This window comes from Nymphaea colorata, chromosome 13 (genome assembly GCF_008831285.2).
Source record: "Nymphaea colorata isolate Beijing-Zhang1983 chromosome 13, ASM883128v2, whole genome shotgun sequence".
Lineage (NCBI taxonomy): Eukaryota > Viridiplantae > Streptophyta > Magnoliopsida > Nymphaeales > Nymphaeaceae > Nymphaea > Nymphaea colorata.
This window is the reverse complement of record NC_045150.1, coordinates 3396745-3540923: the sequence shown is the minus strand read 5'-3', so window position 1 is coordinate 3540923 and position 144179 is coordinate 3396745. Positions and strand designations below refer to the sequence as shown.

General features: G+C 37.3%; 6 protein-coding genes, 1 long non-coding RNA gene and 1 other non-coding gene across 10 annotated transcripts in view; 5 read left to right on the top strand and 3 right to left on the bottom strand.

Moving 5' to 3' along the window:
* Positions 1-31039, top strand: part of LOC116267012 (protein kinase STUNTED-like) — a 67264-nt gene extending 36225 nt beyond the window's left edge. The window contains exons 2-12 of the mRNA XM_031648555.2: positions 26043-26228; positions 27037-27134; positions 27241-27359; positions 27492-27610; positions 27714-28538; positions 28933-29181; positions 29255-29412; positions 29502-29578; positions 29682-29829; positions 29942-30091; positions 30427-31039. Of these exons, the coding sequence (XP_031504415.1) occupies positions 26043-26228; positions 27037-27134; positions 27241-27359; positions 27492-27610; positions 27714-28538; positions 28933-29181; positions 29255-29412; positions 29502-29578; positions 29682-29829; positions 29942-30091; positions 30427-30693 (2396 nt within the window). The 3' untranslated portion in view covers positions 30694-31039. The remainder of the gene's footprint in view (positions 1-26042; positions 26229-27036; positions 27135-27240; positions 27360-27491; positions 27611-27713; positions 28539-28932; positions 29182-29254; positions 29413-29501; positions 29579-29681; positions 29830-29941; positions 30092-30426) is intronic.
* A 20923-nt stretch (positions 31040-51962) lies between these two features.
* LOC116266576 (probable glucan 1,3-alpha-glucosidase) lies at positions 51963-85996 on the top strand. Its single transcript, XM_031647834.2, has 6 exons — positions 51963-53620; positions 65311-65584; positions 66079-66214; positions 67190-67400; positions 67595-67801; positions 85500-85996. The coding sequence occupies exons 1-6, from the start codon at positions 52055-52057 to the stop codon at positions 85866-85868; spliced, it is 2763 nt and encodes a 920-aa protein (XP_031503694.1). The 5' UTR covers positions 51963-52054; the 3' UTR covers positions 85869-85996.
* A 1117-nt stretch (positions 85997-87113) lies between these two features.
* Positions 87114-96753, bottom strand: LOC116266962 (metal transporter Nramp5-like). The gene is made up of 13 exons (XM_031648502.2): positions 96512-96753; positions 96357-96444; positions 96211-96251; positions 96039-96117; positions 95793-95897; positions 95579-95688; positions 94970-95151; positions 92496-92565; positions 91264-91437; positions 89426-89530; positions 89188-89319; positions 88960-89055; positions 87114-87972 (listed from the first exon to the last, which is right to left on the bottom strand). Exons 1-13 carry the CDS (start codon positions 96650-96652, stop codon positions 87625-87627), a joined length of 1671 nt encoding a protein of 556 aa, XP_031504362.1. The 5' UTR covers positions 96653-96753; the 3' UTR covers positions 87114-87624.
* Positions 96754-106680: 9927 nt separating this feature from the next.
* On the top strand, positions 106681-109435 carry LOC116267106 (putative pentatricopeptide repeat-containing protein At3g47840). The gene has a single exon (XM_031648678.2). The coding sequence runs from the start codon at positions 106778-106780 to the stop codon at positions 108713-108715; it is 1938 nt and encodes a 645-aa protein (XP_031504538.1). The 5' UTR covers positions 106681-106777; the 3' UTR covers positions 108716-109435.
* A 988-nt stretch (positions 109436-110423) lies between these two features.
* LOC116267295 (phosphatidate cytidylyltransferase 1-like) lies at positions 110424-116698 on the bottom strand. 3 transcript variants are annotated; one of them, XM_031648963.1, is made up of 13 exons: positions 116523-116698; positions 116244-116389; positions 115028-115156; positions 114259-114512; positions 113964-114115; positions 113447-113588; positions 112161-112317; positions 111811-111858; positions 111649-111732; positions 111032-111160; positions 110895-110951; positions 110711-110794; positions 110424-110614 (listed from the first exon to the last, which is right to left on the bottom strand). In XM_031648963.1, exons 3-13 carry the CDS (start codon positions 115115-115117, stop codon positions 110510-110512), a joined length of 1302 nt encoding a protein of 433 aa, XP_031504823.1. In that variant the 5' UTR covers positions 115118-115156; positions 116244-116389; positions 116523-116698; the 3' UTR covers positions 110424-110509. The 3 variants fall into 3 exon arrangements, with proteins under 3 accessions (XP_031504823.1, XP_031504821.1, XP_031504820.1); XM_031648961.1 differs by having other exon boundaries at positions 116244-116327; XM_031648960.1 differs by lacking the exon at positions 116244-116389.
* Positions 116699-119320: 2622 nt separating this feature from the next.
* LOC126410697 (uncharacterized) lies at positions 119321-122309 on the top strand. Its single transcript, XR_007575196.1, has 3 exons — positions 119321-119656; positions 121187-121238; positions 121755-122309. It is a non-coding gene; the product is annotated as an uncharacterized LOC126410697 (long non-coding RNA).
* A 3325-nt stretch (positions 122310-125634) lies between these two features.
* Positions 125635-125835, top strand: LOC116267357 (U2 spliceosomal RNA). Its single transcript, XR_004175576.1, has one exon. It is a non-coding gene; the product is annotated as a U2 spliceosomal RNA (small nuclear RNA).
* Positions 125836-126391: 556 nt separating this feature from the next.
* LOC116267011 (uncharacterized) lies at positions 126392-132285 on the bottom strand. Its single transcript, XM_031648554.1, has 8 exons — positions 132194-132285; positions 131474-131525; positions 130280-130363; positions 129528-129782; positions 128806-128967; positions 128652-128705; positions 127432-127596; positions 126392-126772 (listed from the first exon to the last, which is right to left on the bottom strand). The coding sequence occupies exons 1-8, from the start codon at positions 132283-132285 to the stop codon at positions 126392-126394; spliced, it is 1245 nt and encodes a 414-aa protein (XP_031504414.1).
* Positions 132286-144179: the final 11894 nt, after the last annotated feature.

The window sequence follows — 144179 nt, the reverse complement described above, 5'->3', positions numbered from 1 at the left end:
TGACTGTTGGCATTCAAAACCCCATTAAAACTTGACACCTTTCCTCAGCTGGTTGAATGGCACGCATCTCATGACCAGATTGAAAATGAATCGTCTGATGGATTGAATTCGTCCTTGCAAGCTTTGCAACTCCTTGATATTGGTAGGTGGGGGCATATCGATTATTGCCTTAGCTTTTGTAAGATCCATTTCAATTCTCTTCTTACTGACCATGAAACCCAACAGTTTTCCTGACTCAACCCCAAACACACATTTTTGAGGATTCAGGCGAAGCTTGTACTGTAAAAACCTATCGAATACTTGGGCAAGAGTTTCAGTGTGTTCTTTTCTTGTCTTGGATTTGATCAATATGTCATCGATATATGCATCCATGATTTTATGCATCTGGTCATGGAAGATGGCGGCCATGGCTCTTTGATAGGTTGCTCCAGCATTCTTCAACCCAAATGGCATTACCGTGTAACAAAAAGTGCCCCAGGGTGTAGTAAAAGCATTCTTAGGTTGATCTTTGACTGCTAATTTGATTTGATTATATCCCGAATATTCATCCATGAAAGAAAACATTGCATGGCCTGCAGTACTGTCTACCAACAGATCAATGTTTGGAAGAGGATAATCATCCTTCGGTGTGGCTTTGTTCAAGTCTCGAAAGTCAATGCACAACCTAACTTTGCCATTTTTCTTGGGGACCACCACGATGTTCGCCAACCATTCGGGGTAATCAATGGCACGAATGAATTTTGCCTTTAGCAAGTCCCCTAGTCCTTCTTTTACAGGGCCGTCTAAGCCTGGCATGTCTTCATAAGTCCAAGCAAAAGCTTCTTGGTTACTTATAAGAAAGTCCACCAATCTTTTCTTCTCATCCACTGACAAACTGGTGCCAATTTGAATAATTTTAGGATCTTCACTGGTTCCAATATTAATTTCTTCAATTGGATCATTCACCAAAGATGAGGGATGTTCTTGTTTCTGAATCTGAGTGAATTCTGGTAATTTTGACTCGGGTATTGTCATAGGTTCCATTTCACCGACTGCTTTTTCAATAAATGCTTTCTGGGGGACTTTCGTGGAAAAAGAATAAACTGAGACATATTGAGTTCCAACATCCTGTAAAGAGGATAAAGGAAAGAGTTGGACGAAATTAACAACAACAAAAATTACTTGCATTTGCATATATAAAAAAAAGGTTCTTAGTTCATAGAATGAGTCCTCTCATGAGACCAAACAAAAAGATGTTCAAAATTACAAAATTCATGGGAGGATTTTGAAACAAAAGTGAATACTTTTAGCCCCCAAGATCTTCTTCAAATTTCTTCATGATATCCCAGTCCTCTCATGTTCATCTGAAAAGAGATGCTAATCTGTTGCAAGATGCCATCTTTATTTTTCCCAAGGCCAGTGAATGGACGGTAGCCACCTTTCAGAAGCAACTGAAAACCCTTGGGGTTTTTCATGAAATGAACATACAATAGGTGTTCTTGGTAACTTGCACGATTGCTTGAAACAGTATAAGCATTCCCGGATGGTTCCCCTATCTCCATGTTCTGCATCCATTCTTCCAAAGGTCTGTCCTTTGTTGTTCTTATGCTCGGTACATCTACCGGATCAATCGGCCTAGGGAGCATAGGTTGCATCAACCTCTCGACCGGATCCTCAGCACGGACAGTGATGATTGATGGACCAAAATTCCATTTCAGGCATTGATGAAGAGTGGATGGGATCCCTCGTACTTGATGGATCCAAGGTCATCCAAAAGCAGGTTGTATGATGGTGGTACATCTACCACATGAAATACAATGCAATGGCTAGTATTTTCAATGATCACATTCATGTCGAGGGTACCTTTGTTGTTCATGCCTTGGCCATCGTATCTGTAGATCTTGGTATTATCAGAACGATATTTGTTTTCATGAAACCCCAATGTTTTAGCCGTGAGATCAAGACAAATATTCAAACCACTTCCTCCATCAATCAAGACATGTGGCACCGTCATCCCATTGACCTGAACAACGATGTAAAGAGCATCTTCATGGAAATATCCCCATTTTGAGAGGTCTTTTTCTGATAAGGTAATTGACTGATTTTTAGAAGCTTGAACAGAGTCTCCCTCATCCATACGCTCTTCCAAAGGGAGAACATCCAAATAGCATGGATCTTCATTTGAGGAGTCATTTGATGATTTGTCGCCTTGTAAGATAAAAGTCTTCGGAATCATGGGAAGTTTCTTGGGCAAACTTTCTATCCTGCCATTCATCATAGCAATGAAATCTAGAGGTTCCTTACCTTGGTCTACCACCATGACTTTGTGTGAACTACTCCCAATATAAGGTAGAATGTGCTCTTGTGGATGATACGGAAGTGGAGTGCCTGTAGTGATCATGGCTATTGCCGCCTTTCCGTGGTCAGGGAATGGATTCCTTAGTATCTCAGGGGTGCTATCATCACAAATTTTGACATCTTTGTTGATGAAGTCTTGAATAATATTTTTGAGGACAAAACAATCCTCAGTGTCATGACCAGGAGTACGATGAAACTTGCACAGTTTTTCTTTATTTTTTCCCATCATTTTCGGAGGCTCTGATACTTTTGGCAAGACGATAGTTCCTTTGGCGAGAAGGTATTCCAGGATCTTCTCCCGAGACTGGCTCAGAGGAGTGAATTTTCGGTCGTAGCTCCAACCTGGGTGTTTGTTTTTCCTTTCATCGTCGCCTTTGAGAAACTATGTGTTCTTCTTGAAACTGACTTCTTTGTCATGCTTGTAGTTATTGCCATGGTCCTTTCTAATGCCAGCATTGGCTATGAAGTGTGCATGCAGTTGTGTCCTTCCTCCTTTCTTTCCATCTTCTTTGTACTTAGGAGCAATACTTCCATCAAAATCTCTTTCCTCAATCCCTTCTTCTATCGAGTTTGCTTGTTCAATCAACTCAGCAAAGGTTTTGATCGGGGCATTGCGGATGAGACTTTTCAAGGGTTAGGCAAGATTTTTCCTAATGAGTGACAAGGCTTGTGTCTCAGAAAATAGGCTCTTTCATCTTATTGCATTGAATTCTCCATTTTTGGATGAATTCCCGAGCCTTTTCTCCCTGTTTCTGACGAAGACTGCAAATGGTACTGAGGGTTGGAGCCATGGCAGCATTTTGTTCAAATCTTTCAACAAACATGTTAATCAACTTGACAAACTCCTTTAGCTCGATTGGATTGATATTTTCTTTATACCATTGTGCGGCAATGCCTTCAAGACTTCTTGGAAAATATCGAAACAAAGCTCTGTTATTTATTCGAATTCTGTAGCAATCATTGAAAAAGGTTGAAAGATGAACGTGTGGACAAGTGGTTCCATCATATCTGATGAATTCTCTGGGCAAGCCTTTCACGTCTTCGTCTCCTTCAATGCCAAGGTAGTAGTCCTCACATGAGTATGAACGTTTCTCCTTCCCCCTAAGCTCAAGATTGTTCATTCTTTTCTCCATTTCGTAGAATCTGCGCTTAGTCGGACTTTCATCATCACTTGATTCGACCAATTCTTGCTTGGTCTTTTTCTTCTTGCCCTTGATCTCCTTTACTTTTTCTTCAGAACTCTCACTGACTGAGCTGCTGCTAGTGATGTATTTCTTTGTCTTTTTTACTTTCTTGGTAGGTTTTCTCTTCCTTTTGGGCTTCTCTTCCAAACTTTCAGTGGTGATAGGACTGGGTGAGCTGTTTTCTATCATAACATCTTTTCCCTTTTAATTTTTCTTTGTTGTCTTTTTCTTTTTGAGAGAAAACAGTTCAGGTTTTTCTTCCTTACTAGTTGTCAAATCTGAACCCAAATGGTCTTCATCCTGATTTTCAACAAAAGACTTATTTTTCTTCTTTCTTTTCCGCTTGGCAGTCTTTTCATTATCCGGCTCTGGAGTAACCATCAAAGCCTTTTGCTCTTCTTGCTCCTTTATGAATCGCTCCATGAACAAACGGAACATATAGTAAGCTTCTGGCTCGATTGCTGGGAGGCCAAGTGTTTCTGGACGGAGTTCAGAGGATGAAGCCTCGTTTTGAAGAGTCTGCTTAGCTTGCGATCTAGTTTCAACCATCTTGTTGGCTTTCAAGTATTCACTTTATGACTTAAGAAAATAGAGTTATTGGACGGAAATGATGACAAAATGAAGGTTCATATTGCATTACAAGTTTTAAAAGTTATATCCATAGACACTAATAAAGATGACAACGACAGAAAGACAAAGTTGACAACATAAAACTTTTTAGGGAAGGATGGATGGTGGTCAGTTGGCATCCCACCACTCAGCATATTCCCTCTTCACCACTGGGCCTATGAACCAAGTGTATGATATTTGTGTCTTCCATTCTTGCCGAGCTACTGCAAACAATGCCATCCATTGAGGAGAACTAAGGTCAAATTCGGGAATAGCTCCAATTGGTGCATGCACAGAGACCATCTTCTGCCTTTGAGAGAACTGTCTCATACATCTATCAACACAATAATCAACTATGAAGTAAGGGCCCAAGAGTGTGGTACGCCCATGATGATGGTGAGTGTATCGGGGTAGGCTCTGCCGACGATCACAATAATCCCAAATGATCTCTCCTTCATTCAATTGGTTGATCAAACGACGGTATTGCTCCAAGGTTGTCAATGATCCATCAGTGTTTCTGAATAGGCTGGCTTGGGGTCCCGCATGCTTGAGGAACCACAATTGTAAAGCATATGTGCATCCTTCTATGAAGTCGATATCTCCAATGGTAAAGCGGGTGAGTCCTCGGTAAAGGAAGGCTAAGGCTGTCATTACTACTGACAAGTGTCAGCTCCCTCTATGCCCCCATACTCGGAAAAGTTGGGCAATACGAACATCTAATAGGTCACTTTCATTGGTAAAAAGGGTCACTCCTACTGTGCAGAGCATCATACAATGTTTAATTCTCCCTATGGCTTTTCGAGGTAGGGTAGAAGGTTCAACATAGGTTCCAAATTCTTCATACAAATTTTTCATGTTGATGCTTTGATTTTCACGGTTTCCTACTAAAGGCTAAGTTTTTCGTCCAGTAAAGTGAGCAATGAGGTCATCTGCATTGACCTTGGTTGGGTTCATAAGGAATTGTTTTTCCAATAGATCATTTGGGTTACAAGTTGGGGTAGGGAGGTCTAGTATTTTAGCAAATTCATCTAGTAATATTGTCATTTCTCCCCATGGAAACCAAAAAGAGGAGGTTCTTGGGTTCCAACGCTCGGCGATTGCATGTACCAAATTTCCATCAACTAACTGCATTCCTCCAGCTGCCACTGTCTCTAGCCCACATTCTTCAAAGTAAGAAGGAAACATCCGAGAGAAGGTGGGTGCCAAGTCCGATACCATTCGGGAGCCAAAGGTTGAGACTCAAGAGAAATGTAGGTGGACCGTTCGGGACCTTCCCCAAAGAGGATGTGATCATAAGGGAATGTGACACCACGTTGGAAAGAATACATCTTGAATGATGACTCTAAAAGATAAAGATTGAATTAGTGGAAAACATTGACTAGGCTGACAAAGACAATATGAGGTAGATGTGTGGAATGAGGTTGCAAATCATCACATAAGGTTTCACGCACATCAACATCTATCATGAAATAATTTTCTTTTTTTAGAAAATTGGGTATAGGAACCTAATTGAGATAATTTTGTGTCACGATAATCCGATATCAAGTTATGCTTATATACCTTAGCCAAATGGCTTAGTACGAGCATAGATTCTTCCTTAGGAAACTAAGGGTAGAGTTCATCAACTTCTTCTTGATCACTCGTCGATATACTATAAATTACCACTCATGGTACTAACGAGGGGGCGTTCCCGCCCAAGGTGTGGTCTAGTTGTAAGGCTTAGTCTTGTGCTACCGCCAAAGACAAAGCCCGGCAACATGATGACCGGGACAAATAGGTATGAGAAATTTTGAAATATGAGAAATCATATAAAATGAGTTGTCTCTAATGCAATGTTGCCTAAGTTTGAAGATTAAAATAGAAGAGCAAACATAGTTTTCAAACAACTCCTAAATTGAGAAGGGTGATATGTGATCATAGATATGTATGAACATGATTGATCCTTCTCAATTAGTCCTATGTGCAAGAAAACAATCACAATCACCAAACAATGCAATGAAATGCCAATGGGGTCGAGGTCAAAATAGGGGACATGCTTTATCATTGGCAATATATGAGATGTTCAAATTAGTGAAAATGCATCAATTATAATCATAGCCAAACGATGACGGGTCCCATCACGGTCGCCATCTGTTTGCATCCCAAAATTTTTATTGGTTTTGGAGTGTTCCAGAAAATGAGGTTTTTGTTTTGAAAGAGAAAAGAAAGGGACTCGCCCGTCGGTAGTTCCCGACGCCTTTACAGGGGGTAATCAACCCAAGGACTATGTTTATCATTGATGCATTTCGTTTTAACTTAAACATCTTTTTTATTCTTTTTTATTCTTTTAACTTTTGAAAAGGTTCTTGAAGAATTGTTTGAAAATGTGAAATGTTTTGAGGAAAAAGTGGAACTAGTAAATATCATTTGAAAAACTTGTGAAATCATTTTGAAATCACTTTAGTGTTCTCTTAATACTTTAAGAAGGTTTGAGATTTTGCTCTAATTCGGTTACCACCTAGCTAGAGCTCCATCCCTTCTTACTTAAGTTCTTTTGGAGAGGTGCTTGTGATCATAAGTGAAATAAAGAGGGTGAGAATGCATGGATGCATTTACCCTATATAATTGAAAAAATGTAAAACATTCCTACCACAACATTCATCTAAAGTCATTCCTACCACAACATACATCTAAGATTTCGTTGTTATAATTATTGTATATAAGAAGGAAAAGTTTTTGAAAAGGGATAGAGATTGTAGACCATCAAGCATGATTCCAATATTGGGTCATTACTTGGTTTGTGTTCTTATTCAAGTTGGTAAATAGAAAGTTCGTGAGAGGAGAATGTTAAAAAGAATACAAGAGATAAAACACTCTTATGAAAGGAAAAAGAGAGATATAGAGAAAGACATGCAAACATGTGTACATACCATCACATATACACATATATGATAGCTTAAGAGAAAAAGATGTATTGATTCGAAGAGAAAGAAAGATTTTAGAGGAAAAGAAAAATATCATACGCATATATGGATATGAGAAATTTTATAAGAGAAGATATTTGTCTTGAAAAGAGGAATAAATATTTGAAAGAGAGGAAATGAAGCACATGTACATACGTATTCATGCACATATGAAAATTTATAAAATGAAAAGTGAAAGCATGGAGAGAGAAAGATGGGGGGTCATCATGTTTGCAAAAATGTATATAACATGTGTATATATCCATAGCTTCACAAGATTAGAAAAATCAAGGAACAACTTAAAATTACCAACTTCAAGTTTAATGTGGGCCGGAGGGGAGCTTGGACTCATGCAAGAGTCTAAGCTAAGACCCTAAGGCCATGTTAGAAGGTTCTTTTTCAAAATATTTTGGAAAATATGGTTTATATAAGCATAGAATATTATTATTTAGTTTGTTGTAAGGGATATATTTCTTCCACCGTTGGGTATGGAAAAAACAAGCAACATAACGAGGCACTCGTTAGGGTTCCTAATGTGATTATTAAGAAGGAAACTAGAGCAAAATGACATGGAAATGCATATTAACATGTACATTTTCGTGAGGGTTTATCCCGGGTTGGACAAGTCCCAACCTCAAAAATTAATATGAAAATAAAGAGTCCTAAAACCACACTCTCATTCCCACCATACATTCACATGTAAGTAAAGAAACAAGTAACTATCCATGCATAATATATAGATAACATTCAAGGAAGGAAAGAAAGAAAGAGGATGATGGAAAAAGCAAAGTTCAATTAGAAGGGAAGACATGATGTAACTATGAATTGATATACCACCTCATTTTCTCATGTTTTCGGTGCACTTGAGTATAGCCTCTTGACTCTAAAATAGAGATTGAGAGCTATCTCTTTTGGCCATGGAGAAATGAGGAAGAGAGGAAAATAAGAGGAAACAAAAGAACAATAAGAATGTATTTATGAAAAGAAAGAACATGATTAAAAGGAAAAATCATCTCATCTTTCCATGCTCCCGGTGCACTTTGAGTATAGCCTCTTGTCTCTAAAAAGAGATTGAGAGCTACCTTCTTTAGCCATGGGGAGATGAAGATTAGGAGAAAATGTAGAAAGAGAAACAATGTTATATTTAATAAAAGAGAAAGCATGATTTAATCATGAAATGAAATATCCTCTCATCTTTTCATGCTCCCAATGCACTTGAGCATAGCCTGTTGTTTCTAAAAAGAGATTGAGGGTTATCTCCTTTGGTCATGGGGAGATGAGGAAGAAAGAAAATAACAAGAACAAAACTATATTTAAAAAATGAAATAACAATAACAACAAAAATATATTCATTAAGGAAAAGAACAACAACAACAAGAATATATTGAAGAGAAAAAAAGAGCAAGAAGATATTAATAAAGAGAAAGAACAAGAACAACAAGAATACTTGAAAGAGCATGATTTAATCATAAAATAAAATATCATCTCATCTTCTCATGCTCCCGGTGCACTTGAGCATAGCCTCTTGTCTCTAAAATGAGGTTGAGTGCTATCTCCTTTGGCCATGGGGAGATGAAGATAAGAAGAGAAAATGAAAACAACAACAAGACTATGTTTAAGAAAAAGAAATAGCATAATAATAAAAATATTAATGTAAAGAAAGAAAAGATAAATGAGATGGATGAAGATTACATACCTCTAATGGGAAATGACCTAAGGAAGATGAACACATTCACTTGAAGATCCCCTTTTGAATGAAGCTCCAAGAGTGTTGTAGCTTGCTCTAAGTTGGAGAAGGAAATGGAAAGAGGAAGAGGGAGAGAGAGAGAGCTCAAGAGAAACTCTAAGTCTTCAAGTGAGAATACACTAGAGCTTCTCCCAAGTACCAATCTTGCCCAAGAGGGAGGATATAGGGGGTATTTATAGAGGATTTTAGAGCCAAAACCCAAAATTTAAATTTTTTGACCTAAAAAGACTAAAATCACCCTCTAATAGGAGATTTTTTTGTCAAAAGGAGAGGCAAATTGGTCTTGTTCACCCAAAAAGACTAAAATTACCCTCTAAAAGGATGTTTTTTGGTCAAAAGGAGAGGCAAATGGGTCTTGTTTACCAAAAAGACTAAAATCGCCCTCTAAAGGAAGGTTTTTTTGTCAAAAGGAGGGGCAAATCGGTCTTGTTTAAAAAAGACTAAAATCACCGTCTAAAAAGAGGTTTTTGGTCAAAAGGAGGGGCAAATCGGTCTTGTTTGCCCAAAAAGACTAAAATCACACTCTAAAAGGATGTTTTTTTGTCAAAATGAGGGGTAAATTGGTCTTGTTTACCCAAAAAGACTAAAATCACCCTCTAAAATGAGGTTTTTGGTCAAAAGGAAGGGCAAATTAGTCTTAAATGATTGATTTGGATCTGAACTTGGGTTTTGGATGTAAAAGTAGTATTTTGGATTTAATTTAGATCTAAGAGTAGTATTTTGGATTTAATTTGGATCTGAAAGTAGTATTTTGGATTTAATTTGGATCTGAAAGTTGTATTTTGGAAATCTTGTGCCTAAATTTGAATTTCGCACTTGGATAAAACATCATAGTCCTTTAGAAAAATTTGGGGTGATTACAAATAGTTATTGAGATAACTATATTATTTTATTATACATAAAGTCACAATAATGATTGTGTATGTTATCAATGAGTTAGATGGCTTTGAACATTTGAAAAGTGGGAGCATGTTTGAGTATCATTGTATATGATTATGTATTGCATGAGTTTAGAATGAATGTTTTGAAACTATTTGAAATTTCTATTGTTAAATGAGTTAAGTAATTGTGGAAAACAATAAAAGAAAAATATATCCTTTCCTCTTATTATTGAAAAAATGTATATTAGTTTGTGTGTTGGACTTGATACGAGCTTTCTAATTTGGCTTGTCATTATACATTAAGAAAGTTCAGGTTCGCCTTGTTTTAAGGCAATTAAGTGTTTCCAGATATATATGAATAAAACAAATGATATATTCATATGATTGCTAGCATTTTTAACAAAAAGAACAACTAATGATTTATTTGTCAAGTATGTAGCTCGTATGAGGCTAAGATATATTTGAAAAGTTGCGATGGAAAATCATTGCAAGGAAAACCTCGCTACAAACCTTTAACAAAAGTTTAAGTTACGATGGACAAACCAATTATGGAAAACCTCGTAACTAAATATTAAGGAAACCTATAAATAGTGGAAGCAATTTGATAGTCTCATGGCTAAGTGGGAGATGTGGAATAGTGGCAATGAGCCCTATCTCTACATTTGTAACTGCAAAAGGGCTCACTTGCAGTTATAAGATTAAATAAGAAAACTGCCCACAAATCCCTCTAGCCATAACCATTACTAGGCATTGAGAAACCCTAGGAGACGGTCTATAAAAGCCCAGCTTATCTTATACTTAGGGTTGATTGTGAGATTAACCAATGCTTCCTAAAAGCAAACCTAAAAATTATTTTGACTCTCTTTTTCTTCTTCTTCCTGCTACTATTGTTGTGGCCTCTGTCGAGGCTGGTGCACCCGTTGCGCAGACTTAGAGCCATTCAGAAGTTGTTCTGTTGTCTTAGCAACAAAAGGCATATTTATCATTCACATCACTTCTGAAGAAGACATTCGCCTCATTACCTCACCAGGTAGGTAGTCGGCGGTAGGCCAAATGCTCATTGCCAATTGTTGGGCCCCTAGGATGCCTTTGAAGATTGAGGGAACCAACTGTTGAATTTAGTGGAAATGGGGCCCTTGATCAGCTTTATGTATCTGCAGGATGTTCACCAGCAGCTGTCTCCAGTTTGCGTGTGAAGAGGCAGCAGCAACACCGACTGTCAGAGAAGGAGAGGAAGACAAAGAAGAAGGGAAATAGAATTATTCGGGGTTTGTTTCTGGGAGGTGCCGGCTATGATAATCTCATGATTAGCCTTAAGCTGAAATTAGCTGGGCTTTTATAGACTACCTCCTAGGGCTTTTCGATGCCCAGCAATGGTTACGGCCAGAGAAATTTGTAGTCAGTTTTCTTACTTAATCTCGTAACTGCAAGTGGGCCCTCTTGCAGTTACAAGATGTAGAGATAGGGGTTAGGGCCACTATCCAACATCTTTTACTTGGTCATAAGATCGTCATATTGCTTCCACTATTTATGGTTTTCCTTAATATTTAGTTACGTGGTTTTTCATAATTGGTTTGTCCATCGTAACTTAAATTTTGTTTAAGGTCTGTAGCGAGGTTTTCCATCGCAACCTTTGAAATATATTTTAGTCTCATATGAGCTACATGCTTGGCAAATAAATCATTAAGAATTCCTTTTGTTAAAATGTTACCAATCATATGAATATATCTTTTGTTTCATTCATATATCTGAAAATACTTAACTACCTTAAAACAAGGCCTACCTAGACTTTCTTAATATATAATGACAAGCCAAATTAGGAAGCTTGTATAAAGTCTAACACTCAAACTAATATACATTGAGAGCAACAGGTTTTTTTTTTTTATTGTTTTCCTCAATTACATAACTCCTTTAACAACAGAGTTCCAAACATTCATTCTAAATTCATGCAATACATAACCATATGACAATAATACTCAGACATGCTCCCACTTTTCAATTCACAGTCATCTAATTCATTCACAACATACACAATCATTATTGTGACTATGTATAATAAAAGCAATACAATTATCTCGATGACTATTTTAAATTGTACAAGGACTTTCATCTTGTATTGTCTTTATCAATATAACCTTGTATCAAATATTTAACTCACCATATATGAAAGCAAATTTTCAGGTTATCACAAGTGAATCTATCACTTACTCACATGTCAAATTTATCATTTTTTTCATCAAGGTCAACAAGTAGCTCTAGCAACAAATGCATTCAACAACAATTTAAATATAATCAAGGAGCTCTCTACTTTTGAAACTTATAAATGTCTAGAAAAGAATAGATGAATCAAACTCAGTTAGTTATTTCACTAACTAATCCATACAAGATGATCATTGAACTTACTAATAAGCTTCAGTTGATTCATTGTCAAACTGATTCTCAGTCAGTTCGTTGTCTGACTGCTTATGAAGATATCAAATTGATCAAACTTGATCATCAAATGCATCATTTTATTTCTACTATTAAAATAATTTCATGCCATGCATAAAAAACTTCACAGACCATATTTTATTTGGGTATTCAATACATATGTATTTGCAGACATATTCTTTAATTTCTAGATCTGCATTTTAACATGTATTATAAATTTCCAAATTTCTAGATCTGCATTTTAACATGCATTATAAATTTCCAAAGATCTTAATATGGATATATTATATTCATGAGTGTTATCTTACTCCTTATGACAACTATTGAAAAAACAAATTTATTCTCAAACAAGAACTTACTTAGTAGCATACTAACATAGTTGGATTCACAAGTAAACAAATAGCATAATATCCTTGGATCTAATATAGGCAGGATATGGATGTTTAACCATATATCCAAATATATATATTTTTAATTTTAAATCATGGTCGTATGTAAGGTGGATCTCAAGCAATAAAATAGATCCAATTACCAAATGTTACATGAATATAAAGATTCAGATTTTATTACCATATATCTAAACTAGCAATATCCACAATACAACTAATATGAATTTTAAACACATGATCCTCATTGCAATATTATACTATACGATTCAACAACCATATTTGGATCAAAATGACATCCTAATTCTTATGCAAGGCCAAAAGAATTTTTCTTTTCCTTTTTTTTCTTTACCTTTGAAATGATGCAACTTTGGATCAATACTAACCTATCTCTCTTTTGAGGAAAATAAAGTTATCATCTACTGGCACTTTAGTGCTATAAAACTTTAAATAAACGTATTCTTACCAGTGTGGATTTTAGTGTAAGAGTGTCATATTACACCTCTTGAGCATGTATTACAAACAAATTCATTTTCATAAAAGAAGGAGCAAATAAAGCTATATTCAATAGTTTTCTAAAATGATTTTGGATCTAGAATGACAACAAATATCACAATGTGATCAGATCCAAAATTCAAAGGCAAATCAGCCTTCCCCCACAAAGCATGACGATCAACCACGAATGAGCAACACTATTCCTTTGAGGGAGCCGGATACAAACCGATTTAGCCTACTATCCCAAGAGGAGATGCATACCTCTATCGGCCCAGATTCTTCGGTGGCCCAGCACCATCATTTACATGAGAGATTCTAATTCCCTTTCAGGTTGTAGTGAGAAATTGGGGAGAGCCCCTGCGATGGCTGTCTGACTGGCATTATCCAAGTTCGTAGAGGAGAGTGGCTTTTTGGAAATGTGCAACGACGTTATGAAATTTTCTTGGAACAACAAAAGAGAAAGGGCAAACAATGTAATGAGTAGAATTGGTCGATGCTACATCTCTCACTGCTCGGCCGAAGATGATTTGCAAACTGTAGTATTGGACATGCTGCCGCGATCAATCTCTGATCATAACCCTCTCTTGTTGAGATTAGACAGAGAAGCACTTGATATGGCAGAATACGCCATTTTATATTGTAACGCCCCAATGTTTAGTCTCGTATTGAAGATTATGAGGAATCTTCAAGGGTTTATAAAATGGGTCATTACCATAAATGGTTGTCTTAATTCCTAGATTTTTTCAGGCTGGAGCCGAAACTGCTAAGGGGCAGGTTGGGATCCACCAAACCAGGGGCCCGAGCCCAGAAATAGGTCGAGTTGTTACAGTGGTATCAGAGCAGTTTCAACACTCGGACCTAGGGTCCCACATACGCAAACGAGTGTGCCTTAAGGGGGTGGATTATAACGCCCCAATGTTTAGTCATGTATTGAAGATTAAGAGGAATCTTCAAGGGTTTATAAAAGGAGTCATTACCATAAATGGTTATCCTAGTTTCCACCCTTTTTGGAGTTGGAGCTGAAACTGCTAAGGGGAGAGTTGGGATCCACCAAATCAAAGGTTCGAGCTCAGGAGTGGGTCGGGTTGTTACACATATATCTCCAATTTTGGGAAGATACGGATGGCTGCATAGATTTTATTAGAACTAGCTGGTTGCCTGGTTCTCTCCCATCAGCGGTTATGCAATGCTCACTGCTCAGGCTCTTTTAGAAACTTGATATTATCCGAAGGAACCTGAGTAGGTGGCACAGGTCAGGAGCCGTTGATCTCCCCTAAATGATAGTGAAAGCTCAAAATTAGATTTAGCTCAACTGGCGTGATATGGAGGAGGGGGGCGTAGAGGCTCTGTCCAAAGAACGGCAGCTTAACTTAGAGTTCACCAGGCTTCTGAGGTGCGATGAAAAGGTGCAAATGGCTTAAGGAAGGAGATCAGAACTCTCAATTGTTAGTAGTTCATTGAACTAGCGAGCATTATATCTGGTTGATAGAACACAACTTAGTTCACAATTGACTCACTTGCTCTACCCATAATGTATCGGAAATGGTTTTTTTTTTTTTTTTTTTGGGCATGGACATGGGAGCTGCTGTGTGAGAATTGAAATTACCAAAATGGCTTTTTTTTAAAAAGATGATCTCCTTTAAAATGAAAAAATGAAAAGGGCAAAAGCCTCTTTCAAATGACCAAAGTGCCCCTCAATCAAAACTCTGAGAATGGTCGCCCACCATGCGTGTGGCCTTGTCGGTGACCGACGTCTTCGCCGCCGGAAACACGAAGGAGTCACGTTTTTTTACTTAGTGGACTAAGTGTCCCAAAATGTACATTTTGAAAGGACGTTTGCACACCAAACACCTGACTGAGTGTCGACTTGGTCACATTTTCGGCACTTTTTCATTTATTTCGGTGGTTTCATGGATATCCTGTCACATTACAGGACACCTAGCTAAGAAACTTTACAAATACCAGAAAACCAGGTTATGTTGGTCCTTGCCACCAGCCTAGGTTGGACCCGTTTAGAGGGAAAATAAAAGGAAAGAGAGAGAGGTGTGCAGTATTTGGTGTGCAGTATTTGGGCTGGAGCTGAACAAGCACCGGCAGTGGCGTAGTTACATTGTGACTAGTGTATGCAGTTGCTCACACAAGTTTTATAAAAGTTCTTTATTTTTAAATAAAAGTCTTAAATATTTACCCCCCACCATATTTGAGTATTTTTAAATAAATGTCACTCCGGTAAATTTTTCTGGCTCCGCTACTGAGCAAAGGCCGGCCCATTGGATTTTGACAAAGGCCCCTCATATGTTTTCAGAAATTGAGAATGTTCCTGTAAAAGCTTGAATTATAATATGATAACATAAATATGACGTGCACAACAATTACTAACAAGGTGTAGATTGGCTTTTGTTTGTTTATATATATATATATATATATATATATATATATATATATATATATATATATATATATATATATATATAGATAGATGCAGAGAGAGAAAAAGAGAAAGCATAAAAGATTGGCTTTTGTTTATATATGTATGTGCCCTTTGTATCATATAGAGATAAGAGAGAGAGAGAGTATCAAAATATGCTTACCAATTTGTGTATTTTTATTCAGTCGTTTTCCTTTCATGCTTACATGCCCTATTTCTTAACGAGTGCAGATTAGTTGACAAAGCTGTAATCTCACTTCATAAGTGATAATAAGTACAAAACCTTAGCATATTAAGTATAAAATTATGCTACTTAATTCCCGACACCAGTTAAGAACCCAAAGGCCCCAAAGACGATAGGAATGAAGGACCTTTATGTTTTCTTTGGAGGGTGGGCCACTAACCTCATATTCACAGATACAATGTTAACATGGATTCAATAAATCAGCCGATTGAACGGCTACACTTTTGGTGGAATATTCAATTTTTATTAAAACTTTAAAAAAATATTTTCTTTTGCTTATATACAAGTTTTTTCTTGTTTTTTAAAATATTCTTTTTTTAGGTTTCACAAGAAATTACAATTTAAATTTTTTGATTGTTAATTTTAACAAGGTAAGGCAGTGGATGAGAGTGCATGGGGAAGCGTGGGGATGCGTCGAAATCAGGGGCAGGCAGAATCTTGATGCGTCACTCCCACCAAGGTTTGCGGACGTCCGTACACTGAGTGGCTGCCTGTCGATCTATTATAAAATTCAAGTGCCCTTCATTAAGTTTTTTATATAATTAAACTCTGTCAACAACCTTTTTCATTTTCATGAAATCAATTCTACAAAATCTGGCGAAGATCTGGGATTCTGTATTCATATATGGACATCCTTTACTAAATTAGTTTTAGTTTAAATTTTAAACTCTCTTTCTGACTTCTGTTACCATTTTTGTCGCTCGCTATTTTCTTCTATGCGTTATACCGGTTTTACCACATAGTTTATATATATATATATATATATATATATATATATATATATATATATATATATATATATATCGGTCGGATGTTATTAAATTGTTAAAATCTAAACTTTATTGCCTAAATTAATCAGTGATTTTGTGGTTGTTTTGAAAATGAAGTTTTCAGTTTTAACCATCGGGAATCTGACAGGCCACTCACTATTTTACACAATTATTTATCGTTTTTCAAATAACGCAGCAAACCAGCATCATCCTTTTTGTAAATATTTGTAAATAAATGGACATAGGTTGGACTTTTATTTAAAACAAATTGCAAGACCAATTAACTTTGCTAAAGTATAAAATTAATAGAAGGAGCTGAAAAAATGGGCCCAGGCGAGACAGGAGCTCAAAGTGTATGGAGGGAAAATGGGACCAATGAGCTTATTGGTTAATTCGACCCAAACCTACTCTGTCTCCAAAGGGTGAAGCCAAGCCAAAAAACTTTGTTTAAGAGACATTAGTTATATAATTTTATATTTTTAAGGTGTACCTGTATATAAATGAAGAAAACTGCTATGAAACTTTAATATGAAAATATATACTTTTGTGGGCATGTGTGGACAATTGCTCATGCCCACACCTACCTATTCTCTTGTTTAGGTGCTTCAAAAACTTACTTTTTTTTTAATTTAAAGCACAAAAAGTTTAACTTTGTGTAAATGAATGTAATAACCCGACCCACTTCTAGGCTTTGTTTGGTGAATTTCAACTTACCCCTAACAATTTCGGCTTCAACCTCAAAAATGTTAAAAACCAGGATAACCATTTATTTAATAACCTATTTTATAAGTCCTTAAAGATCACTCACAATCTTCAATACCAAACTAAATTTTTAGAGTGGTACAATTCACCATCTTAAAGCACACGCGTCTGCGCGTGTGGGACCCGATGTCCGAGTGTTGAACCTGTTCTAATACCATTATAACAACCCAACCCACTTTTAAGCTCGAGCTCCTGGTTCGACGGATCCCAATTTACCCCTTAACAGTTTCGGTTCCAACCTCATAAAAGACTAAGAACCATGATAACTAACTAACTGATAACCTTTTTTACAAGTCCTTAAAGATTTATCACAATCTTGAATGAGATACTAAATTTTTGGGATATTGCAATGAAACCAAATTTACATTTCATTCTAAGGACCATACATTTTATCGTTAAACACTTTATACTAGAAGCATAGTATATACTTTTAGAATTTATTTAAGTGAAAATTTTCAAGTTGGGTTCGTGAACCTACTTAGCGCATTAAAGCCAGGTCGGGTTAAAACAATAATAGAAAGTTCAAATCTCTCCAACAGTAAAACTAAAAATCCAGGCGGTTGCCCTTTACTGTTTGCAAGGGCTGAACTGTCTAGGACCATCCCAGTGTATATTTTTCAAAATTTTTACAGTGGTTAAAAACAAAATTTGAAAATATTAACAGTAATATTTTTCCATGCAACGCAGCAGGGAAGATTCTCTCCCTTGCATTTATTACCGCAAACTTAAAGACCCTTTTAAATTTTACATGTAAATTTCAATAAATTTTATTTAGTTTATATAAAATTTTAAAAAATTATATTTAACTGCTTCAAAATTTTGAAATTATAGTTAGTCTCTCTAATGAAATTTTCCTTTTGGTATGTTAATCTGCGTTCATTCCAAGAATATGAACTATTAGTCCCAACCCAGGCAAGCATCGCCTACAATCAATTATTAACAGTAACATTTTGGTTTCCAATATAGCCGTGCTGTACAGCTCGACTCAACTTGGTAAACTCGTTTTTGAACTCTCAAATCAAGCTTGACTTGACAATAGGGCTCGAACTCTACTCGTTTAACTTGTTTATGTGAAACATGCATTGGTTTTTTTAACTCATTTAAACATATTAGTTGCTACTCATTTTAACTATTTTTTTCATTATAATTCAACATTTATTATATAATTGAGCCAAGTTCCTACAACTAGAATTTGGGTCGTTTGACTCAAGTTCGATTAGTTTATAAACGAGTCGAATTCAAGTCGAGTCTATCGAAGCGAGTTGGAGTCAAATTCTAGGGGCTCAACTCACTGCCAGCCCCTTGTCCCCACTCGGGATTAGTTTTCGTTGGCAGAAATGTCCTTGGTATAGCGGCATTTTTTGAGGTATCTTGGTCATTTAAAAAAATAAATGGCACTTTGGTCATTTCAAAATGAAACTTTTGCCCATTCCATGTTTGCCCTTATACTGGTCTTTTTTCTTTTTTTTTTTTCAAATGTAGGGTATTTTGGTGAGTTCAAGAAAAGATCTGGTGTCCACTGAAGTGATACAGGCTTTGTTTCGTCCCTATTGGTTTTGCAAATGGGATGGATGGATCTGGAATCAGGATTTTGTCATTATTTTGCAGCATTGATTCTGATTGTGGTCCGCTCTCAAATTCACGTATTTTCCATATTTCAATTTTATGAGATCTTCACTTGGGTCACAGGATTCTTGGATTTTATAAAATCCAGATTTCCAGTAAGCAATTAAACGTTTTATGTTTTATGTATGTAGAAGTGGGATATGGATGGATTAAATATACCTCAATTAAAAAAAGTTACATGTAAATTTTATAAAATTTCACTTGTTTTATGTAAAAATTTTGAACTACTCAAATTTTTAAAAATTTAATTCGGTCCTCCTCAAACAATTTCTGGCTCCGCCCCTAATCTGATTTCAAATCTATTTGGTTGGATTTAGTAAATAAATCTAAATCCACTAGGTAACCATGTTAGGATTTAATATGCAGTTCATAACCAATTCCAAATCTGAGCTCCATATTTGACTGAGGTCTTATAGAAATCAAGCCCGGGCACAATTCTAAAAATGGCAAAAAATGTGTCCAGTTCTAATTGCCTTCCATTTAATTGCCTTTTTATATAGTAAACAACCGGAAAAGGGGTATATTTTAGGCATTTAAAATGTTTAAAAAAACATTTTAAAAAAAGACAAAAATACCCTTATAGTGACAAGATAAAAATTGGATTTCCTTGTTGACCGCCTAACGTGGAAAATGGCCTTGGAGATAGGAAGCAGGACAAGTCGTCCTCTTGGAAATAAGGGGTTGAATTAAAACAGGAAAAAAAAAACACACAAAACTTAAGTGTGTTTTTTTTGTTCGGATGTTTCTCTAAAATGTTGAATTATATTTATTATGTGATAACCTAATCCACTTTCATAATCAATATGATAATAAAAGATGGCATGCATGAATATGACAATCAAAGATGACATGCATGACAGTTATTGAACAAGGTGTACATTTGCTTTTGTTTGTATGTGTATGTGCCTTTGTGCCATATATGGAGAGAGAGAAAGAAAGAATAAAAGATGACATGCATGAAAGTTACTACACAAGGTGGAGATTGGCTTTTGTTTGTATATGTATGTGCCTTTGTGTTTTATAAAAATAGAGAGAGAGAGAGAGAGGGTGTTATCTTATGAATACCAATTTGTGTTTTCCTTGATTCCCCCTCCTCACTGGTGGAACCACATGACAGTCTCTTGAAATTTTTTATTTTTAAATGGACATTTTAAACATTTATCTTTATTACTTTATATACATATAAGTCTCTACCAAAAATAAATATTTTTAAACGAGGGTCCTTCCAACCAAATTTTCTATCTCTGCCACTGCCCCTCCCCACTCCCTCTCTCTCAAAAAAAAAAAAAAAAAACTTACATGTAAATTTTTTTGTGGTTTGATGAGAAATTCCAATTTAATTTTTTGGTTGTTAATTTTAACAAGGTAGTGGATCCGATGCGTGGGGAAGCGTGGGATGCGTCGAAATCAGGGGCAGCCAGAATCTTGATACGTCACGCCCACCATGGTATTGCTGATGTCCGTACGCCCAGCGGTTGCCTATGATATGTTATAAAATTCTAGCGCCCCTTCATAAATTTCTTATATATTTAAACTCTACCAACATCCAAAGCTTCCTTTTCCACGAAATTAATTCTTCAAAATGTGGCGAAGACCTAGATTCATATCTAGGCTTTTTTCTAAATTAATTTTACTCCAAATTTTTAATCTTTGTTTTTGTTACCTGTTTTGGCTCGTTAACTTCTTTTATGTGTTAAATCGAGTCCGATTTTTCTTTGAGTAGTTATAATTTTTTAGATCGTCAGATTTTTTTATGTAGAAAAAAGTGGATACTTAGTGGAATTAGGGTTGCATAATAAGTCGAGCGAGTTTGAGTTGAGTCTAACTCACTTGTCAAAACTCAACTCGTTTATAAATAAGTCGGGTTGAATGTATGCTTAAAATGTTAAACGAGTTAAATTCGAGTTGCAATAACTCAGATCAGTTCGTTTAAACTTGATTCGATTCAACTGCTTAATGAATGCTAAAATATAGTGAAAGAATAGTTAAATGAATAACAATTAAATGAGTTAAACGTTAACATAAAACGAGTTAAACAAGTCGAGCTTGAGCTTAGTCTGTTTTATGGGAATCAAGTAAAGGTGTCACCTTCTCCATCTTCACTAGGCACACGCAAATCAGGCGGAAGCCTTTGACGGAAGTTGAAGATCTCTTTTAATTATTGATTTGTTGAGCTAAGCTCGGTGAGCTTAAGGACGGTCTAGGACAGACCCGAGTCGGGCTGGTGTTTTGTGGGTGATGGGGTGTGACTCAAGGCCACGGAAAAACGTCAAAAAGAAGACTGATTAGGTCAATATGACACCGACAAGCCATTCCAATGAAATTAATGGTTGAACATCTAAGCCGTTTATGACACGTCAAAAACTTGTACGAAAAATGAATTCTTCTTCAAAAAATAAAAATGTATCGCTAAATGAATATGCCGCTCACTTTCAGGCAGTTCCAATTTATAGGAAATAGTTGAGAGAGTAAAACTAGGCCAAATCGGAAGTTGATAAACAAGTTCAAATGAGTCGAGCTGAGCTTCAGCTGTGAGTCGGTGGCTCGGACAATTGAGGCGAGTTTGACCTGGCCTTGTACAGTACAGTTTAGCTCACTCGGTTCATCTATAACTTTAAACATCAAGGGTATTTTTGTTATTTTGAGTCCTTGTTAGGGGGGGGGCTTAACTTATAGCATGTTCGGACTAGCTAGATATGAGACGTTATTTAACAGTATTATTCAAGTAGAAGAAAGGCAGATAAAGCGGCTTCGTGTGTTCGGTAGCTGACATGGCCTTGTGCTCTAAAGGGTATTTATGTCATTTTTGTCAAAAATAACACTTCATTTGCCTGTAAAATAGTAACTTCCACGGTTTTTTTTCCTGATTTTGCCCTTATCAGGGGAGAACTCAACCACCCTTCCTTCAAAAATTAGGGGCATTTTAGTAATTTCGATGAGCATGTGGAAGTCATCTTCTGTCTAAATATCAAAAAAGAAAAGGTATGTTTCTGAAAAGCTTGAAGAGGAAGGCGTGAAACTGAAAAACTGCTACCGAGTTGGGGGGGACTACAGAAAAAAGAAAAAGACTCTAACAATTATTCTTATTTGCAATCATGGTCGTTTTCTAAGGAGAAAGAGAGACTCGTCTTTTTTTAGTATATATATGTGATGACAGGGAGTCCCATTTGGATTAGGTAACGGGAAAAAGATATAATATTCATTACCAAATAAAACTCGAGCCTCTTTTTTAATAATAGTCTTTATTTTATCAACTATTTTCTATGTTTACTCGTTTTATTTCAATTTTTTAAATTTCTCCTATTATTTTTAATTTTTTAAACAAAAACATTCTTCTATTCAAGGATCAAGACAGCCCCGGTATGTCAGTATACTAAGAAGGTTATTTATTTGTTAGTAAAGATGGAGTAAAAAGGAAAGTACCAAAAATCTTTAACCATAATTGTAATGATTCATCATCACATTCCCATGTTGGACTCACTCTCCTGATTTTATAGGACCCCAACCATGCTTCCTTCCTAATAACTATGGGTTCCATCCAAAAATGTTATGAACCACAAAGAGTCATTTCCAATATTAGATACAGGACTAAATTTTTTGAATATCGTAATTCACCTATTTAAGTCATATGCATCGGTATGTGTGAGTGACTCTACGTTTGATAATGAACCATCTCAAATACCACTATAATGACTCAACTTGTTTCTACATAGGCCCTTGGTATGTTGGAAAACTTTTATAAAGACTAGAAGACTCTAGTTAGTATGAAAATTATCAAACAAGGACTTGAAGTGGACTTATGTTAACCTGAAAGCTAAGCAGACAAAAGTTAGCTACAACTGTACAACCTATAAAGTGCAGTCAAAGCTTTTTTTCCTTTTTCAAGTTAAAATAAATAAATAAATCATTCCGTCTATGGCTCTTATGAGAAAAAAATATAAAAAATAGTTTTTTTTATTATAAGCAAAATGTATGTCTAAAAACATAAATTTTCCTAAAATTTTAAAAGTTGGATGAGTTTGACAGTTCATTTTTTAAATCCTCACAAAGTCCAAATTGTACAATAAAAATAAATTATTTAGATTGATTGTTGGTTTTCCAACATAGGGATCGACCCTACTTGACTAATTTTACTCAAACGATCATATAAATATATTCATATCTCATGCAAAACTTTCTATATTCCATTTTCAATATCATTCCAAAGATTTCATTTATGTCCAAGGCCATCTTCAAATCAAGGACAAAACTCTCTCCTTTCTTAAACTTAACTGCTTTTTGTTACCCAAAGTTATCAATCCTTAACCTTAAGGATGGATGGATACCCAAGTTTCGTCTTTGGGTTCGAGGATTAATTTCAAAAACGTGAAATAGAACAATGAATATGAAATCTAGCTCATAAAATGGAGCAATTATGAGAGGTCAATGAAGAAATTTCTATTGTCCATAAATACAAGAGCTTTTATAGAACTTCTCAACAAATAAAGGTAGCACAGCACATTCAAGGGTAGGTAACAAAGTTAAAGAAAATATAATATCAAATAAATGGAAAAGCAACTAGGAAATTATTCTCCTAAGCAACATCTCAAAGTATAATGATGAAATTGATTTGCTCCAAAAGCTTTATATTCACAATGTTTGACTAGAGAGACCTTTCAAGAATATGGAGCTCATGATTCATAAGTGGAGCAAGTGGGCAAGAGGTAGCTTGTTTGTGAAGGATGATAGCCTCTTTGTCTTTGCAAACATGTCATAACCTATGAGTCAAAGGATAAAATGTTTAAATTTGAATAATATGTTGAAGTATTTTAGGGACTGTTTGATGGGCACGATATTTCTTGTAGCCATGTAAGTAAAATTCAATTTTTTGAAAATTTTTCTTGCCCATCAAACTTGGGATGAAAAAAGTAAACGTTGAGTTGGTTTTCATAAACTTTTTTTTTTGGAAATTTCTTTCCATTTCAAGGCGTGAAAAAAAAAATTAGGATGAAAAAAGTTACCGTTGGTTTCTCAAGCAATGCTTAATCCAGCTATTTTGTTTTTTCTTCTTTTATTCTTATCAAACTGAGAAATTTATTTCCTAGAACATAAAACCCAACAAACACAAAGAGGTTTTGGAAATCTGGATTTTGTTTCCGTTTTTTCAATTCTTGAAATAAGTTTATGAAAACTTCTTTCCAACTCCATAGTTCCAATGCATCAAATGGCCCCTTAAGGTTTGAATGGAAGTGGGGTTTGGGGTTCGATGCCCATGGAAGTCGAGACCCCCTTACCCATTCTCATGTTCCGAGTGTCTAGGACTATTTCAAAACTTGGGTAGAAAGGATGTTTTGTCCATGAATTGGAGTATTAAGCATCCACCATTTGCAGCCTAAAAGAATAATACTTTCCATAAATTGAACTAGCAACTAGATTTCACCGACCTGCCAGCTTCTCTAGCTATGCAATAGTCCTTGGGGCATGGAAAGCTGGGTTGTTTTGGATCTAATCGGATTCACTGTTTATCAAATTTGACCAAACCGGAGGTATCTTAATGGGATTCAGATTGAGACTTGGACTTGGATTTCAATTCTTAGAACAGAACCCTAACATGGGCGGGGTTGAGAGCCAGCCAAATTTTACATGGATTTCTCCATATGGTTTCTGGATCATGGGCATGGTTTCAGATTTGGTCACTTAAAACAGCCCAGGAAGTCCAAGTCCAATTAGGATCTGGATCCTGTTTTCTTTAATGGATGTGATTAAATGGATCCAGTTTCCGGTCGATACTTTGACATTCCCTATATTTCACCCGTGGCATGACAGCAAGTGTGCAGTCACCGTTAAGACATTAGAAAATTTCTTTTTAGACAAAAAATTTTGTACTATATTACCAGGAAGTACCTTATGGTCTTGTCAGTTAAATTAGACAGCGTCGTTATTAAGAAAGGAAAGAGGGCATCAATGCCTTCACTGGCAGGACAAAGAATTTGGAAAGTGCATCAACGTCATCCACTTCAACTTGGCCGACACTTTGCAAGTGAGTTTCACGTGAGAAAAACAAAAAATATGAGACCTTTCATGGAATTATGATCAAGTAGCGGATTCTAGAATTTTGTAAAATGTATATATATATATATAGATGTAAATGAAGCAAATTATATCCTTTTATCATATCCACTTTATCAAATGTTCGCATTTGAATGAAGCAAAATATGCATTTGAATCCTAACTTTAAAATCGAAACTAGAATGCAATCCAAATCTAATTTTTAAATTCACAATCGAATTTAAATCACACATTTTAAATGCACAATCATATCATAACCACATTAATGGCCAAACTACGAGATGGATGGAGTTACTTAAACCGCGTTTCATTAATTCCCATCTAGTTTGATGCAAGACAAATTCATCTCTTTTTGGATTTTAAGTCAGTCAAGTGTAAATTCTTAAATTTAATGAATCGTTAGGTGGTTTTCAAGCGCCAATAATAACTACAATAATAATAAATAAATAAATAAATTTTAAAATGTCATTGAACAAATTGACTTAAAGTGAGTCACCAAGAAACCCCCAACGTTTCAGTGGGTAAGATGGAAAGCTTTCTAGGGGAACGCTGCAAGTCATATTGGGGAAGTAGCAGGGTTAAATAGGGAAATTTCAAAAAAGTCCAACGGGCGCAAGAAAAAAAAAAAAAAAAAAGGAGGAAAAGAGAAAAAAAGACGAGGGAAAGAGGGAGCGGGGGCCGGGCGTGGCAGGGTCGCCATTGGAGGAAAGTGTCTTAGAGTGGTGGCCGGGGGATGCAGGTCCACAATCTCTCTCTCTCTCTCTCTTTCTCTCTCAATATTTTAGGATGATGGTTCATCACCATGAACACGTTTGAAGAATTCTGAGCTCCTTCTGTCTCCCTTGTCTATATAGAACGCTCTCGCCCTCCCTCCTTCCCTCTCTCTCTCTCTCTCTCTCTCTCTCTCTGTTCTTCTGTATTCTGCGTCATGGTTGTCACCCTGACCATGCTTTGAGTAATTCTGGGTTCCCTTCACCCTGAGTTCTCCATAGAGCAGTTATGTCCTGAATTCTATACGGAGCAGTTATTATTCCTCCTCGCTCGCTCTCTCTCTCTCTCTCTCTCTGACAGATAGCAGGAAAGGCAATGACCACCATGCGGTGATCGTGTGGGTTACGGGGGTTGTAGTAGTGGCTTCTCCATTTCTCCTGAGAAGATGACGAGGATGGGAAATTCGGAAGAGCAGGAGGAGGAGAGCGGGGGGCTGCCGCAGGAGGGAAGACGGTGTTGGTCGGGGTGAATTTGGATTCTGAAAGCAAGGAATTGCTCACTTGGGCTCTTGTTAAAGTTGCTCAACCGGGAGATCGAGTTATCGCTCTTCATGTACTCAAGGATCCGGGTATCTCTCTCTCTCTCTCTCTCTCTCTCTTTCTCTCTGGTTTCCTGCCGGGTGTTTCGTCGACGGTGATTTCAAATTTTCATTTCTGGGTTCTACCATTTGTCCATCTTTTGGAAAATTTCGGATAATTTTTTCGACCAATTTATTGTTTCATCCATTTTTTGTTAGTTTTTTTTTCTCCCACTTGGGTGTTTGGATTCATTGGTACTCATGTCCATGTAATGTTGCATTTATGAGTTTGTTTCATCTCGTTCGTCTGCAATAAATGAATTACCTTGGTCTGCATTTATTATATTCCATTGAACATACATTTCATCGTGGTCTATGTTACTGATCGTCGGTTCGTCCTGATTTCTGTGTACCTTTCTTTTTAATATTATGGGCTGTTGAAAGTGCGTGTCTGTTTCGATTTTGTGATTTTGTTCCTTTTTTTGTTTTGTTTTTCTGCTTTGCCTTTTATGCATATTTTTCTGTTTCACTTAATTTTTTTTTTGTTTCCAATTTTTGGTTTGGGAGTCGGCTCTTGCATCTTGGCCTCTGGATTTGTAATGATTGCTACCCAAGGAGATCTGTAGTAGAAAAGGAAAAAAAAAAATTAGAAAGGAATCGTCTTATACTAGCTATTAGTCTATTATGCAAGTTAAACAGGGGAAGTGTTACCAATTTTAGATTATTTTTCTAAGGGTTGCATTCCAAATGTTGTGCTTCCGTTTTTTCTTCTTTCTACTGTGAAGGGTTCATCACAGAGATCGTTTAATCATGTTATGCTTGCGTCTTTCTTATAAATTTTTGCTACTTTGTTATCCAGTCGAAGCTCGATCCGGCGGTAAATCTTCTGTTGTTTGTTTGGTGAACACATTTGACTCTGTTATTTCAGTTTATGAAGGCTTCTGCAATTTGAAGCAGGTGGGGGCTTTGCTTAAAGTTTCTCCTCAAATTCTTCTTTTTTCTTGTCTCTTACAATTGTCTCGGTATAAGAGCTAATGATTTACATGGCATCTTATCGCTGCAGGTAGATCTTAAAGTGAAGATCTCCCGTGGATCCTCTCTTCGCAAAACATTAGTACAGGAAGCAAAGGAGTTTGGTGCATTAACTGTTATAATTGGCGTAACCAAGAGCACCAGGCTTGGGTATGAACGAATGTTACTAGTTTTTCTGCTTTCTGTGTTTATATTTAATGCTTTTCATAAGCAGATAGTTGGGTGGAAAAGATTTTTTTTTTTCCTCGTTATTGTTCTTGATAAGTGCTTCCTTTCTACTAGGTCGTCTGTTTCAGTGGCCAGATATTGTGCTAGACAATTGTCAAATATCTGTTCAGTTCTAGCTGTCAGCAATGGGAAGGTGTTGTTCAAGCGAGAAGCATCAGGAGAAAATTGTAGAGGTTTGCTTCTCAAGTTCTAAAAAATTTAAGCTGTACTAATTATTTTTTTCCAAATGTGAGTTTAGGCTTATCCTTTCACTTTGGTATAAATGAATTGGTGTAGGAGATCTATCACGCAGAGCTAGAATATTTGGCGCGATACACCGGACATTAGCCAAGAGTCCAAAATCCATGAGCAGTGGTTCCGATGATGCATCAACAAATGAAGGCAGTGGGAAAAATTCTGACTTTGAAGCATGCTCTGAATCAGGTGACTCACCTCATTGCTGTTGCAAAGCTTCATCAGGCAGTACAGATTTGGCCTCCTCAACAAATATTCATGAGGATATAGTCACTGCTGATGCCTTCGAGTTGAATATTCAGAGAAAAACCTGCCAGATTTGCATGATGGATTTGGATGGACAAAAGCAAAACAATGGTTCTGGTGATCATGACAAGAAAGGCTTTTTAGCTTATGAGCCTTATGCAAGTGACTCGTCATCCACAGAAGATCACAACAATCCACTAGAATTGCCTCCTTCACTGAAGTTGGAAGCTGCTTCAAGCTCCATGTCTCTCTTGATGAGAGAGATGCCAGAACTGAGATCTGGTTGGCCGCATCTGAGAAGAAAGATACTACCAAAAAGGAGAACTTCGGATTCTACGAAACAGATCCCCGTAGTTCAATGGGCAGCACAGTTGCCAAGTAGGTATACTGCTGCATTAAGTTCCAACAGCAGCCCTGTGAATACAAATACTTCCACTGCTGCCGTTGACAAAGTTCATGCTAGTATTGGAGGTAAGGAATCAGATCAATTTGGTAATGCAGAAGGTGAACTCCAGAAGGACTACCACAAAGAGCTGCAGATTTTTTGTGAAAAGCACGCTTCTACTTGTAGACTGTTCAGCTATGAAGAACTTGCCAGCGCCACATCACAATTTTCATCAGGTTATTTATCTCTGTTGTGGCTATGAAGCAAAAGTCTGTGGTATATTTTATTTTTCCTCAAAGAAAACTCGTCCAAGATAAACTTGAATATTTTCATTTTCAAGATCATGAACGTAAATGACATTTTTGATGCAGTTATCTTTGTGATTCATCATATTCTTTGTTTGTTAGTCATATAACTTGTTTCACTTTTTAATCTTGTAACTTTCTACAATTTTGCCGAGATTTTCTCCTTGAAAGACAATGTCCAAAGAAACATACTTGTGACTCTTTCCTTTCTTAGGAAGAACACGGAAACAAGTTGCACAGCATTTCTGTCATTTATTCCTTCAGAAATCATCAGATTAGAAGTTACTGCTGATGCTAATTTGTTTTCATTTCTTTTCAATGTCAGAAAATCTGATTGGAAACGGAGGAAATAGTCGCGTCTACCGGGGTCATCTTTCTGATGGTAAAGAATCAGCCATAAAAATTTTGAAGCCATCAGATGATGCCTGGAAAGAATTCATGCTGGAGATAGAGATAGTCACATCAGTGAAGCATGAGAATATACTTTCCTTGGTTGGTTGTTGTTTCGGAGGAAGTAAATTTCTACTTGTTTACAATTTTGTATCTAGAGGAAGTTTAGAAGAAAGCCTTCATGGTGAGTTTCTGTTCAGCAAGCATCATACTTTAGATGATGTTTTAGTTTCTTATCTTAATATTATATTTATCAGGTTCGAAGGATAAAACTTTATCATGGGCAGAGAGATGTAAGGTGGCAATTGGTGTGGCTAAGGCACTTGATTATCTTCATAATGGCAATTCTCATCCAATCGTGCATAGAGATGTGAAATCATCAAATGTTCTTCTCTCTGAAGCATTTGAGCCCCAGGTACTGAGCTTCTCATGCAGACACATATGCTGCAGTGTTTCTATATATATATATATACTGACATAGTTGTATCTCTCACTTGATTTCAGCTATCTGATTTTGGCCTGGCTAAATGGGCATCCACAGCTGCTCATATAACAAGCAGTGATGTTGCTGGGACATTTGGGTTCGTATTATATCCTCCTTCACAAGTTGGTGTTAATCATATATCATGAATATAACATTTTCTAGTAAGGATGTTGAAAGTTGTTTTCCTTCCTTTTCTGCAGGTACTTAGCACCTGAGTATTTCATGTATGGGAAGATAAACAGCAAGATTGACGTATATTCTTTTGGTGTTCTCCTCCTTGAGTTGTTGTCCGGAAGGAAGCCAATTAGCAACGAGTACCCAAAAGGCCAAGAAAGCTTGGTCATGTGGGTAAGAGCCTGACCTTTTTCTCCTTCAAATGCCCCCGACTTGCGTTCACAGCTTGACTGAACTGATCATTCTTTTTAAATTTTCTTGCTTCTTGCATGTGTTTAACGAACAGGCAATGCCATTTCTACAAAAAGGAGAGTTTGCCAAGGTCCTTGATGCAGGTTTGGGTCAAAAATATGATGCTGCACAGATGCAGAGAATGATGTTAGCTGCTTCAATGTGTCTAAGACGTGCACCATGTTTAAGACCAGAAATGGGAGTGGTAATGGCTGCTGAAGAACAATTCTCACTGTATATCAAGCTGTTTTGCATGAAATGTTCCCCTTTTTATATAATCTGATTGCATATTTCAAGTTGGTTGAGCTTGGGAAAACAACTTATTCCTTGCACAAAGTTTGTAATGTTGACTCTCTTTAAAAGAAAGGAAGGACAATATTGATGCATTGACTTTAGAAGAGGGAAAATTGAATGAATATTAGATGCTTTAAATTTGCATTGAGTAATGAAAGCTTAGAGTATAAAATTATTATCAGTTTGTTTGCCTGGTAACTAAATAAAAGAATTCATTGTCTCAAACTGATAACTGTTCATATACAGGTACTGAAGCTACTGCAAGGAGATGAAGACACAACCAAGTGGGCCGAATCTCAAACCAATGCTACTTCGGAGGAGTTTGATGGTGTAGATGATGAATCATTCTCTACACTAGATATTCAGTCTTGTTTAGACCTTGCACTGCTTGATGTAGATGATGACTCACTCTCCATGTGCAGCATGGATCCAAGCTTTTCTTTCTTCACCAAAAACAGCTCTTTGGAAGATTACTTGCGGACAAGAGGAAACCTCTCGGCAAGCTTTGGTTGAGCGTGATTGCAGTGCAGATGGTCCTGTATAGTCCTTCTATTGGTTCATTCTTTCAGGTTTTGCACCTTTGAAGCAGGGCCTTGGACTGGAAGGTGGTTGGCCTAAGAGACGACCTCCTCCTTCCTTGTCTGTCAAGTATTTGACAGACATCTTTTGGTTGTCTGGCCTCGCTTAGAATTGCATTGCGAGCCTCTTCCCTGTATCAGAGCTCTCTCTTCTCTCTCTCTCTCTCTCTCCCACCCTTGTCTGTAGGGGGCAAACTGCCCCTTCCGTTGGTTTTTATAGAAAAGCAGTTACGTAATTTTTCTGCTGAGTGCTAAAAGCATGCTTGTTGCATATTTTTCAACTCATTTTTTCTCTCACTCTCACCTGCATTTGTTCTTCCTTTTGTTCTTTCAATTCTATGATTGATGAGTCCTAGGAAAGCAAAGGACTTGAAATGAGACTAGTTTTATATTGAGTTTTTAGGCCTTCCTTTTTCCCTCTCTATGGTTCATCAATCTTAATGTGGAATGGAAGGCTGTGAAATGGAACAATAAAAAAGGAGAAAGAAAAAAGTTGGTGAGAGAGTGGGACAGGAAAAAAAAAGAGTTGTGTGTGTGTGTGTGTATAGAGAGAGAGAGAGAGAGAGAGAAACAGAGAGGAAGATAAATTCTGCAGCCATACAGACCTGCATGGATAGTAGCATGTGAGAGGGAGGATTTTCCATCCAAACCTAGACGGAGAAATCCTATATATATATATATATATATATATATATATATATATATATATATATATATTATAAAAAGTAGGTAATAATTGGAAGGACACTTAACCTTTTTATATTGATAAGAACTCGCCCATAAGCTTTTTGGTGGTTAATAAAATCATCCATGAGATTTTTATGTTAAGTCAACTGTTAAGTTGATTGAAATTACTATTTTATCCCTGGAAATAACAGCTGAAATACATCTAATTTTGCAAATACACTTAAGGCTTTCTTCCATGACTTTCCTGCATTAATATAAAAAGAGTTATCCACCCAACTAATTATGACATTAATAAATAGTGGTAACTTGGTTATGGCTTAAACTTTAAAGCGAATTAATGATATTATTTGATATATTTAAAAAAGCTAAAAGAAATCAATCAGGTTGCAATTTTCCTTTCGTGAAGGGTATTTAAGTCATTTTAGCTCTTTCCTACATTTAATCAGGCTATTTGGAATAGATGGTTACTTTCATGAGTTGGCAAGCTCTACAGTTCTAATAAAGTTTAGTGCCTTACCTCATCATGTCTTAAAAAGTTGCCTTCTCTTATCAGAAGTGCCTTCAGCTTATACCCTCCTTACGTGATTATTTTGATTATATATATATATATATATATATATATATATAATGATTATTCATATTAATTATTATAACACAATAAAATGATCCTCTTGCGCAATGACCTTTTCGTCCACTCCCGGCGCTAAAATGTAATACAATGTGTGTCCATCTGCAATTTGCATCCGTGTCTCTCTCACTGCTCTTTAAGCAACTGCGGCATTCTTTAACTAAGTTGGACCTTGAAATGAAGTGCAACAAATAGCGATCTAGTGAGCATTTATAACTTCCACTAAAGATGTTTTTCATTCTTATGTGATCAGATCACAAATATAAATTGTTTAATTAATTAAATTGATAGTTTACAAAGAGACTGGTTAGTAACAATTTCTTATTGTTTTATGAATCTGTCTTATAATAATTTGAGGTAGATTCATGAAACACTAAACACTTATATAAGAATAGGCTCATGAAACAGTAACAAACCATTAAAACCTCAAAATATCACATTATATATATATATATATATATATATATATATATATATATATATAGGCAATAAGTGGAAACACATATTTTAGGTGGGCATCACGTGTTTCCCTTTTCTTTTCTTCTGTCAAAGTGGGGGACAGAAAATGCAGTAAACAACGGCTGCTGGTGGCTTTCAGATATTCTTTTCGGCCAACAAACCCTTTGATTTCCAGATCATTTCTTGTCTTCCAAGAAGCTTATTAGGAGGTGAAATGAAGACAGTACCGTCTTCCACGCTATTCCTTTTTCTCTATTATTAATTAATCTGCAGATTGGTCATTTTCTTTTCGTCTTTCTCAAATTCGTCCTCTTTTTTTTTGGACGTTACATAGGACAGCACCGGCTTGCTTTCGGGTGAGCAGGAGAAGACCCCACCACCACCTGAATGGGAGGCCGAAACCTTTCTCTCTTTAAATTCTGTGTCGAGATTTGGATGAACTTATGGTTACATCTTCAAGAACAGTACCTAACGCCGTTTGCAGTCCAAAATAACAGCACGCCGGAAGAGAACATGACAGTTCGAAACAACCTTTCGCTTTCGTTTCTGTATTATTCAAGCAATCTATTGGCTGACCGATTCTTCTCCAAAGAAAATTTGATATATACCTAACTTTATATATATATATATATATAGGTTTTCTTAGACGATATTTTAGCATTAATAAAAAGTCAGCAGACTAAATTTGATAAGACTAACTAATTAGATGTACCTAATCATGCATAAACAATATGTGCCTTGCTCGTGCTCGTGTTCTACTTTTCGAGAGCAAGTATTTTAGGCATTTAAAAAAATGGACAATTTTTGTCATTCCACAATTTTTCTTTTCTTTTTTTTGGAATAATTCATTTTTTCTGCTTTTTGCCCTTAATAGTGACCAGTCTCCTTTTTTTACTCCTGCAGCGCAGTTTCTCGAATTTGAACCCCAATACGAGGCCCCATGTTAGGGCCCCAACGCATGACCTGCTGAAGTTCGTTTTCAATTGTTGCAAAATCACGTCGTATTTTTGAAAATTTTCATATTATAAATAGTTAATTCTTGAATTTCAATGTCTTTGGGTTGAGATAACCGAATGTGATACACATGAGAAGATTTATGTGTTATGCCACTAATACGAAAAACCATGTTCCTACGGTCTAATCTAAAGGGCATTTATGTCATATAGGATGTTTTTTTGACCCATGACACTTTTGCCCTTGTTCAGAAGAGGGGATTGTTTCTATGGAGCCAACAGGGGCGTTCTGGTCATTTTTAGCCCATAACACATGACAATCTGTTATGGGCCATAACATATACCATGCATGCTGATCTACATGGCTTGATAAGAATGGACTACTGAAATTGGAAAATGCACACCGAATTTTTTAAAATTTCAAAATGAAGTTTGGTGACTTAGAAGAATTGTCTTCACCAAATCAGAGCAGCACAATCACATATACATTGGTCAAATCGATTTAAATGACCTAACACGCTGATAAATGAATTGGTGATGTTGAAATGCAAAACCGTACACTCCAACTTTTCTTCTTTCTTAATACTCTTATTATCAAGGGCGGTTTTAAGAATCTTTTATTGCACAAGCCGAATTACATTTTAAAACATTAAAAAAAGCCAAAAGTACAAGTAAAATTTTTACTTTCTAAAAATCTGAGGGAGGGCCATGGTTCCTGTCAAGCCCCTGCTTCCGCCCCCTGTGACTTAGCTACAAGCTACAAATTGTTGATAATCCCTTGGATCAGGGGTGGAGGTAAAAATTTTTCTTGAGGATGACCAAATTAAAGTTTTTAAATTTTCATTATGGTCCAAATATCATTTTTCAAAATTTTTATATAAAACAAATGAAATTTTTTAAAATTTAAATATAATTTTTTAAAAAAAATTGAGGTGGAGCTAAAGCCCAAGCGGACCCTACCTTGGCTCCGCCCCTGCCTTGGATCACAAAGCACAATTTAATATGCAGCTTGACTACTAAACCCACAGACTCCTATCAAGATTCTAGCGATTGACTTTCAATAATGGTGTACCACTAACCATAAAAGAGTTCGAGTCAAATGGTTTTGTTAGATTGTATCTTTCACTAATATCTCGATTGCTTGAAGTTTTTCAAGCAATCCCAGTCCTATAATATACCTTCTTCCGAGTGGCGATAAAATCCTTTGGACCAGTGGAGGAGGAAGAATTTTTTTGGGTACAAGGCATTGTTGTAGAAATTCTCATTTTTAAAGGAGCACAACATATAATATAATATAATATATATATATATATATATATATATATATATATATATATATATATATATTTTGCTGTTGACATAGGCAGTTATGTAGGTCCGCTACTACTTTGGACGTACTTTCTTAACAAGGGAGTATTTGAGAAGATCAATGAGGATATGATATCCGAACATTTAATGTTAGAACTGGCGTGGATAAAAATATGAGGTTTTAGCTACATATTGAGGTCCAATGCTTTGTTTACCCTTGGTCGCGTGAAGTTAACCACTTGAGAGTAAAACAGATCAGGTGCAATGAAATTGTGTGGCTTATTTGTAAATTTCAAAATGTTTATAACCATGTGGCAGCATTTGGGTAAGAGGAACAAAGTTTTTTTGCAATATATTTTCTTTAACACACATGTTTTAAAAACACTAGTTTTATTCTCAAAAAACATAATGGGATTGTGTCCAGCGTTTGATTTTTGAATTCAAAACTGTCTTAGTTACATTTTTTCTTGAACAAAAACATGGTTTTTTTTGTAAAAAAAAAAACATTTCTTGTAGGAACTTGTGTTCCAAAAACGCTCCTCTTATCAAATGTCTCTCCTGCACGTACCTTCCTTCCATCGCTAAGAAAACTTTATGTTTGTGATTTTAAAACTAGATTTTGTCGGTGATGGACCGATGGTCGTGGAATTTGGCTTTCTTTTCGTTTGTTCACCGATGTTAATGAGCAAAGCCGATTCCCCTATCATATGTTTTTCTTAGGGGTTTTTTTTTGGAAACAGTAACAAAAAAAAAATCTTAAGTAATATCATGTGCTTGTGTTTTTAAGTAATATTTCAGCTCATCACCAGATTTTAGATAAGTTTTTGTATGAGAGTCATTTTTTTTCCTCTTCATTTCAATTTTATACACCAAAAACTAGTGTTGTAAAAAAAATGGTTTTTTAATCAGCTTTGAAAATCTGGTTTATGTGTTTAGATAATAGGACCAAAACTTATTTCTTAACCAGGTTTTGCTAAAATTGAGTTTCTGCAAAATCCATTTTTAGTGTCATCCAAACGTACCCGAAATGGCATTTGAATGCCAAACCAAACCAAGTTTTGCCTCCAAAAATTGCTCTTAGAGTGTCATCTAAATAAATCTAAATCTTGATAAATTATATCGCTTCGTGAATGTAGTATGATTGAGTGAAAAAAATTCATAGCTCACTTCCACACAGGAGCAGAAAAAATTTCACTTGTCATATATAAAAATTTTGAAAAATGATATTTCAGCCCCTGTCAAAATTTTGAAACTTTAATTCAGCCCCCCCTTATGAAATTTTTTTGACTCTGCCCCTGCTTCCACGACATGCATATCTTCACTGAATTCATGGTTGAAGTGGCAAAAGAAGGTCCTCACGAACTTATTCACTATGGGTGAGTCTGACATTCTGCCTCCAAAATGGCGTTTTGGGTGCATTTGGCATCACACGAAACTGGGTTTCTTGAAAAACGATGTTTTGGACATTGATGGTTAATGACAACATCTTGAGACATGAATGGCATTTTAATGGTTGGTTTCAAGTTATGTGACTTGTGAGCTAAGGCTTTTGAGAGGATATCTCCTCTTAGCTGCTCTTCTAAGCTTCTTCCAAATTTTAAGTACTCATTACCACTTATCATTTTGTTATGTTTAATTTTCACCTTTTTGTTGGTTTGTCTCCTTTAATATAATAACCATCATGCTAAGGAAGTAGTAATGCTGTTGTTAACAGTTAGAAACTGTGAATCGGGTACCTATAGGGGTGAACAATGAGTCAAGCTACTTGAGCTCGACTAGTTAAAGCTTCGCTCATGAACGAGTTCTTGCCTAGTCATTTGCTTAACGAGTCGAGCTCAAGTTCATGGGTCCACTTGTTTAAATAATCAAGTTGAGTTCGAGCTCAACACGTAACTGCCAAGTCAAGCTCGAGCCTTAATCGAGTTTGTCAAGCCTTAATCAAGTCGATATATTCAAACGAGTTTATGAGTTTGTTGAGCCTTAATTGAGTCGAGCTCAAGCTCAACACGTAACGATGAATATCAATTCTATTCAAATGAGTTTGTTGAGCCTTAATCGAGTTGAGCTCAAGCTCAACACGTAATGATGAATATTAATTCTATTCAAACGAGTTCGTTGAGACTTAATCGAGTAGAGCTTCAGCTCAACATGTAACAATGAATATCAATTCTATTCAAACGACTTTGTCAAGCCTTAATCGAGTCAAGCTTGAGCTCAACACGTAACTGCCAAGTCGAGCTCGAAGTTTCATTAATTGAGCAGAGCTCGAGCTGACTGAACTCGAGCTCGACTTAGCATGTGTTCACCCCTGGTACCTGTCTAGCTCTGGCATTTCTGTCTTGACAACTTTATCAGGAATTTTCAACAAGAAATTGTATTTCCACCACTAGCGGAGCCAGATTTTTTTTTTTTTGGGTGGGGTCATTCATTCAATATCTTTAATTTGTTTGGGGCATTTATATGTCTAACAATCAAATATGTCAATAGCCAAAAGTTTTAGGAGAATTTGGGAGTGATTTTGCTATTAGAAGTAGGAAAAATGGATCTAGGTATGCCTTGATATCTTACAGTATAAGCTAGTTTTGTGAGATGATTTTCGCCCTTTTGTAAATCATATACTGCAAGTTTTTACACATAATTTTTCTCAGCTATTTGGTAGGAAACCTACAGCATGGACTGTCCTGATTTGAGGGACATTGCTATAAAGGTCCTCAGCCAAACCTGCAAATCATCTGGTTGTGAGTGGAAACATAGCATGTTCGCCTTGTTCCATACAAAAAGGAGGAAAAGGTTTACAGCCACTAAACTGTGCAAATTAAATTATGTGCATTGCAACTTGAGGTTGTGAGCAAGGCAGTCTGACAGAGATGCTAAATACTATAATCCAATCAGTATAGAGTGTATATTTCATGAAGAATGGTTAGTTGAAGGGGAGACTTGAATGTTTTCACACAAACAATCACATGTACTCAACATAGTTGATATGGCCGATGGCATATTTGTGCTTTAGCAGATATTTGTTGATAATAGCTTAAGGGCCTTCTTCACATTTTCTCTTTCCCATTTTTTTTATATATTGATCATTTAGGCAACTGTTTTCTCAATTGTTGTTCATATGTGTGTCTGCATCTGTGTGTGACTGTATTTATTAGTAGAACTACAATTTAAAAAAAAAATCCATGGTTGCGATGCTCAAGTTTCTTAGTTAGAATTTGTTGGTTTGCATATTTATTTTATGTGTATAGTTTTTGATAAAATCTATGGTTACAGTTATAGGGGAAAGGATACGATCGGTAACCATGAAAATGATATTGTTTCCACAAATCAAGAGTTATCCAAAACGGACCAATCTTCTCTAGATAAGAAAGAAATCACTTCCCCTATGGGTTCCTGTAATCATGCCCAAATCTGTCGTGTGAATCTAGATCCTAAAATCAAGGATCTAAAGTGTATGAAATGACTATAAATATCTGTACTCTCTCTAGTGGCAACATAGAATTGAAGAGAGAGCTTTTAGTGTCGACGTAGGCTGATTTTAGCCGAACCACGTTATATTTTGTTCTTCTCTTAAATCTGTGTGTTTTCTTCTTAATTTGGTATCAGAGCTGTGTGATTTCTTCTGGATTCTTCTTCCAGAGTATTGACAAGTTACTCCTTTGCTAAACTTGTTAATATTATTATTTTTACCACATTTTCCTCTTCCTCCATTACAATCTCTACCCCTGCCACCATTATAGTTACAACATCACGCCTCAGCTGCTTCACCAGGCTTGGATTTACGGCTTCAAACGCAACAAACGACCACCGGTACTCAATACCCAAACAAGCTTAGATTCTTGGGTGACTTCTTGTCGATAAGGTGACCCCAATCGAATAGAATAGCTGTGATTTCCGGCCTTAAGGTGAGGTCTTTCCCTCAGAGATACCCCTGAGAGTTGGGTCTCTACCCCGCAACATCAAATCTGATCTAACTTTATTTGATCGTCGCCCTTGCATGCCTCATCGAGATCCGACGTTCACCCACGGTATTGGGGATAGGTTATTCACTAAAGAAAGGCCGAATCACGACTGCAACCTTGCAGCTTAGGCATGTCCCATCCACTAGAAAACAACTGCTTTTCGGCCTCCATTCCGGCGATTCCAAGTGAGCTCTGAGCCCCAAGTCAATATCAATGACATCGCCCACATCAAGGGAAGCTTCAGGCCAAGTTTGACGTCATTCTGAGCAAGGACGACGAATCTTTGGGCATCGGGTTGATTCCGGTCACCCCCAGCAATCCAATTTTCGGCCTGCTCGAGCCCAGCTGGTGAAGTTCCCCAAACTGCTCTCAAATCAAATTAATCTTATTTAAATATCATAATATTCGTTGGGGGTACTTTGGTCTTTGGCCAAAGCTGGTGCTTAGGGAATTCCAACCGTAGCTGCTGGCTTGGAGCTCGCACTTATCCACTTCTCCACCAAGATCGGGAAGAAGTGCCACGTCAGTAGCTCGCCTCCATCTCAGTCCTTCATCCAACCACGTGTCGCCCATCCATAGAGGGTGATATCTAGCTCGTTAGCTTTCCAAAAAGGTGCTCTCGCCCCTCACTCGCACGATCCTATAAATTAAGAAACCGGTGCCTCTTCCCTCGCCACCTCATCCACGCGCACCTCCTTCTCCTAAAAAGGTAACCGCCCCTTCCACGTCGTCCTCCTTTTTAGGAAACCCTAGAGAGCCCGCACTCCCTCCTACCTTTTAACAAATTACAGTCCACCATTCCCCTAATTGTTAGGAAAGTAACCCCTCGTCCCAAAATGAAACTTCTCCCACATTGCCAAGTGTCATATCCCTTCCCTACTGCGGCCCTCATTCTGAAACTCCCTCCACACTTCAACATTACCCCTCCACTTTCCCAAATCCATCCTATCCATCTGAATCCCCTTTCCATGACCGGCTAAACCCTTGCCGCCACCTCTTCCCCCTCTCCTTAACCTACCATAACGGTCACCTTACCTCCTGCTACCCGAGTTCAACCTAGATACAAACCCTAGCCTAACCCAGGCACTCGAACCCAGCCACTTTGTTGCAACCCAGCTCACCTATCGGCCCTTCTTATCTTGTTGGATAATCGAGAATAAGAAGGCCAGCACGTGAGTCCGCTTCTGTGTTCCCTTGCCTCGCTTAACCTCCCTTAGCCTATCGACCCAGTCCTTAGCCAAGGCCCCTCCACACCTAGGCAGCCAGCAAGCGTGGCATCTTTCGGCATCCTAGGCGTCTTTAGGTCATCAAACGCGGTGTTCCTTCGGCCGTGATATTAAGCAACATCGGCACCCCGCTCGCACGCAGCACCAACGGGCAGTCATCTTCGGTGATAGTGGCCAGCAATGTCGATGTCCCTCCCCGCACACATCAGCAACTGCGGCCATTTTGGCCAAGCGCTGCTAGGCATCGACAGCGAGCATGACTGCAACTGCGGCCCTCCCGGCCACGCACGTATTGTCCTCAGCGCGAGCAGTAGGTGCAGCGGCACTCGACAGCAGCAGGACCGTCGGCAGATCAGCAGACGTCCTCGGCTCATCCAGCCGAGCGCAGACGAGACCACTTCCTAAGCAGCGACAACAGCGGCATCCACTTCAGGTGTTCCCGACAACCTCGGCCAAGAGTCATCTGTGCATTCTCTCTCGTAGCTGCGTTACACCTGGGATACCGAAAGATGTCATGCCTGCTGGTCTGCCTACGTGTGAAGGGGCCTTGGCTAAGGATTGGGTCAATAGGCTAAGGGAGGTAAGCGAGGCAAGGGAACAAGGGTGCGGACTCACGTGCTGGCCTTCTTATTCTCGATTATCCAACAAGATAAGAAGGGTCGATAGGTGAGTTGGGTTGCAACAAACTGGCTGGGTTCGAGTGCCTGGGTTAGGCTAGGGTTCGTATCTAGGTTGGACTCGGCTAGCGGGAGGTAACGTGACCGTTATGGTAGGTTAAGGCGAGAGGGAAGAGGGGCTAGGGTTTAGTCGGTCATGGAAAGGGGATCCGAATGGATAGGTATGATTGGGGAAAGTGGAGGCCAACATTGGAGTGTGGAGGGAGTTTGAGAATTAGGGCAGCGATTTGGGGAAGGGATAAGACACTTGGCAACGCGAGAGAAGTTTCGTTTTGGGACAAGGGGTTACTTTCCTAACAATTAGGGAAATGGTGGACTGTGGTTTCCTAAAAGGTAGGAGGGAGTGTGGGCTTGCTATGGTTTCCTAAAAAGGAGGACGACGTGGAAGGGGCAGTTACCTTTTAGGGGGAAGGACGTGCGCATGGATGAGGTGGTGCCTTGATGAGGTGAAGAGGGAAGAGTCGCCGGTTTCTTAATTTGTAGGATCGTGCGAGTGAGGGGCGAGAGCACCTTTTTGGAAAGGTGACGAGCTCGATATCGCCCTCTATGGATGGGTGACACGTGGCTGGATGAAGGGCTGGGATGGAGGCGAGCTACTGACGTGGCACTTCTTGCCGATCTTGGTGGAGAAGTGGCTAAGTGCGAGCTCCAAGCCGGCGGCTAGGGTTGGAATACCCTAAGCACTAGCTTTGGCCAAAGACCAAAGTACCCTCGATGAATATTATGATATTTAAATAGATTCGAGGGCAGTTTGGAGAACTTCACTAGCTGGGCTCGAGCATGCCAAAAATTGGATTGCATGTCATGGGTGACCGGAATCAACCTGACGCCCAAAGATTCACCATCCTTGCTCGGAATCACATCAAACTTGGCCGGAAGCTGCCCTTGATGTGGGTGACGCCGTTGATATTAACTTGGGGCTTGGAGCACACCTGAAATCGCTGGAATGGAGGCCGGAAAGCTGTTCTTTTCTGGTGGATGGGATAGGCCTAAGCTGCAAGGTGCAGTCGTGATTCGACATTTTTTTAATGAATAACCGATCCCCAATACCGTGGGTGAGCGTCGAATCTCGATGAGGCGTGCAAGGGCGACGACCGAATAGAGTTAGATCAGATTTGAGGCTGCGGGGTAGAGACCCAATTCTCGGGGGTATCTCTGAGGGAAAGACCTCACCTTAACGCCAGAAATCACACCAATTCTATTTGATTGAGGACACATTATCGACAAGAACTCACCTGAGAATCTAAGCTTGTTTGGGTATAGAGTGCCAACGGTTGTTTGCTGCGTTTGAAGTCGAAAATCCAAGCCACAGATGTTCGAAGTGCTGCAGCCTTCCTGGATGAAGATTCAGCCTCTAAATTCCCTTGGGTGCTAGGGAGAATGCACCAAAAACTTCCTATGCATGTGAACTTGGGGAAATTGCATGAAGAGGATTTCAGAGGTTGCCTAGGACAGCAACCTGCCATTGTCTTCTATCTTCAATCCGCTGGCCGAAATGATGAGAAGAGAAAAAGAGATCGAGTTGAGAAGGAGAGAACCGGCCATTGCCGGTCGAGGGGTGAGGAGGAACTTTCCGGTCGCCGCAGCGAAGACTTGGAAAGACTTAGGTGAGAAGAGAGATGACGGGGGTGCGAGGAGAAGACGAGATGAGAGAGAGAGTTGACGCCCAAATGAATTCAAAATTCCTAATTACAAAACATTATATAGTCTTAATCTGTCTCGGTTCTCAAATGACTCGAACCGGGACGCCACACAAAATCCAAGCAAAAGAACAAAGTATCAAATCGGGATGAGACGCCCCAAATGTCTGAAGTCTCCTTGGGCCTTGTGAGCACAAGGAGGTGGACTTGTCTGGGTGCCACCCAAACTTGGTCTTCAATGAAATGCATGGCTCAACCGGGTAGGTTCAGCCCAACTTATCTAGGTTTGGCCCTAGACTACCAAGATCGACCGTGAGTTTAGACTCGGCCAATGGTTTGAACTCCCCTAAACCGGTAAGCCCTGGTGTTGGTTTAGATTTGTCTTGAGGATTAACCTTCAATCGCCTGAACTTGGCCGTTCATGCTCCACCCGCACCTCCCACTACAACAACTCCAAGTCCTCAATAACCTCCTTAGGCATTTCCAGGTATTGGTCGGCCATTGTCTTTCTCCTGGCCGACACTCTTAGCCCGTGTCGCTGTGTCGGCTGCTCTCGACAGCCTCCTCGGTACTTTCGGTATGCCCAAAATTTGGCACGTAACAGATCCACCCTCCTTAAATTGAGCTTGTCCCCAAGCTCGTGCTAAGTAGTTTCCTTGGTGGGTCTATCCAATACCATCAACGTTCATCAGGCGAAACCTCCTCTTTGACCCATAATTTCTGGGCAGTAACTCTAAAGAGTTTCTATGCTAGAGGAATAGTCGTCGGAGACCTCTAGTATACACTTGTGTTATGGCCCTAGTTGGTCTATTCCTTGTTGTTGACCAAATACACTACAACTGACTTGGACCATAATCACGTGGCAACTGCCCCATGAGTTTCCTTTGCTGCCCAAGCAGCTGCTCATTATTTACCGTGTCCTCTATCCATGAAGTAGCCTTGCCTCGGTCGTGGGCTTGCCATAATCGACTGCCTGCTTGTTCCTCTAGCCGGTCTGCAGTGGTTAGTGTCTGTCCTACACTTCTTTCCACTAACCACCATGCCTCCGCTGCGCTCTTTCTTCCTAGGTCATGTGTTAAGGTTGGTTCCGGCATGCGTGTTTCAATGGGGCTAGGAGGTTCCTGGAGCTCTTGGCTGTCGTCTGATGCCTCCAGAAACTTGGAAGCTTCCCACCCTTTTGGACGAGCCTTTTGTCACTTTTACCCTGAGTCGGTGCCCTCAACTGCTCGTGGCCTCATTTGGACGAATGTGGTGTGGTGATAACGCTTCTCTCTGGAGGGTCAAGGGGATGCCCTCACATGCTGATTCAGTCTCTAAAACCATATGATCTGGTGAGGCTAGGCCATTTTCCTCATAGTGCATCGCCCGCTTAACGAGGTGTTCTTTCTCATCAACTCGATTCGTGTCACACGTTGTAATGGGATTGGCTCGCAATGTGTCATGGGATCGTTTCAACCTTGAAGTGGGATTAGAATAATCCTTAGTGCTGCTCATCTCATCTTCGTCTGACTCTGGGAGGATCCCATCCAACTCCGCTAAAAGTTCCTCAACTAGCATTTCCTGGATGTTAAGTGGTTTCGCTCTCTACTTACATCCTTGCTTAGTTGTGCTCGGACTCTTCTCGTGAGAGGTTGCATACATTTTCAATCTAATCCCCTTTTCAGTTTTGGTAAGGGTACTCTTTCTAGCATAGGCCAATCGATATGCCTTGGCATTTCCTGTTTTTCGTGGTTGGCGACTACTTTGTACACCTCCTTTTTCTTAATACTACAATTTTTGGGAGCTGGCACCATTCCTTGGTCATGACCTGATCCAAGAGAGTGACCCACTAGCTCTCGAGTCACCGTCATCAGCAATAAAGATACACCCACGCCCCTGTTCAGTAATAAAGGTTGTGGCTGTGGCTTCAACCTGAGTCAATTGGGGTGAAGAAAGCATTCCAAGACGCTGCTCTTGAGCAATTAACATATCATATAATTCAGACCATGAAGGCAGATCTTTAAAAGCAGTAACTGTGGTAATGAAAGACTCATATTTAGAACTCACTCATTCAAAGTATAGAGAACAAGATCTGTATCTGAGACAAAATGCTAGACAATGCTAAGAGAATCATGTAAAATACTAATGTGTTGAAGGTAATCAATCATAGATGTTCCTCCTTTCCTAACGTTTTGTAGTTCTCTTTTCAGTTGAATAATACGAAGATTATTTTGTGAGATATACTGTTTTTCAAGGATGCACCAAGCATCTCTAGTCGTGCCAACACAAACCAGCTGTGACAGAACTGGACGAGTCACAGTGACTTTGATCCAACTTAACGCAAGTTGGTCTTCACAATACCATAAATCATAAGCAGGGTTTTCTTGTGTGTGTGCTTCATCAAGGAATTCATGAGGAGCAAAACATTTCCCCATTAACATACTTGATCATATTTTGACTTTTCATAACACTTTCAATTTCAGAATGCCAGAGAAGATAATTTGATCGATCAAGCTTAATTGAAACCAAACTTGAGAAAACATTGCATTGTGTACCTGGTGCAACAGGAATAGTTCGGGAGATGCTAGAAGAAGATGATGTAGCCATGGTTTCACTCACTTACACCTCCGACTTTTTTTGTTCTCGAACCTTATATGCTGCCACCACAAGGAAAATGGGCAAAGCTACGGCAGGCGAGCACAAGAAGTCTGGAATCCTCTCCGTTGTCATGGTGAGGGGGACAATCGACGAGCAGTACCGGATGAAAACAGAATGACCGCGAAATCATAATGATATGGACGCTACCTTTTATAGGAGCATTGTTGGAGCCTTGCAGTATGTCACTCTTACTCGACCTGATATTGTCTCTGCTGTTAATAAAGCATGCCAATTTATGCATGATCCTACTGATTTTCAATGGGGTCATGTCAAGCGCATTCTTCGGTACTTACAAGGCACCAGCAAGTAAGGTCTACAAATTCGAAGAAATACATCTATGGCATTAGAAGCATATGCTTATGCCGATTGGCCTGGTTGCCTAGATGATAGAAAATCAACCAGTAAATTTGTTACTATGCTTGGAGGAAATATTATCTCTTGGGGACCAACTAAATAACATATTTTAGCTCCTCCAAGCACTGAAGCTGAATATAAACTCTTGCGATTGCCATTTCAGAATATGTTTGGTTCTCAAGGAGCTCGAGATTAACATTACGGCACCACCAATACTCAGATGTGATAATCTTGGAGCTACTTACCGTGCTGCTAATCCTGTTTTTCATACAAGAACAAAACATATTGAAATCGATTTTCACTTTGTTAGAGAGAAAGTTGCCAAAAAAGGAAGTTCAAATTGAGTTCGTCACATCCAAAGACCAGTTGGCTGACATCCTGACCAAAGCACTTGTTGAACCACGATTCACTCGTCTAAGGAGCAAGCTCAATCTTGTTGATACCAAGATTAGCTTGAGGGGGAATGATAACAACTATGGTTACAGTTATAGAGGAAAGGATACGATCGATTACAAAGGAAAGAATAATGTTTCCAAAAATCAAGAGTTATCTAAAACTGACCAATCTTCTCTAGATAAGAAAAAAATCATTTCCCCTATCGTCTCCTGTAATCCTGCCCAAATCTGTCGTGTGAATCTAGATCTTAAAATCAAGGATCTAAATTGTATGAAGTGACTGTAAATATCTATACTCTCTCTAGTGGCATTATAGAATTGAAGTGAAAGTTTCCAGTGTGGCCGAACCACGTTATATTTTGTTCTTCTATTAAATCTGTGTGTTTTCTTCTTAATTGTTTTAACTAACTAACTATAAGTCGACCGTCTTTCAGCTGAAATAATTTTGTAAATCCAACACCAAAGCCATTTTTGGTCATCCAAACAAAAACTAGATTTTTAATGGTGAAAACCTGGTGTTCAACGTGTTATTCAAACTGTAAAACCAGGTTTCAAAAACACATTCAACAAACTCATTTTTTCAATGGGTGCATCCAAACAAGACCTATGTTTTTACAGGGATGTCAAAAGATCAAATTTCTACTGGACACCTAACCGAGTTGCTTAAAAAAAATACATCTCATAAGAATCTTAAACAGATCGATTTTTATTTTAAGAAATTACGTATGAGCAGATTAAAGTCGGTTTTAAATAAATATTCAAATGGATTTAGATTCAGATTCAGATTCAGATTCAGGTTTAAATATGTATCCCACATTTATTATCTAGACATTTGACCGTTGGTTTTTTACATATCATCATGCGCGTGGTTCAGATTTGATTGTGCATTTAAAAATCAGATTTGGATTCTGGTGTGAATTTAAAAGTCCGATTCACATCACAACAGATTACAAATTTTTAAAAACAGGTTCGAATATGGTATGGACTAACTTATTCATTTACATTGAAATTATAATATATGAATATATGATAAATTGGATATACAGTAAAAGTGTGCCCGATTCCAATCTAATCCATTGTTGTTAGGTCTGGGCGCCGGCTGGACCAGGCTGGCCCATGGCTCGACAAAGCCATTATCGGCTATATCCACAGCTCATTCTGATGGCCCAAGCACGCCCGTTTAGTTATTGGGTCAGGTCCGGCAGTCAACTTTATGCCCGTTAGGTGCCCGTGTTGATGCCCACTCTTATTCAAAACTCACAATGTTTTCTTTTTTAATACTTCAGAAACCCTTGGCGACCTGTTGAGAGCTTTTAAAGGAAGTATATATATATATATATATATATATATATATATATATATATGGTTGAATGGCTGACCCAGGCCCAGCCCATCACAGGCCAGTTTCCCAATTACCTATTAGGTGCCGGGCCCGGTGTTGGGCCTGGGGGTTGATATGTCATCTAAAATGAAGAAAATTTTGAAAGGACTCAAAGTGGAATCCAAGGAGAAAATCTTACAAGATCCAACACCCTACCCATGATGGAAGTCTTAAAAGTGCCAGCTCAAGAGAATTTATGAAACACTTGAACAAGTGTCCCATGTATCTACCTCAGTTCTGAGGTCAATTCATAGAACACCCCATGCTGTTCTTAATATCAAACGGGCCTTAAAGGCTGTTGGACGAATTCTTTGCCAACCAAACCGTAAGAATCACTAGAAAAATCATTCACCAGCAGTTAAATTGAAAATCGGATGAAATAAGCGAAACTGCCAATTTAGTAAACTGGTTAAGCATTCTTGGGTTGAATTCTAATGTTTCATGAATTTATCCTAATGTCTTAGATAGATTCATATAATATTGTGTTAGTATTCCTGTTATCAAGAAGGCCCTGAAAGAATCTAACAATGTGCTTAGATGACACTTCAAAATGCCATTTTGAAGACAAGATATAAATAACACTTTTTGAGTGTTTGTATGACATTAAAACTAGGTTTGAAAAAAACCTAGTTCTGACAAAGCTTTGTTCTCAAAAGAGATTGAGCAACTTACTCTTGGACCCCTCTGCCCTTCAAGGTTATTAAAAAAAAATATGTGTTTTTAGGTATATCACTAAAACATAAAGTAGCTTTCAGAAAATGATTAAAAAATCACTTTTTTTTTTTCAAAGAAACTAGTTTCCAGAAAACAGCTTTTCTTGAAGGTGTCAACTGACATGCCATAAGAGTTTAATTTTTCAATTAATGCCCTTCACAAAAAAAAGTTTCTAGATCCATCACCATATAAAAGTATTGATATATGTTCCATTAACATGCGCTTGTTAATAACTATAAAAACATAATGTATTTCTTACCAGATATCTTCAAAACATTGTCGAATCAGATCTGAATGTAGGACTGCTAAAACTATTAAAACCTCAACCAACATATTAGACCCACTAGAAACGTTGCAGAGCATTTTCACAAACATCGATAGATCTATTAGTCTTATTTATCGTATTGAAGATGGTTGTCCTATATTGAAGAAGAAACTGTTAGGGGGCAGGTTGGGATTTGCCAAACCAGGAGCCTTTGCCAAACCAGGAGCCTGACCCTATATATGGGTAGAGTTGTTATAGTGGCATCAAAATGGTCAACACTTAGACTTAGGGTACGAACTTAGGGTCTCACACGTACGAACGTGTTTGCTTTAAAGGGGGTAGATTATGACACCTTGAAAATTTAAATTTAGTAATTTATTAAAGATAGTTGTTGTCCAGCCTTGGCCTAAAAAAAAACGCTAAGTTGAGGCTCCCCTTACATTTATTGATCCAACCAAAATTTTCTTTTAAATTTGAATAAGACAAACGTCAAACCACGAACAAAATTTGAGCACTAACTCTGATTCCTTGTTGAATTAACCCGTCAACTTACGTCCTGTCGATCTTATACGAATCAAATAACTCAGATTGTCCTTGGGATCAATAAACCTTTTGGATTTTATTAACCAAAGAAATACTAATCTGCGCAATGGTGAGATCAGCAAAGCCCATGGGGATGATTTGTTCTCCTACAAATAATAGTTTTAGAGAATGTAAATTGAAAACAACTCTTTACTTGAAGAGTTTTTTTTTTTTTCTTTCTTTCTTTCTTTGCAAAATTCTCTTTTATCTAAACATATCATGCTTGCTCTTGCATACAAACTCGTTCAAGTTAGCCATGATCAATTAAAAGGCAATGTATCTGCTCACACAAGAGAGAGAGAGAGAGAGAGAGAGAGAGAGAGAGAGAAGTGATTTTCAAAAAAACAGTTTTAAAGAATATAGTATGTATAGTTCGCTCTACATACATGAACAAGCTCAGGAGGACATGGCGAGCGTTAGGGGCAATTCACACTCACGGCTCATGCTGGTCACGGGGGAAGGGCCCTGCCCAATGGACTCGCCGGATCCGGCAGCCAGCTGATCGTCTACCGACGCGTCGACCGCCGACATCTCCAAAGCCATGGCGCCGTCCGCCGTCGCCGCTTCACCCTCCGGCCATTTCCCCCCATGCGCGCTACTAACAACCGTCGCTAACCCAAAACGCACCTTCTTCCCTCCCGGCGACCCTCCCCCTTCGTCAGCCAAATCTTTACAGGCCGCAATGCCGCCCACCTCCGGCAACTCCCCACCGGCTTTGCCGCCTTTGCCGCCGCCGCCAAAGCCATCATCACCATCATTGCCACGACCACCACTACAAAATGAAGAAAACCACCTATATGCCGCCGTCAGAGACCAAAAAAGCCATGGAGTGCCGACGAGGACGAGTCCGGCCACCGGGAACCACTTTGTCTCGTTATTTTCTGGAACCAGAATCACTAAGACAAGGAGGATTCCACCGGTCGTTGTGGCAGAGAATAGAAGAACGGACGTCAGCCAAAGGCAAATGCTTTCCGACCTCTGGTGGGAAGGCTGCATCGAGAAGAACAAGATAACAACCCAGCAGACGCAAGTGCAGGATTGCTTTTGGTGTCGGCTTAGATTGGGGACTGAAAAAACACATTGAGATTGATGTTCATAATCGCATGAATGACAGAGAGAAAACGATTCCTACCGAGAGGCAAGAACGAAGTTGAGAACTCGAAATTCATGAAGGAACAAGGAGAAAGAAGAGGTACCCACAAAGGAAAAACACAGAAAAGAGAAAAAGAAAAAAAGCAAAAAGGGATTTCTGACAAGAACTTGAACAATGGCGGTCTCCGGCGTTTTGGTGGAAGCCAAAGAAAGCGCAAGGGTTGGGAATTCACATGGTGGACATGGTCAAAGGGAAAGGGTAGGAAGTTTTGAGATCGCCTCGACGTAAAAGAGGGCTGGGTGTCAGCCCTGCCCCCATTTTTTGGGGGAGAAGGATGTGGCCAGGAAGCTTTTGTTTTTCTGGAGATGTTATTTATAGAACACGCGAAAACTCTTCTTTTGGGAGGTTTTTCTTTGTTATGAACTCAAATATAGCTCTTACCTTTTCTATTTCTCATATGGGCTTAGAGTTTTACAAGCAAACTGTGGAATGAAGATTTTTGGGTTTTCCATTGCCTTTAAGCATGAGTTAGGGTGAACAATGAAGAAAATAGCAATTGTTGTTTCTTTTATGATCACAACAGTGCCAATAAAGGTTGCTTAACTCCCATTATATCACCCTCATCTCTCCCACCTGAAGCCTTCATGATCAAACATTGTATCTCTATCGAGATTTGGAGATCTCGTAATTATAAGAGTTGATATGTTCAGAGCGATAGAGAATTTAGGAAATTTTTTGTATTTGCATAATGTAAGGGATATTAATGCCTATTGTCTCTACACTCTTAAGTGTATTTATTCTTGTATAATTCTGTTGGATGGAAACACAAATTATCTTTCTCTCTTTTCTGGTTCTTCTCTAACATGCGTTAACATGGTATCAGAACAACAACACTTTAACAAGAGATTATGATAAAATCAAATGGAAATGCAGCGCCTACGATGTTGGAAATCCATATCACCTTCACCACTTAGTTAACCCTAACACTTGTCTAGTTACTCAACAATTAACTTGAGATAATTATGAGATGTAGAAACGAGCTATGGCCATGGCTCTTCATTTGCTTGTTGTCTCCTGGGAAAGATGCAATAACATGGTTCAATGTTGGCTCCTTAATTCACTTCATAAATCGTTAATGGTAAACTATACTAAATCTGCTTCAAAAGTTTACGCAGAATTGAAAATGAGATTTCTCAATCCAATGCTCCACGCCTATACCAAATACAATAATAAATTATTAATTACAAGCAAAAGCAGTTTGATTTTGAGAAAACTGGTCTTTTCAGTGTGTTTTTGAAACTTGGTTCTAGTGTTTGGACAACATGTTAAAACCAAGTTTTCACTATTGAAAACCTGATTTTTGTTTGGATAACCCAAAGAAAAGGGTTTTGGTGTTGGCTTTACAAACTGATTTCAATTGAAGGGTGGTTGTCTTACAGTTAGTTAGTTAGTTAAAACTATACACGCACTGGGGTGGAAACGGTTCCGGTAATAGAAAAAATGGGGCATACAGGCTTTGAGAGTGATAAAAAGTTTGCAAGTAAAACTCATTGGTATCTCAGGAGCCCCTAAAAAGTGGACTTGTCAAAATTCAGTATGTCGACCAAGAGGTTGGGACTGTCTACATTTTAGAGAGAGAAATAGAGACAAAGATGCACTTTCAAGATGTTGATTCTTGAGAATGTTGGTTCCTGATTGGTATCCATATTTAGAAGAGAAACTGAGATCAAGATGCTTTAACATGTTTATAATAATGCCCTAGAGATTATAGGGAGAGAAAATAGAGAGCAAGATGCTTTCATAAAAGAGAAGACACAGAGAGGTGTGATTTTTGGAACTTATGATTCTACAAAATCTAGATTTTAGATAGAGAAAGATTGTGCTGGGAGAAGGAGGGTGGAAGAAAGAGGCGTGTAATTTAGATTTTAGAGAGAGAGCCGATAAAATGAGAATATATAACAAAATTTGAGGACAAGAAGCCTCCTAAATATAAAAAAAGAGAAAAAAAAAAGAAAGAAAAAAAAAGAGTTTTCGGTGTTGCGTCTTCGTTTGCCTGATGACACAAAGAGCACCTATTTGGCATTTAGAAACCAGTCCGATTCCCTATTTGGCATTTAGAAACCAGTCCGATTCATATTGTTCACTGTTAAAATCCTACCTAGTAAGTAAGGGCAAAAGGTGAACTATATACAAATAATCAAATAATTGTATTGCATCCATATAAAAAGGTAGCAAATTTTCGGACTGATGCGGGCAGTTAGCTCCGATACTGGGTGTAAATACAGCTCCCCAAGTGCACAGTCTCTAGTTGCTTCCTCTTCATCCCTCTCCCTGAGAAATGGGGAAGACACCATCGCTCTCTCCTCTGCCGTCTCTATGGTTAGGATTAGGGATTCCCCTCCTCCTCTGCTTCTTTGCCCTCGATCCTTCCGTCCTAGTCTCTGCATGGAAGAAAGAGGAGTTTCGATCCTGCAACCAAACCCCCTTTTGCAAGCGAGCTCGCTCCCTCCCCACCAACTCTTCCGCTTATCACATCCTCGGCCTAACCCTACAAGATGGAGACCTCACCGGACAACTCTTGTCCGGAGATGATTCCGGGAATTCCAAGCCCCTCGCCCTGCGAATCTCCGTTTATCACGATGGCATTCTCCGGCTGAAGATCGACGAGACTCCGTCGGATCGCAGGAAGCGTTTCGAGGTGCCGGACGTCCTCGTTGAAACCCTAGATCAGGAGAAGAAATTGTGGTTGCAGAAGGTCGACCAGGAGGGTGACTCTTCCGTTGTGTTCGTCGCCTCCGGGTACGAAGCCGTTATCCGGCATTCGCCGTTCGAGGTTTTTATTCGGAGGGCTGGCGACAAGGAGGGGGTTCTGTCCTTCAACTCTATCGGATTGTTCGATTTCGAGCAGCTTCGTTCGGAGAAGGATGAGGGCGAGACCTGGGAAGAGCATTTCAGGAGCCACACCGATTCCAGGCCGCACGGGCCGCAATCGATCAGCTTAGACGTTTCCTTCCATGGCGCGAAATTTGTCTACGGCATCCCTGAACACGCCACGAGCTTGGCCCTGAAGCCAACCAGAGGCCCCGGCATCGAGTCAGAGCCCTACCGATTGTTCAACCTCGACGTTTTCGAGTACCTTCATGAGTCTCCCTTTGGCCTTTATGGATCGATCCCCTTCATGATCTCTCATGGAGTAAGCCGCTCGGGCAACCCTAATTCTGCTGGATTTTTCTGGCTGAATGCTGCCGAAATGCAGATTGATGTCCTCGCTTCCGATCCTGCTGATGCTGAGACTGTTAACACTCATTGGATGAGCGAAGCTGGAATCGTGGATGCATTTTTCTTTGTGGGTCCTGGTCCAAAAGATGTAGTCAAGCAGTACATGGCGACCACAGGGACGCCGGCCATGCCGCAATTGTTTGCCACCGCTTATCATCAGTGCAGGTGGAATTATAGGGATGAGGAAGACGTTGCACAAGTGGATGCGAAGTTCGACGAGTTTGATATTCCTTACGATGTTCTCTGGCTCGATATCGAGCATACACAAGGAAAGAAGTACTTCACGTGGGACAAGGTTCTATTTCCTGATCCAGAGGGGATGCAGAAGAAGCTGGCGGCCAAAGGGAGGAAGATGGTGACGATTGTTGATCCTCATATCAAGAGGGATGACTCCTATAAGATACACAAAGAGGCCTCGGAGAAGGGATATTACGTGAAGGATTCGTCGGGAAGCGATTTTGACGGCTGGTGTTGGCCGGGATCGTCGTCCTATTTGGATATGTTGAGTCCTGAGATCCGGGACTGGTGGGCTGAGAAATTCTCCTTGAGCAATTATCGAGGATCTACGCCTTCATTGTACATTTGGAACGACATGAATGAGCCTTCAGTGTTTAATGGCCCTGAGGTAATCGCTGTTCCTGGAATTTGTGATAATTCATGGTTGAAGCTAGTCTGGTTCAGTTTTTTAGCTTAATCTGCAGAATGAAGAATTACTATTCTATATTTTTTCACGTTTAACAACGACCAGATTCGTAGATGTTTGATTGGGATTGACTTTTGCAGTTTGTAACCTTGTATATAGGTTTCCAGTTTCGTATATTGTTAGAATATGTATTTTTAGCGCCATATTCTCACAATCACAAAAATTTTTGGTGGGAACTGGAGGGTGGCAACTGGAACTTGTTAAATTTCATTATCCTAAAGTATCATGTTTTTAGTACTGCATGTTTTCTGGATGGGACTCAAAAATGGAATAGTCTCAACAAGAAGGTTTTTACCATTTGGAGCATCAAGGCCAACTTTATGCCCTATACAGATTGTGCATGGACCTCCTATGTTTTAGCTTTCTGTTGCATGGTTTGTGGATGTGCTCTTTGTAGATTTCTCATGTAAATACAGGTTTTGAGAGAACATGTAGTCAATGCCTGTGTTACAAAAATCTCCCGTTGCTTCAGATTTTCTGGAAAATAGACTCGAGAATAGAAAAGCTATAGCCTGAACAAGAAGGTGTGCTATCATGTGGAGCACAGGAATGCAAGGTCAAGCTAGAGAATTTTATGCCCTAACCAAACTGAGTATGGGCTGTTTATGTTTTAGCATCCTATTCTATGGCTGTAAATTATACCCTAGAAATATGCTCTTTATAGGTTTATCATCTTATGAAAGTTCAGGTCCTTGAGAAAATCTAAATTTTGATGCCCTTATCCCACTAAATCTTCTGTTATGAAGATCTTGACTTTTTCTCTTGGAGCGTTTTGGGTCGGATGAATTATGAAAGGCACATGTATCACGTTAGGTTAATGGTCATGGAACACACTCATGCTAGATGAACACGTGGACAACTTTAGGGTGGAACACAACTTTAGTGCAGAAGTTGTCTATGCCAGTGTTGGGGTCTTATTCATTTTTAGATTATGTTAAAAAAAGCTCTCTCTTTCTGTCTCTCTTTTTTTCTCTTTTTCTCTCACTCACTCACTCACTCACTCACATAAACAGGCATACACACAAACACATATTTGTTTGTATGTATGTTTGCATATATACACAAATATATATTGTGTGCATGTGTATAAATCACCCTAGCATATCATCTTTCTTAGATGTTCTAAATTATGGATACTTATAAAGCCTATGGTGGTAGGCAAAAAGCTGTTAAGTGCAAAACAAAGTGAAGATTCACATGAAACATGGTACTAATCAAGATAAATAAAATACTGAAGGTAACCTGCTTCATTATATTAGACAGTGTATATCGTGCTTATGGATAAAAATAGCAACACATCTATGGTAGGTTATGGGGATGCATTGTAGCCTATGTGAGGTACATCGCATGGGATCCCTAGTGGTGATACACTAAGTTAGTAAGTTACAAGGTGTGACACACGTGACTGGCTAACTTAAGTCATATTTGTGTTTTGTTATGACAATATATGTTCTCTTAAAACACGGTTTGTACTCATACTTTGATTATAAAAAAAGACACCTATAACTCATTGGAAACTTGAGAGATCTGGGTGTTGTTTCTTAGGAGAAGGTAGAGATCTTGTATTCTTTCATCAAGAAAACATCTTTTCCACATAATTTTCCAATGATAACTACACTTTGTGTTTCTGATCTTGTGACTGATAAGCTTAGTTTCATTCTTAGTTGTCAAAATCCTGACTGGTCTGACTAGTTGATTGAGTTGGTTATGAACAGACCTGTGTTTCAAAGCAGCACTAGTTGGTCAGCTTAGTCAATTATCCAGACTAGCTGTTCATCTGCTGACCAATCCCTGACCTATATATATATACATTAGTTGTATAGATATGCATGTTTCTGCATTTGTTTTCATATAAGTATGTGTATTTATTTATTTATGGTCAATTGACTTGTACCGTCTTGGACCAAGCAGTCCCAACTAGTCATAATTAGTCTTTCTAGGGTCTTGAACAACCTGTTTACTTCCAATTTTTACAAATTAAGTTTCATTTAATATGAGACATTTCAATTTTTTATTTTTCTTGTGAAATATATATGCAGCTTGTACCATTTTACCATTATTACTGAATGTTTAATTAAATTCCTTTATCAACTATTAAAATCTTATTTTGAGCTATGCATTTTTAGTTTTTTTTTTCCTTAATATGATTTATGAATGCATGATATTGGTGTGCTTTTCAAAACCTTTTGATATCCAAGTGTGTTATAAGTATTCATTTATGAGTTGCACTGATTATGTCAAAGATAAGTCTAACTAACATGACATTTATCAGCATCAATGGCAAACCCAGATGCTTAAACTATGGTATTCAGTATGCACAAATTTGTCATGAAATAGGAAAGAAAAATACAGCCTCTTAACCATGGGTCGAATGGCATTGGCAAGAACATGCTTCTTATTAGTTTTGTTAAAGTAAATTTAAAATCTTCATTTGTTTTCTGTCAAAAAGTTTTAAGTTCATATGAAGAACCTCCAGGAAATGGTACTGAAATGCAATTTTTTATTATATAATAGTTTTGCTTAAATTGGACGTTTCCACAGGAACAAAATTTAATGCTGTGTTTCTCCTTTTTTGAAAGAAAAAAGTCGGGTTTAGCCTCTCTTTTTTTTTCATAACCTTCAGGGATTGAGTCTATAAAAACCCAGTTTTTATTTTTCTGGAGGGTCAGTCATCAAAATGAGCAAGGATAGGCATTGCCTACCATAGTCCCTTGTTAGAAGTATGCAGGTCAGGGCATCATTTTCCACCTTAGCCAATAAGTGGCTCCACCATTGATCAACATATTCTTAATTGGAACTCATTTGGTTTCCCTAGTTTTACACGATATGGAGTCTCATTGTTTTGAAGATTCAAGCTGAGATAGTAATGCAATTGAGGAAGGACCTAGCCACCTAGGCTGTTGGGCACTTGTTCATGGGTTGAAATCTCATTCTAACCTTTTGGAAGATACAACCATGATCTGCCCGAACAAGTGAAAGTTCCTGAGGTTCAAGGACCCTTCAGTAGAGGGTTTCTTTATGGTTGAAGAAATGATCATATCCTATGTCACACGGGTACTCCTCTTAAGGAGGAGTACCCGTATGGTACGGGTACGGGTACGGCCCTGGTGCAGTCAATGCAGTATCGGGTACGGTCAACGTACTTGGGATCATTTTTGTCCATTTTTGGACTCGGTCAACTTTGACCAAGTCCAAAGTTGTCCAGTTTTTGAGTTGAAAATTTAAACCCCCTTTTTTTTTCTTGTTTCCTTTTTCACTTTAAACCTTTCTTGTACATATTTCCTCACAACTTTTCATTTAAAATCTTCCATTCAATGTTTCGGAAGTCCATTTCTTCTCTATAACTTGACTCTTCGATAATAGTGTGAGCCATAACCATAGCGATGTCATTATATCTTAAAAGCGTGACCTGTTGCTCCTTCTAATCTTGATGATGCGACGAAGAATCAAGAAAGCTGATATATTTGTATGTTAATTACTTCCATACTGTGTTTTGTGAATATGTTATTCATTTTGAAATTTTTTGACACACACACACACACACACACACATATATATATATATATATCTATCCGCGTGTGTGTACGCCTGTACCCCGGCACCCAAATTTTTTGAAAATAGTCCGTACCCGCACCGGTACCCATACCTGTACCCGTACTTATGTGACATAGATCATATCATGTTTATGGCAGGTTAAGCTAGTACGACCAGATTTCATTGAGAGAGTGGCTTCTCTTCTGTGATTAAAATATAGCCTAGAAATGAAGGCCTCTTTTGTGTGGTCCTGTGTGTTATGCACATAAACAATATAAACTTTTGTGTCATGGCATGCTTAACGTGCTAGCGACCTGGTCTTCTAGGTTGATTTGGTCTAGGTAACCAGGCTATGTAGAATGCCTAGGCTGTTGCTAGGAATATCTACAAGCTACTCAAAATCAATCCTTCTATTGAATGAGTTGAGTTTGAGCCAAAAGCTGAATTTGTATGTTTAATGAGTAGTGCTTGAGCGGAGCGAGCTTGGCTCATTTAGGCTTGAGTAAACTTGTTTTAGACATGTATATGATTTATCTTTCCCAATATTATCACACATAATACCGTTGGTATACTGGATGCCTTCTTTAATTCTTTAGGCAAGGTCTCAACTACAAACCCTCCTATTGACCTCCTTACCATAAGATAAATATTTTTGAATGCTCGGCTTGAGCTGGCTTGATCTTAGCACAGCTGAGCTTGAGTTCTTTCAGGCTGTTCAAATAGAGCTTGACTCTAGTTAAGGCCGAGCTTGATTAGGTGTCTCAAGGCTCAAGCTGACTCGGCTTGTTAACACCTCTAGCTGTTACGTACTTGTGTCTAGGGTTTTTCTCTTCTGTTTTTCCCTCGGTCATTCTTCGTGTTCATCTTCTGCTGTCTTCTATTTTTCTCCTACAATTTTTTCTTCTTCTTCTCCTTTTGCTTTTCATCTTCTTCTTCTTTATTCCTTATTTTCCTTTCCCTGTTGCTTCTTCTTTATTCTGTAATTTTATATTTTTCTTTTTGAGAATTTTGTGCGTGTATATATAAATATATATCTCTATGTAATTTTTCATTTCTTTTTTGTCCTTTTCTTTTCCTCTTCCTCTTCTTCTTTCGTTCTCTTTTCTCTATTTCTTTTCTTCCTATTACTATTAGGATTATCATGCATTTTAATTGTTGTGTTGTGATGAGTTGATAATTGTGTATTTTTAGTTGACAAATGCATCAGTTTTTTAATTAGTTTTGACTTTTGACATTTAGTAGTGCAATTTATTGGGTTTTCATTTGTTGCACCTAAATGTGCCTAGGCTGTAGTCTCAAGTTACCACTTAGGCTGTGCCTATCTTTTTTGATAGCAGACTTTGCTGTACGAAAGGTTACTAATATGAACAATGAGATAATTGCTAGAGGTAGATATAGCCATGGTAAAAATTTGCACGAAAGAAGTCGTGGAAGACATCTCAAACCCTTTGAGCAATGCTGTTGGTTGCAGTTTCTTTGGGTCTTTTTCTTCCATACTTTGGGGAATTTTGTAGATTAAAAATATGCCATATACAAATAAAAATGATATAATAGATTTTATGGTAATTTTTCTTTTTAAGAATGTAAGGAAACAACGTTTTAAAACCCATTGACTTGGGACTTGGCTTGTTTACTGATTATTCATGACATCGCCATTCAACTTGGGTTGCTAGAACAGTTTAAGTAAATGAAAATAGATGCTATATGTCAAGGTATATCTCGGCAAAACAAAGTTCAGTTTGAGAGTTCAAAATTCAAATGGCCTGAACTGGAGTCATTTGAAAGTAAAAGGATACAGGCCCATGCCAATATATTATTGGGAGAGCTTCCATTTCAGTGAGATAAACTCCATGGAAAGTGAGTAACATTTTTGGCTAGCGCACTCTTGAAATAATGTCAGCATATTTTCACTCTTTTTCATAAAAAAATTTCCAATGTATTTTAATTGTATGTTTTCAGTTTTGTCTTTTGATTATCATTGTCTATATATTGTATGAAAATTAGTACAATAACTTAATTTCATAAATTTTCTACTATTTTTTTTTTCAATCTTTTGAATTTCTGACATATTTTTAGAAAGTACTTTTGCCAAAAGATTAGCTGGGAAAAGTCTCAAAAATAAAAACGTAAAAAGTATACTTGTGACTATGTTTTAACGTTGAAGGATACAATTATAAAGTACTAAATCTATTAAATAGATAAAATTTATAAGAAAGAAAAAATTGAAACTTCTTGCAAAAATATTATAATAATTATGTGTTTGTGTGTGTGCACATGCAAGTGCATGTGTATGAGTAAATTTTTATCATGCCATAGTTTCAAAAATGATAGCAATATTCACAACTTGTTTTCATTTTAACTGTTCAACTATTCATAGTTGTCATAGCATTGTTACAATATTGTGCCTCAAGCCCCCACTGGATGATATGGAAGGTAAGGAACCGGTAGTTGAAATGCTACAGGTTGATATTAAAGCCTATGGGAGAAGCATGGATCTTTAGTGGCATTGTGATACAGTCCTGATTATAGAATGAGCCATATGGCAGTTTTATGGGTTTGTCGGTTGTGAGGTGTCTATGAATAGGCTCTTCTACTAAGTCACACGGGTGCGCCAACTATGGTGGCGCAACCGCACCAGCATCGGTGCGGGTGCTGGTGCGGCCTGACACAACGTCAAATGAGTTTTGGCCGTTCTTAAAAATGTTTTTGGCCGAGTTTTCATTGATATATCGATTCAAAGTAACCTTGATAAAAAAAAATTTAAAAATACAGACAAATAAAATTACTTATATAACCAATAACACATATATATATATATATATATATATATATATATATATATATGTATGTATGTATGTATGTATGTGTATGTATGTATGTATGTATATTTATATGCTCTCGCCGCCCCTGCACCCAATTCTTTTTTGGAACTTGCCGCATCCCGCATCGGCACCAGCACCCGCCCCTCGCACCCATGTGACATAGCTCTTCTATTGTGAGGAGAGTAATCAGATTTTTTACTTTGTAAACCATTACCCTTCTTTTGCCATAAGCATGTCTCCTGGTTTCATATTATAACGTAAATGTATGAGACTGGTTTTCCAACTTTTCTATTTTTGTCTTTTCCTCACTCTCTCACCTACTTTTTCTCCCTCTTCATTTTTTTCATTTTTCCTTTCACATCCTGTTCGCCCTAGGACTGGTAGATCCTAGGGAGGGAAAGGGACTTGAGAATTCAGTCCCAAAATGGGATCGGTTCTATAAGGCTGTGTCTCCACAACCAAGCTTTCAGTGTTTGTTACTACCTTTTGTTGCATCTGCACTTATCTCTTGACACTCTCCCATGTTATATTCTTAGTTTAAGGTGTGGACTAGTCCATGGCTAGGCGTCACCTAGGCGTGAGTCCACAGCCGTCGCCTAAGTCCATCACTTAGGTGACAGGTGTTAGGCTGGCACCTAGGTGCACCTGGGCTGGACTAGGCGCTAGCACGCTTATTCCATGGGAAGGTGAAAAGTCACCTTCCCTTCAAATTAAGTCCTGTAATTTTGTTATACACTGTTATACCATATATACTTATATTATATGCAGTTGTATTATATAATTTCTGTTCTGTAAGTACAGGTTGCTGTACACTAATTACATATTCTATATCAACTCATCAAGTGGAAGTTCCAGCTATACGTTAAGTCCATATTCTATAAAACCAATGAATCTCTGTATATATCTTATGTCCTGTAAAACATATTTTGTGGAACCTATCCCAGCCTTCTTATCCATGTTAAAACCTAGGTTTATGGTAAAATGACCACCAATTTCTCTTGTTTAGTGCATGTTTAGTAATCAGAGAAATACGTGTGGACCTCACTTTTGCAACCTGAACATAGATTTATTTTCTCATTTGTGAGGGTGTTTTGTGTGTTATATGTATATTATATATTTATATGTTAAATATGCAATCTGTTGTAAACTTGTAATGTATATTATATGTACTGATTTGATATGATCTTTGTTTGAAATGATTCAAATGAAATAGTCTATAAGGTCTATAGCTGAAATAGTCTATAAGAAATGCAAGCATTATGTCTAGTATGTAAACAAGAATGATTTGTTTTCTTTTGTGTATCAAACTAAGGCATCAGCTAGAACAGAACAACACAGTTTTCCAGTATGTAAACAAGCTGGAAATGTACTGTCAATCTGTCATATAAGCAAGAACAGAACAGTTTTTCATGTTTTACTTTTTGGCTTTACTTACAAAGTATAATCATTCAATTAAAACAGAAACGGAACAGTTCTTCAAGTTTTGCTTGGAATAGAAGCTTACAGTTCAGCCAGTAAGTACATAATATTATGCTAAGTCACACGGATATGCCTATTTGGCCCATGTATCCGTGTCAATACGGGGATACGGCCACACAGGTGCGGATACAACATGGATACGTTTTCGATCGGGTCTGGATTAGACCCGATCCGAACAAAAAAAAAACAGATTTTAAGTTAAGTTGAGCTCTTCTCCCTTTCTCTTTGGGTTTTTTTTTTTCTGTTTTTCTGATAAATGACTAGAATGATGATATTGACAAACAATGTTTTGTGATAAACAATGTTTTGTTTGTGACTTTAATAGTGAACTATTAATTTAATGTTTTTTTTTCAATTTATAATTTTTGATAATATTATATTTTCCGTATCCATGTATCCAAGAATTGAGAAAATTGCCGTGTCCGTCCCCGTATCGCACCCGCACCCGTGTGACTTAGATATTATGTAATGGTTAACATAACTAAAAAAGCCGCCTAGGCGCTGCCTGGGCGCCTTGACAACTAAGGTTATATTGATGAATACCTAATTGTCTCTAGCTTGAGAGGGATAAAAGTTTCCTATGCTGCAGGAAAACAGGTGGCTCAATTTTCTATATTCTGGACCTTGCCTTACTAGAAGGATGCTAGAAAGATGTCCCCAACTTTATCTTTTTGTATAAATTACAAAAGAAAAACAAGTTTGATATGGTCAGTTCCTGATGTTTGTTTTGTTTGGTGGAGTTAATCAGTCTTTCCCTTTGTTATTGCATTCAAGTGAATGCCCTCTGTGTGCTATTTGTAGACCAGCTTCTAGACTGGAACATTAGAAAAAGCTTACTAAAACCTTACATGGAACTGTATCACACCGTTAGCTTACATCTGAAGAAGCTAGAATCTTGATAGCTGGAAGAGGTTTTGTAGTGAAATTAATTGGTCAATTTGTGAATCTTTGATTGAACTTACAAGTCTGTTAGTTAAAATCGATCTTGTCCATTTTGGCACAATTAACCACTGCAGTTTTCACATTTATCCAGTTTTGGTGAAATGCATGCTTAAACAATATCAAAGTTTATTTGATACTATTGTTCAATTATTTGTTACTTTCTGGAGTACTTATACCATGGAATATGCATATACCTAAATTTGGTTGATGGCCAGTCTAAGTTGTGCTGTGTTCAGTAGTCAAAGCAATGGCTTCTTTTCCTTTATAATTTTATTATTCTTGTATTTCAATTATTCAGCCCTTTCCCTGTGACTTGCTAGGCAATATTTCATGCGTGTGTAATATTCCTCTGATTACTAGCCCATTTTTCCTGTACTCCCAGTTTTAATTGTCTTGGTAACTCCTGCTGTGTTTTGGTGGCATATGATAATGAACATCTCCTAGATAAATGACTAGAATGATGATGATAAACAATGTTTTGTTTGTGACTTTAATAGTGAACTATTCATTTAATGTTTTTTTTTTCAATTTATAATTTTTGATAATATTATATTTTCCGTATCCGCGTATCCAAGAATTGTGAAAATTGCGTGTCCGTACCCGTATCCCCGTATCCGCACCCGTATCGCACCCGCACCTGTGTGACTTAGATATTATGTAATGGTTAACATAACTAAAAAAGCCGCTAGGCGCTAGGCGCTGCCTGGGCGCCTTGACAACTAAGGTTATATTGATGAAATACCTAATTGTCTCTAGCTTGAGAGGGATAAAAGTTTCCTATGCTGCAGGAAAACAGGTGGCTCAATTTTCTATATTCTGGACCTTGCCTTACTAGAAGTATGCTAGAAAGATGTCCCCAACTTTATCTTTTTGTATAAATTACAAAAGAAAAACAAGTTTGATATGGTCAGTTCCTGATGTTTGTTTTGTTTGGTGGAGTTAATCAGTCTTTCCCTTTGTTATTGCATTCAAGTGAATGCCCTCTGTGTGCTATTTGTTGACCAGCTTCTAGACTGGAACATCAGAAAAAGCTTACTAAAACCTTACATGGAACTGTATCACACTGTTAGCTTACATCTGAAGAAGCTAGAATCTTGATAGCTGGAAGAAGTTTTGTAGTGAAATTAATTGGTCAATTTGTGAATCTTTGATTGAACTTACAAGTCTGTTAGTTAAAATTGATCTTGTCCATTTTGGCACAATTAACCACTGCAGCTTTCACATTTATCCAGTTTTGGTGAAATGCATGCTTAAACAATATCAAAGTTTATTTGATACTATTGTTCAATTATTTGTTACTTTCTGGAGTACTTATACCATGGGATATGCATATACCTAAATTTGGTTGATGGCCGGTCTAAGTTGTGCTGTGTTCAGTAGTCAAAGCAATGGCTTCTTTTCTTTTATAATTTTATTATTCTTGTATTTCAATTATTCAGCCCTTTCCCTGTGACTTGCTACGCAATATTTCATGCGTGTGTAATATTCCTATGATTACTAGCCCATTTTTCCTGTACTCCCAGTTTTAATTGTCTTGGTAACTCCGGCTGTGTTTTGGTGGCATATGATAATGAACATCTCCTAGATGTTTATTTCAGATGCTAGATCTGTTTCCAGCATTGTCACAAAAAACGGCGTTATATTAAAAAAACACGTATTTAACGTCAAAAAAGTTCCAGACGAAAAAAACGACAAAAAGACGCGTTTTTTTGAAAAAAACGGCAAAATTTAAAAAACGCGTATAAAACGCGTATAAAACGTGCATAAAACGATTTTTTGCATTTTTTTTAACGTGCGAATGCAAAATGGCAAAGCTTGTAATATTTTTTAAGACGTTGGCTTTTCTTTAAACTTGTTCGACCTTTTAGTGGCAAAAAAGTATTTTAACATAAGAAAAGAGGGCTTAGGGTTAACTTGAAATCGAAAATTTGTTGAGGGCCTTGAGCTTCGAACGTTCGAGTCTGTCTTGTCTTCAAGACAGAGAGGCGTAACAGGGCAGGCTTCTTCGAGTGAGGTGAGAACTTCTTCCTTCGTTCGTTCCTCGACCTCACCTCTCAATCGGCTGAAGAGAAGGGCATTCAAGATTCGGCTGGTTTCGAACTTTCGTCTGATCGTCTTCTTCTCGTTTTCATCATCTTCTCGTTTTCATCCGGCTGAAGAGGAGGGCATTCGAGATTCAACTTCCTTCGTCTCCAATCTCCATCTCTTTTTCATTCGAGCGGTGACAAGTTCTCTTTAGTCTTTCCAAGTTTCCATTTCGTTTTTTTACAACGTCACTATAGTATACATGTGCTGTTCGATTTTTCTTTTTTCTTGTTGTCGTATGCATCAATGATTCAATTCAATGCATGCCTTCGTCTCCATCTCGTCTTCTGTTTGTTTCTAAAACTTGTTAGATGAAGCGTTCTTCACTGTCTGTTAATTTGTTGAATGGTTTAGGTGGTGGTGATAAATTTTTAAAGCCATGAAGGCAAAAAACTTTTGTTAGTTATGTATTTGTCATTTCATTATCTAATTTTAATGTGTTGCTTATCTAGTCATTTTTCAATGTTTCTTTTAATTTCTCATTTACTTTCTTTTTATATAATTATCAGGATTATTTTATTTATTTTTTAAAAATTTGCCGTCTTTTTCCCGTTTTATTCCCGAGATTTTCGGCTTCGCCGTATTATACCCGTTTTTTTCATCGCCGTATTATACCCGTCCACGTCTTTTGTGACAATGGTTTCCAGATATAAAAAATCTGCCGTTTGTTGCACTTAAAGGAGTAGTGTTTTCCCAATTTTGCAGTTTTATCTCATACCCAGAACTCATCTGGCATGTTGTATATTTCAGGTGACCATGCCGAGAGATGCAATTCATTATGGTGGAGCAGAGCACCGAGAATTACACAATGCCTATGGGTTCTATTTCCATATGGCTTCAGCTGATGGGCTTCGAAGGCGAGGTGGTGGGAATGATAGGCCATTTGTTCTGTCACGAGCCTTTTTTGCAGGAAGTCAAAGAATTGGAGCTGTTTGGACTGGTGATAATACTGCAGATTGGGATCAACTTAGAGTTTCAGTACCAATGCTTTTAACCCTTGGTCTTGCAGGGATGACATTTTCAGGTGTTAATTCATGACCCACTGTGGTGATTTCCTTTTGCCGTATTCATCCCTAGCGATTGACAAATTTATCATGTCTTTGTTCAAGCATTTCAAACTTGTCCTTCTTGCCAAATTGGTAAACATAAACTATTCTTTTTACAAAATGATGTAAGGATTTTGAAAGGAAAAAAAGTTGATTGGATGCAAAATAAAATGACATAAGAACCCTTAAATTACCTTTTTTTGGTCTGATCTGAAGAAAAAGAAGAAAATAATTAAATTCACGTAAGCATACAAATCATTTTTAGGAGATATAAAGCCATTTTACTGACAACATAACTATGAAAAAAGATAAACATTGTTCGAATCAGAAGCTTTGCAGGTATCAAGGATGAATATGCTAATGACAATAAGGCAGATATGAACTTTTTCAATTGCCTATAGTGAGGGATGACATGGCAACGCTTTGATTTTATTTCTTTACAAACTTTAATTGATTTTTCACATCTATGTAGGTGCTGATATTGGTGGATTTTTTGGCAATCCTGATCCTGAGCTGTTACTTCGCTGGTACCAGATAGGTGCCTATTACCCTTTCTTTAGAGCCCATGCTCATCATGACACTCGGAGGCGGGAGCCTTGGTTGTTCGGGTAACACATTAGTTAATATTTCTCAGTTGTATTTTCTGCTTTTTAGCCTCCTTTTGGAACTGGTAATGTCTTAAATGGAGACCTTTTTTTTTTTGGCTGCTCCAGTAGATGCCCCCACATCTTCATATTGCTTTGATGCTGCATATGCTGACCGTTTTTCTGATCAGAATTTCCTCTAGATTCCATAGTTGATTTAGCTTTTGAATGCCATGTTGGCTGGATTGCAATTTGTTCTTCGTGTCTTCTGATTTTAGCAGTATAGAGTTGCAACTTTAGCACTGTTTAGGTCTGACTGATGATTACAAGATAAGTGTGCTAGACATCAACTACAGCTATGACGCTGTTTAGTATAATCATCAAACTGCATCTAGTTGGTCCTGAAAGCATGGAATATGCCAAACCTGTTTTTGGGAGAATCCTTCATTATCCTCATACGAGCCTGGATATGAGAAGCAGTTGACGTAGGTGCACTGGTGCAGTTGCTGCATCTTCTTTACCTGTGGTTTGAGAAATGTTGCACTGGTGCAGTTCCTGCATCTTCTTTACCTGTGGTTTGAGAAATGTTGCACTGGTACAGTTGCTGCATCTTCTTTACCTGTGGTTTGAGAAATGTTGATGCAGCTAGAGTTGCATGTTAGGATTACCGTTCCCCCCTAAACCATGTTTAAAAATTTATTGACCTGTGGCAGTGATAGTTCTTCATTGACCTATTGCCGGTAGGCCTCCGTTTCTTCAATTTTATTTGTATAGCTCTTGGTGAAGTTCTTGGTTTACCTCGAAATGTTCTTACTTTTGCCTGTACAAGTTGCAAACTTCATAGTACCTTGTCAATTAGTTGTCTTCTTTACTTCATGCGCTCATGCTTTTTTATCAGTTAAATATTTTTCTTTTGGTGCTAATAATGTTTCTGAAGAATTTCTCTTATAATGTATCCAAGTCCCAAACACATGAGCGTTTGTTCTTTTATTGCAACAGTGACAGGAAAACTGAACTGATTAGAGAGGCCATACATGTGCGCTATGGGCTACTTCCTTATTACTATACATTATTCAGAGAGGCTAATGTGAGTGGTGTCCCTGTTATGCGTCCTCTGTGGATGGAGTTCCCTTCTGATGAAAAAACATATAGTAATGATGAGGCTTTTATGATTGGAAGCGGCTTGTTAGTGCAAGGAATTTACACAGAGGTCTCTCTCTCTCTCGCTCTCTCCCTCTGTGTGTGTGTGTATGGATGTATATACACATCTGTCATTATTTTATATGTTTGGGAAGGGGAGAGCACTGGGGAATGTGGTTTGCTTATCTTCTGCCTTTTCCTTGCAGTGTATGCTTGCATAGTAGTTAGCTGATAAGCTGCTTTTGTTTTATCAAATTCTCTTAGGGCGCCAAATCTGCATCGGTATATCTGCCTGGGAGAGAGTTGTGGTATGATCTGAGAAATGGGGTTTCATACTCTGGAGGTCGGGTCTATGAATTGGAAGTCTCCGAGGAGTGCATTCCTACTTTCCAACGTGGTGGCATCATTATACCAAGAAAAGACAGGTTCCGTCGCAGTACAACACAAATGGTTGGGGATCCTTATACGCTGGTATGCCCTGAGTATCCACTTGCATTTTTTTGGTAGACGGGTAACTCATCAGAGTTGGTGAGTGCAGCGTTCCATTTGACTAGATGAAGCTTTATCGCAGGTCTTTCTATTGTTCAATTTACTAATACTTTCTTGGTGAACTTTTGAACGTCAACTATTGTCCAAATTTATCACTTCCGAAAGCAGCTAATAGATTGATCCTGTTCTGTCCTTTTTTGTATTCTTTTGCTTTGTAAAAAATTTTATAGAAGAGCCATTGTTTAAAATTTCTTGACATTCCATGCTTTTGGTGCAATAAATCAGCCTTTAAATTTCATTTTTCATCTGTTTATGATGCATAACTAACAATAGTTATGCAGACTACCTGTCATCCAATTACTAAGCTCTGTTTTACAGATAATAAAACAAAGATATAATCAAATCCATGTACTCGGTCATTTTACTTCAGCTTGGTTTGGCTATATAATTATTGAGCAGTATTTTACTTTTAAAATCGTTAATATTCTTGGTATAATTATATGTTTTCCTAAATGTTCTAACTATAGTACATTTTTCTCGATTCGGAAATTTTCATACTTATTTAGCCACTTATTTCCTAATATTATTCCTGTTAATCTGTCATGTTTGTTTTCTTGTACCTCAAATTCTATTTCAAACGTATAATCTGATATTTTTATTTCTTTACTGATTTTGCCTTTACTTGTTATAATATTTCCTTGAATATCCTTGTATTTGTGTTGGCTTGGTAATATTATATCATTGTTTATCATATCTGGTGTAATATAGTTGTCTTCAGATCCTGTGTCTATTAGTATTTTCTTTATTTCATTATCGATTTTTCCTTTAACATAGAACTGTCTTTTGCTATAACTGGTTTCTCCTTGTGAACTTACACTTAATCTTTGTTTTATTATCTGTAATTCATTTTGTTCATCTGCTAGGTAATATGGTTCTTCGTTTTGTATTACTGTTATAAGTTGTTTAAATGGATTGTCTATTTGGATGGTATCATTTGTTTTTCTTTTGGCTGTTATCTTGTGTTTGTTCGTAACAATGTACATATTTTTCCCTTTTATGGTCATTACTTTGCATCCTTTTTCTAGTTTTATTCCTGATAATTTTCAATATAATACTAAACTTCGATCAATATGTCTGTCTGTTAAACTAATCGTATAATTTGGTTTCACGATAAATTTCAATTTTTGGTATATAAGGTTTCCTCGGACTTTAGCTATGATTGCTTTTTCAGCTGGATATATAATTCGGTCATCAGATAGGTATAATTCTAATGGTGTATTTATTCCTTCTTTAAAACAGGCTTTAACTAGGCTTTAACTAGAATTTCTATTCCTCCAAAATATACATATTTCATTGGGTTTGTTACTTTTAATTGTTTTAATTCTTCTTGAATTCCTTGGCGACTTATTAATGGTACTCTAGTAGTTCCTTCTGTAATTCCGGCATGTTCTATATCGATCACATGTTCTCTTTGGTTTATTATATAGTATTCTTCTATATTTTTCTTAAGCATTGATTTTATAACTGGTATTTTCCTAATTAGTGGAAAGTCGAATATCTTATCAGTACTAATATCTAGTTCTTGTTTCTGGATTTGTTGAAAAATTTTGTCATCGAATATTACTCTCTGAATTGTGTAATCTTCTGTTAATTCTTCTTGATATTTTATGTCTTGAGGTTTCTCGATTTTGTCACCAATCTGAGTCACTGGTTTCTGTTTCGTAAATGGTTTCTGTTTCTGTCTTGTTCACTTAAATCATCTATATCTATATAATCTTCATCTATTATGTTTATAATTTTTTCTTTTAGTTTTTGTCTACAGTCTTTGGCTATATGGCCAATCTTTCCACAATTATAACATTTGCAACTTTTAGCATTCTTGGGATATTTATTTTTATTTTTTACATAGTATCTTTTTCTGGGGTACTTATGTTTATATTTTTTATATTTTTGATAATAATGTTTTAATTTTTTTTATATTTGTGATGTTTTTTAGATTTATATGGTACTTTACACCCTAATTGTGGTGCAGTTTGTTCAGCACAACACTTATATGGTGATTGTATTATTAATCTTAATTCTTTGGTTTTTATATATTCTTCGCACATCGATTGGAACCATGTTCTTAGAAATTCAATTCTTGATCCTAACGAGTCTTCTTTTGGTTTATTCTCTTGGAAGGTTTTTATTACTTGTCCATACACTATTGCAGGTAATTTTGAAAAGAATAAATCTAAATATCTGGGTTTTTCATTTGTTGTTACTTCAGCTTGGTAATAGTATTTACTAAATAGTTTGATATATTCTTCTAAATAACACATATCACATATGGTTAAATTGAGTATATTTTGTCTCGCAGTTATTTTGATTTGATCATCATATATTTTTTCTATATTGGAATGTGAAAATTCAGCTTTGATGGATGAAATATATTTGAGTAATATTTCAAGTGGATTGGTAGTGGTTATTCCCGTACTATTTGTTTCTGCTCTTAAAGAATCTTTTGATGTTTTGGGTAATTGTTCAAACCATAGGTAAACGTTACCAACGAAAGAATTTGTTTCTGTTCTTACTAAATTACAATAGCAAGCTCTGATACCAAAATAGGGGGTAGAAGTGCGGAAGGCTAGAAAAACATAAGGAAGAGAGGTGGAAGAGAGGAAGCGGATGATGCTGAAGAAGAGGATGCAAGAGGAAGAGGAGGAGGATGATCTTTGCTACTGCCTTCTCTTGGTCTTTATAGGCGAAGCGGGAGATGCTTGGCGGAGATCTGTGGTTGATATCGCACGCGCAATATTCTTGATCTGCGGTCTTGATTTAATCGTACTTTATGCTGTCGGCCATTACCTTTATTCTCCATTATCGTCGTCCTTTTATTTGGTCTGTCATATCTTGCACTTTATTGTGCAGTATCTGTTGTCTGCCACTTTCCTGTACACTTTATTCGCCATTATCTTTATCGGATTCTATCGCTGTCTATAATTCGTTCTCTCTCTTGCTTGGTATTTTTCGAATTTATTCCGTAGTCACATCACAGCTTTTCCATTTCTGGTAGTGATTGAAGGATGGACTTGGAATATGATTCTTACAAACTTACCTCGCATATTTCTTTTTCCTTTGAACATTCTGCACATTTATGCTCCTGGTGCTTTTGCATTATCTGGCAATATTCCTTTAAACTTTTCTTGCTCATAAGTGGAATCTTTATTGCTCTTGTCTGTGACGGTCTTTCTGGCATTACCAATGTTTCTAACCATCGTAGTATTTCTTCTTTACTACCATCTTTTGTTCTATTGGAGATGGAATAGATGATTTGTCCACTTTTTGACTCGTATAACCATACATGCGGTTCTTGATATTGTCTTAGTAATTCTTCAAATATTACCTGTAAATCTCTTGGTCGTTTCTTTGAAAAGAAATCTGCCAACTCTGGCATTAATAATTCTTCCTGTTGCTGAATTTCTCGATCAATAATTTCCTTGGTAAGTCCCATCTTGATTGCTGATATGGCTGGAATAATTTTGTTTTCTGTCACCTCTGCTTGTGCTGAGTAGACTCGAATGTAGATAATTGGTGCTCTTGTAATCTCCAAATATCTCTTTGCGGCTCGGCATAGTTCTGGTATTTCTTCTAATTCTTTAGCATTGGACGTATATACCGTATGCAATAGTCCATAACTATGGGTCATTTTGACTAAACTAGGATCAGTATCGGGGTATGCTACTAATTTGTTGATTCCTGGACAGGGTATAGTGGAATATCCTTTTCCTGGGGTGGAATTCTTTTCTCGAGGGTTTCTATTCAGGAAGTCACATGTAAAGAAAATATGTGACTTCCTGAATAGAAACCCTCGAGAAAAGAATTCCACCCCAGGAAAAGGATATTCCACTATACCCTGTCCAGGAATCAACAAATTAGTAGCATACCCCGATACTGATCCTAGTTTAGTCAAAATGACCCATAGTTATGGACTATTGCATACGGTATATACGTCCAATGCTAAAGAATTAGAAGAAATACCAGAACTATGCCGAGCCGCAAAGAGATATTTGGAGATTACAAGAGCACCAATTATCTACATTCGAGTCTACTCAGCACAAGCAGAGGTGACAGAAAACAAAATTATTCCAGCCATATCAGCAATCAAGATGGGACTTACCAAGGAAATTATTGATCGAGAAATTCAGCAACAGGAAGAATTATTAATGCCAGAGTTGGCAGATTTCTTTTCAAAGAAACGACCAAGAGATTTACAGGTAATATTTGAAGAATTACTAAGACAATATCAAGAACCGCATGTATGGTTATACGAGTCAAAAAGTGGACAAATCATCTATTCCATCTCCAATAGAACAAAAGATGGTAGTAAAGAAGAAATACTACGATGGTTAGAAACATTGGTAATGCCAGAAAGACCGTCACAGACAAGAGCAATAAAGATTCCACTTATGAGCAAGAAAAGTTTAAAGGAATATTGCCAGATAATGCAAAAGCACCAGGAGCATAAATGTGCAGAATGTTCAAAGGAAAAAGAAATATGCGAGGTAAGTTTGTAAGAATCATATTCCAAGTCCATCCTTCAATCACTACCAGAAATGGAAAAGCTGTGATGTGACTACGGAATAAATTCGAAAAATACCAAGCAAGAGAGAGAACGAATTATAGACAGCGATAGAATCCGATAAAGTTAATGGCGAATAAAGTGTACAGGAAAGTGGCAGACAACAGATACTGCACAATAAAGTGCAAGATATGACAGACCAAATAAAAGGACGACGATAATGGAGAATAAAGGTAATGGCCGACAGCATAAAGTACGATTAAATCAAGACCGCAGATCAAGAATATTGCGCGTGCGATATCAACCATAGATCTCCGCCAAGCATCTCCCGCTTCGCCTATAAAGACCAAGAGAAGGCAGTAGCAAAGATCATCCTCCTCCTCTTCCTCTTGCATCCTCTTCTTCAGCATCATCCGCTTCCTCTCTTCAACCTCTCTTCCTTATGTTTTTCTAGCCTTCCGCACTTCTACCCCCTATTTTGGTATCAGAGCTTGCTATTGTAATTTAGTAAGAAATCTCATGGACACTGTTCCAGAGATCATGTCAAGTATATCGTCAAACTCTGACGAAATCAATGTAAGTATGTTTTCTGTTATGGAATAAAGCTTTAATTTCCGTCTGAGTAATGTAGAACTTTGTATTATCAAGCATGTGTTAGTGTAGTTTTATCTTCTTAGCTGTTGTTTTAAGTTGGATACCGACATCTGCTTATATGTATATATGGTAAGGGAGGCTGTTTGAAACTATGTACCCAAGAGGGAAAGACCCCAGACGAGTACCCACAAAGGCAGAGGCCGATCGGGGAAAGTGAGATGGTCATGTCATGAGGGGAAACATGATCAAACGAGTCCTAAGCTTTGTATGTCATATAAAAGAAGCCGGTTATTTAATTTTTACGATAAGCAAAGATTATAGTACACAATAGCACATACTTGTTAATGGAATGTTACACATCACTTAGATACGGAAATTATTCTAAAAACCATAAATGAATCATATACAATCATCGGACACGATTATTCAATATTTAGACATGTCATTAGAAAATCAAAAGAAAATGCATAACCAATTAAATGATATACTGCGACAGATAGAACAGAGAAAACCTGAGTTACAGACAATAGAAAGAGAACCAGAGAGACTATATATATCAGATCAAATAGTACAAAGAGAGATTAAATATATTACGGCAATATACAACCAAGATCTAATTACAGGACGAATAATAACAGAATCATTCATATGAATAAAGAAGAATACGAAATAGATTCACACAAGATATTTATGTATGGACAAAAATGTCGAATTATAGAAACAAATAAATGTAGAAAGTTCATCGAAATAAATAAAGATGATCTATACTTAATTCTTGATGAAGAAGAAATGGTCACAGAAACAGTCTTAAATAGGATACAGAGATTATCTGAAGAAAATAAACCAAAACCCAAAGTAAGCGAAATCCATATGGAGAATAGCTCAAGGATAGATGAAAAGCTAGATAGGATTATAGATATATTAGAAAAACTTGTTAGAAAATTAGACAAGATAGATGATAAATTGGAAAAATTAGATACCACGATAAGTAGAGAAATAACTAAACCAGTAAACACAACAGAAATAAACAATATAGAAATGGATACGGAAACCTATGAACCAAGTATAACATATACTGAAGTAATGGAACACGAACAAATGCAAGAAAAAATACAAGAGATAAATATGAATACAACTCCCAAAGAAAATGTTAAGATAAAAGAGGAATATCCGTCAGGATCAAGAACCTACAAAGGCAATCCAACTAGAAACCGACATAATGACGATTATGGAAAAAATGATAGATTAGACCGATTATGGAAATCTAGATTAAAAACCAAAATAGAAGCCAATGAATGGAAACAAGGTATCTTAAATTTAGATGAAACCGAAGATATAATATTACTACTACAAATTTGGAAAGCAGAAATGAGTAAGCATATTACCGAAAGTAAGATAGACATAAAAAATGTACCAGCATATATAGAAAATTCTTTCGTTGGTAACGTTTACCTATGGTTTGAACAATTACCCAAAACATCAAAAGATTCTTTAAGAGCAGAAACAAATAGTACGGGAATAACCACTACCAATCCACTTGAAATATTACTCAAATATATTTCATCCATCAAAGCTGAATTTTCACATTCCAATATAGAAAAAATATATGATGATCAAACCAAAATAACTGCGAGACAAAATATACTCAATTTAACCATATGTGATATGTGTTATTTAGAAGAATATATCAAACTATTTAGTAAATACTATTACCAAGCTGAAGTAACAACAGATGAAAAACCCAGATATTTAGATTTATTCTTTTCAAAATTACCTGCAATAGTGTATGGACAAGTAATAAAAACCTTCCAAGAGAATAAACCAAAAGAAGACTCGTTAGGATCAAGAATTGAATTTCTAAGAACATGGTTCCAATCGATGTGCGAAGAATATATAAAAACCAAAGAATTAAGATTAATAATACAATCACCATATAAGTGTTGTGCTGAACAAACTGCACCACAATTAGGGTGTAAAGTACCATATAAATCTAAAAAACATCACAAATATAAAAAAATTAAAACATTATTATCAAAAATATAAAAAATATAAACATAAGTACCCCAGAAAAAGATACTATGTAAAAAATAAAAATAAATATCCCAAGAATGCTAAAAGTTGCAAATGTTATAGTGGAAAGATTGGCCATATAGCCAAAGACTGTAGACAAAAACTAAAAGAAAAAATTATAAACATAATAGATGAAGATTATATAGATATAGATGATTTAAGTGAACAAGATATATCAGAAACAGAAACCATTTACGAAACAGAAACCAGTGACTCAGATTGGTGACAAAATCGAGAAACCTCAAGACATAAAATATCAAGAAGAATTAACAGAAGATTACACAATTCAGAGAGTAATATTCGATGACAAAATTTTTCAACAAATCCAGAAACAAGAACTAGATATTAGTACTGATAAGATATTCGACTTTCCACTAATTAGGAAAATACCAGTTATAAAATCAATGCTTAAGAAAAATATAGAAGAATACTATATAATAAACCAAAGAGAAGATGTGATCGATATAGAACATGCCGGAATTACAGAAGGAACTACTAGAGTACCATTAATAAGTCACCAAGGAATTCAAGAAGAATTAAAACAATTAAAAGTAACAAACCCAATGAAATATGTATATTTTGGAGGAATAGAAATTCTAGTTAAAGCCTGTTTTAAAGAAGGAATAAATACACCATTAGAATTATACCTATCTGATGACCGAATTATATATCCAGCTGAAAAAGCAATCATAGCTAAAGTCCGAGGAAACCTTATATACCAAAAATTGAAATTTATCGTGAAACCAAATTATACGATTAGTTTAACAGACAGACATATTGATCGAAGTTTAGTATTATATTGGAAATTATCAGGAATAAAACTAGAAAAAGGATGCAAAGTAATGACCATAAAAGGGAAAAATATGTACATTGTTACGAACAAACACAAGATAACAGCCAAAAGAAAAACAAATGATACCATCCAAATAGACAATCCATTTAAACAACTTATAACAGTAATACAAAACGAAGAACCATATTACCTAGCAGATGAACAAAATGAATTATAGATAATAAAACAAAGATTAAGTGTAAGTTCCCAAGGAGAAACCAGTTATAGCAAAAGACAGTTCTATGTTAAAGGAAAAATCGATAATGAAATAAAGAAAATACTAATAGACACAGGATCTGAAGACAACTATATTACACCAGATATGATAAACAATGATATAATATTACCAAGCCAACACAAATACAAGGATATTCAAGGAAATATTATAACAAGTAAAGGCAAAATCAGTAAAGAAATAAAAATATCAGATTATACGTTTGAAATAGAATTCGAGGTACAAGAAAACAAACATGACAGATTAACAGGAATAATATTAGGAAATAAGTGGCTAAATAAGTATGAAAATTTCCGAATCGAGAAAAATGTACTAGAGTTAGAACATTTAGGAAAACATATAATTATACCAAGAAACTTAGATGATTAGCCAAATAAATAGCAAACAATTTGAACAAGATATGAAAAAAGCATTAGAAGTAGCATTAGAAGAAAAACAACGAAGAAAGGAAAAGTTAATCAAAATAATAAAACTCTATTTACTAGTCTGGCGATTTATCAACAATATACAAATACAAATAGAAGAAAAAAGATTAGCATTAGAAGCACTGACTACAGATAGTGACCTAAACACAATATATTCTGATGATGATTACTATGACTACGATGATGATATAATGTGGAGAAATATAATAAACCGAATGGAAGGATGATAAAGTTAGAAAAGGGATTAACCTATATTGTACCAATAAACTGGACAGAAAGAAGAAAACTAGTAGTAACAAGAACAAAATGGATCAAATGGTTAAGAACAATGGTTACAGTAAGACAATTTATAGACAAACTTATACACCGAGTACATGACAGATGGATAAGAAACATACGAAATATAGACTCAGAAGAAACAATGTCAGATATATCTTATGAAGAAGAAGAATGTTTTCAACCACTAGTGTAAAAACATATAATACCCAGACAAAAGTATTTGTGCGAAATAGAATAGGCAAACTATTCCGAATTTATATAAACGTTCTCCGTTTCATAGGACAGTTGGGAAAAAGAGTCATACGAAGAAAATATAAAGACTATAGAAGACAATATTATATCTATCTCAGAGCAAGAACAATAGCAGACTGGAAATTTATGAACTATTGGCGTGAGAAATCACACAGACAAAACTATATATCTTATAAGGCTTTTGAACAAAGTTCCTATTCAAGTTCAAGTGACGAGAGCGAATGAGTATCACAAAAGAAAAATTTATATATATACTAGTCAAAGTAATCCCCAAAGGATACCACAACCGATATTACACAGCATACATAGATACTGGTGCACAAATAAATTTATGCAAACAAAACTGTTTACCAAGCAATTTATGGGAAAAATTAGGAACACCATTCGAAGTACGAGGATTTAATGGAGCAAAAACAATGATAACTCACAAAGCTGAGCAAGTAAACATACAAATTTGGAAGAAAATACTTAAAATCAATAGGATATATGCATTCGAATTACAAGGAAAAGACATTATATTGGGAAGACCATTTTTAAACAGATACCTACCAATCAATATAACTGAAAAATATTTGATGTTAACAACTCCATGTAAAGAACAAATAAGTGCCTTGATAGTAAACAATAATGAAAGACAACAAGCAGAATGGATAAAAGGAGATAGTAAAATTACCCAGAAATTAACAAGAAGAAAAATCAATACTATTACAATACATATATACGAAATAAATGAAACAGCAAATATAGAACAACAATTACAGAAACTTTATTCTGACAACCCCCTAGAACATTGGGAAAAACATAAAACAAAAGTTAAAATTGAACTTATAAATGCAGATAGTATAATAACACAACCACCCTTGAAATATATACCAGATGATCTAGTAGAATTCGAGAAACACATCAATGAATTACTCATAGGAGGATATATACAACCATCCAATTCAAAACATAGTAGCCCAGCCTTTATAGTAAACAAACATAGTGAACAAAAAAGAAGAAAAACCAGAATGGTTATTGATTATCGAAATTTAAATGCCAAAGTAAAAACTTATAATTACCCCATCCCAAATAAAATCTTAAAGCTTAAGCAAATATCAGGATATCAATACTTCAGTAAGTTTGATTGCAAAAGTGGATTTTATCACCTCAAATTAGAAGATGATAGTAAAAAATTAACTGCATTTACTGTACCAAACGGATTTTATGAATGGAATGTATTACCTTTCGGATACAAAAATGCACCACGTAGATTTCAATATTTTATGGACAATCAGTTTAAGGGACTGAGAAATTGCATCATTTATATAGATGATATACTACTTTTTAGTCACACCAAAGAAGATCATTTCGAGTTATTAAACGAATTTATCAGCTATGCTTACAAAGCCGGAATCGCTATAAGTAAAACAAAAGCAGTAATTTGCGTAAAACAAATAGACTTTCTAGGAATTGAAATAGATAAAGCAGGAATAAAAATGCAAACTCACATAGTACAAAAGATAGCCAAAACAGAGGAAGAACTAGATACAAAAAAGAAATTACAATCCTTTCTAGGACTTGTGAACCAAGTAAGAGAATATATTCCCCATCTAGCTACAATGTGTAAGACCCTACATGAAAAGTTAAAAAAAGATAAAGAATATTACTGGAATGAATTGATAGAAATGTAGCACCAATATCTGTAACCCGAAAACAGCACTCACGCAGGAAGAGAGAGAGAGAGAGAGAGAGAGAGAGAATGAAAACAAGAAGAAACTGAGGAGAAGAAGCCGTAGCCAAAATGGTTTGCACGGCCTCTATTTATAATCTCATTTTCAGAATTCTAAGAGTCTCCAATCGTAGAATCCTAGGAGATTTCACAAGCTCCAAGGACATTAATTACATCATAGAAACCTAAGAGACTTCACATATTACAAGGATATTAACTATAACATAGAATCCTAGGAGACTTCCCATATAACAAGGATATTAACTATAACATAGAATCCTAGGAGACTCTTCACATGTTACAAGGACATTAAATATTTTAACACATTCTACAAGGAGGTGGAATCCTAAGAGACTCCTCTTCAACGTGCTGGTGAAGGATTTATATTTTAACACCCTCCCTCAAGTTGTGCATGGTTTTGCACCATGTACAACTTGCCTTTTAGAAACCAGAATCGTTCTTTTGTTAATCCTTTTGTAAATAAGTCTGCAACTTGTTCATCTGTACGAACATAAATAGGCTGAATTTCCTTGTCTTCTACCTTTTGTCTAACAAAGTGTTGATCAATCTCAATGTGCTTTGTTCGACCATGTTGTACGGGATTAAAGGCAATGTTAATAGCGCTTTGATTATCGCACATTAACATTGATGTTTTAATCTTTTCTCCAATGTCTTCTAGCAAATGTCTAACCCATGTAACTTCAGCAGTACCTGCAGCCATGCATCTGTATTCAGCTTCAGTGCTGGATCTTGCTACTGCCTTTTGCTTTCGACAACTCCAAGACACAAGATTACGTCCAATGAAAATACAAAAACCAGAAATGGACTTTCTTTGATCGGGATCTCCAGCCCAATCTGCATCTGTGAATGTCATAAGTTGATGTCCAGTAGTTATATTTTCACTCTTACCATAAACTAAGCCATCTCCTGCTGTCCCTTTAAGATATCTTAATATTCTTTTGACAGCATCCATGTGAGTATCTCTAGGTGCATGCATAAATTGGGATACTTGATTGACAGCATATGTAATATCTGGTCTAGTAAATGTAAGATATTGAAGTGCCCCAACAATACTTCGATATTGCGTAGGATCTTCATATAACTCCCCATCTTGAGCACTTAGTCTTTGATTTAGAACACTAGGAGTTCCAACAGGCTTACAATCAGACATACCTGACTTTTTCAACAAATCCAACGTGTATTTCTGTTGTGTCAATGTGAGGCGATTATTGTGCCTATCAATCTCCACTCCAAGAAAGAATCGTAAATCACCAAGCTCTTTCATTTTGAAGTTTTGCATCATCAAAACTTTAGCTTCTTCTATGTGTTTTTCTGAATTGCCTGTGATAACAATATCATCAACATATATAAGAAGTAAAGTAAATATGTTTTCCTTTCGATAAATGAAAAGAGAGTGATCTAGAGGACATCTCCGAAAACCACATTCTTGAATCTTGCAAGAGAAACTGTCAAACCACGAACGTGAGGCCTGTTTAAGTCCATAAATAGATTTTCTTAGTTTGCAAACCGATGCATGAGAGTCTCCTTTCGTGTATCCTGGAGGTTGTTCCATATATACTTCCTCCCTTAAATCACCATGAAGAAAAGCATTCTTCACGTCCATTTGATGTAGTCTCCATCCATATTCAACTGCCAATGATATAATCACGCGAATTGTTCCCATTTTGATCACAGGGCTGAATGTCTCATCATAATCTTCTCCATATTGTTGTGTAAACCCTTTTGCTACTAACCTTGCTTTGTGTCTTTCTATGCTGCCGTCAGGTTTGTATTTAATTTTGTATACCCATTTGGAGCCCACTACGTTCTTTTCGTGTGGCCTCGGAACGATCTCCCATGTTCCACATTCATGCAAGGCATCCATTTCTTCTTTCATAGCCTTTCTCCAATGATGTGATTTTGATGCTTGATCAAATGAAGGAGGAAGAATGCTTGATCAAATGAAGTAGGTTCTTCCTCCTTGCCAACTTCTGCCATGAATAACTGAAAATCAAGTGATAAAGAATCATAGCTAACCCACCTGTGAATGGGATGACGAATGCGTTGGGATCTTCTAAGGTGGGGCATGTTGTCTTCTTCACTGTGAGCATCTCTGTCCCTTAGTCGTCGACTGTATATAAGACCCGAATACCGATGTGCATCGTTGCTCTGTTCATTATTGTTTTCGTGATGACTTGATGACTGTGTTGGATCTTCTTGATTTTCACTTTGAGCCATATCCGACGGTTGTATTGCTCTCTCTGAATCTTCACTTTGAGGCACATCATTTTCTATAACAGGATCTGCATTGAATAACTGTGTACTGGTCCAGGGATCATAAGATTCAATGGTCATAGGCATTTCATTTGTATTATCAAAACTATGTTCATCAAAAATGACATTTCTTGAAGTTTTGATACGTTTAGTTGTTGGATCATAGCATCGAAAACCTTTATATTCATCAGCATATCCAACGAATCTACATTGAATAGCTTTGTCTTGAAACTTGTTCCTCAAGGCAGCATCAACGTGAATATAGCATAAACAACCAAAAACCTTCAAGTTCTTGTAATCAGGTTGTTTGCCTAAGAGTGTAAAATATGGCGATTTAGACATCAAGAGTGTCATAGGCAAACAATTTATTATGTATACAGCAGTATGGAAGGCTTCAGTCCACAAGGAAATGGGCACATTAGTATCATGCATCATGCTCATGGCGCTTTCAACTATATGTCGATGTTTCCGCTCAACTACACCATTTTGTTGTGGTGTGTAAGGGCAGGAAATTTGTCTAGTTATCCCTTTTTCACGTAGAAATTCAATAAAATCAAGCGAGGAATATTCTCCCCCTCCATCACATTGAAAATGCACCACATTGGATGAAAATTTAGTTTGAATCATGGCATAGAAGTTTCGAAATATGTGAGGTACTTCTGATTTGTGTTTCATGAAGTAAATCCAGGTGAAACGTGAGTAAGAGTCAATGAATAAGACATAATATCTTGACCCAGACATGGAATCAATAGGGGCTGGCCCCCATACATCAGAAAAAATAGTTTCAAAAATAGTTTCAAAAGGTTTGGAAGCCCTTTGATTTATATTATGGAAAGGTAAAACATGACTCTTACAAAGTCCACAACTTGAACATTTTTTGACACTTGAAGTAAGAGGTAAACTTAATCTTGGAATGAGACTATCTGTGACAAGTTTTTCAATGAAATGTCGACCACAGTGTCCTAGCCGACTATGCCACAAATCAGACTCCAAAAATTGGTTAGGGCCCCTTACTTTTGATTGAAAATGGCAAGAACTTGGCACTGATGACGCATTATGAGAAAGAGAAAATGTCTTCAATCCTATATCAAAAGTGGATGAATCCTTGGGTAGACATTCCTTGAGGACGTACATATTTCCTTGACGCTCCCCTCTAGCGAACATTTTCTTCGTTTGGAGGTCCTTGACATAGACAGAAGAAGGTGTGAATTCAACAGAAGAGCTTGTATCATCAATGAATTTAGAAATGGATATGATGTTCTTTTTGATATTGGGAGCAAGAACAACATTAGACAGTGATAGAGACGAGGATGACAATGGAATATGTGCATTTCCAATATGTGTAATAGGATGAGATTTTCCATCACCTGTTATAATGCAACTTCTACCGTAATGAGGGGATAAGTTAGTCAATTTACCTGCATTTCCTGTCACATGGGTAGCTGCACCTGAATCCAAGAACCATTCTCCCTGCTCATTTTGCTTTATAGTCATCTTTGAGAATGCGGCCATCAATAGCTGTTGCATATCTTCAGCGGTGGATTTAGAACTTTGTCCTCCTTGTTTATAATCATGTCTTACCCCTTTGTTTTTATTTTGAGGATTAAACCAACATTGTGCTTTCATGTGTCCTTTCTTGTTGCACTGAAAACAAATTGGTATTTTTCTTGAAGTATCCAAAGGAGACATACCTTGGTTATGTGGTGTTGGTAGAATGCCACGACCACCATGGTTGGAGTTCCCATGGCTCTTACTAAACTTTACATTCATAGCCAATACATTTTGGGAGTTCCCTTGATCAGTCCTTTCAATGACTCTTTTCATATTCATTTCATGTTGGAGAAGTTTACCTTGTAGTTCGTTGAAGGAAGGCAGAACAGGAAGGACCTCAAGAGCTGTAATAAAAGCATGATAATCATGCCCAAGTCCATTCAAGGTTTGCTGCACCTTTTCCTTATCAGAAATGTTATTCCCTGAGGCAGCAAGTTGGTCTGCGACGGCCTTAATACGCCCCAAATAATCCATGATAGACGTTGAACCTTTGCTCAAATTCTGAAATTCTTTCTTTAAGTACATAATTCGAGCTTCTGATATTTGGGAAAAGGTATCAGCAAGGGTTTCCCATAATTCTTCTGCAGTACAATCATCAGAAACTGAAAGTAACACTTGTTGAGATAAAGTGGACAAAATGTACGCAACCAGACTTTGATCACGTCTCATCCACATAGCATGTTCAGGATTGTTGTCTTCATGAACAGCAATAACTTCTCCTGCCTCATTTTTTATTTCCTGTAAGACGGATATTGGTGGAGCCTTTGTTGAACCATCGAGATGTCCAAAGAGGCCTTGACTTCTTATGAAAGGCATGATTTGCCTTTTCCAGATCAGATAATTCTCATGGTTGAGTTTTTCGGTAATAAGGTGAGGAAGAAAACTTGAGGACATGCCAGAATGCGAAAGGTTTTCCATGACAGCAGAAAGGAATGGTATATAGGTAGAAGATGAGAGGGAAAGAAGACACGATATAACAAGATGTGTCCTTGGTAAGCAAGAAGAAAAAGGAACAAGAATTGCGCAAGAGAAAAGTAAATTCAGGATAGAGACAAGATGAGAAAAGAGTTCTAACCAGATCAGACCTGTTTGGGCATTTCATTTGTAGAGATAACGTAACCTGGCTCTGATACCATGATAGAAATGTAGCACCAATATCTGTAACCCGAAAACAGCACTCACGCAGGAAGAGAGAGAGAGAGAGAGAGAGGAAGAAACTGAGGAGAAGAAGCTGTAGCCAAAATGGTTTGCACGGCCTCTATTTATAATCTCATTTTCAGAATTCTAAGAGTCTCCAATCGTAGAATCCTAGGAGATTTCACAAGCTCCAAGGACATTAATTACATCATAGAAACCTAAGAGACTTCACATATTACAAGGATATTAACTACAACATAGAATCCTAGGAGACTTCCCATATAACAAGGATATTAACTATAACATAGAATCCTAGGAGACTCTTCACATGTTACAAGGACATTAAATATTTTAACACATTCTACAAGGAGGTGGAATCCTAAGAGACTCCTCTTCAACGTGCTGGTGAAGGATTTATATTTTAACATGAATTAGACAGACAATGTGTAAATCAAATAAAGGAGAATTGCAAAAACTTACCAAAACTAGAATTTCCATATTCGGAGACAAATTATCCTCAAAGGTTTCGCAACACTTGGCTGCCTAATGCGTCACGTCTTTACCATATTTGCATTAATAGTGGTCAGGGGAGAAATTGTTTTTCTCCTAGTTGGACCCGCTAAGCAGGTTGGCCTTTCCAGCATTTCTTTGAATAATAATAATAATAATACAATGTTGCATAAAGTATCTTTAAGAGTATCCATGTGAGATAGATGCAAGAATTTGAAGTTATTAATGCTCACAATTAGGATTTAAAGTTGTGTCCTAAATAAAAGTCTAAGCGGATCACTCTTTTGGGGGACGGGCCTCTTAAATAAAAAGAATTGCTTAATTGAAGCTTGTTTTTTCCTTTTATATGTGTTTAGTGACACAAAAATATTTCAATTGTGATTTATTTAAATTATTTGACGCCAGTCATTGGTTCCCTCTCTTTCTCTCTCTCTCTCTCTCCAGTTCAAAGAATACTTGTTTCGTACACAAATTAAGAAGAAGCACATGCAACTGTGATCTTTGGTTAGATCCTAACAAAAACCAAGGATGCTAATCATTGCCTCTTTTATATATGTGCGTAAAGCACATCCTCCAAGTGGTAGGTCTTGACCTGAAGAATCGAGAAAAGAAAAGAGAAATAATGAACAGGCTATGCTGATTAGGTTCGACAATAAGATCTTGAGGAAAAATGTTTTACAGGATATGTGAACCCTGGGACTCGAATAATAGGGCATCCACCAAAATATTGTGAAAACCGTTCAGCATCAATAGTTGCACTCATCAACACCTGTTAATTCTTGCAAAGAACTTGCTGTTAATCTACAAGTACAATGAAATGAGAAAATTGTAAGGAAAAGAAGACAAAAAATGGGGAGCATGAGTCAAGAAAATCACACAACCAGATGTATATGATGAAATTTAATGTTCAACAAATTTTTGTTCTCTCCAATTTAACAAAGACTCGCCTTTTTTTTTTTGTTCTGAGTGTGTAACATGACATGCATTCTGCATCATACTGTAACATATGGGGATGTATCGTGACATACAATACAGTATGGTACAATTCTAAACTGGTTTCGTGGGTGTATGGTATAAAAAACTTTCCAAAGTTATAATACATATTGTATGAAAGGTATGACGCTTGTAACAATGGCTTATGACCAGCATTTTTTTTATGCTCAATGGTCTTCTCAAAGTAGCTCGTGTTCTCCTTGTGCTAGGATATGTGCTCTTTATCTCACTCTTATTGCATTTTTTTCGTTTCCAGGTTATAGCACTGAACAGTTCATTAGAGGCAGAGGGCGAACTCTACATTGATGATGGTAAAAGTTATGAATTTCAGCAGGGGGCATACATCCATCGTCGCTTCATATTTTCAGGCGGGAAACTGACATCTATAAACATCGGGGGAGCTAAATCAGGCAAAAAGGAGTTCTTCACAGATTGTAACATTGAAAGAATCATACTTCTCGGGCATCCTTCTCAGCCAAAAGGTGCTCTCGTTAAGCCTTCGAATGACAGAGTAGACGTGGAGCCAGGGCCCCTCTTTCTCCGCCGAGGGGCGAAGCCTTTTGCAGCTGTTATACGGAACCCAGAGGTGCAAATTGGACAAGATTGGACCATAGAAGTTTTGTAGATCCTTTACAAGCCAAAGCCCAATGAAGCATCTCCGTTTGTTAAAATTTTGTTCTTTTAGTTTTAAAGAGAGCTTAAATGTAATTGCGGTACGTGTTGCATTAATATATTTGGAATTAGATCACTCTACATGCTGATTCATATGCTTCTTCGTCCTGCATTATGAAATATTATATGCATAGAAGCAGTCCTTTTTCTTGTCCTTTTTAAATTAGATGACAGTCAACCGATTTGATAACTCTTACACCGTTGGTGGTGAGTAGGTTTGGAAATCTGAAGGGTGTGAAGTTGACTGTAGATCAAGTCCCAAGCTTGGTCAGGGCTCATTCTCGTTGTCAGAATAGATAACTATGCACTAGACATATTCAATGTCCTATTTTCACTTTTTTTTTGCCTTTTCACATTCTTATTAAGATTGTCACCACAGCGGGGGAATATGACAAAGCGCAATGCTAATCTCTTGGTGTTGTCTGATTGGAATTAGAATTCAGATATGAATTTAAAAATCTGTTTTGGATTGGATTCATATTGTAAAATCAATATTTCAGATTCGGATAAGACTTTTCTTCATTCATATTCGAAATACTAGCATATAAATATCCAAGAAAGTGGATATGATTAAAAGTATATCTGATGTGAATGCAATCTATTGACATCTTTACTTGAGAAAGAAAAAGCTCCATATTCAATATCTTTTCAACGTTTCCCGCTGCCACTTACGTGATCTTATCATTTCAGGGAGCATGTTTATGTTTCTCGGATTAATGAAAAGTGTTCATCAGGCCCTTATTTGTTAGCTTCTACGAAAAGTATGGCCTTGCAGAAGGCAGGCCATATATTTTGTCAGTGGCATGACTGAAGACGAAATTGGTGAGATGTGCGATTAACTCTGGGGTGGACTTGTCCCTGGCTGGTTGGCTTGAAGTTAAATCCAACAACAGGGAATGGAAAATGCGTGTTCAAAATGATCTCTGCAGCATCAGTGGTAAAATGCTTTTGCCAGTTTTGGCTTTTGCGATATTGCAGGGATTGACTATTGCCAAGGGTTGGCCAGGCCCTGAGACTTCTCACCTTTTGGTTCTCTGTTCAGGACAATGTTCCTTCTAAGATCTGGACTGCTCCCGGTTGCCTATGGAGTCCTTCTGTGAATCTGTGATTATGGTTTAGGTTTAATCATCATTTTTATTAATAAAAGGCCCGGGACTTCCCCTACAAGGACAAAAGTGAAAACCCAAAAAGTAATTTATTCAAAAAAAGGCGAAAAAATGATCCTTCTGTAAAATGGCAGAACACGGGGCCCCGTGTTCACCACGGCGCATGGAACCTGCCCTCGTAGGCAAAGCTAAGCACAAAAATAGAAATTCTCTTACAAGAGAGCAAAAGAAATTTGCCTACCACTGGAAGAAGATTAATTTTTACAGCAACGGTAAGGGGCTTACATGACCAGCAACGATAACAAAGGGGAAGAAGAGAAGAAGCTGAAGCACTACGTTCACCTCCTTGGCATCCTTCCTTTTCCTCATATCTAATTATTTCTAATCACACACACACACACATATAAAACTACAACAATTCTATTTATTGGGCAAAAGAAGGAAAAAAGGAAAGGCCTTTCTTGCCCTCACTTGCATGTACATTGGCATATAACCCCAAAACAGAGAGCCTTTGGAAGCTGAAGAATCAGAATCCGTCGTCGTCCCTTCATTGGTAGTGCAGCAGTGGACCGCTAGCCCTCTTCTCAAGTTCAGGTTAGTACTCTACCGAGAAAGGGGGATATCTGCAAGATCTTCTCTATAGGGGACCTCATCTGTTTCTGCAACATCTGTGCGATTATTATCAACAGCCAGTCCTTTCTCCAGTTGGCAGTGATCTGGAATCCCATTCTTCGTTACATCTAAGAAGGTTACAGCTCGGTCCTTCCTGAATGTCAAGTACAGAACGGCCAGGAGGTAAACCGCCATTAGAGGAAACACGAGGACGCTGATGCAGATGGTGGCAGCCTTAGGCAGGGTGCTGTGGACCATCCACCCAACGAAGCCCGTCGTCAGGTAATACACATTGATTCCGATCACCATCAGACCCAACAACCACGATATAATAATAACCTGCACCAACCGCAGAAACAGAAGGCCAGTTAGCGTTTCAGATGAAGAATTAGAAAAAGAAACAGAAGGAAAGAACGGTCGGCCTTTTCTTTTGTTGGTCTTAATCGTCTACGTCTGCAGCTGCCAGGTTCAAAGTCTTGGCGTATGCAACAGAAGCATAAACGTGGTTCCATTATCATTTTTTTACAGTAATTTTACTGCTCATGAGTTTTAAACAGAGAAAACAAGAACAGGGCGTGGTCTATCACACAGATGAAGGACACAAATGCTGTATTTTTAAAAAATATATATGTGCAGATGTGCTAAGAGTATATATGTATAGATACAAGAAACTTAATGTTTAAAAGCTATCATATTAGTGATGCAATGAAATGGAAGGCAAATTAAATTATTAATATTGGAGCCACATTGCACCTGAATCTGTCTATTTGTGTGCAGGTACTGTTTTCCATGTGACTTAGAGGGAATTGCAAAAATCAGTCACAAAAGATGTGTTTTTTATAAGAAAAGAACGCATATAAAATGAGAGAAATGAATCAGTCGTTTAAAACTTAAAAAAGAATACCGTCTTTCTGAAAAGAACGCCAAAACCACAAATGCCAAAAAAAACAGAGTTGTTCCCATGTGTTTTTTTTTAATGTTTTTTTAGTGTTAAACTACTTGTTTTTATTTTCTAATTTTCATTTGTTGCTTACTTACTTACTTTTTGATATTTGTGTTTTTTGTTAAGTTTTAATATTAGTTAATTTTTTTTTTCAAAATTTATGGTATTTTTTTTTTCAAGTTCATCCTGTTATAACCATTTAAAACACCGAAAAGTATTGTTATGAACATGGTAAAAAACCAATATAAAAAAACAAAGGAAACTCAAAGGCATGATAAAACCTGATCTCACATGAATGAAAAACAGTGAGGGAAGAATCATTTTTCTGAGAACCAGTTAACGACAAAACAGGAAAGTTGCAAGAAATTAGCAATCAAACTCACATAAATGGAGTTTTTATAGGGACCCATTTTGGTCTCGCTGCTGCTGAACTTGAGGAGCGGGATCAAGACGAATGGTAGCTCGAAGGAAAGTATCATCTGCATTGAAGTGAAGCGACAGTCAATCATTCTAGAATCTGAAAGACGACAAACCACGTATAATTGCAAGTAGCCCACAATTTTGAGCCGAACTGAAAAAGAAGCCTGTTGCTTGTGGTAGGTGTAGCATACCGACGCGATGATGATCAACTTTCCGGCGCCGGCGGACCCACCGATGATGGAGACCACCAAGCTAGGAGTGATGGCAATGGTCCTCGTCATTAGATTTCTCGCCCACCTTTTCATTTTAAGATTCAGGAAACCCTGCGGCGACAATTCATCGGTCAAAAGAAGAACCATTGGACGGAAACTACTCCAACTTGGTTGCTTTTAAATTGTGTGGTGGGTGCAATTAACTCATCAACCTCACCTGCATCACGAATTGGCCCGCGTATGTCCCAGTTATTGCTGAACTTTGGCCAGAGGCCAACAGTGCAATGGCGTATATTGTCGAGCTTGACTTTCCTAACACATTCTGCAACAGCATTGTGAGAGAAGATGCCATTAATGGATGTCTTCAGTAGACATGACATGTTCAACATGTGTGCTTGCATGCATTCCGGTGTCCTCCCAACCAGGGGTGGGGTTAGAAGTTTTTTTAAGAGAAGATCAATAGTATTTTCAAAATTTAAAATAATATTTTTCATAATTTTTACATATCATAACTCATTGCCTTAAATCCTAAAACCTAAACCTTAATGGAATCATATTGCTTCTATCAGTCCTCGCGTATGCATTCATGCATACAGTAGCAGAGAAAGGAATTTTTTATTAACAGAGGCCATTGTGCAATTTCCTGAAATTTTCAACTGGACCAGTTGAAAAATTTTATAAATCTTACATAGTAAAGTTTAATTTTGAAGTATGGCCCCTACTGGCTCACCCCTATATGCAATCAACCCCTACCCACATGCGGAATTGCATGGTTTCTATGAATCCCATTAAACTCAACTCTCCAAAAAATTGGAATATATATATATATATATATATATATATATATATATATATATATATATATATATATATATATATATATATATATATATATAGAGAGAGAGAGAGAGAGAGAGAGAGAGAGAGAGAGAGATGGAGCCATGTGTGGGTCTTTGGATTCTCAACTAAGAGGAATCTAAACCTAGTCTAACTGGTCTGCTAGATCTAAGTCCGGGTCTTAGACCCAGCCAGGTGTCCCATTACTCCATTCATTGGAAATGAAGCAAAGGTTTTACTCTTAAAAATCTCGACAATTAGTGCTCTTTTAGTAGAAAATTCCTAGCTTCGCTCTTAATATAAACACGTATACTATGAGATATGCAGAACAAATGCAAAATGCACTCGATTTTTAGAAATCCGAGCTCGTACATGAGTTCCACATTTTTCATTTTATTAAGAAGCATTATTTGAATCAAAACTGAGTTATTGAAGAAACTTGACTTTGTCGGCAGTGAAGTTTTAGCGCAATCAGAGACACAGATTCTGCAACTAATCAATATTAAGAAATGACCAATGCATGTGATGCAGCTAACTTATTTATTTCCCGTACTAAAAAGAGCATGATAATATATCACGTCTATATCGTTCTAAATTTGGCAAAGAACGGGTTTTAAAATGAACTAACCCAAGGACGTGCATATATATATATATATATATATAAGATGGAAAAGGAACACAGTCGTTCATCGTGATGTTATGTAGCGTATGCCCGGAGATACATTTTCCCCGTCTAAGACAACAGGACCTGAGCAGGAACAGGTCCTGCTAGTATATATTAATATACTACTTGTTCAGCCGACCTCCACGTGCCATGTTACAGGTGGGAGCAATAATGCTATATATATATATATATATATATATATATATATATATATATATATATCCAGAGCACTTTCATAGCACGGTGCCCGGATAGGTTGCACGGGGCAGCTGTGATTAAGGGAAGCTCAAAATAGTATGATGATTTCGACTCCTTACATAAGATTTATGGTTTGGATAGAGAAAAGAGCCAAATTTTTACAACACACCGCCTATTGAAATGCATTAGGAAGCGTGTTTAATTATGTCTGCTCGATATAATGCATTGGATAACCGTAATTGGATGGAACAGAAGGAACAAAAGAAGAGAATATACATGCATGGTCTTCAACATGCTGCTGATCTACCATATGTGCAAAAATACAAAAAAAGAAAAGAAGGAAAGCAAAGGGATACCTTCAAGAGGAAAGAAGCAGAATTGAGGGTGAGGTTACTGCATGCTTCGGAGTCGCCGCCGGAAAGGTTGTCGGAGGAGCAGATTCTTCCGGTCACCGACACAACGGCGATGTTAATGAGGAGCGCCACGAACAGGGCGAACCCACTTTCCAGCAGGAAGTACCTGCACGCACTCTGCACGCGCCAAACCGGACCCATCACTTAATTATTTAACTCAGTTCGGCCTTCAGCTGCTCCAATATTCTCATGCAACAAACACTTGTCTAATTATGTACTTTATGTTTATTCTTGTCTCATCAAATCTTTCAATTATTTTGCTTACAGTGCATATATTTAATGCTGGCACTATTGACATTTATATATATATATATATATATATATATATATTTGAAGATACCCGTTAAAGACAAAGAAATTGTAAGAGGATGGTGTGGGTGCCACTAGGGTTTTGCGGGGAGAGGGAGAAGAGGAGAGAGTGCAATATACTTGAAGGGATGTCAAAATCTTGTCTGTCTCTTCTTTCAAATTGTTTATTTATCACTTAAAAGAGCTCGGCTTGAGGCGGCCACGTGCCGGAGATGCCTTTCTGTGCACTATGAGCCCCACCATGTTCTCGTGTTTCTTTTTTTTAAGGGTGGCTGGAAACAAACACCATGTCAATGTATTTGTCTTGTTCCCAACAGGTTGCGTTTGATAGCTTCCGATCTGAAACTTTGAAAGATTTGAGACTTGTTCTCTTGTGATCATCTACTGTTTGAACAAACAATAGATTTTTAGAATCCGAGTTCCCGAAAATATATGGTAAACTGCAGATCCACATAGCAGTTACCAAATCACATTAGATCTTAGATCCGAGGCTATCAATGATGGGCGCGAGTTTGATGTGTGAAAGCTAGAAACTTTCGTTCCTTGAGCACGTGAAACGTACTAAAGAATTAAGCTTCATTTGTTTTGCATCATTTAAGAAGAGAATACAAAGAACATGAGTGGGGTCGGGACAAATGTAAGAATACTTAAGTTTGTACCTAATCCTGCTTTAAGTTTCATTTATAAAACCCATACATTTGGTCCTTGGACTTATGGTGCATGTTACCTTACCAAACTTGAACAGGTCACCAAGCCCGATCTAGTCGCGTTTTAGGTAATCAAATTTTGATTATGTTTATAACTTTTAGGCCCCAACATATAACCAGCTTCGCATATACAATAGAAGATTAGAGAGAGATACTCACGTTGATTCCGTTCACAGACTTGGGCACCTTTCTGGACAGCACAAGCGCCGAGTGAAGGAAGAGATTGTGGCTGAAAAGATCAAAAGCATAAAAGGCAAGAAATGTTTGAGCACTTCAATTTGTTGCACCAATTTGCAAAAAAAAAAAAAAAGTATTAATGGATGCATAAATGACATAAACATGAAAAAACCATGTTCCCACAATATAAATTGAAGGGTATTTTCATCTTAGGAATGTTTTTTTGACCCTTATAGAGGGACATGTCTTCCATTGAGCCAATGGGGGCATTTTGGTAAATTTTAATCCCTAACATGTTATTCACTATAATATACAACCCATGTTTCCACAGTATAAATTGAAGGGCATTTTTTTGACCCATGCCACTTTTGCCCTTACAGAGAAGTATTCTTTCATTTAGCCAATAGGGCATTTTGGTAAATTTATTTCAGAACATGTTATTCATCATAATATATAACCCATCTCGACAAAAATCAATTTTTAAAAACCCATTAAAAAAAAATGGAATTTTCACAAAACCCGATAACCGGATTTTTGAAGGTCCTTCTATCTAAGACACTTTTCACATCTTAGCGATATTGTGGGCTAAGTGTGGCAGCCACATGGCTGGTTCCATATAAAAAGAGCAGAAATTATTGAAAAGGCCGGTGGAACTTTATTGGCAAACTTCCAACTGAAACTTCATTGGCAACTTATCATATGCACTTTACAAAGTCAAATATTTTCTTTTTGGGGTTTCTCATTCTGAGGAAAGAACACCCAACCCTGTCGCTCTCTTCCAATGGGTTGAGCAAAGTGCGTAAAGAAAAAACATACGATTTTATAAACGTATATACAATTATTTTAAACTTTGAGGGGGCATTTAGGAATTTCATAGTTTCATGGTGGCCCGTCAAAAATTTTCAGAAGCCGTATTCGATATGTTTGTCTTACACCAATTAATATCATTTTTTTTTTCAACTACACCGACCATGGAGAGAGATTCGGCATGGAAAATAATATATGTATAATTACATTTATCTTAATCAAAACGAGCTATTTTCCAGCATTAATAAGGCCATCTGCAAGGAACTCTGTATTAAAAAATACAAGCCATCATGATTAAGTCAAATCATATTTATTCCTTTTGCTCCTTAATTTATTTCTTTTTGAAACATATAATTTAGTTTCTTTATTTGATTAAAATAGTTTTTTTTTTTCATATGCTTAAGAGATTAACCAACAAACAGGCTGTGACAGACTGCTGGTTGAAGGAGCTTCTAAAAGTTTAAAACTAATGGGCTGAGTCGGCATCTCTATCTTCGCTCGCAGGTGGTAAGAGTTTTGGCGTGGAAATTTCCCATCCACTTCTCTAAATTCCCAAAGCAGGTACAGTTTTCAGAAAAAGACAAAACAAGGCCCGACTTTTTTTTTTATAAGAACATAATTTATGTGGAAAGAGACAAAAGTGTGCAGGAGCATTAATGTAGCGACCCATGCATAATTATGTTAAATGTATATTTATTATATTATTTCCCAGTCTGCCAGCTTTTGAAACCTCATAAGAGCACAAAGTGCTATAATTTTTTTCAAATTAAAAAAAACAATTAATTTAAAATGTTCTTTAATTTCTAAATAAAGAAAAAAACTTAATTTTGTTTTAATTAAAATAAATTTGATTATATATATATATATATATATAAAACTTCAATTACAATTAAGCTGATTCAAATCAAATTGAATTAGTGGCAAACCAATCTGATTCCATAGCTAACTCCACGGTATTATATGTCAGCCTTGAACATTCATTTCCAAAATGTCTTAATATATTTTTGCTTATTTTTATTTTTTATATTTAATGGGATTGGCAGGGCTAGCCACCGTCCAGACTTTGGGGAATCAAAATTTTTGAATGGATGTGCGTGTGATTAATTTTTTTTTTATTGGAAAGCATGTTTTATTGGCGAATTTATTTAACTAATAAAATCCCCAACTAAATTGCTTGGCACAACTTTCATGCTTGATTTTATCTTCCTGCCATATATTATATTCAATTCATTAATTGTGGCGAGTTTGCAGCATTAATTTAGAAGAAAACAAAAGCTTCTTCCCTTTTATAAAAACCTAGACCAAGTATAGAGATATATATATTTCATCTAGTTGGTTCAACTACATCATCATAGTGATTTTATTTTCCCTGAGTTGTAATTGTCAAACTAAATTATATAGTATTATAAATCTCAAATACAACATTTTCTATAATTTGTGTGTGTTTTCTATTTATTCTTAATTAAATTTTGACAAAGATAGATAAGATTAGCTTCTTGGTATGCTATGGTATGCTAATCAGCGCTACTGAGATCAAGTTTAAAACAACTTAGATTGAGATCTAAACCAAAATTATGTGAATATATATATATGTGTGTGTGTGTGTGTGAGAGAGAGAGAGAGAGAGAGAGAGGAGATTAGTAGCTTACGGCATGACGAGGGCGCCAAGGAGAGCAATGGCAGCTCCGGTGGCGCCACTGCCCTTCAGTCGGGGGATGAAGAGACCACGAATGACGTCGCCGGCTTTGGGCTTGACGTAAGCTAGCTCACCGAAATAGCAGGCGGCCATGGCGAACACCATCATCGCTATCAGCATCTCCAGCTTCCTCACCTGCAACAGACCACAGACCTTTAGTACCTTCCCTCTCCTTGTGCATATATATATTTAATGCCATTCCGCCATTTTAGCCCACTTTCTTGCTTCGTCACCTCTCCCAATTCATTTCGGGAAACCTCAGACCAGTAATTCATTTCAAAAGCGTTGGATTCTGCACGTTCTCTGCTGGCTGCTGGTTCTTTTCTCAATTTTCGAGAAGTCCAATTAATTTTTTTTCCTTTTTATTCCGATATATTCGAGAGAAATTGTATTTCTTTTGTTCCTTACAGTAAAGTGAATAAAGTTGGATGAAGTCATCCATGGCATGAAGACAAAAAAATGCACGTCGACCATGAACGTTTACAGGCAACGTGGCAGTGTTCATATATATATATATATATATATATATATATGCACTACAATAACTTTCAAAGAAATTTACCCCATATCTTTGCAAGCCAAGAAGGAGGAGTGTGCTTGATCCTGTGAGAAGAACTCCAACCCATACTGGTAGGTGGAATAGTATATTAAGTGCGAAGGCTGTTCCTATGACTGCCAACAACAACATGAAAAGAAAGTGAACAGACAAAACACCAACAAAATTAATGTCTTTCATTTACAAGAAAACAAAATTGCAGCATTAAATGATCGATCACCTTCTGGGATATCAGCTGCAATCACAGCAACTTCGGCAAGTAGCCATAAGCAGTGGTTCACGAATCTTGGGTACTCGTCTCTGCAATGCTCAGCCAGATGCTTGCCTGCATCGTTTGATTCAAAAAGAAGCAGCAGATACAGAAAACAACCAGCGTTAGATGAATTCATGGCAGTAGCAGTTTATGAAAACGAGTTTTCAAAGATCAAGCTGCTACAGTTGGTTCTTGGAAATGAAAAGCTTTTACCTGTGGTGACACCTAGATTTGCAGCAAGAGATTGAATGAGAAGAGCAAAGATGAGCCCGATCAGAACCACCCAGAGAAGCTGCAAGAAAAGATAATTTCATTTCTACATCAAATTTGCAGAAGAGAGCAAACAGCATTTTTGCAGAACAGGAAAAGCAAATGAGTGGTGTACCTCATATTGGTAACTAGCCCCTGCTTGCAGATCAGTTTCCACTGCTCACCATCAAAGCATGAACACCAAAGAGAAGAAAAAAATTAAAAATCTTGGATAATGGAAACCAGAAGAACTAAACTGACATTAGCGTGAAGAAACATTACAGTTTGCCGGATCAAGATAGGCCAATGACACAAGAAACCCAGGTCCTACGTATGTCAAGAACTTCCTCCATGCGGGTGGCTCCTTCATCTACCAAAACCCACAAATATTTAGTATACATTTACAGGAGGGAGAGAGAGATAGCGAGAGAGAGAACCTTCTCCTGAAATTCTTCAAGCTTAACATGGTGGGAAGCAGAAAGTTGGTTCTGCTCAACATCCAAAGAAGACACACGGTTGCTCCCAACCATGGGAGTGTCTCTCACTGCGACCTCTTTACTGCCATCATGAGCAGCCATCTTCTTCTTCTTCTTCTTCTTCTCTGCTGCTGCGGCGATCCTTCTTATGCAGCTCACTTCTGGTATGCCCCCTCTCCTCAACTCTCCGCCCGTATTTATAGGCAAAAACCTGCCAGAGAAATGCAGCAGATGCTCTTCCCAACCAGTGCTTCTACTATTGTCGCTGGCGTCACTCTGCGGAAATGAGGGCCCCTTCCGCCATTTGTTTACATCTGCTGTAAAAGAAAAAATTGCAGGAAGAATAAAGTATTCATGAACTTCTTCAGCCATAATGCGTCTACTTACAGAAGCACATTTACCAGGTTCCATTAACCGATCTCCTTTTTAAACTCTTAAAAAACCGCCTTTTCGATGTAGAACGCCCAAAACTATAGCAAAATGCTTCTTAGATTTTCACGTCATGGGTAGACTTACTGTATATCATACCTTTGCGCCTCCTAGCTGGACCTTTGACCCCAAGGGTCTTCAGTCTTCACGTTCCGCCATAAGGCGGGCTCGTGTTTGCAATGATCCAGGATGACGGAACCCGTAGACTCAGTGTTCCATGTCCTCTGGGGAAGGCCATGTCGGTGTTTGTCCAAGAGGTTCTACTTCTTCCACAATGTGAGGCCCGTGTTTGCATGCAAATATGGGATAACGAAACTTGCCGACGATGTGTTCCGGTGAACGTTCCACTGTAACGTGGGGCCCATGTTTGCGGACAAATGCGGGATACTGCCCCGTTTTGGTGGAACGCGAGGAACGTCGTTGTGGGGACGAGTGAACAAGTTCCTGGTCTGTTCCCATCCCGAAGCACGCCAGAAAGTGTGTTATAAGGTCTTTTGTGAATTTCTGAAACGGTTCTGGTCAAACCCCATTAAAATCATCTTTAATATTTGTTTTTTTGGTTAGTGTACCAATAATTCTTTTTAAAAAGTTAATCTCTATTAGGGCGAAAATGTGATTCCCATGGCTGGGAAGGGCAATAGTAAATGCAAATGATGTAAAATTCAGATTGGGTTGTCCAACTGCATGCTAATTAAATGTCTTCACTAAATCTGTTTATATATATATATATATATATATAAGCTAGAATCCTTTAAAATATTAAGCTCCTTCTAATAAAAACCATGAAATAGACAAAGTCATCACTATACAAACGCTGGGGATGGGACAGGATGAGGCGCCATAAAGTTGGACTTGGAAGCTCAGTCCAGTAACTAATCGAGCTGCGCTCAATCATCAACTTTTTACAGCTCCAGCTCTATCGGGACTGGTCGTGTTCGGCAGTCAGTTCTAAAGAGAGAAAAAAAGAACAAAAGAAAAAACTTTTAAAAAGTGTATCAAGGGTTTTTATGAACATAAGAAAAAGAAATGTTCGTGGTTGAGAAACATACCCGGCTGCTTAGCGAGCATCTCATTGAGAAGAAGAAAGAGAACCAAAAAAAAAAAAAAAAAGGCAGAGGGGGGCGTGTGTTGAGTGGGAGCCCCTAGTATTGAACCCTCAACAGTCCCAAGCCAGCCAATTTTTGTCAGCCCATAGATTAGATAGCTTACTTAAGCCCGGCCTAGCTCCGGACTCGAGCGTTAAAATGACCAAAATGCTCTTACATTTGAAAAATGAAATGCCTTTTAAAATTGGAAAAGAAAAGAAATATATTTTTCGTAAAAAAAATAGCCAAACTATGTTACGCTCTTACTTTCTTAGCTAGCCTTTCATTTTAAGCACTTATTGGACAGCTTTCGTGAAAAAGTATATACCTTTTTAATAAAATAAAAAAGTTGAATTTTTATTTAAATTATTGACTAAAAAAGGCTGGAGAATAAACATACCCAAGTGTTTTGATACCCATTACTACCAACCACTAACTTGAAATGCTGAGGTGAAAGAAGGATGAAAATGTCAATAGCCATAATGCAAGCAACCCTTAGTGCACTTAATTAAAAAAAAAATTCAAGTTAGTCTTTGGGCCCATTTGGTAATAATAATATATTGTTACTGTCCCATGAATATAATGTACTCTGAAAACTGAAGTGGATTCATGAATTGTTCTATGAATGCACTTTATTTTTTTCTTTAAAGTGGTTCATCAGTTATTTTTATCAAACAACCTGTATGATCATCAACTCGTAACTAACCATTTGGATTTTCCATTGCATTTGATATGGGAGAAATTAAATTGTTCTTAAGCTTACCATATGCAAGGAAGGACAATCTGATGATTTTAGATGTCGGATATTGCTGGATGACTAAATTTAAAAATTTGTTATTAATAAATAGTCACTAAATTGGTGTTAGCGGCAACTTAAATATGATATAGCAACTGTTTGGAGCAGCTTTAACAATCATTTATGAACTTTTTATCTTACAAATTTTTAAATTCTAGCATCAAGCAATTAATCTGACATCCGAAGAATCGACTTTTCCATGAGAGTAACAAAACTTACCAAGTCTCCTACTAATATAGAACTCTGTTTACTTCCTAAATATACCAAATGCAGATTAGTCTTCAATTATTTACGAATTTAAATACGAACTGGACAGAAGCACAAAAAATTGGAATGACGACCATAGTCTTCCAAAGTCATAAGGAAAGACTTTATTTATTAAAAAAAAAGCGAGAGAGAGAGAGAGAAGACAGTCGACATTGTTTACTGGAGGAACCAGACAGAAAGAAGAAGATAGAGAGACAGAGAGAGATGACTTCATAGCTCCCAAAATGTATAGAAAGGGTCGCCGGCTTGTGTAAAAAGACCACATATATAAAGATTGAAAATGAAAATAACGTGAAGTTTAAATATATGATTAATCGCAAAGAAAGTAGGTGATAAATAGTAAGTATGATCGATTTTACCTTCATCACTCATGATACAACAAAGTCACAGCATCATGCGTTTAATTATTTTTTCCCTCTCTTTTCCACAAAAATGATGAACTAAAATGTGAGCTTCTATCAAAGGATTGATTAAAATCAAATGCACCATTTACCATATTCGATAATTACATATATTCAAATCACAAAATGCGAAGGAAGAAAAACGTACCATTTCAAAATCCAATTCCCACTTGAAACTAACTTTTTAGTTTCAGAGGTGAATCTGAACCCAAATCTCATTTTTAAGGTCTATTTGGTAAATGAAATAGTTTGTAACTGTGTTTTATAAATACGATCTAACGATTAAGACAAATTCATAATCTACCCAACTTTTGGGACAGATTCAATCAGTATAACTTGTTTGAATTACCAAACAAACTCTTAAGTAAACAACCAAATTAAAACTATATATATGTAATGTTGTCTCACAAAATGTATTTATAATAAATAAATAGTACTTATTTAAGTATTATTTATCCTGAGTTTAAATTCGATTCCAATGTGAATTCTTTTTTTTCATGTTTGATTTTTTTAAAGCAATTTACTCTAACTCTAGAATTTAGGGTTCGTATTTACTGAAAAATTTATACATTTTTATGAACTCCCAATTGTCATGTACACCTGCCTGGAACCTACCGCAAACGGGGTACGACAGATGGACGTGTTTGGTAGGAAGAAAGTCAGTTGGTGGAACATGTCTCCATCGTCCTGTCCTGTCGATGTCGTGGGGGAAGGAGACGATTTGGCCGCCAGCAAGGACGGGTGACGTGGAGGCGAGAGAGTGAGATATAAGGCAAGGATTGTGGTAGGCACGGGGTTGTCACGGGTCAAGAAAGTAAACGTCAATAAAGAATCTGCAATTAGGTATCACCTTTCAGAGTATTATTGGCTCTTCGTCAAGTTTGGTTGCGGCTGGTGTGTGACTGAATGTCTCTTTTCATGCATTGCACATAGTGGCGATGCATGATGCTGTCAATCGAATTAATTAAGATAGGGATTGATCATGCACCAAGACTTTATTGTCTTATGCAAATAATGCATGAAAACGCCAAACCAGATATCAGCCCATTGGTTCTCTCTCTCTCTCTCTCTCTCTCTCTCTCTATATATATATATATATATATATATATATATATATATATATATATATATATATATATATATATATATATACTTCACGAAGATAAGTATCCTTTGAAGAGGCTTCTGATATGGATGCAAATGATAATGGATAAAAAATTATTTTTAGTTGCCATGTCGGTATAATTTAAATACCTTTTTGTTGGTTTTCCAAGAAAAGATATGTATTTTTGGTAAAAGATTGTCAAATAACTGCATGAAGCAAACCTTTGCCTACCTAAATAGCATAAATATGTTACCTGAAAAAGGGTAAGAATTTAACTAGGGTGAAAGAAGAGTTCGACTCATTAAAGCTCGGCTTATGATGAGTTAAAGCCAAGTCATTTGCTTAACGAGTCGAACTTGAGTTCATGAGTCGACTCATTCAAATAATCGAGTTGAGTTCGAGCTCAACACGTAACTATCGAGTTGAGCTCTCGAACCTTAATCAAGTTGATATATTCAAACAAGTTTACGAGTTTGTCGAGCCTTAATTGAGTCGAGCTCGAGTTCAAAACGTAACGATAAATATCAATTCTATTCAAACGAGTTTGTCAAGCCTTAATCGAGTTAAACTCGAGCACAACACGTAACTGCCGAGTCGAGCTCAAACTGCTTCTGTTGAGCTATTCTCATGCTCGAGCTGAGTCGAGCTTGAGCTGACCGAACTCGGGCTCAACTCGGCTCGTGTTCACCCCTAAAAGATGGTAATGCCCAAAAGAAATGGTAACTGATGTTTCTAATTTTTCAAGCCAGTGAACATTCATCTTAGGATCTTATTTGATGGTAGTCATAAAAAGTATGATCCTTATTAAGAAAATCACAAGCGCTAGTTGATTTTTTGAAATTATTAGCAAAAAGAATGGCTTAAAAATGAAAACCGTTTATTATATATATATATATATATATATAGATATATATATATATATAAAAGCAGCTAAGACCCTCCTGTACCACTGCATCATTAATTCATAGTCCTCTTTTTAAAGAGTTCAAAATACCCTTGGGGCAAAATAAGAGAGCCAAACATAGGAAATAAATAGGGTTTTTTTTTTTTTTTTGGTATAAAACTCATGGTCTCCTCGAGGAGTATTTTAGACTTCAAAAAAGATAACTTGACTTTTATATTCCTAACTTAATCTCTATCTTCTCATCACCTTAAAATCATTAGCCTAAATTATTCCCATCAAGTCTGCACACACACACCAAATGCTGCCAGATAGTTAAAGTTTAAAAATATAATTCTAAAAAGTTATTATGTTAGCATTAATAACAGTTTTTGGTGTGAGAACAGTTGGTTGTGACTTTAACAATAATTTATTCTCCTTTTAGCGATTAACATCCAGCCTGCATTGACTATATATATATATATATATATATATATAATCCAAGATATATTGATGTGTAAATTATATTTACAACAGTAAAAAAATCATGTGGTGTACCACGTCGTCGGTTAGACCCGTCTTGGGTTCTCTAAATCAGTAAAACTCCGATATGCAGCTAAAAGCCTAAAACCGTGACAGTATTTTATTCCTGCATGCATTTTTCTGATTTATGAGAGACGTCGTCACTTAGGCTAAGAAGAGACCTGAAAATGCTGAACGCCCACCAAACCAAACGGCTCACTTTGGATGACTAAATCTATGAACCTTGTTGAACGACTCGGAATGTCCGAAGATAATTTTATATATAGACAGAGAAACTACAAAGAAAAAATCATTTTTTTGTCCGAAAATTTGATAGTATAATAGACAGAACCAATACCATTGGCTTCTAAATCTTTATAAAATCAGATCTATACATTAAGATCCTAATTTGTTAAAAACTTACAATCTTATAAGTGTTGGAAATCTGTAAATTATTGACACAATGGCTTGGAGTGTCAGAAATATCAATCTTTGTGCTGCCAAAAGTGAGTTACTGATGTGCAAGTTAAAGCGCTGCAAGAGCGACACTCAAAACACCCAAAACAAACACTGTACTGTAGGGGACAAGACGTTGGGTGAACGCTTCAGCTCTTTGTTACACGGTGGGCCTCAGTGCCAGGGGTGGAAGTAGGTGGGGTTTTCGTGGGCGTATGCCCCCACGGAACCCACTCTTTGAAACCTTAATTTAAGGTTGAAACTTGGCTGAACTTAGGTCCAGCTATATAGAATAATCCCACGAGATCCTAATCGCTGCTTTAAAATTAATTGAAAATTTGTTAACCATATATGTAGTGACCCATGAAAAAAAGAAAAAGAATTTCTGGGTCCGCGCCTGCTCTCTGCTCAAGTAAAAACTATGTGCTGTTAGATTCATAATAAGTGACCTAAAAGTGGTTAATGAATATTGGGTTGGATGACACTAAGATGATGATTATTATGTGCGTGCTTATTTCTTATCTTTTAACAAACAGTGACATATCAAATTTCGTAGTTGCATAATTAGCATGATATTTGTAGAAAATTCTTAGTTTTTTTTAAATTGGTTTTATAAGATAGTATGGAAAATTTGTTAGAAAAGTGTTTTTTGAAACATCTCAAATCCCTAGGGACGTCAATGGATCCTATTCAGATTGGATGTCAGACCAAATTCCTTCAAAAAAATTGAAAAAAAATATCATCTAATTAAGAAATCATATCAGATTCAGATTTAAAAAATGACAACTAATTGGATTCCAATTAGAATTGAGATTCGATTTTAAATAAATATCTGATCGGTTTTGGACTCAACTTCAAATAAATTCACATATCTATTATTACTACATTTTGAAAGTTTGTTCAAAAGATATCATAATGCAGTAAGGACTCGGTTGCGGATATAAAAGTTAGATTCAGATTCAATGCGAAAATTAAAGTCCATTCATATTGTGAGTCCGAAAATCATACTTACGTATAGTATGGATTTTTCTTCATTTGTATACAAATCTGACTTCAAACCTGATTAAGGAAACATTGACTCATAAATTGGATTTGGTAAAGGGTACATCCCTATCATTACTTAATAGGTGGTATGACCCTATCATGCACTTCTATCCAAACATGAGCCCACATAGTGATTAAGCCAGGCGTTCGGTCCGGCCTGACCCAACACCCGAAACCCGGGCCTAGGTTCGGCCCGACACTTAAAACCCAAGCTTGATCCCAGCCCGATTAAATTAAATATATATATATATATATATATATATATATATATATATATATATATATATATATATATATATATATAAAATATAAAATAGAACATAAATATAGTTAATCGTAATAAAATACTATAATTATAGATAAAAATTAATAAAATATATAATAAAAAATCTTATCGAGCCGAACCTGACTTAATCATGCCCATCTGGCCCGGTCCGATAACTTATTGGGCCAGTCCCGTGTATTTTTTTTGGGCCCAAGTCAGGCGGGTACCGAGTACCCATCGGGTACCTGACCCAACGCCCAGCCTTACACATATATAGACTCATATCTATATGACCATGGTGAAGGGGAGGGTTATCCCACTGCCTGGGCGACAGCCAAAACCCTCCTCTTTGCTTTTGCTCTTAAGGTCCATAACTGCAACGGTACCAAGTGGTGAGATTGTCTCATGCTTCCACTTGTATGTAAGATTCATCCCCTTAAGGGTTGTTCGGTATCAGAAACTAATCTGCCTAATCTTTGGAATATATTCATGAGATACTCATATAGTGTTCATGCTGTCAAACAGCCCCTTATGGTATAAAGAGCATAGCAGGGTTTTGAGTTGAGGACGCACCTTCAATGAGCCCCAAGCCGGCCGATTTATGCTATGCCCATCAGGCGATCAAATTCAAAAAATTTATAAAGAAATCAGAGGAACACAAAACTGGGGCAATCCAGACACTTGCAGTTTTAGCAGAAACCAAGCACATGTTCGTGTTCTGGATTGAATATCTTAGATTTTTTAACAGTAAAATTGAGTAAGATACAGACATAAGTAAATTTAATTAGTAAAAGGATGTGCGTGCAGAATGTCCTTGGCGAGGCACCAAGCCCATCTAAGCTCAGATCTGCCATGAAACTCTGGAATTTGTTTGAGGGTGAAGAGAACATGTAGAATTTATTAATCATTCACATGGTGCATGTAGAGATTGTCTTGTTTGATTTATGCATGTCGGCGTTAGCCTCTGATCAACTTCATTTTTAATCTCCATTTAAGCATTAAGTGACATTAAAAATTTCGATTTATATTTAGTATAGAGATCTCCTAGTCCTGACTAGCTGGGTGAAAGATGTGTGTGTGTGTGTGCATGCATGCACTTTTATAGAATAATTATGGAAACGCTGAAACCATTACTAATGTAAAATCTTTACCCCAGCAATTGAATGACATCCTCAAAAAATATGAAGGCTTGAAAGGTTGGCCATTGTCTTGGACTTCAAATGGAGTTTATTTCTATCTTAGATTCCACATTAAGTTGATTTGGCCAGAAATGCAGATCAGAATCATGTTCAGTTAACATACTAGACAATGATGTTTGTAAATGTAAGCTCCAAAAAAAAAAAAGGCAACATAAATAGACATGGGCATTTTGGTCATTTTACTAAAGAAAAAATATTTTTCTTCCTTTACATTTTGTTTTTTAACCTGAATTTGATGAGATTGGAGCATCTTTTCTTCGTAGAGCACATGTTCCTTCAACTTAAGGGGCTCATAGCAAACTAGCTACATTAAATAATAGACTCCCTAAAATTCCTAGAGTTAAAGAATAATAATGCATTTGCCATTTCTGGGTCTATTGGGAAAGGATATAGGTCTCCATATTTTAACGCAATATAATGAACTCATAAGAAGAAAATCACATGTCATTGTTGTAAGAGAGAGAGAGATTTTTTTTTTTTTTTGGGTGGAGGGTGTTGAGATGGAACACCCTGTCACTTAAACCATCAACCTAATATCAGATTAGGATGCCAGTTTCTCCAACTTGGATTGAATATCTGATTGAACCATTCTCCAAAAAATCAGACATGAAAAATTTTTAATATCCGATTAATAAATTGGATAGGATTCAGTTTTAAGAAATGACATTTGATCGGATTCAGACTTAAACTCAAATATACAAAAAAAATCCGATTGAATTCGGATCAAATTTAGTTTCAAATAAATATCCTATATCTAATGCTTTTACATTTTGAAAACGGGTTGAATTTGGTTCAAAATTTGGACATGGGTGTAAAAATTAGATTCAAATTCGGATATAACTTTTCTTGTTCATATGTGAATTCAAATATATGAGTGTCTAAAAAAATATATACATTAATGATATATCTGATTCAAATCGGACTTATTGCCGTCCCTATACCAACATATCTCAATGCTATCAAGCTAACAGCAACCCTATGAAACCAACAGGGGAGGTGCCCATTACACACCGCCTCCTAAGAACCAAGTGATGAAAACCTCGAAAAAAAAGTTCAAAAATTCTAAATTTTTAGAATATTTATTTTAAGTGTATAAAAAAATTAAATTTAAAATCTTAATCCATTGCCCAAATGTTTGAAAATGGATATGGACACTAAGAAAACTCTAGAATAGAAGATTTTTAGTTCATCAATTTTTTTGGGACTTTTTGAAGAACTCTTTTGTGATGTGGCAAAAAGAAATAATCAGTAAATTCGACAACAAAGTTTAAGACCTTCTATCGTTGGAAATTATCTTATATGAAAACAAAATTATAAAGACAATTTCAAGTCTAATATGAAAAGAAAAATCTTGTCTTTTCCAATAAAATTTTCTCTACCAAAAAAGCCTTTAAGCTTATAGTTCATACAAATCTTTATATGGATGCCACTCCTATTGTGTTTAATTAATTAAAGATTCATATGCTAGGAGATTTTTGTTGATTTTAGTGGACACCTTTGAATTTATTTTCACAATTCACAAATTTCAGTTTGAAGTTTTTTCCAACCTCGAAAATATTTTAACAATATAATTAAATATCTACTTGTATTTTAAGATAAGAATTCCAACGGCTGATTGAAGAGAAAAGTACTTATCAAATTAACATGTGTCATCAGAGGTCCTCTCCAAGAAGCTCATAAATAAAATGGTCGTATAAAAAAAAGAAAGAAAAAGAAACACATCATCAAAAACTAGCCATGGCAGTGAGGAGGAAAGACGCACCATTTCCTCCATAGCCATGAAATGGGCTCCAACAGGAAGCTACAGGCTCCATTTCTTTAGCTGCACGTCTGCTGGCAGCCATCGGCACCAAGTGTCTGATGAAATTCTTCAACGAAATGCAGCCATGCCCGCGCTTCGCCTCCTCCTGCCATCTTTGACGGCAGACACAAGTTTTCCGAACACCACAGCCCTTGCGTCTCTGATCCGCGCTTCCACCGGCTCTTCTTCGCGACGTGAGCACGGCGAGCAGCTGCACGCTTTCTGCATCAAGACAAGTCGCTCTTCGAACACGTTGGTTGCAAATGCCCTCATCGCCATGTACTCGAAAGCGGGCAGCATCGAAGCCGCGGAGACCATCTTCAGTAAGATGGCAGACAAGGACCGCGTCACTCTCAACACCATGGTTTCTGTTTATGAGCAGAATAATCAACATCAAGGAGCTATTGGCATTTTCTACCGGATGTGCTGTACCGAGAACAAGCTTGACGAGTTCGGCTTGTCGAGCGCATTGCGCTCGTGCGCGAGCATGCGGGCACTAGGATTAGGTCGATCAATTCACGCCCACTCGTTGAAGCTCAGCTGCCTGCCTAATCTCTGCATACAGACTGCTATTATCAAGCTGTATTGCGAATGCGGAAGCATCGAGGGCGCATTGTTGATGTTCGAGGAAATGCCTGAAAGAGATGTTATCTGCTGGAATTCAATCATTTGCGGTCTTGTCAAGAACGGCAGAGACGTAGAAGCAATACGTTTCTTCAAGGAAATGATAGCCGTCGATGATGGAGCTGATTCTTATACGTTGGCAGCACTGATTTCTTCTGCTTATTGCTTGGAAAAAGTGTCCGCCGGTGACCAGCTGCATGCTTATGCTATAAACACCGGAATCATCTCGTCACTGTCAGTGATGAACGCACTGATTACCATGTACGCTAGGTCGGGAAGACTTCATGAATCGAAGACGGTGTTCCAGACAATGCCGGGGAAGAACGTTGTCTCCTGGACGGCAATGATCTCTGGTTGCGCACAGCAGGGGCGTGAAGAAGAAGCACTGCAGCTTTTCTCTGACATGATGAGAGGTACGAGTGCTGGAGTCAGACCGAATCAGGTCACCTTTATGACAGCTTTCGATTGCTGTGGGAATTTAGCAACTTTGCTGCAGGGGAACATGCTGCTTGCTTTAGTGCTGAAACTGGGTTTTGCATCAAGAGTTGAAGTGCAGAATTCAATGCTTAGTTTTTTCTCAGAGTGCGGTCGTATGGAAGACGCAGAGACGACGTTTAAGACCATAAGGGAGCCTGACATTGTGTCCTGGAACTCTCTGATAAGTGGTTACTGTAAACAGGGTAGAGGCAGTGAAGCTCTCGCGACCTTTGAGAAAATGCAAAAGAACGGAGTGACCCCAGATTCTATTACATTCATCTCATTGTTGTCCGCATGTAGGCATGCGGGGTTACTCCACGAAGGCCTTACGTTGTTCGAGAAGATGATTTTTCATTATGGCATTGAGCCGCAGATGGAGCACTTACTCTGTACTGTTAACCTCTTGGCACGCTCTGGCCAGCTTGGTCTAGCAGATAAATTTATCAGGCAAATTGATCTCAAGCACCAAGACGTGTCCTTGTGGAGAACTCTTCTTGGTGCTTGCAGGGTTCATGGCAATGCAGAATTTGCTTCATTGGCAGCAGAAAAGGTTCTTGAAATGGAGTCCTGCAACTCCGAAGCCTTCGTTGTGCTTTCTAATATATATGCAGCAAGTGGAAGGTGGGACATGGCAGGCAATTTTAGGCGCTTGATGAAGAACATGAATGTCATCAAGCAGCCAGGATTTAGTTGGATTGAGGTTGGAAACAAGGTTCATTGTTTCGTTAGTGCAAGCCCAAGCCATCCCAAGATTAATGAAATATACGCCGCACTAATAGAGCTTAGTAGCCACATGAAGCATTGTGGAGAATGATGTATATAAGATTCCTTTTAGAACTGCAGATTGGTGAACCTGTGTTCAAACAATAAAGCTGCAATGGTTTTCTTCCGAGCAAGAAACCAGGCAGTCCTGGGTAACTTCTTGTCTTTCTGTGGAGAGAAGAGATAAGGAAGTCCCTGAACTAGCAACCAAATGATCTTCAAGGTTTGAATCGTTGATGTAAAAATCGGGCTGAATGAACCTTTTGGAATCCAATTGCAGCGGATCGAAATCCACCATTGATCCAAGCAATGGGTTCACTCTTTTTAGAAGCCACACATAAACCTGGTTAGACACCTTGTAAAATATACATACCTACATATGAGTGACCCTTCTAGTTACAACTTACATATAAATTATAGCAGATGGATTTCATATCGTCCTCAGGTCCGAGTTCCGAGGCTATCAAACACCACCATACGTTGTGTTTGGCCAAAAAGTTCTTCAGGGTGCATAGGTCCTGCTGTGAAAAATTTGTACAAGCAAAAAATCAGGATTCTCAGTTGGTGATTTACGGCGCAGACATCCAAGCTTAATTCCCAGACTTCTTATGTGAGGAATCAGTTTGAGAATAGGACAAGGCATATCGGAATAGTCCATCTAAAGGCGAGAAGTCTCATGACGGTGCAATTCGACTACCTGTGAAAAAATGCCTTAGAAATGAACCCGATAGTTTCATGGCACTCTTGAGCGTGAGAGGCCACCATGTGGAAGAAATCGTACCCACTTGTTGTTTTTCAAGCATCTTTGGCAAATAATGTTACATCTCCATGATTCTGTCTCTTTGCATTCATCTCCATTACTGAATATAACAAAAATCATTCATAATGAGAAGCTTAAAGCAGGAGGTTAACAACAACTCATTGCCCAAATCAAAAAAGGCTTGAAGGTCCTCTCATTCCCCTTTGCCTCCCGAGCCTTGCCTCCCGAGTCGTAGGCTGTTGTGGGGTATGGTACAACTGCCAATTAGAGAGTTACAATTCCACCGTACAATTCAAGGGATTATAGTACTTATGGGAATCGAACCAACAAGGTTTTTGTGTAGAATTTTGTAGATGGTTTTTTGTGTACAGTTCATTCCTTCGGAACAAAAGGTGCTGGCCTAACTTTCCGCGTAGTTGTTTCAGGATCCCAATACCAATCATGCCTTTAAGAGCACGGATGGAAGCAAACTTGTGTTATCGGTCCCCTAGTTCTTTCATTACACTTTACAGAGGCGGATCAACTGGGAATACTGGCAGATATGCCTGCTATTAGAAAAAGGAAGTTGAGTTAGATTGGTCACTGGATGCCAGCAACCTGTTTCTATCATAGTTGGCAAACTCACCTAGCTGACTGGAAAATCACCCGAGTCATGATTGGCCCGGCTCGCCCAATTCAACTGCAATGGTTTACATTTATTGCTTTTCATGTGATTTTTGTGTCCGTTCCGTTTATAGCAGAGAGGAGTCAAGATTATTCACAAGCTGCCGGTTTCCGAAAAAATTCCGTAGACAAACGTTCATGACTAAGGCGGTCGACAGATTGTAAACAAATCAATTATTAGATCATACTCGTTATTTTGCCTTTGGGGCCGCAGAGGAGAACCCGTAGGAGCTCAACGGTTAGTGTTGCACACACATTTCAGAAAAGAAAAAGACTAAAAAGCAAAACACTCCCTGTCATATCAAGCGAGAGAGAGAGATAGCGAACACAAAGAAACTTAGCTAAAGCTGCTCAACTTTTCCATATAGGCAAAAACAGAAGAAATCTTGTACAGAAACCACACATACAAAATAAGGATCTACATTACAGGGGGAAGCTGTAAGAATCATTTTGTTGGGACGCCAGCAAAATATCCCCAAGTTGCCTATATAGGTTGATTTGATCCTCGATTGAGAGGTTGCCCAAGATCTGGAGAACAGAGCAACAGTTAGCATTCTAAGACTGAAGGCACCAATTATTATAAAAAACAGTTTCCTATAATATAATCCATGATAATGCACGTACATGTTGAAGGATAGTATCAACAGTATTGCTATGAGGCACAATGAACGACTGATAATAGATGTAAGAGAACACCGCCATCACCATCTGCAGGGATTTCAAGAGAAAAATGAAATGCATTAGCTCAAAAGATAAGAGTTTGGCACTTGGCAGTAGCGTCATCAACAATTAATGACAAATGACTTACTTGACAATCCATGCGATCAGTCATGCCACCATGCCCAGGAATACTGTCACCGAAGTCCTGCAACAACAAGGTACACATAATTCATAATAGAGATGGTACTTAACATTCAATTGAAAGGACGTAGCAGAATACCTTACCTTAATCTTAAAGGCCCTTTTGAAACCACTCGCAAAGAAACCGCCAAAAGGTGCTATGCTTGATGCAAATAAGGCAAGTGCTAAAGCATGCCACTGCACAGGCAATACCATGATCTCTTTCCAAGGGAACTGCAGAAAGAGAAAAGAAACGTTACAGAGTGCTTAGCATCAGCAGCAAGAATCCTTTTAGATAAAAAGGTCGTGTATCGTCAGAGAAGAGGCAGACAATGATAGTAACTGGGGCTAACACTGTATTGAATAAGAAACTGCGAACAGGGGAACGACGAACAACAGATGCATGAAACCCACCACTATTATCCCCCAAAAAGAAGGCTAAAGGAAACTACTACTCGTGGACAACCATAATACATCAAAAGATACAAAAGGCACACATAAACCAACATTATTGGATAGAGGCAGACCAGCCTCATCATGACAGAGATATCAAACACTGCATAAGGACCACTTCATTTGATGTGATAATGAACTGACCATGAAAATATTAAACTCAGCAGGTGCAACAAGACACTACCTTCACTAGAAAATTTCAGTTGCTTCATGAATCATGAATAGAACCAGAGACAAATATAACAAACAAACAACTTTCAGTTGCTCACCCAGGAAGGCAGCATTCCAAGAGAGTAATATTTAGGCTTGAATAAAGGACCAGGATCACAATGGAGCCACCCTGTAGATAGATCCTGCAAACATTCACAATATCATTAAGAGCCCAACAAAAAGAATCTTTTAAGAAAATTTAAAAAATAATCAGTGCTTGCCTTCCTTGGACAAGTTAGCCATTGAAAACGTCCCAAAAAGTTTGCTAACTACACAGAAACATAGAGATACATTAGGATAACTAGGAATGTCTTACTGTGCCTCATCCAGATATATGTATGCCACTATCATCTTAACCATTTGTCAGTGAAGTGTCATCATATAACACTCAATTGAGCAATTCCATGTGCATGCCCAACGTGTACCAATTTTCTCTTTTGGTAACATAATCGGACAGCTGTCAACTGGAGGCCTCCAGAGATTACAAGATATTTTCTGCTACAAAGAGGGATGCATGAAGCCCAGCATTTCAAAACCAAGTTATCAGTGAAAACAAACAGGAAAAGCTCACCAAGAAGGCTGATATTATGGTTGTCACAGATGCCCCGATGAAGCCTTCCCAAGTTTTCTTTGGAGATAACTTGATCAAAGGTGTTCGGCCAAAGAAGAAGCCAAAAATATAAGCAGCAATGTCATTGATAACAATAAGAAAGGCAGGCAGAAGAAACCTGCAGAGAATGTAACTCAGGTTCAGGGCTTCACTGACATCATGCAATAATTGAAAACTGCTAACAAGCAAATATAATGCATGTTGCAGAGAAAGTAATAGATTCACAAAGAAAATGATCAAGTAAGACTCTAATCAATGCTCCAGAAGAACTTCTAAAATGCCCTCAGTTCAAATAAACACATGAATACAAAGAAAACAATTAATTGACAGTAACCCAGACCCTCAGTTCAAATAAAAACACATACATAGAAAACAATTAATTGACATTCACCCAGAAAATAAGCCCCCAAATGCAAATGCACCACCAAAATCTAGACGAATATGCCATTTGCGGTTAGGATTGTTTGGAAAAATGATCAGATGCATGTGCAATACAATGAGAATTGTCATAACACATGATACAAATTCCTACTTTCAGCATCCAGAATAAAAATGTCACGGACAGACATTGTTATCCACCTCTGGTGCTGCTTCATAGTGAATCTACCCTGGTCAAGTTCTGAAAGACTTTTCTGTTAAATAGAATAGTTAAGTTCCCAAACAGCAACAAGATATCATTTTTTTAATCGCATGCATCATAAAGAAGCAAACAGTAGGGCTTCATCAAATATTATGTTCATGCTCACAATCACCATTACCTGTTCAGTCAATCCTATGAGCTCCAAGTCAGTACATATTTGGACAAGGAATTGTGAATAAGAACTAAAAATTGCAAATGGCGATTGTCTATCCAAAATTAAAAAACTAATCCAGAAGGAATACAGTATCTGATCCAGGACAAATTTCCCTTTTTGTTCCAGGCCCCCATAAGTACAGAAGGAGAAAATTCTTCACAAAAAAAGGACTAGGAAAAGTTTTACTAGATTATCACAACTACAGAAGGAGAAATGGCTGAATAACTTCATAACTTGTGCAACACTGCAAACAGTATATAATATACAAGCATTCCACAGGAAAGAGCATCTCAATCATGGGTCCCTATAATGTAAAGAAATAAAATGACCAAGAAAGTCTAACGCAAAAAAGCTGCAACTCTAAAAGATGCTGTAGATAAAACAAACAATTCAAGTTGCTAAAGGACGTTACAAGTGGCAGAAATAGAAATACAATAGGTTGAAAACAGTTACCAGAAAATCCCTTCAAATATGTTTGCTACAATAAATGCAGATTGGGTGAACACAACAAGGAGAATCATGTGCGTCCATGCAAACTGGCCAAATTGATACTTGTACATCTTCATCTTTAGAGTAAGTATGAACCATACGAATCCTGAAAATGTTGTGGAGAGAAAATAATGAAGTTATGCAGCATTGATTAACAGGACATCCGAAAGACTGAAAAAGAATGACAGCCTCTTTATAATGAGCACCATCCATATGCATCACAAGCAGCCAGAAAAAAACACTTTACAGAAATCAAATGGTAAAGCAAATAGAAGTATAGAACAACAAATTCATTGTCTACACAGCACACACATGTTCATCATACAAATTGTTGTCATGAATATGAACGTTTGCTGATTCAAAAATTTCTGAAACATAAGTACACATTAAGAAAGAAAAACAAAGGCAGAAAATTGGAAAAAAAAGCATGAAACTTCATCTGTAAGGTAAAAAATAACTACAGAAGAGTAGAATAACCTGCCTGAGATGTACAAGAAATAGCATATAAATAGCCGATATTTGATAAAGTTGCTGACAAGCCGATATAAGAATTTATCTGAGAGTACAGTGTTCACAAGCTGCCGCTGAAGAAAATAGCCATAGACAAATATCATTGTTGTGAAAAAGAAATGCCTGAAAAAGAAACAAGAAGATACATTTTATATGCATAAATGTTCCTATTAGAGGATGAACCAGCATATGTTAACATATAAATAAATAGCAAACAAATAAACAATAGGTAATTTTAAAACCTATACAAAAGACCAAATACTCACCAATTCAGAATCCTAAATCCAGGAAGATGTCTATCTTCATGAGCCTTTCTTGCTAAGTTGAAAACTTCCCTTACCATAAAGACTTGGATGGCTATGACCATTGCCCAAATATAGAGATGTCCCATATAAATGATCAAAGCAAATGCACCGAGCATCCAGACAGTTGACCATGCACGTGTCCGCATGGACTTATACTTGTTTTGGTCGTCAACAAGCAAATGGCCACCATTTGTTTTTTCTGCCTCATGGAAGACCTGAATTCACCAGTTGATTATAAGAACAATGTTCTAACAACAATGGGTGGCACAGCTACCACTGCGACCACTAATGAGGTCAACATTAATGCATGGGGACTCACAAATGACAAAACCACCAGAAACAACAAACAAGTTTCATATGATGCTAGAGTAAATAGCACATCCAAAAATTTATGGAACTGATCGTCAACCATGTCACATAGGTGCGGGGTGTGAGTGTGATTGCAGGTGCATATTCTGCATTTTCCAAAAAACATGCGTGCAGGTGCGACTAGGACATATACACACATTATAGCCACAAACATCTTTTACGGGTTTTAAATGGCGGGCAAAAACATAAACTGTTCAATTCCAACAAAGAAATCACACATGCTCGTGAGAAATGTCAAACTGAGAATGCACTTCAGTACAGCAGAATATATCAAAGACGGCAAAATTAAGATTCTCAAACTAATATAACTATAAAGGGAGGAAAAAGCATACAAACACCATGGATGAGCACTATAGCTGACCTCACTTGAGCGCTTGCGGTGCCGTATTCGGTTGGAAGGGTACAAAGTTGAAGGACTACTTGAACCATTCTCTCGTTGTGTGGTTGACATATTCACCTTCCTGCTGTACCAAGCAACAAGCCTAGATCACTGGATAAAGAACAAACAACAGAACAGTAAGTTACAACTTACAACCAGAGAAAAAAAGTTCACTGACAGTCGCAGAAATTCAATCAGACCATCAACTAAAGTACAGATGATTCCAGGTAAATGAAGCAGACAATGAGCATAGGGTACACTCGGACAGTGACTGGCCAAACACAACAAAGTAACTTGACAAAACCTTTTTCGACTTAGATGCAGGAGGATAAATTGTACAATAGCCAGATAAATATTATTTTTTATTTAGAAATAGTTTAACTAGATTGAGAATTGTTTTTTTAGATTAAGAACTTTTTTGGTTCTTGTGAACTGTCTTGATTAGCAGTTACCGGGTTAATATTTGTCTTACTTTGCCATAATCAGTATTAGAAGTTTATCTTTCTAATATATATTTTTTCATCTATAAATAGGTTGTAATTGTATTATAAAAAATAGTACCAATTTGGTACAGTATGAGTTCCTCAGCTTTCCACTTAAATTTCTTAGCCCCATTGCTTGTTTTTCTCATTGTTTCCTGTTTTTCCGATACACTTATTGTTATTAGTGGTGCAGCTAGAAGAGATTTTCTTTGGAAGCTCAGCCACGAGTTTACATCAGACATTCTGAAAGATGTTTAACAATTGACTTTGGAGCACAGTCAGCTCCATCAACAACATAACAAAAAAAAAAAGAAAACTGCTTATTTGAAAGTAATAACTTGCTTGGAGGAACAATATCGATATGAAAATCCAGTCAGCAAATCGCTAGATGCTTGTTCGTATGTGCATCATTGTTATCTTAATATTCATAAATTCATACATATGTACGTATATACGTACGGAAAAAATACGTCAGAACTAAAAATTCGAACTAATGAAATTTATTAGACAAAAGGAAGGACAAACATGATAGTTGAATGAGAAAATACTTGGTACATCCTCAAACACAGCCATAAGCCTTCTCCAGATCAAAGGACAAAACAGTGTCGTGTCTAGCTGCTAAAACATATTATGGACTGTACAATCAACAGAAGAGAAAAAAACTCCTCTCAAATATAAAAGGGAAAACATAGAAGCCAGCAAAGAAAAGCATATACCGTGGATAGCAAACGCGAAACGAATTTGTGTAGAGAAATTACTTAAGTCCCGCACATATTCTTAATTGGAAATCTGCCACTTTCCTTCAAAATTTTCAGATACCCATTTCACATAAGCGGCCGCAAATTAGATTAATCTTATGAACCTTGTAATAAAGCAAACGCAAAAAGAGTGAAAATCAAGAACACAGATTCAAGAACCAGGGGATTGGCGTCTTGCCGAATCGAGCGTCCAATATATCCAAGAAGAAACGAAGAAAAGGTCGTCTCGATACTTACCCTGCATAAACGAGAGCTAGAAATCCCACCAACTATACTCGAAGCCATGCGATCCCCAAAAGAACGGGAATAAACAATAATTCCTTGATTCCTTCAGCAAACACAGGCGAAAAGGAATTGATCTCTCCAACTTTATAGCCTGCGATTTCTTCCCTCCCTCCCTCTCACTGTCTCCCGATTCTAGTCTTCTAGAGATCCAGATAACCAAACCGGCCTAGTGGGCTACCACCCAGCTCAGCCATGTGGCACCCTAAGGCCTCATAGTCATAGCTGGGACAACACCAGGACCCGGACCCAATACCATTCATCTCAGCTCGATTGTCAATAAAATTCAAAGCTAGAGACTGACCGGTATATAAAATTGGTATTGGATCCAGATCTGAATCTCTCTCTAGCTAACATTTTCTTTGTTACCGTATGGAGCAAATATTTGATGCCAAGTTTCGCAATCACACTAATTGTTTGTTTGAATTATTTATTAACCGCAACATGGTCGAAGCCCAAAATTTGGAGCATATATAAATATTTACATAACGGACAAAGTGTATGCAAAATTGGAGCTAATTTGCATGATTAAAAAAAAACATAAATTTTACGAATGAATATCTCATTATGTTAAATGTCTGGAACTTCCCAAAAATTGGAGAACTCTACGGGATTGCCCAAATTTTTACGGGTTACTACTAAAAAAATAGATCATTTTTAAAACTACATGATTATTGGATTTTGAAGATAAAGAATTTAAAACCAGTGCTATCATTATCAAGCAGAGGAGGAACCCAACAAAAAGAAAAAGAGGGAGGCCTATTAAAAGTTTTGCAAATGTTGTTGAGTTTACTTACATTTTTCATACATTGTAAAGGATATATATATATATATATATATATATATATATATATATATATATATATATATATATATAACTTCAAAGATAGCTTGGCCGTTCCTACCAAGTTCATTTATTGTGTACGAAAAGATGTGCAAGCAAATATATAAAAACTGCAGACATTCCGCACACGTTAGAGGAATAAAAAAAAAAAAAATCTAAATTTCGATGTACTTTCTGCTTTCATCCCTTCTGCTAACCATATAAAGTAATTTCTGCCACTACTTACGGACGACTCCAAGCTCCTTATGAAACTTAGACCACTGGGAAAAGAGACAATAGAGACTGAATAGCTACTTGTGCCATGAGGGTTCCGCTGTAAGTTGTGATGCCAAACCGCCTTCCTGAATAGGGTAAGACAGTTTTCCAACTAAGAAGATGACACTTTCACTGATCACTCGTATTGCCTCACAGAAATTGACCAGTCTTTGCTTCAATAGATTTGGTGACTTGAGGAGGTAACATGAAAGCCCTCAGCCAATATGCAATAAGTTGTTGAAGAACATATATTTCAGCAAGCAAAATCTATGAGGAAGAAAAGCCCCTTGTTCATCTTCTATAATTTTTGCAAGAATGGGTTTCACCCTATCTGCCATAAGTTCCGTGACAATCTTATAGACTGTATTACATAAGTAAATAGACCCAAAATCCTTTATATCACATGCCCTTTGGAATTTACAAACTAAAGTAATATGAGTTCTATGTACTGATCTAACAATTCTGCCACAGATAAAGTAATTTCTAACTACAACAACCACATCTATGCTTACAATGTGCCAACAAATCTTGAAGAAATCTGGTGAAAAACCATCCAGCCCTGGAGCTTTACCACTCTTCTTCATGGAGAATAAAGCATTTCCAATTTCAGCTTCATCAGGGATCGCTCTTATCTTCACTGGAAACGAATTGACCTCCCACTAAATACGGCAGGAAATCCTCATGAGTGGCCTGGTATGTAAAGAAGTCATGCAAATAAGTAGTGAACCCTCAATAATATGCTTAGGATATAGAAGTGTCTCGCAATTAATATAGAGAATGTCAATTCTTCTCTTTCACTGTCTATATTTAACGTAAGTCTGGTAAAAAGTAGTGTTTCTATCACCCCAATTTAACCAATCAATTCTGGCCTTTTGCTTCCAAAATATTTAAGTCGGCTCAGTTTCTCCCTTGGCTACCGTTCATAGTTAGTATTAAATCTGCCATATATAATTGTCAATGTCCCTTTGATTTTTGGCCAATTCTTCTTTTTAACTGACTTGATTTGAAGAGACATGTCCCTATAGCTGAGTTGGTTCCACCAAGCTAATTGCCTAGCGATATGCCAAAAACACAACATTGGACAGCCAAAAGTATTACATGTCCAACACCTCTTAGTTATATCTTTACACTCAAGACTGGCACCTAGTAGTTAAAGAATCTAAATTGTTTTTTGCCCCACAGTTATCAACCCAAATGTTTTTCAAAAAGACTGTATTTTATTTTCATCCAAACGAAATTCTCAATTATTTGGGTTTAAAGTTTTAAACCTTAACCCCAATCCTAAACCCAAAACAAATTCGCGACTATTTGATCCAAAATGAATCTTGTGTCTGAACCCAAACACAAAATTCAAATTCAAAACCCAACTTTAGACGTGAAATTCAAATTCAAAATCCAACTCTTGGATCTAAACTAGATCCAAAACCGAAGATTAGATTCAAATTAAGAATTTCAAATTCAAGCTATTCAGCACCGCGTACACGTGCGCGGACCTTCCATTTGTTTTATGTTTCGTACTCACGCCAATGTGTAATGTGTTTTTGAGCTTACTCACTAGAATACGTTGGGGACCAATTGAATCTAAATCTGGATTTAAAATGCTCCTGGCACCAGGTGTTTGTGTAGAGAGATTTTTGTTGTTGATTAGATAAGTGCCAAAAATGAAGTATTTTTACGTGCAAATCACAGATAACTGAAAGCTTCACACATTCATTCTCTTCTTCTGCAACTTTCGGTGGTAGGTACCTTTGACCCTTCGCACCTGCAGAGAGTTCTACCTCTGCCTTGCCTGGGACGCCAGCTCGTTTGCCTGACGTTTGTGCTCCCTGAACAAACCCAAGGTCTTTCTCTCTTGCAAGAATATGCAATCGTGCAAGGTTCATTCCCCCTGAAGCTACTCACGCCATTGATCCCATACGTCCGACGACGATAGATTTTTACTGTCGATCCTGTCTATCCAATGATAGCCTGGTTGTGATTTAGGAGCAAGGTCTGCATTTCTCTCTCTCTCTCTATCTCTTCTTGCTCTTGCATTGTTTTTTGTTTTCATTTGACATTAGTTATTACTTGCAATAGTTTGGGAATTTTGCTTTTGATTTGGGAATAGGGCATTAAATCTCTTCCAGAAGAATCAATAGTAAAAGATTTCAAGCTTTCCATGGAAAAATATGATAATTAATAAGAAAGCCATAAAGAGGGCAAGGAAGATCAGTCTTCTTGCATGGCTTTTTGAAGCATCATTTCATGGAATCCTGCTCATTTCATTTCTTGATTTGCAGAGGAATTCTAGTAGTAGCATTGAGCTCATGTTTTTTCATTGCCAGCACTACATTACTTGTTTATGTATCTCTACGTTGACACACATTTATGATTTTGATCTAAGAAGTTAATCAACCTTGAACTTATTAAGAATCCTCAGCCTGAACATGATTGCCTATCTCTTGAATCTTATGCTTCAGTTCGTATAGATCGTTGTGACAATGCTTCTTCAATGCACACATTCTTGATATGTGACACTTAAATGTTTTGCAACATCTCCATCTTTTCCTCTCATTGTCATAATCAATTAGGAAATCACATTTTAGTACTTTCTACCAAATTTGTTATCAAGTTCCTGTATAACAACATAACAAACATGTCTATTAGAGACTTTAAAATAATTCATATTCACTTTTATCTTTCAAATTGAGACAATTAGCGTATGACCAACTAGATTCCTAAGTTAAGCAAGAATGTTGTCTTAATTGCTTGCTTAGAAACTTGAACTGTTGGTCTTAGAAGCCCCCAAAGCACACTAGCCATACGTGTTGTCGATGCAGGGGCACATGAAGGAGAAATGTAGTTATGGACTTGATTTTTATTAATTGTTTTCTTTTATGTGGATCCAGATTCAGGGATATGTTTTTAGTCTGTATAAAGGTTTTGACCTTATTTGTAATCAAAGATCAATTTCAATGAAACTCTAATTGTAATTTCGTGTTTCCTTTACCTTTTATGTTCCATTTCTGATTTTTATTAGTTTAGTTAGGCGTTAATCATGGATTAGAGGAGAAGTCATCTTCCCCATTGCATCAATTGTATTCTATCTGATTACACTTCATCATACTATCAACTCAAACTAGTGAAACTAGCTATCCATCTTCTTCTTGAAGAATCAACACGCTGAAGCTCCCATACCTTTTATAACTAAGCTAGACCCCATTGTGCCTCTTTGCTGATGCTTCATGGCCATTATTAGCCTGTTCACTGCTTGTGCACAGGTAGAAGATAACTGGTGCATTTCTTTAAGCATTTATTTGTTCTTTTGCAAGAATGGTGCTTTTTCCTTCACTCTCCAAATATAACGTGAGGTTCTTGTGCGACTTAGTCAGACATGGGAGATGCTGGCTTTGTTGTGTTGATGAGTTGAGGTTTCATGATGTTCCAGTACTTGTTGCCCTAGCGGCCTTCAGAGTTCAAATCTCTTGGTTTGATCTTTGATGCTTTGTCTTATTTTTTCCTTTTTTTCTTTAATGACCAGAGGTTGGAATGCTCCCTTACTATCAAGCTGATGGATTTTATTGCTTACTGAGGTTAGTTCTTATGTGTGGACTTTATTTGGGTTCACCTTTCCTTGTGAAATGTAAACATGCAAATATTATATTTTTGTTAAGGAAAAGTTCTAGCACCAATTTTTTATTGTGTTTGTCCTCCTAATGGAGTATAAGCATTTAAACAAAATATTTCTTTTTCCGATGGTAGCCTATTTTCATTTGTACTTTCTAATTGAATGTTTCCATTGTCCTCTACCAGGATAGTTCATCACATGCCTCCTATTTTAATGGTCTTTTGCATACTATGTGGCCTATGCATGAGCTTTGCTTTTAATTAGATTCACCTCATGTGTGAATCGACAATCTGATTAAATGGTGATACTTGTCCACATTTTTTCTTAGCTTTTGCAAACAGATGAAAGAACAAAAATAAATAGGTTGCTGTAAATGAGTGCCTCCCAGTCGGAGATGCCATCAAAGCCATTAAGTATTCTATGTACGTTAATATTTTTCCAACCATGGTCGCTATTGTATACTGACTGTTATTTTCCAAAGGATTTGGACTAGCAGAAAATGACTTGGAGGCTCAAGGTTCCCAGTGCCAACAGTGTGCAGAGCTTGAATGCAGATGTAGTAGATCCATACCAACTGGGTTATGTGACTCTGTGTTTAGCTAGCCTCAGGTTGAGTGCTATCAATTGGTTGAGACTCAGGCTTTAGAACCCGCTAATGCTGATGTAGACTGTTTCTCTTTATTCATCCACTCAAAAAAATTCTCTATATGGTTATTTTGGAGATCAGAAAGCTCAACTTGCAACCTGTTGACTGTGCAGTCAATCTTTTAGCTCAATTACTTGAGACGGGCTTTTGCTTACTGAAGCTTAGATAAAACTCTAAGCATGGGACAGCCCATGGCTTCTTAAGGTTAGATAAAATACAAGTAAAGCATATCATATCAGCATTCTTTATCGGCACTCTCATCAACCAGCCCATGATTTTCCCTTTAAAAACTAATGCCCACCTCTCTTTATGTTGAGGACAATGTGGATAAGATAGGAGGAAGTGTTTGCATCAGTGCTGACATGTTGGTAGTGGCTCATGGCCTCCCTTTTCTGGCAGGGTAGGTGGAGTTGGCCTTTGATGATGCCTTGTTTAAAACTTTGGGAACTTCATTTTGCTCATGTCCTCTTATTGTGGCCATTGAAAAGATCATAACATCTAAAGGACTATCTGCTTGATGCTGCTTTGTTCATATGTTAATGTAATGCTTTCCAATGTATGCCTAGTTTGCCTTCTGCATCACTTATTGAGGTTGGGTCTTGTGTCCTTTTGTACTGATAACTGTGATGAGAGCAATTGGATGGGAAAGGGACCTATAGAGAACAATAATCAATGCTTGGTTCTTTTTCTTTTTGGCCTCTTCTAATCAAATCCAGTAGTAGGTGCAGAAATCAGATCTAATAGCTTGGATTTATGTCAGTTGCCCATTTGAAATTCTTGTTATGATATGTGTTGGTCTTGCATATTTCTTGTTATATATATACTCTAACAAGAACTGTTCAAATGGGCAGCCGAATAGACCCAAAGCGCCAAGTAGTTTAGGCTGTAAAAGTTCCTTCTCCAAATGACAGCTTTCTAATTTTGTGAACTTCCAATATGAAGCCCATGTAAAGTATGTTAATAAGGGTATTAATTGAAATTTATTGTTTTTCTTAGTTTAGTTGTTATTTTATATTTATCAGGGTTCCCTCCACAAGCTTATGGACTCAAGAAAATGCTTTGTATATTTGAAATAATTTGTGGACTTGTCCTCTTTTAATTTATATGGGCCAACAAGAATGATTGCCCCAATGTGTTTGTGAAGCAATGGATTAAGATTGCTATTTGCTTTATGTGGAAGAAGTGTAATTTATACTATAGGTGTCCTGATCCCGATTCTATGGATGAGCTTATGAGAAACATAGCCTTGAAGCAATTATATAGAGACTCTTCAACTATCATAGGCTTATGAAAACTTCATTGACTATGGAGGAAATGGATTCATAGTAAGGCTTTGCAAAAAAAAACTTCAGTCAAAATAAATTTGAATTTTGGTTTCGACTTGTTTTTGAGCAAAAATATCATTTTATAAGTATTGATATGAAAAAACTGCACCATTAGCATTTAACAAATCAATGAATGAACCATAACTAATGGTAGAGCCAAAAACTTTATGGAGGGGCACTCATCCATAGATTTGGGCACTCATATATATGAACGCAAAAATATTTGAAGATGTTCATGTGAAAATAAAAAAATATTAAGGGACTTGTGTGGCCCACTGCCCACACCAGCCCATATGTGGTTCCACCGCTGACCATAAGTATTAATTTACTTGATAGATGATCATGTTGTTGTTGTGCGATGGACCTTCTTTGACATGAAAAGTAACCTTCTTTTGTACAATAGCTTTCAAACTAAAATTCTAAGAGAAATTCAGCACTAAGGGAGACATTAGGGAATCAAAGTAATTTCATACTATTAATGATGGTTGCTTGCATTTGAGCAAGACACATAACAAAAGGCTAAATACAAAAGGAACCTGTTAATAATAAAAAAAAAAAATTACCAATTTCAGGCATCGTTTCTCTATTGTTGATCAATTTGAAAATGGTATGACATGCAACTATAGCTTGATTTGAAGTGGGAAAAAATGGAACTGGGTCTTTTCTTTGTTTAGAGTTGAGAAACTTAGATATGTTTTTGGGGACACTTTGTCTAAATTGCTTTGTTAATACCTTTTTGAGTGAATAGAAGGAGTATTTTATCCTACCACCTAGAAGAGAGCCGAAGTTCTGACCCAACCCCTCATCCTCCTAGCGTATAGGTCTGCTTTCGGTGCTGGCCCTACCGCACTTCAGTTGAGGCCTGCTTTCGGTGACCTCCTTTTTGCAGCACAAATAGTTGAGGCTCTGGGGATTTGAAATGGGAATGGCCACTTACCAGCCCCTGCTACCTTTGAGAGCTTCATTTTGCTCATGTCTTCTCATTGTGGCCACTGTAAGATCATAAGATCCCTTTTCATGGGTGCCTTCCAGCTGCTTTCATCTAAAGGACTATCTACTTGATGCTGCTTTGTTCATATGTCAATGTAATGCTCTCCAAGACATTGCCTCATATGCCTTTTGCTTCATGTGTTGAGGTTGGATCTTGTGTGCTTTTGTACTGAGATGAGATCAATTAGATGGGAAAGGGTCTGTAGAGGCCAATAATCAATGCTGGGTCCCTTTTTCTTTTTAGCCTCTAAAATCAGATCTAGTAGTAGGTGCAAGAATCAGATTTAATAGCTCGGACCTATATTGGCCCATTTGAAAGTTCTTGTTGTGACTATGTTGGTCTTGCATATTTTGTCTTATTTATAAACTTATTTATAAACCTAACTAGGACTGTTGAAATGGGCAGCCGATGTAGATCCGGAGCACCAAGTAGTTTGAACTGTAACAGTTCCCTCTCCAAATGGCAGCTTTCTTCTTTTGTGAACTTCCAGTATGAAGCCTTTCTAAATCATGTTAATGAAGGTTCTAGTTGACATGTCTTGTTTTTCTTAGTTTAGATGTTATTTGATATTTATCTAGGTTCCATCCACATGTTCATGGACTCAAGAAAATGCTTTGTTTTATTCAAAATAATTTGTGGAAATCTCATCTTTTAATTTATATGGGCCAACAGAAACGATTGGCCCATTGTGGATACGAAGCAAACAGATTCAGATTGCTACTGCTTTATGTGGAAGCTGTGCATTGTAGAGGTATCCTGATCCCGATTTTATGTATGAGCCTACGGAAAACAGAGCCTTGAAGCAATTATGGAGAGGTTTTTCCACCATCGTAGGCTTATGAATTCATTGATTATGAAGGAAATGGGTTGGCTTTGCATAAAGAACTGCGCCGTTGCCGCTTAGTGGATCTCAGTCAAAAATAAATTTGGTTTGTGGTTTCCATCTGTTTTTTTAGCTAAAATATCATTTTATAGTGAAATACGAACATTCAACCGGTTCTGGCTTACGAGGGTCACTCCCAGAACAAGAAATACAAACAAACTTTGACTCTAATCTAATCTGAGCAATCTCTCGGTTCATTACAGATGAGACTTCGTATTGATCAAGACATTCACTAACTAAATGAGTATACCAATTAGTTATTAGCTTGATGAATACAAATTATGGAGTTTTTAAACTAAATGCGTTTCCCACTTAGCTACGAACTTCATGAATGAATCCCATTATCTGCAAGCTAAATTAGAAAGAAATCCAAAAAGAATCGAAGATCCAAACCCAATTTTGGGCACCGAGTCTCATCCAAAGGGGATCGTTTATTTAGTCCTGTATCGAAAGATTTTGGGCGGTGAAGGCCAGTGGGATGACGATAAAAGGAGAGGAAGGGAGAGGGTGAAAAGCATACCTTTCTCGGCCTTTTGGCTAAGATCAAGTGTAGTATCTGTTCTTATCAGTTTAATATCTGATACGTGGTCCATGTGACCACACGATATTAAATTAATTTTTTGTGGGGGAGGTTGGCCGCCACCGGTAGCTTGCTACCGGGGCCTCCTCGAGCGTCGCCCTTGCGTTGCACTACTGTTCGGGCCTGGCGCGCCCCTACCAATATCTAAGTCAAGGTTTTTATGCAGCTATTAATAATTCTCTGAGCTTCGGTCATACTACCTATTCCAAAGCTAGTTTCCAACAACATTTGTTGGTTCAAACTTTGCTCCAAGTGCTAAATTCGAGGTCGGCATAGAAAAGTGTGGAGATAACAACATTGAGGCTTTGGTGCGGGCAACTTCCCATACCAGCCCATATGTAGCTCCACCAAGGTACTTGATAGATGAACTTGTGTTTCCATACGATGGACTTTCAAAAACCTCCCTTAGCAAGCGTTTGTCTGCACAGCCCAAGCCCCCAAGCCCTGGTGAGAAGTAGAAAGTCAAGGCGGAAGTGGGCGGAGCTAGATAGGCATCTGACCAAGTAACCTCCCTTCTTACAATTGCTTACATACTAAAATGCAAAGAGAAATTTAACGTTAAGGACAAAATTAAAGAATCAAAAGCAGTTTCATATGATCAAATGAAGGTTCTTTGCATTTGAACAAGACATATAACAAAAGGCTAAATGAGAAAGGACCTTATTAATAAGCAAAAGGAACAAGGTAGCCATTTTAAGGACACCTATCTTTATCATATCCAGGACCACCCAGGGTTACATAGCAGCCACGTTCATTATCAGGCGGCCAAATAATTACATCATAGCAGTTCGGAACTGTGGAGAACTTTTGAAGCTTATCGGTCGGATTATATACCTCCATGTTCTCATCAAATAAGGCCATGTTGCTGATGTAGGCAGCTTTCCCTATTCCTTCCTGTGGAAAATGGCCACTGCCCATCTGTGTGATTGTGTGCTTTCCAGTACTCCTCTTGTTTACTATCTCTCCTCCCCAATCAACCTGAATGGCCAGGGAGAATCTGCCGTCGTAATTTTCTTTTGGCCAAAACCCGATCAGGTTGCCGTCAATAGAAAGATCCCAATCTTCATGTTCGTTCTGTTCACCATTAAAATGCACTAGAAATCAATCACATACAACTTTTTCTTCTCATCTATAGTTAAGTTATACTTCATTGAAATTTTACTTTGTTTTGATAATGTTCATTTAGCAGCTAGAGATATCTAATTAAGAGAGGATCCCAACTTGGATTTTGATCTTTACTTTGGTGCAACTAAAAAAAGCAAAACATCAAAACCATGTCAAATTTTTGCATTTGTAAAGCTTACAGCTCTAGAATCTCTTATCGTGAAAATCATTAGTTATGATGGTAATATAAAAAAAATCATCTCAATAATATAAGGTAAAAGGCAGCAACCTACATTGATCCATAAGCTATGTCATTTGAAAGGAAATAGGGCTTCAAAATTGGTAGTAACATTGATGAGCAGAGTTAAGCCTAGCAAAGGGCCACGCTTGCGGCCCTCTGGCGAGCTGACCCATTTCCAGGCTGTGCTGAGCCCGTCCAGGCTGGGTACCCATGGTTGAACTACAAATTCAGCATTGACCGACTCTCTTGTGTATGTGTGTGCGTGTGTGTGTGTGTATATATATATATATATATATATATATATATATATATATATATATATATATATATATATATATATATATGCTAGAGGGTTTCTACAAATAACAATGAAAAAGAGGTTACATACCGTTTTTATGCTAATTTTGATTGCGTGCTGACGCCCTCCATAGTTTGAGGTAGTGAGTGCTTTGCCGAAGGGCATGTAATTGCTCTGTCTTACAAATTGCAGATTATTTTTCTCAACTGGTCTCTTCTTGTTCTCACCATAAAGGGTTGTTTTATAGCTGCTATTCTAGCAAATCACCAAAAATTAATAATTGTCAACATTCACCTTACATATCTTAAGGATTATGGCATTTCTACTAGTCATAATACCCACCAGCCACTAGAACTGCTAAAGGGAAATAAGAATTCATTAAGAGATTAATGCTTCAGCTATGATGAAATAGATCTAGCATAGAGGGATCATTGACCATAATTTTATATGGGAGACATGAAAAATTGAATGTTATTTGATAGAATGTGAAAGTTTTCTTCTTCCACCTAGGAAATTCTTTGAGAGTGTGTGTTACATGAATCAAAAGTAGGATCAATAAAAGTGAGAGTCGATTTGTCAACTAGCATGATCACATATATATTTTTGAGTTAGTATGCCATCACTGATACACCAACAAGACACACATTTGCCCAAGTATATTCCCTAGTGCATGCAGTATGAAATGATCACAAGATACTGGATCCCGATAAGAACAAGTAGTCAATGTTCATATCTGCGAATGTTCGTGAAAGCACAATGATTTATTCATCTTACAGTCCATATAAGATTGCTAAACAATGCCTAATTAGTTGTTTTAACTTACACTAGAGGTTCTTATCTAAGAGCTCGCTCTCCATTGTGTGGATTATATTTCAAAATAATGTGTGGCCCCCATACTGTTTAATAAAGCGGTACTTACCAGTATCAAGTAACATTAATATTGTATACTAACAACCTTGCATTTATAGTCGACTGATTTTTCAAATGTTTGTCCAACTTTATAATGTTTATCAAAAAACTTATATGTCAGTAATATTTTTCACAAAATAGACTATAACAACATGATCCTCAATCCAAAGTCCCTTCTCAACATGAGTCTCTATACTACAAACCATGAAATCATTTTCATAGTCCCCTTACTACAAAAAATCATGCCATCACCGACGTGTGGCATAAGTGTTGGTGACCTCGAGACTTTTTGCAACACAGATATGCGTTCAAAAAGAGATCAGCAAGGAGATCATGTCTGTCTTTTCTTTATATTTTTACAACGGTATTTCTGTTACTAGTGGCATAGGTAAGAAAATTACCGTAGTGAAGAAAAAAAACCGCGAAGCAAAATCTCCAAATACAATAGGATTCACCTTCACCATTAATCGAAAAAAAGGTTAAAGAAATCAATGTAACATAAAAAAAGGAAATAATTTTCCTCTTTATTGATGTAGAAACAAAAGCCAAAAATACCATCCAACCAGCTTCTAGTGTCATGACATTCCCTCCGGACACTCCTACAACCCATATTTGCATAACGCTTATCTCTGAACGTATCTCAACAACAGGTGCCCAAACATTAAGAGTTCCTTCTGCTCCGTTATATTTTCCATTTGTCGCCTTAACCACTGCATACTATGGTGCACATGCATCAGTTAGAACAATACATTAATAGATATACATGGTCAAGTTGTAGCTATGCAACAAATCAAAGTTGGTCACTAAGTTACATGGGTGCGCGAAACATTGCTGGTGCACCTGAGTTGACTCGAGTAAAAGTGCCGACGTGGGTGTGGGCGCGGGTCCGACGATTTTCTTTTTTTCTTTTCCTATCTTTTCAGTCTTCACCCTCTCCTTGCCTTTTTCAGTTAATAAAACTTTGAATTTTGCATGAGAGTAAGGTAACTTTGACAAAAAAAATTAAAAAATACACAAATAAAATAACTTACATAACGTATATATATCTATAAGCCTTAGCCACACCCCCACCTAATCTTTTTTGAAACTTGCACTTGCACTCGCACCCACACCGGCACCGGCTTCCGGCACTGCCGCACCCATGTGACATAGGTTGAGTAGTGCAGTTAAAAGTTTGTACTATATGCCCAATAATGACTAACAAAATGAAGAAGAACAAAGAAAGAAAAAGAAACTAGGGAGAGAAGAAAGGGCGTACTGGAAAGAAGATACCAGACCTCACGTTCTTTAGCTAAATCTTTCAGATCTAATGGCACAGTTCTGGATCCAGAAAAGAACTTAGCACGTGACCTTACAAGGTCATCGATAGCACTAAAATTAAGTGGTCCTGCTTTGGTAGCCTTGAGAAATGGAACAGTTCCTGGCGGACATCTCTCTTCTTCTAGGTCAATGCCTCCCGATCTGTCACTAGCCAATTCACGGGTTTTGTTTTTTGCTGCTATTGTTCCTTGCAGCATGAAATTTGCTCTCGACTGCATCCAGATAAATGTATACATAGAACATATCATTTTAATTTACCTCATACAAAATATGCAATATCAGATGTTGTCTTGGCTTGTTTTCATCAATCTACTGTTATGTTATATGATCTAAGGTCCAGGGTACTAAAGCTAAATGACTTAGAATGAAAGCTATAATAGTGCTATATACACATATTAAAAATTATGTGTAATTGAATTGAATTGTATAACATCAAAATTTATCAACTGTGTTCCTTCCTCTAAAAACATGTTAAATCTTGGTGACAAAAACTGAAAACAGAAGAGTGAATACTGATTACACAATCAAATGAAAAGTAGAGAATAGCCGTCTTTGGAACCCATGCCATTAAAGCCTCAAATAAGAGGTAGAGGACAATAATTTTTAGAAACTACGTCATTAAACCCTTCTTTCTTGAACCCTTATTAGAATAACAAAAATTTTCTTGTGACTAAATTTGAAATTGAAGAAAGATAGAAAGAAAGCATACTTGGGGATTTCTTCTAATGCGACGATCTCGCATAGCAGGCTGACTATAAAAGTCCACACAGTCAATCATGTCTCCATTATCCAACTGAAAATTAGAACACACTATTAATATTATAGGTGAGCAAAGAGACCTAAATATATATAGTGAGTGAATGACGACTCTAGCTATCCAGAGTCACTCAACCATCTAACCAGGGTCATTCATATGAAGCAGATGTATAGTGGAGAGAAAAACAAAGATAAAAAATGTAAAATAATACTATATGACAAAAATATCTATCACTTTTTTGCTTTTGTTTTTTTTCTTAACTGTCCATCATGCTTGATCCGATGGCCAAGGTTAGATGTCCAGTTAATTCTGAGAAAACCAGAGTCACCATTCAATATATATATATATATATATATATATATATATATATATATATATATATATATATATATATGTGTGTGTGTGTGTGTGTGTGTGTGTTCCATTTGGTTTTTCAATAAACAGCAGGGGTTGTTTTCAACCAAATTTTCTAGCAACACTCTTGATAACAACCATATTCCATCTTTTAGATGCAAATATTTCTTAAGCATATGACTATGAGCGTTGAAAACTTGTGATTTTGTGAAAAGGGGGTGAGAATGGGAAGGTGAACAATGTAGTATGCATGCTAGCTAGTGAATTACAAGAACTATGGACCAAATATAACAAATAAAGCTTCCTCTCCAACTATATATATGACTTCAAATAAGTGATTTGGATCAATATGTAGGTGGTTTTATAAGGACTAAAACAGGGTCATTCATTTTGGCTTTTTAACATCATATTGTAGTTGGGTGATCTCGAAATAATAATTACTTAAATGTTTTCAAGTTGAAAGAACAATAATCACTTTTCCCATGGTCTATTATCAAACAGCTTTTTCTATCTAGAACAAATAACTATTTAAATTAATCGAATAATAAAATAGGATAGATTTCAACACCTATATTGCAACACCCTAGATTAATGTTGAGCCAATCAAATAGGAAGAGGTAGGAACAACAAAAAGCACATGGAAAATAGGAAGAGGGATATATCGACCATGATGGTCTTCACTGGATGCTCGTCGGGACAATATTTTCTCTGGAGTCCTTCACTTTGCAAGCCATGATTGAAGATGACAAGGAGACACACAAGGAAAGGCACATACTGAGTCATCGCACTCACATTTGGTGGTTCAAGCTTGGCAGAATGTACAGCAAAATGAAAATATGGGCGCCTATCAAAGTGAAGCAATTGCCAATTTATAGTACACAGTATAGATATTTTTAGGAAAATATATAAAAACATGAAAAGAAGATCTTCTTTCTTGGAAATGAAGAGAAATTGCTCTTGTTTGGTGAAACCAAATCTGTATCAATTTAACTCATTTATCATAATAGTGGATACCACATACATACTTTTTAAATTTGATTAAAAAATGAGTGGTCACAGCTCACAAGAATCAATGCATGCCAAGTTTAAGGATTAGTTACTTAAAAAGATAAGTCTGGGAATCTTTTTTCCTTTTCTTAGATTAAAAGTTTAATGAATGTTTCAATCTAATTAACAAGTAAATTCTATTAAGATGATCAAACACATCACAGCAAAGCAAAACAGAACAACAATAAAATCCAAATCCATTTTGTGAGTGGGTTAAATCTCTTTTTACTTGTCTTTATCTATGAAAACCCCACGAATTACCTACAGTTACAAAATGTTGGTGAAATATGAGCATGGATCAGTAATGGTGTTTCCAACATTTGTGTCGATCATTGGTGGCCACCACAAATGTGCTCTAACCCCTCTGAAGTTGTATGAATGATACATAGGACTACGAGATAAAAATTTTCAAGTCTGGTGCCTATATAAGCACCACTCCAGCGTTTGTATCCATCATCCTCTCACCCATCCACCTCCGAGTACTTGCTTTTGAGTGCTTGAGTCCATCTCCCTTCCTCACTCCCCTTCCTTTTCTTCTCCACTCCCCTGCCTCTCATGTTGTTGTAAAAAGTGAACCGGCGCTTTTGTACTTAAGTCCAGCCCCCTTTTTTTATTGGTATCAGAGCCTAGTATGCTCTTGGTGTTGCAAGAGCGTACTAGGCTCTGATACCAATAAAAAAGGGGGGGCCGGATTTAAGCACGAAAGCATCGGTTCGCTTTTTACAACAACATGAGAGGCAGGGGAGTGGAGAAGAAAAGGAAGGAGAGTGGGGAAGGGAGATAGACTCAAGCACTCAAAAGCAAGTACTCATAGGTGGATGGGTGAGAGGATGATGGATACAAACGCTGGGGTGGTGCTTATATAGACACCAGACTTGAAAACAGATTACAATATGGAAAAGGAATAGGATTCCTTCTTGAACAAGCTAAATACTAACAAACAAAAACAGTTACATTCGAAGGAACTCGAAGGTAGACAGCTGTCGTGTGCTGAATGAGGTGGCAGTCGAACGTGTCCAAAAAGCCAAAAATTGCTACAGTGCGTTATAGTATCCGCCGAAGTGCTACAATAACTGTTACAGTGACTGCTATAGTAGCTGCTTCGTCTTTTCTTCAATGGAGAGCCACGTGTTCACTTTTTTGATGCGTGTAACATTCTTTCTTCTTTATTTCCTTTCACACAACATTGTTTTATATTACATAAAGAATGCTGACAACTACAACATTCTTCTAGAGGCTCCTCGAGATGATTTGCCTTAGGATGTGACCCAGTGCTTATCCTGTAGGGTGCGTCATAGGGTAAAATTTTTATGCCGAAAATTTACAAACGTAAAACCCAAATTTATCTTGGGGGATTTTCCTAAAGAGAAGTTTATCACGTTTCTTCTCAAACGGATGATGCTTAAGTTTTGCATGGGAAGCACTGCACCCAGGGAAGTTTAACCATAACTTTCGAGGGTCAAGTTTTGTCGATCTTGACAAACGTTAGACTGCAGGGTTAAGGACTCAACAACTTCGTCCCTACTTTTCTCTAGTTGTTTTCAATTTCTTCTATAATTTCTTCTTCGTATTGTTCATTATTATCCCATCCTCCGTCATCACCAACATTCCATTCATCTTATCATCACCTGTCCATTGGATGACTGCTCCAACATTCTGATGATCACCTGTCCATTCTGCAGGATTACTTTCGTGGATTTGGCAAAAATGTTCGCAGATGCCAGAATTTATCTTTGGAAAGGAATGTAAAATTTTTCAGTAAGCCAACTATCTGCTAAGAAAATGCATGCATTTCTGTCTTCAGCTACCATACAAGTAGTCTTTGTCCACCGGGCATGTTGGTCTACAGCAATTGTATAAGCTCTCAACTGCTTTAGTTGTGAATATACATCTTCTTCAATTAAAAGAGTCCTAAGAGTTTCTTCAAGAATTCTGGTTTGCAGGGGAAAGAGTGAAGTGTATATGTTGATCGTGATCTCCTATTTCGCTTCACAAGGGTATTCATACGAATGAGGAATAGATTCAATGTCTAAATTAACATAGTCATAAGACTTTATGTCTCCAAGTTTAAACATCCTTCTTAACGTATATACCAATCGCCAATGAAAATCAAGATGGTTTACCTGATCTTCTTTAGTAACCATGATCCGTTTTAAAAATCCTTGTTTCAGAAGAGTTTTGGGAGAAAGTTTTATTTCCTGGATCTCTTGGTCTTGCCACTTTCTAAGGTTAAGGGTGGCTTTTATAATTGAGAATCCTTGTTCACATTCACAAAAAGAATTTTCTTCATGGTGGTTGTGTCTGTGTTTCAACAGAGCAAATTCCAGACCAGGCTTTCTTTTCTTTGGATTTCGTCCCATTGTCTTTAACAGATTCTGCATGTCAACTTGTTCTTTTCTTTTTGTCTTCATCACCAAATGATAGATCTGTTCCTTGACTAATGAGATGTTTGGGGGAACTGTTTCTCTTTTTTCTCCTAATTTTCTGATTTCTTGGTCAACATGTTCCTTGAGGAGTCTGTTCTCTGATTCTAGAGCTTGTATTTTTTCATTTAGCTCTTCTTTTTATTTTTTTCGCCAACTTATTTCTGCTTGGGCTGCCTTTAGGCTTCGTTCGAGGGTAAGATAAGCATTTAAGCTTTGAGGTCGGAGGGGTATATGATCCATGGAGAGTTTTGGCAGGGTTTTGGACTGAAGTTGTCTGTTCTTTAGGTTTAAACGGCTGACTAATAAAGAAAGGATTTTTGGGTAAGAGGGATTTCTTTTGTTTTGCCAGAGGTTGACTAGAAAGAGATGATCTTTTAGATCAAGGATGAGGCCTGGAGAAGTTCGAAAGACCAAATTTGAATGAGGTGGGAAGATAGGTAATCCCAGGTTTGGGTTAATGGGTAACTGTTTTGTAGAGACCATTTTGTCCTGTTATAAAAAATATTAAGTGAAACAATGCATCTTGTCTACCGTGACTAATGTGTACATGCATATATGTTATTTGAAGAATGAGATGAAGATGCTCGAACTCTTACTTCTTATTTCGGATTCATAAACATCGATGTCTCTATTCATCTTTTAGAAGTCTACTTAACATGTCGGCTAGACGGTTGTTTTCTCCTTTTATATGTTCAAATGTTACTTTATAATTTTGGTTTATAAGGATATCCTTAAAGGATATCCATTTTCTCCTTTTAATTTGAGTGAATTCTGGTAATTCTGACTCGGGTATTGTCATAGATTCTGTTTTACCGACTGCTTGTTTGACAAATGCTTTCTAGGAGAACTTCCAAGGAAAAAGAAGAAATTTAGACATGTTGAATTCAGACATCATGTAAAGAGGAGGATAAAAGAAAAATTGAACAAAATTAAAATTAATAACAAAAGATTAATTTGCATTGCATATCAAAAAGAAGTTCTTAGTTCATAGAGAGGTCCTCTCATGAGACCAGACAAAAGAAGTTCAAGATTACAAAATTCGTGGGATGATTTGAAACAAAAGTGAACACTATCAGCCCACAAGATTTCCTTCAAATTTCTTCATGATATCCCAGTCTTCTGGTGTTCATCTGAAAAGGGATACTAATCGGCTGCAAGAGGCCATATTCATTTTCCCCTAATCCACTAAACGAACGATAACCACTTTTGAGAAGCAACTGAAATCCCTTAGGGTTTTTCATGAAATGAACATATAAGGGATGTTTTTGATAACTTGCATGATTGCTTGAAATGGTATGAGTACCTGTTTGCATCCCAAAATTTTCATTGGTTTTGGAGTGCTTCAAAAAAATAAGGTTTTTGTTTTGAAAGAGGAAAGAAAGGGACTCGCCCGTCGGTACGAGGATCGACCGTTCCCGGCGCCTTTACCAGGGGTAATCAACCCAAGGACTATGTTTATCATTGATGCATTTCGTTTTAACTAAAACATCTTTTTGATTCTATATGCGGTGTAGAAAATATTGAAAGTTTGGAGTTTCAAACTTTTGAAAGGGTTCTTGAAGAATTGCTTGAAAATGTGAAATGTTTTGAGGAAAAAGTGAAACTAGTAAATATCATTTGAAAAACTTGTGAAAACATTTTGAAATCACTTTAGTGTTCTCTTAAGACTTTAAGTAGGTTTGAGATTTTGCTCTAATTCGGTTACCACCTAGCTAGAGCTCCATCCCTTCTTGCTTAAGTTCCTTTAGAGAGGTGCTTGTGATCATAAGTGAAATAAAGTGGGTGAAAATGCATGAATGCATTTACCCTATATGATTGAAAAAAAGTAAAACATTCCTACCACAACATTCATCTAATATCATTCCTACCACAACATACATCTAAGATTTCGTTGTTATAATTATTATATATAAGAAGGAAAAGTTTTTGAAAATGGATAGAGATTGTAGACCATCAAGCATGATTCCAATATTGGGTCATTACTTGATTTGTGGTCTTATTGAAGTTGGTAAATAGAAAGTTCATGAGATGAGAATGTTAAGAAGAATACAAGAGATAAAACACTCTTATGAAAGGAAAGAGAGAGATATAGAGAAAGACATGCATACTTGTGTACATATCATCACATATAAAGAGAAAAAGATGTATTGATTCGAAGAGAAAGAGAGATTTTAGAGGAAAAGAAAAATATCATACGCATATATGGGTATGAGAAATGTTATAAGAGAAGATTTTTGTCTTGAAAAGAGGAATAAATATTTGAAAGAGAGGAGATGGAACACATGTACATACGTATTCATGCACATATGAAAATTTATAAAATAGAAAGTGAAAACATAGAGAGAGAAAGATGTGAGTCATCATGTTGGCATAAATGTATATAACATGTGTATACATCCATACCTTCACAAGATTAAAAAAAAAAAATCAAAGAACAACTTAAAATTACCAACTTCAAATTTAATGTGGGCCGGAGGGGAGCTTGGACTCATGCAAGAGTCTAAGCTAAGTCCCTAAGGCCATATTAGAAGGTTCTTTTTTAAAATGTTTTGGAAAATATGATTTATATAAGTATAGAATGTTATTATTTAGTTTGTTGTAAGGGATATATTTCTTCCACCGTTGGGTATGAAAGAAAATAAGCAACATAACGAAGCACTCGTTAGGGTTCCTAATGTGATGATTAAGAAAGAATCTAGCGCAAAATGTCATGAAAATGCATATTAATATGTACATTTTCGTGAGGGTTTATCCCGGGTTGGACAAGTCCCAACCTCAAAAATTAATATGAAAATAAAGAGTCCCCAAACCACACTCTCATTCCCGCCATACATTCACATGTAAGTAAAGAACCAAGCAATCATGCGTGCATAATTTATAGATAACATTCAAGGAATGAAAGAAAGAAAGAGAATGATGGAAAAAGCAAAGTTCAATTAGGAGGGAAGACATGATGTAACTATGAATTGATATACCACTTCATCTTCTCATGTTCCCGGTGCACTTGAGTATAGCCTCTTGACTCTAAAATAGAGATTGAGAGCTATCTCTTTTGGCCATGGAGAAATGAGGAAGAGAGGAAAATAAGAGGAAACAAAAAAAAACAATAAGAATGTATTCATGAAAAGAAAGAACATGATTAAAATGAAAGATCATCTCATCTTTTCATGCTCCCGGTGCACTTTGAGTATAGCCTCTTGTCTCTAAAAAGAGATTGAGAGCTACCTTTTTTAGCCATGGGGAGATGAAGATGAGAAGAAAATATAGAAAGAGATACAATGTTATATTTAATAAAAGAGAAAACATGATTCAATCATGAAATGAAAGATCCTCTCATCTTTTCATGCTTCCAATGCACTTGAGCATAGCCTCTTGTCTCTAAAAAGAGATTGAGGGCTATCTCCTTTGGTCATGAAAAGAGGAGGAAAAAAAAAAAAGAAAATAACAAGAACAAGACTATATTGAAGAATGAAATAACAATAACAACAAAATATATCTATTAAGAAAAAGAACAACGACAACAAGAGACAAGAACAACAACAATATCATCTCATCTTCTCATGCTCCCGGTGCATTTGAGCATAGCCTCTTGTCTCTAAAAAGAGTTTGAGTGCTAACTCCTTTGGCCATGGAGAGATGAAGATGAGAAGAGAAAATGAAAACAACAACAAGACTATGTTTAAAAAAAAGAAATAACATAATAATAAGAATATTAATGAAAAGAAAGAAGAGAGAAATGAGAGGGATGAAGATTACATACCTCTAATGAGAAATGATCTAAGGAAGATGAACACATTCACTTGAAGATCCTCTTTTGAATGAAGCTCCAAAAGTGCTTGCTCTAAGTTGGAGAAGGAAATGGAAAGAGGAAGAGGGAGAGAGAGAGAGAGCTCAAGAGAAACTCTAAGTCTTCAAGTGAGAATACAATAGAGTTTCTCCCAAGGACCAATCTTGCCCAAGAGGGGGGATATGGGGGGTATTTATAGAGGATTTTAGAGCCAAAACCCAAAATTTGAATTTTTTTGACCTAAAAAGACTAAAATCACCCTTCAAAAAGAGATTTTTTGGCCAAAAGGAAGGGCAAATGAGTCTTGTCCACCCAAAAAGACTAAAATCACCCTCTAAAAGAAGGTTTTTTGGTCAAAAGGAGGGGCAAATCGGTCTTGTTTACCAAAAAGACTAAAATCACCCTCTAAAAGAAGGTTTTTTGGTCAAAAAGAGGGGCAAATCGGTCTTGTTTAAAAAAGACTAAAATCACCCTCTAAAAGAAGGTTTTTTGGTCAAAAGGAGGGGCAAATCGGTTTTGTTTGAAAAAGACTAAAATCACCCTCTAAAAGAAGGTTTTTTGGTCAAAAGGAGGGGCAAATCGGTCTTGTTTGAAAAAGACTAAAATCACCCTCTAAAGGAGGTTTTATGGTCAAAAGGAGGGGCAAATCGGTCTTAAATGATTGATTTGGATCTGAACTTGGGTTTTGGATCTAAAAGTAGTATTTTGGATTTAATTTGGATCTGAGAGTTCTATTTTGGATTTAATTTGGATCTGAGAGTAGTATTTTGGAAATCTTGTGTCTAAATTTGAATTTCGCACTTGGATAAAACATCATAGTCTTTTAGAAAAATTTGGGGTGATTACAGATGCCCCTCTTTGTTAATAAGCCGGTGTTAGCCGTGCTTAGTGACAAAGATAAACGCCACAAATTTTTCAAGCAAGATATTTTCATAGAGATGTTTCAGGCTTTATCCCTTACTTGAATGGGTTGTTTGAGCTTAAATTGCAGGTTTAACCCATTACCTGCATGGGTTTGCCGATTTCAAATTCAGGATTAACCCCCCTGAATGGATTGCCTTGACTTGCATCACAAGTTGAACCCTTTAACTGTGTGGGTTGCTTTGGCTTGTAGCACAAGTTTAACCCCTTTGCCTGCATGGGTTGCTTTGGTTAGCATTGCAGGTTTAACCCCTTGCCTGCATGGGTTGCCTTCATATTGCGGGTTTAACCCTTTATCTGCACGGGTTGCTCTCAAGCCCTGAGCGATAAAAATAAAAATGCCCCAGTGTAATTGTCATGTTTTACAACTGGAAAGAATCTAGATTGAATAGTCGATGTGGAAACACAAATGTTTGACATTGATTGGAAAATGAATACAAGAGAACTAGGCATAAAATTTCTTGAGGTGAAGGGCATTAACAGGATCGGCAAATTCCACCCCATCAGCATCAATTAGTCGGTATGAATTGTGGGGCAAAACTTCCTTAATGACATATGGGCCTTCCCAATTTGGTGCCCACTTGCCTCGTGGTCGTCCTCTCAGGTACACTGCAGATCGTAGGACCGAATCATTCACTTTGAACTGTCTCTCGATAACTGACTTGGCAAATTGTCTGGCTACCCTTTGGCGATAAGCTTCAGCATGTTCAGCCGCTTTTAGCCTCTTTTCATCTAGCAAATCGAGTTGCATTAGCCTTTTTTGTTGATATTGAGTAAGAGAGAGCTCTATGAGAGAAGCGAACTTCAAAGCAGGTTTCAACACATGTAATGGTAGAACCACTTCTGTTCCATAGACTAGCTCTGCTGGAGTGGCATTTGTTGGAGTTCTCATAGTGGTGCGATATGCCCATAGAGCGTTGTACATCTTTTCATGCCAATTTCTTCCTGTTTCTACTGTCCGTTCCAAGATGCGGATCAGGATCTTGTTGGTAGCCTCTGCTTGTCCATTGCCTTGGGGGTAATAAGGAGCTGAAAAATGGTGCGTGATGTGGTATTTGCTGCACAACTGCCTCATCTTTTCATTCTTGAAATGAGTTCCATTGTCTGATACTATATCATGAGGGACTCCAAATCTGCAAAGAAGATTTTTGTGAATGAAGGACACTACATGACGTCCTTCCACTGTTCTAAGTGTGACGACTTCTACCCACTTGGTAAAATAATCTGTTGCAGCAAGAAAATACTTATGGCCGTTAGAAGCTGTAGGGGATATCGGTCCGACTACGTCAAAGGCCCACATTGAAAACGGCCAAGGAGATGTCACAGAATGCAAGTGAGATGCTGGGGCATGAATTACTGGAGCATGCAGTTGACATTCTTTGCATCTTTTGACAAATTGGTGACAATCTTTTTGCATGGTAGGCCAATAATACCCTGCTCGAATTATTTGTTTGGTGAGGGTTTGGTAACCAACATGGCCTCCACAATCTCCTCGATGTGATTCTTCAATTACTTTCTTTGCCTCATCTTCATCAAGGCACCGAGAGTATTCAGTGCTAAATCCACGTCTGTATAATACCCCTGCTAGGATAAAGTACCTTGCTGACATACGTTGTATTGCTTTTTGTTCATTTTTAGACATTTCAGTCGGGAATTCTCCGCTTTCAATATACCTTTTGATGTCATGGTACCAAGGCGTATCCCCCCTTGGATATGATGAACATGCGCCATCGTTTCAAAAGCAGGGTGTTCTAATCTTCCAATCTCAAAAGAGCAGATTGCTTCATTGGTTCGAAAAGTGATGGTTGATCCTAAGCTCGCGAGGCCATCCGCAATAGGGTTACCTTCTCTCTTTACGTGAGCCAATTGTACTTCTTCGAATTGACAGATTAAGGAGGTAGCAATTTCTTGATATGGCACCAACTTTTCATCTTTGACTTGCCATTCTCCATTCACTTGGTTTATAATAAGCTGAGAGTCGCCGAAGGCATGCACTCTTTTCACTTGAAAACTCAATAAAGAACGAAGTCCTTGTATGAGGGCTTCATATTCAGCCATGTTATGGGTACATGGAAAATCAAGTTTCAAAGAGTACGGGATCATTTCGCATTCTGGAGTGATGAGTAAGATGCCTATGCCTGCTCCCATCACATTTCTGGACCCGTCAAAGTACATCTTCCATGACGAAACCGTTTCCAATCTTAGTACATGTTCATCTGGAAACTCATCATTTGTTCTGATTTCTTCGTACTGAGGGAAGTCTGCTAACTGATCCACAATTGTTTGTCATTTGATTGACTTTTGAGACACATATTCAAGATCATATTGCATCAACAGAACTTGCCATTTTGCGATACGCCCATTAAGGAATGGTTGTTCCAAGATGTACTTGAGAGGATTTAGTTTGGAGAGTATCTTGACCTCACAAGCCAATAAGTAATGTCTCAACTTCTGACACATCCAAACCAATGCCAGACAAGTTTTCTCTATTGGAGAGTACTTCTTTTCGTACTGAACAAAAGTCTTGCTAATGTAATAGATTGCATATTCGATGCGACTTCCTTCCTCATATTGTGCCAAAAAGCCGCCACATGCTGACTCATTCACTGTGATGTAAAGCAGCAGTGGTCTTCCCAACGTTGGTGGTTTTAGAATTGGTGGATTTAGAAGGTATTTCTTGATCCTTTCGAATGACTGTTGGCATTCAAAACCCCATTCAAACTTGACACCTTTCCTCAGTAGCTGGTTGAATGGCTCGCATCTCATGGCCAGATTGGAAATGAATCGTCTGATGGATTGGATTCGTCCTTGCAAGCTTTGCAACTCCTTGATATTGGTAGGTGGTGGCATATCGATTATTGTCTTGGCTTTTGTAAGATCCATTTCAATTCCCTTTTTACTGACCATGAAACCCAACAGTTTGCCTGACTCAACCCCAAACACACATTTTTGAGGATTCAGGCGAAGCTTGTACTGTAAAAGCCTCTCGAATACTTGGGCAAGAGTTTCAATGTGATCTTCTCTTGTCTTGGATTTGATCAATATGTCATCGATATATGCATCCATGATTTTATGCATCTGGTCATGGAAGATGGCGGCCATGGCTCTTTGATAGGTTGCTCCAGCATTCTTCAACCCAAATGGCATTACCGTGTAACAAAAAGTACCCCATGGTGTAGTAAAAGCGATCTTAGGTTGATCTTTGACTGCTAATTTGATTTGATTATATCCCGAATATCCATCCATGAAAGAAAACATTGCATGGCCTGCAGTACTGTCTACCAATAGATCAATGTTTGGAAGAGGATAATCATCCTTCGGTGTGGCTTTGTTCAAGTCTCGAAAGTCGATGCACAACCTAACTTTGCCATTTTTCTTGGGGACCACCACGATGTTCGCCAACCATTCGGGGTAATCGATGGCACGAATGAATTTTGCCTTTAGCAAGTCCTCTAGTTCTTCTTTTACAGGGCCTTCTAGTCGAGGGTCAAGCTTGCGCAATTTTTGCTTAATCGGCTTGCAATTAGGATTTAAGGGCAAACGATGTTCAACCAATTGGGGGTCTAAGTCTGGCATATCTTCATAAGTCCAAGCAAAAGCTTCTTGGTTACTTATAAGAAAGTCCACCAATCTTTTCTTCTCATTCGCTGACAAACTGGTGCCAATTTGAAGAATTTTAGGATCTTCACTGGTTCCAATATTAATTTTTTCAATTGGATCATTCACCAAAGATGAGGGATGCTCTTGTTTCTGAATCTGAGTGAATTCTGGTAATTCTGGGGGGACTTTCGTGGAAAAAGAATAAACTGAGACATATTGAGTTCCGACATCCTGTAAAGAGGATAAAGGAAAGAGTTGGACGAAATTGACAACAAAAAAATTACTTGCATTTGCATATATATAAAAAAAAGTTCTTAGTTCATAGAATGGGTTCTCTCATGAGACGAGACAAAAAGATGTTCAAAATTACAAAATTCATGGGAGGATTTTGAAACAAAAGTGAATACTATCAGCCCCCAAGATCTTCTTCAAATTCCTTCATGATATCCCAGTCCTCTCATGTTCATCTGAAAAGATATGCTAATTGGTTGCAAGATGCCATCTTCATTTTTCCCAAGGCCAGTGAATGGACGGTAGCCACCTTTCAGAAGCAACTGAAAACCCTTGGGGTTTTTCATGAAATGAACATACAATAGGTGTTCTTGGTAACTTGCACGATTGCTTGAAATAGCATAAGCATTCCCGGATGGTTCCTCTATCTCCATGTTTTGCATCCATTCTTTCAAAGGTCTGTCCTTTGTTGTTCTTATGCTCGGTACATCTACCGGATCAATTGGCCTAGGGAGCATAGGTTGCATCAACCTCTTGACCGGATCCTCAGCACGGACAGTGATGACTGATGGACCAAAATTCCATTTTAGGTATTGATGAAGAGTGGATGGGATCGCTCGTACTTGATGGATCCAAGGTCGTCCCAAAAGCAGGTTGTATGATGGTGGTACGTCTACCACATGAAATACAATGCAATGGCTAGTATTTTCAATGATCACATTCATGTCGAGGGTACCTTTGCTGTTCATGCCTCGGCCATCGTATCCGTAGATCTTGGTATTATCAGAACGATATTCGTTTTCACGAAACCCCAATGTTTTAGCCGTGAGATCAGGACAAATATTCAAACCACTTCCTCCATCAATCAAAACATGTGGCACCGTCATCCCATTGACCTGAACAACGATGTAAAGAGCATCTTCATGGAAATATCCCCATTTTGAGAGGTCTTTTTCTGAGAAGGTAATTGACTGATTTTTAGAAGCTTGAATCGAGTCTCCCTCATCCATACGCTCTTCCAAGGGGAGAACGTCCAAATAGCATGGATCTTCATCTGAGGAGTCATTTGATGATTCGTCGCCTTGTAAGATAAAAGTCTTTGGAATCATAGGAAGTTTCTTGGGCAAACTTTCTATCCTGCCTTTCATCATAGCAATGAAATCTAGAGGTTCCTTACCTTGGTCTACCACCATGATTTTGTGTGAGCTGCTCCCAATATAAGGTCGAATGTGCTCTTGTGGATGGTACGGAAGTGGAGTGACTGTAGTGATCATGGCTACTACCGCCTTTCCGTGGTCAGGGAATGGATTCCTTAGTATCTCAGGGGTACTATCATCACAAATCTTGAGATCTTTGTTGATGAAGTCTTGAATAATATTTTTGAGAACAAAACAATCCTTAGTGTCATGACCAGGGGTACGATGAAACTTGCACAGTTTTTCTTTATTTTCTCCCATCATTTTCGGAGGCTCTGACACTTTTGGCA

Coding starts and splice junctions, on each gene's coding strand:
- LOC116266576 (XM_031647834.2), top strand. CDS start 52,055: ATGGGGAAGACACCATCGCTCTCTCCTCTGCCGTCTCTATGGTTAGGA. Junction 67,401..67,594: donor TGCAAGGAATTTACACAGAG/GTCTCTCTCTCT, acceptor AAATTCTCTTAG/GGCGCCAAATCTGCATCGGT. Junction 67,802..85,499: donor TTGGGGATCCTTATACGCTG/GTATGCCCTGAG, acceptor TTTCGTTTCCAG/GTTATAGCACTGAACAGTTC.
- LOC116266962 (XM_031648502.2), bottom strand. CDS start 96,652: ATGGCTGCTCATGATGGCAGTAAAGAGGTCGCAGTGAGAGACACTCCC. Junction 95,689..95,792: donor TGCAGCTGATATCCCAGAAG/GTGATCGATCAT, acceptor TGTTGTTGGCAG/TCATAGGAACAGCCTTCGCA. Junction 89,531..91,263: donor CTGCTTCTTTCCTCTTGAAG/GTATCCCTTTGC, acceptor ATGCTGTTGCAG/AATGTGTTAGGAAAGTCAAG.
- LOC116267106 (XM_031648678.2), top strand. CDS start 106,778: ATGAAATGGGCTCCAACAGGAAGCTACAGGCTCCATTTCTTTAGCTGC.
- LOC116267295 (XM_031648963.1), bottom strand. CDS start 115,117: ATGTCAACCACACAACGAGAGAATGGTTCAAGTAGTCCTTCAACTTTG. Junction 112,318..113,446: donor ATATTTGAAGGGATTTTCTG/GTAACTGTTTTC, acceptor CATTCTCTGCAG/GTTTCTTCTGCCTGCCTTTC. Junction 110,795..110,894: donor CTGATCGCATGGATTGTCAA/GTAAGTCATTTG, acceptor AAATCCCTGCAG/ATGGTGATGGCGGTGTTCTC.
- LOC116267011 (XM_031648554.1), bottom strand. CDS start 132,285: ATGAGAGGCAGGGGAGTGGAGAAGAAAAGGAAGGGGAGTGAGGAAGGG. Junction 129,783..130,279: donor GCATTAGAAGAAATCCCCAA/GTATGCTTTCTT, acceptor ATCTGGATGCAG/TCGAGAGCAAATTTCATGCT. Junction 128,706..128,805: donor CACTAGAAGCTGGTTGGATG/GTATTTTTGGCT, acceptor TTAATGGTGAAG/GTGAATCCTATTGTATTTGG.